Source organism: Mesoplodon densirostris, chromosome 4, assembly GCF_025265405.1.
Source record: "Mesoplodon densirostris isolate mMesDen1 chromosome 4, mMesDen1 primary haplotype, whole genome shotgun sequence".
In the NCBI taxonomy this organism is placed as follows: domain Eukaryota; kingdom Metazoa; phylum Chordata; class Mammalia; order Artiodactyla; family Ziphiidae; genus Mesoplodon; species Mesoplodon densirostris.
In genome coordinates, this window is record NC_082664.1 from 42,637,254 (window position 1) to 42,781,432 (window position 144,179).

At 38.9% G+C, this 144,179-nt stretch overlaps 1 protein-coding gene across 2 annotated transcripts; it reads right to left on the reverse strand.

Moving 5' to 3' along the window:
- Positions 1 to 37,287: 37,287 nt before the first annotated feature.
- Positions 37,288 to 80,819, reverse strand: PPM1A (protein phosphatase, Mg2+/Mn2+ dependent 1A). 2 transcript variants are annotated; one of them, XM_060096104.1, is made up of 7 exons: positions 80,407 to 80,819; positions 50,957 to 51,008; positions 47,351 to 48,204; positions 44,873 to 44,990; positions 40,623 to 40,731; positions 39,133 to 39,190; positions 37,288 to 38,179 (listed from the first exon to the last, which is right to left on the reverse strand). In XM_060096104.1, exons 3-7 carry the CDS (start codon positions 48,182 to 48,184, stop codon positions 38,150 to 38,152), a joined length of 1,149 nt encoding a protein of 382 aa, XP_059952087.1. In that variant the 5' UTR covers positions 48,185 to 48,204; positions 50,957 to 51,008; positions 80,407 to 80,819; the 3' UTR covers positions 37,288 to 38,149. The 2 variants fall into 2 exon arrangements, with proteins under 2 accessions (XP_059952087.1, XP_059952086.1); XM_060096103.1 differs by lacking the exon at positions 50,957 to 51,008.
- Between the last annotated feature and the right edge of the window lie 63,360 nt (positions 80,820 to 144,179).

A 144,179-nucleotide genomic window follows, 5' to 3' on the forward strand; every position in this document is an offset into this window, starting at 1 on the left:
TGCGTGGGTTTATCTCTGGGATTTCTATCCTGTTCCATTGATCTATCTTTCTGTTTTTGCGCCAGTACCATACTGTCTTGATTACTGTAGCTTTGTAGTATAGTCTGAAGTCAGGGAGCCTGATTCCTCCAGCTCCGTTTTTCGTTCTCAAGATTGCTTTGGCTATTCGGGGTCTTTTGTGTTTCCATACAAATTGTGAAATTTTTTGTTCTAGTTCTGTGAAAAATGCCAGTGGTAGTTTGATAGGGATTGCATTGAATCTGTAGATTGCTTTGGGTAGTAGAGTCATTTTCACAATGTTGATTCTTCCAATCCAAGAACATGATATATCTCTCCATCTATTTGTATCATCTTTAATTTCTTTCATCACTGTCTTATAATTTTCTGCATACAGGTCTTTTGTCTCCTTAGGTAGGTTTATTCCTAGATATTTTATTCTTTTTGTTGCAATGGTAAATGGGAGTGTTTTCTTGATTTCACTTTCAGATTTTTCATCATTAGTATATAGGACTGCCAGTGATTTCTGTGCATTAATTTTGTATCCTGTTACTTTACCAAATTCATTGATTAGCTCTAGTAGTTTTCTGGTAGCATCTTTAGGATTCTCTATGTAGAGTACCATGTCATCTGCAAACAGTGACAGCTTTACTTCTTCTTTTCCGATTTGGAATCCTTTTATTACCTTTTCTTCTCTGATTGCTGTGGCTAAAACTTCCAAAACTGTGTTGAATAAAAGTGGTGAGAGTGGGCAACCTTGTCTTGTTCCTGACCTTAGTGGAAATGGTTTCAGTTTTTCACCATTGAGGACAATGTTGGCTGTGGGTTTGTCATATATGGCCTTTATTATGTTAAGGAAAGTTCCCTCTATGCCGACTTTCTGCAGGGTTTTTATCATAAATGGGTGTTGAATTTTGTCGGAAGCTTTCTCTGCATCTATTGAGATGATCATATGGTTTTTCAACTTCAATTTGTTAATATGGTGTATCACATTGATTGATTTGCATATACTGAAGAATCCTTGCATTCCTGGAATAAACCCCACTTGATCGTGGTGTATGATCCTTTTAATGTGCTGTTGGATTCTGTTTGCTAGTATTTTGTTGAGGATTTTTGCATCTATGTTCATCAGTGATATTGGCCTGTAGTTTTCTTTCTCTGTGACATGCTTGTCTGGTTTTGGTATCAAGGTGATGGTGGCCTCGTAGAATGAGTTTGGGAGTGTTCCTCCCTCTGCTATATTTTGGAAGAGTTTGAGAAGGATAGGTGTTAGCTCTTCTCTAAATGTTTGATAGAATTCGCCTGTGAAGCCATCTGGTCCTGGGCTTTTGTTTGTTGGAAGATTTTTTATCACAGTTTCAATTTCAGTGCTTGTGATTGGTCTGTTGATATTTTCTATTTCTTCCTGATTCAGTCTTGGCAGGTTGTGCATTTTTAAGAATTTGTCCATTTCTTCCAGGTTGTCCATTTTATTGGCATAGAGTTGCTTGTAGTAATCTCTCATGATCTTTTGTATTTCTGCAGTGTCAGTTGTTACTTCTCCTTTTTCATTTCTAATTCTATTGATTTGAGTCTTTTCCCTTTTTTTTCTTGATGAGTCTGGCTAATGGTTTATCAATTTTGTTTTTCTTCTCAAAGAACCAGCTTTTAGTTTTATTGATCTTTGCTACTGTTTCCTTCATTTCTTTTTCATTTATTTCTGATCTGATTTTTATGATTTCTTTCCTTCTGCTAACTTTGGGGTGTTCTTATTCTTCTTTCTCTAATTGCTTTAGGTGCACGGTTAGGTTGTTTATTCGAGATGTTTCCTGTTTCTTAAGGTGGGATTGTATTGCTATAAACTTCCCTCTTAGAACTGCTTTTGCTGCATCCCATAGGTTTTGGGTCGTCGTGTCTCCATTGTCATTTGTTTCTAGGTAGTTTTTGATTTCCTCTTTGATTTCTTCAGTGATCACTTCATTATTAAGTAGTGTATTGTTTAGCCTCCATGTGTTTATATTTTTTCAGATCTTTTCCTGTAATTGATATCTAGTCTCATAGTATTGTGGTCGGAAAAGATACTTGATACAATTTCAATTTTCTTAAATTTACCAAGGCTTGATTTGTGACCGAAGATGTGATGTATCCTGGAGAATGTTCCATGAGCACTTGAGGAAAATGTGTATTCTGTTGTTTTTGGATGGAATGTCCTATAAATATCAATTAAGTCCATCTTGTCTAATGTATCATTTAAAGCTTGTGTTTCCTTATTTATTTTCATTTTGGATGATCTGTCCATTGGTGAAAGTGGGGTGTTAAAGTCCCCTACTGTGAATGTGTTTCTGTTGATTTCCCCTTTTATGGCTGTTAGTATTTGCCTTATGTATTGAGGTGCTCCTATGTTGGGTGCATAAATATTTACAATTGTTATATCTTCTTCTTGGATTGATCCCTTCATCATTATGTAGTGTCCTTCTTTGTCTCTTCTAGTAGTCTTTATTCTAAAGTCTATTTTGTCTGATATGAGAATTGCTACTCCAGCTTTCTTTTGGTTTCCATTTGCATGGAATATCTTTTTGCATCCCCTTACTTTCAGTCTGTATGTGTCTCTAGGTCTGAAGTGGGTCTCTTGTAGACAGCATATATATGGGTCTTGTTTTTGTATCCATTCAGCCAGTGTGTGTCTTTTTGTGGGAGCATTTAATCCATTTATATTTAAGGTAATTATCGATATGTATGTTCCTATTCCCATTTTCTTAATTGTTTTGGGTTCATTATTGTAGGTCTTTTCCTTCTGTTGTGTTTCTTGCCTAGAGAAGTTCCTTTAGCATTTGTTGTAAAGCTGGTTTGGTGGTGCTGAACTCTCTCAGCTTTTGCTTGTCTGTAAAGGTTTTAATTTCTCCATCAAATCTGAATGAGATCCTTGCTGGGTAGAGTAATCTTGGTTGCAGGTTTTTCTCCTTCATCACTTTAAATATATCCTGCCAGTCCCTTCTGGCTTGCAGAGTTTCTGCTGAAAGATCAGCTGTTAACCTGATGGGGATTCCCTTGTGTGGTATTTGTTGTTTTTCCCTTGCTGCTTTTAATATGTTTTCTTTGTATTTAATTTTTGACAGTTTGATTAATATGTATCTTGGCGTATTTCTCCTTGGATTATCCTGTATCGGACTCTCTGTGCCTCCGGGACTTGACTGACTATTTCCTTTCCCATGTTAGGGAAGTTTTCAACTATAATCTCTTCAAATATTTTCTCAGTCCCTTTCTTTATCTCTTCTTCTTCTGGAACCCCTATAATTCGAACGTTGGTGCATTTAATGTTGTCCCAGAGGTCTCTGAGACTGTCCTCAGTTGTTTTCATTCTTTTTTCTTTATTCTACTCTGCAGTAGTTATTTCCACTATTTTATCTTCCACCTCACTTATCCGTTCTTCTGCCTCAGTTATTCTGCTATTGATCCCATCTAGAGTATTTTAAATTTCATTTATTGTGTTTTGAATCATTGCTTGATTCATCTTTAGTTCTTCTAGTTTCTTGTTAACTGTTTCTTGCATTTTGTCTATTCTATTTCCAAGATTTTGGATCATCTTTACTATCATTATTCTGAATTCTTTTTCAGGTAGACTGCCTATTTCCTCTTCATTTGTTAGGTCTGGTGGGTTTTTATGTTGCTCCTTCATCTGCTGTGTGTTTTTCTGTCTTCTCATTTTGCTTATCTTACTGTGTTTGGGGTCTCCTTTTTGCAGGCTGCAGGTTCATAGTTCCTGTTGTTTTTGGTGTCTGTCCCCAGTGGCTAAGGTTGGTTCAGTGGGTTGTGTAGGCTTCCTGGTGGAGGGGACTAGTGCCTGTGTTCTGGTGGATGAGGCTCGATCTTGTCTTTCTGGTGGGCAGGTCCACGTCTGGTGGTGTGTTTTGGGGTGTCTGTGGACTTTTTATGATTTTAGGCAGCCTCTCTGCTAACGGGTGGTGTTGTGTTCCTGTCTTGATAGTTGTTTGGCATAGGTTGTCCAGCACTGTAGCTTGCTGGTCGTTGAGTGAAGCTGGGTGCTGGTGTTGAGATGGAGATCTCTGGAAGATTTTCGCCATTTGATATTATGTGGAGCTGGGAGGTCTCTTGTGGACCAGTGTCCTGAAGTTGGCTCTCCCACTTCAGAGGCACAGCACTGACTCCTGGCTGCAGCACCAAGAGCCTTTCATCCACACGGAAAAAGGGGAAAAGGGGAAAAAATCATAAATCTTGCTCTCCAAGTCCACCTCCTCATTTTGGGATGCTTCGTTGTCTATTCAGGTATTCCACAGATGCAGGGTATATCAAGTTGATTGTGGAGCTTTAATCCGCTGCTTCTGAGGCTGCTGGGAGGGATTTCTCTTTCTCTTATTTGTTCTCACACCTCCCGGGGCTCAGCTTTGGATTTGGCCCCACCTCTGCGTGTAGGTCGCCAGAGGGCGTCTATTCTTCACTCAGACAAGACGGGGTTAAAGAGGCAGCTGCTTCAGGGACTCTGGCTCACTCAGGCCTGGGGGAGGGAGGGGTACGGAGTGCGGGGTGAGCCTGCGGCGGCAGAGGCCGACGTGACGTTGCACCAGCTTGAGGCGCGCTGTGAATTCTCCTGGGGAAGTTGTCCCTGGATCCCGGGACCCTGGCAGTGGTGGGCTGCACAGGCTCCCCAGAAGGGGGGTGTGGATAGTGAGCTGTGCACGCACATAGGCTTCTTGGTGGCGGCAGCAGCATTCTTAGCGTCTCATGCCCGTCACTGGTGTCCGCGATTTTAGCCGCGGCTCGCACCCTTCTCTGGAGTTCCTTTTAGCAGCGCTCTTAATCTGTTGGAAGATTTTTAATCACAGTTTCAATTTCAGTGCTTCTGACTGGTCTGCTTATATTTTCTATTTCTTCCTGGTTCAGTCTCAGAAGGTTGTGCTTTTCTAAGAATTTGTCTATTTCTTCAAGGTTGGCCATTTTATTGGCATAGAGATGCTTGTAGTAATCTCTCATGATCTTTTGTATTTCTGCAGTGTCAGTTGTTTCTACTCCTTTTTCATTTCTAATTCTATTGATTTGAGTCTTCTCCCCCCCCTTTTTTTTTTGATGAGTCTGGCTAATGGTTTATCAATTTTGTTTATCTTCTCAAAGAAGCATCTTTTAGTTTTATTAATCTTTGCTTCCTTCATTTCTTTTTTCATTTATTTTTGATCTGATTTTTATGATTTCTTTCCTTCTGCTAACTTTGGGGGTTTTTTTGTTCTTCTTTCTCTAATTGCTTTAGGTGTAAGGATAGATTTTTTATTTGAGATGTTTCTTGAGGTAGGATTGTATTGCTATAAACTTTCCTCAGAACTGCTTTTGCTACTTCCCATAGGGTTTGGGTCGTCTAGCTTTCATTGTCATTTGTTTCTAGGTATTTTTTGATTTCTTCAGTGATCTCTTGGTTATTTAGTAGTGTATTGTTTAGCCTCCATGTGTTTGTATTTTTTACAGTTTTTTTCCCTGTAATTGATATCTAGTCTCATAACGTTATGTTCAGAGAAGATATTTGATACGATTTCAATTTTCTTAAATTTACCAAGGCTTGATTTGTGCCCCAACATATGATCTATCCTGGAGAATGTTCCATGAGCACTTTGGAAGAATGTGTATTCTGTTGTTTTTGGATGGAATGTCCTATAAATAGCAATTAAGTCCATCTTGTTTAATGTATCATTTAAAGCTTGTGTTTCCTTATTTATTTTCATTTTGGATGATCTGTTCAATGGTGAAAGTAGGGTGTTAAAGTCCCCTATTATTATTGTGTTATTGTTGATTTTCCCTTTTATGGCTGTTAGCATTTGTCTTATGCATTGAGGTGCTCCTATGCTGGGTGCATAAATATTTACAATAGTTATATCTTCTTCTTGGATTGATCCCTTGATCATTATGTAGTGTCCTTCTTTGTCTCTTGTAATAGTCTTTATTTTTAAGTCTATTTTGTCTGATATGAGAATTGCTACTCCAGCTTTCTTTTGATTTCCGTTTGCATTGAATATCTTTTTCCATCCCCTCACTTTCAGTCATATCTATCCCTAAGTCTGAAATGGGTCTCTTGTAGAGAGCATATATATGGGTCTTGTTTTTGTATCCATTCAGCCAGTCTATGTCTTTTAGTTGGAACATTTAATCCATTTACATTTAAGGTTATTATCGATATGCATCTGCCTATTACCATTTTCTTAATTGTTTTGGGTTTGTTATTGTAGGTCTTTTCCTTCTCTTGTGTTTCCTGCCTAGAGAAGTTTCTTTAGCACTTGTATTAGAGCTGGTTTGGTGGTGCTGAATTCTCTTAGCTTTTGCTTGCCTCTAAAGGTTTTAATTTCTCCATCAAATCTGAATGAGATCCCTGCTGGGTAGAGTAATATTGGTTGTAGATTTTCCCCTTTCATCACCTTAAATATGTCCTGCCACACCCTTCTGGCTTGCAGAGTTTCTGCTGAAAGATCAACTGTTAACCTTATGGGGATTCCCTTGTATGTTTTTTGTTGCTTTTCTGTGCTGCTTTTAATGTTTTTTCTTTGTATTTAATTTTTGATAGTTTGATTAATATCTGTCTTGGCATGTTTCTCCTTGGATTTATCCTCTATGGGACTCTCTGTGCTTCCTGGACTTGACTATTTTCTTTTCCATATTAGGGAAGTTTTCAACTATAATCTCTTCAAATATTTTCTCAGACCCTTTCTTTTTCTCTTCTTCTTCTGGGACCGTTATAATTTGAATGTTGGTGTGTTTAATGTTGTCCCAGAGGTCTCTGAGAGTGTCCTCAATTCTTTTTATTCTTTTTTCTTTATTCTGCTCTGTGGTAGTTATTTCCACTATTTTATCTTCCAGATCACTTATCCATTCTTCTGCCTCAGTTATTCTGCTATTGATTCCTTCTAGAGAATTTTAAATTTCATTTATTGTATTGTTCATCATTGTTTGTTTGCTCTTTAATTTTTCTAGGTCCTTGTTAAAACTTTCTTGTATTTTCTCCATTCTATTTCCAAGATTTTAGATCATCTTTACTGTCATTACTCTGAATTCTTTTTCAGGTAGACTGCCTATTTCCTCTTCATTTGTTCGGTCTGGTGGTTTTTAACCTTGCTCCTTCATGTGCTGTGTATTTCTCTGTCTTCTTGTTTAGCTTAACTTAGTGTGTTTGGGGTCTCCCTTTCACAGGCTGCAGGGTCGTAGTTCCTGTTGTTTTTGGTGTCTGCCCCCAGTGGGTAAGGTTGGCTCATTGGGCTGTGTAGGCTTCCTGGTAGAGAGGGCTGGTGTCTGTGTTCTAGTGGATGAGGCCAGATCTTGTCTTTCTGGTGGGCAGGACTGTGCCTGGTAGTGTGTTTTGGGGTGTCTGTGAACTTAGTATGATTTTAGGCAGCATCTTTGCTAATGGGTGGGGTTGTGTTCCTGTCTTGCTAGTTGTCTGGCATGGGGTGTCCCGCACTGGAACTTGGTGGTCCTTGAGTGGAGCTGGGTCTTAGCATTGAGAAGGAGGTCTCTGGGAGAGCTCTCTCCGATTGATATTAATGGGGCCAGGAGGTCTCTGGTGGACCAATGTCCTGAACTCGGCTCTCCCACCTCAGAGGCTCAGGTCTGACACATGGCTTGAGAACCAAGACCCTGTCAGCCACATGGCTCAGAAGAAAAAAATGAAAGACAAAAATAAAATAGAATAAAATAAAGTTATTAAAATAAAAAATTAATTAAAAAAAAGAAGAGAGCAACCAAACCAATACACAAATCTACCAATGATAACAAGCGCTAAAATCTATACTAAAAAAAAAGAAAAAAATAAAAAGGACAGACTGAGCCCTAGGACAAATGGTAAAAGCAAACTTATACAGACAAAATCACACAAAGAAGCATGTACATACACACTCACAAAAAGAGAAAAAGGAAAAAAAAAATATATAAAAGGAAGAGAGCAACCAAATCAATAAACAAATCTACCAATGATAATAAGCTCTAAATACTAAACTAAGATAAACATAAAACCAGAAACAAGTTAGATGCAGATAGCAAACCCCAAGTCTACAGTTGCACCCAAAGTCTACTGCCTCAATTTTGGGATGCTTCATTGTCTATTCAGGTATTCCACAGATGCAGGGTACATCAAGTTGATTATAGAGACTTAATCTGCTGCCCCTGAGGCTGCTGGGAGAGATTTCCTTTTCTGTTCTTTGTTCGCACAGCTCCTGGGGTTCAGCTTTGCATTTGGCCCTGTCTCTGCATGTAGGTTGCCCTCTGTTCTTCGCCCAGACAGGAGGGGGTTAAAGGAGAGGCTGATTAAGGGGCTCTGGCTCACTCAGGCTGGAGGGAGAGAGGGGTATGGAATGGGGGGCGAGCCTGTGGTGGCAGAGGCTGGCGTGAGGTTGCACCAGCCTGAGGCGCACCGTGTGTTCTCCTGGGGAAGTTGTCCCTGGATCATGGGAACCTGGCCGTGGTGGGCTGGCTGCACAGGCTCCCAGGAGGGGAGGTGTGGATAGTGACCTGTGCTTGCACACAGGATTCTTGGTGGCTGCAGCAGCAGCCTTAGCGTTTCATGCCCATCTCTGCTGTCTGCACTGATAGCCGTGGCTTGCGCCCATCTCTGGAGCTCATTTAGGCGGTGCTCTGAATCCCCTCTCCTCGCACACCCCAAATCAATGGTCTCTTGCCTCTTAGGCAGGTCCAGACTTTTTCCCGGACTCCCTCCCAGCTAGCTGTAGTGCACTAGCCCCCTTCAGGCTGTGTTCACGCAGCCAACCCCAGTCCTCTCTCTGGGATCTGATCTCCGAAGCCTGAGCCTGAGCTCACGGCCTCCACCCTCCCTGGTGGATGAGCAGACAAGCCTCTTAGGCTGGTCAGTGCTGGTTGGCACTGATCCTCTGAGCAGGAATCTCTCCATTTTGCCCTCCACAACCCTGTTGCTGTGCTCTCCTCCATGGCTCCGAAGCTGCCCCCTGCTGCCGACCCCCTGTCTCCACCAGTGAAGGGGCTTCCTAGTGCATGAAAACTTTTCCTCCTTCACAACTCCCTCCCAGAAGTGCAGGTCCTATCTCTATTCTTTTGTCTCTGTTTATTCTTTTTTCTTTTGCCCTACCCAGGTATGTGGGGTGTTTCTTGCCTTTTGGGAAGTCTGAGTTCTTCTGTCAGCATTCAGTAGGTGTTCTGTAGGGGTTGTTCCACATGTAGATGTATTTTTGATGTATTTGTGGGGAGGAAGCTGATCTCCACATCTTACTCCTCCGCCATCTTGAAGTTCCCCCCTCTTTGTTCATTTCTAATTCTGTTTGTTTTTCCTTTTGTGGTTTGATGATTTTCTTTTGTAGTATGCTTGAGTTTGTTTATTTTTGGTTTCTGTGAATCCATTGTATGTTTTTCATTTGTGATTACCATGGAGTTCAAATATGTTGACCCATAGCTATGTCTACTTGCTTTAAACTGATAGTCATTCAAGTTCAAACATATTCTAAAAGATCTACGGTTTTTTTTTTTTTTTTTTTTTTTTTTTTTGTGGTACGTGGGCCTCTCACTGTTGTGGCCTCTCCCTTTGCGGAGCACAGGCTCCGGACGCACAGGCTCAGCGGCCATGGGTCACGGGCCTAGCCGCTCCGCGGCATGTGGGATCTTCCCAGACTGGGGCACAAACCCGTGTCCCCTGCATCGGCAGGTGGACTCTCAACCACTGCGCCACCAGGGAAGCCCTAGATCTACGTTTTTATACTTCCCTCTTCCACATGTGAATTTGATGTCCTATTTTACATTTTCATGCTTATCCTTTTACTGTTAATTGTAGTTATAATCACTTTTACACTGTTTTGATTGTTTTTTAATCTATGTATTGGCTGATTTAAGTGATCTTCAATCCTTTTCTCTATTTTCTGTTCTTCTGTGATTTTCCCTTTCCTGTAGATTCTTGCTTCTTTTCTACCTAGAGAAGATTCTTCAACATTTCTTTTAAGGTAAGTTTAGTATTGCTGAATTCTTTTGGTTTTGTTTGCCTAAGAAATTCTTTATCTCTCCTTCCATTATTAATGATAATCTTGCTGGGTAGAATATACTAGGTTTCAGGTTTTTCCCTTTCAGGACTTCGAATATATCATGCCACTCCCTTCTGGCCTACAAAGTTTCTGCAGAAAAATCAGCTGATAGCCTTAATGGGCTTCCCTTGTAACAGATTCTTTGTTTTTCTCTTGCTGCCTTTAGAATCCTCTCTTTATCTTTCACTTTTGCCATTTTAATTATGTCTTGGTGTGGGTCTGTTTGGGTTTCTCTTGTTTGTGGCCCTCTGTGCTTCCTGTATGCAATACCCATTTCCTTCTTTAGGTTTGGGAAATTTTCAGCCATAATTTCTTCAAATATATTTTTCAATGCCCTTCTTTTTATCTTCTCCTTCTGGAACCCCTATTATGCATAGGTTGGCATGCTTTTTATTATCCCATAGATCTCGTATGTTGCTTTCATTTTTTTATTTGTCTTTCTGCCTGCTGTTCTGATTGGGTGATTTCCATTATTCTATCTTCTACATCACTCATTCCTTCTTCTGTGTCATTTAGTCTGTTATTCATTTCTTCTAGATTGGTTTTAATCTCAGCAATTGAATTGCCTGTTTTTGATTGGTTCATCTTTATAGTTTCAACTTTCTTGTTACAGTGATCTGCATTTCTATCAATAATCTTTCTTAATTCAGTTAGCATTTTTTTAGCTCATTTTTGAGCTTGGGGTCTAATAGACTGGTGAGGTCTGTTTCATTATTCTTTCAGGACATGTCTCTAGCTCTTGTTTAATTGGGAGTAGTTCCTCTGCCTTTTCATTTTACTTTATCTCTGTGAATTTAGGAGAAAGTTACCTACTGTGGTCTTGAAGGAGTGTTTTTATGGAGAGCGGCTCTATGTCAACTGTGTGTGTTCAATATTTTTTTGTGTAAGGGCTGGTTTCAGTATAGATGCCAGCCAGGTCTTTTCTCAGAGTGTGCTGCCTATTATCCCCTTGATACAGGGTGTGATTTGTGTTGTATCTAGAGCCAGTGCTAGATGCGAGATAGCACTTGCTCTCTTCTCCCTGCCTTTCACCACCCTGTTGCAGTAGGGTCTGCTGCCCAGCTGTTGAAGTAGAAGCCCTGAGGGTTGGGTTTGATCAGGCTCTGTTGCCCTTGAGTGCCCTGGCACAAAGGAGGTGATTGCTGAAGCAAGTGAGGCCTGTGTGGTCACAGAGGACCTATGTGCCACCTGTGCAGGCATGCAAGGTTTCACTCAGAAGCAGGTCAAAGTCACATCCCTTTCTCTGTTGTGTTCATCACAGATCTAGTGCAAGGCTGTGGTATGGAGTAGGCTGGGGCTGGGGCTGGGGTCGGGGTGTTGTGGCTGCAGGAATTGAGGTAGCTGTGCTGCCACCTGAGATCTGGGCGGCCTCTGTGGCAAGACTCCTCCCAGGACCTGTCTACCCAGATCCAGTGTTAAGCTGCAGTGTGGAGTGGGCCAAGCTGGGCATTCTTGCTGGGAAATGAGCTGCTGATACTCATGCCCGGACCCCGTCTGCCCAAGATTCAGCACTTAGCCACTGCATTCCTGTGGCGCTGTCTGGTACATGTGCTGCAGCCCCACTCACCACCTTGTGCACCTGCTGACAATGGGCTCCATGGCTCCACCTAGATCACACCCCAGGCGCTCCAGGCTGTCTCTGCCTAGCTAGATCAAGACCTCCCCCAGATTATCTGCCCAAGATTTAGCACTTAGCCTCTGCACATTCTGTGGTACCACCCTGTACATGGGCTGACAATGGTCTTTGAGGCTCTGCTAGGTTTACATTCCAGGCACCTTGGCCTGTCTCTGCATAGCTAGACTGAATCTTTGCTGAGATCATGTGCCAGGCTATGGTGTGGAGTGAGCAGGGCCAGGGTGTTTGCCTCTTCAGATTGGGAAGTGTGGCAAGGTGGCAACCACCAGCGCAACACTCTCTCTGCCCTAATTGTTAGAAAGCTAGCATGGGTGCACTCCTCAGGAGTCTAGTCTTCTCCAGCCCTTCTATCTGTCTCACTGGATTTCCTAGGAGGCAAGGGGGGCTTGTCACCTCTGTGCAGGACTCCAGGACTGGGATGCCCAGATTGTGGCTAGACCTCCTCACTCCCCAGGGTGAGGGTCCACCAGTGTGGATCTTCACTCTTTTACAGATCCCCCTCAGGGGCACAGGTCCTGACATGATGCCTTTTTTTTCTGTCTTACCCAGTTATGTGTAGATCTCTCTTGCATCTTTGGTTATATAGGAGTTCTTCTGCCGGTTTCCAGTTAATTTTCCATGAGAGTTGTTCCACATATAGATGTTTTTGATGTGTTTGTGTGGGGAGGTGAGCTCCATGTCCTCCTACTCCACCATCTTGATCCCCCTCCTGCCCTTCGTATTTTGATAGAGAGTGCAGATTGCTGTACATTAATTTTGTATCCTGCAATTTTACCGAATTCAATGATGAGCTCTGGTAGTTTTTTGGGTTTGTTTTTTTTTTTTTTGGTGGCATCTTTAGGGTCTTCTATGTATAGTATCATGTCATCTGCAAATGGTGACAATTTTATTGCTTCCTTTCCATTTTGGATTCCTTTTATTTCTTGTTCTTGTCTAACTGCTGTGGCTAGGAGTTCTAATACTGTGCTGAATGAAAGTGGCAAACCTGGGCATCCTTGTCTTTTTCCTGATCTTAGAGGAAATGCTTTTAGGTTTGCCCCCTGCCCTCAGGACTCAGTAGGGCTAGTGGGTTTGGGGTATCTGAGCTCCACAGGGTTTTGAAGCAAGACTGTGCTCTCTGATAAATACCTGCTCTCACTTTACAGCATAAGAAGATGGGCTAGTACCCTTGGGACTAACTAGTTTTAACACATATCTACCACCCAGAAAGCATCTAGTCTTATAGAACAGTAGATTGGCCTATTGAAGATCAGTCCCATGGCCAGCTGGGAGGTAGCACCTTAATATGGGGTGCTACCATGTAGGATTCTTTTTATGTTCTGAGCCAGTGACAATATGGTGTTCTTTCTTCCAAAGCTAGGTATGAGGGTCTAGAACTGTGCTGTTTAATATAGTAGCCACTAGCACATGTGGCTCTTTAACTAAAATGAATCAAAATTAAAAATTCAGTTCCTCAGTCGCCCCACATGTAGTTAACGGTTACCGTATTGGATAGCAGTACAGAAAGTTCTGTTATGACAGCACTGGTCTATAACCAAAGTAAGAGAAGTAGATCGCCCACAAAATTTTTGCCTTCAGGGCTCATGACTACTGGTTTAGGACTTTTGTTTTCAAAGGAGGAATGCTTACACCAAGGTACAAAACCATAGTCCCACTAAGCTGGAAACTGATGCTGCCACCTATTTGGAGCTCCTCATTCTAGTGGGCAAGTAGACTTTTTAAAGGCTGGGGGAGAGGGATGTTATTGACTGATGTATTAGTTAGTAAAGACTAAATCATGCTCTGACTAGTGACTCCCAACTCTCAGTGGCTTATAACAACAAAGGTTTATTTTTCATTTGCATTATATGTCAATCATGGATCAATAGTTTTGCTTCTGCCCATGTCCTCTTCACTCTGGGACCAAGGATGATGGAATAGCCCCTATATGGGGCACTGCCAAGCTCATGACAGAGGGAAAAGGGTAGAACCACATGATAAAATCTTCTTCATGGAAGTCCCTTAAGCTCACACTCAACTGGTGAAAGAAAACCACATGGCCAGCCTAATCACAGTGGGATGGGGATGGGGGTGTATAATCTTCCCAATGGAGGGTCCCACAGGAAGTACCCTTTAGAGAGGGCCACAGAGTATTCTGAACAAAATACAACAGTGGGAATGATTCACACAGACCATTAAGAGGAAATAGTGTTGCTGATACAACAAATAGTGGTGTATACTTATCTAAATGTTTCAGATAATTTATCTTATTCCTACCCCTACTTGCCCACAGAGTACTGTAAGTTGTTGGTTAAATTCACCATTTATTTATTTATTTATTTATTTATTTATTTTTACAATATGAATTCATTTATTCTCTTATATTTAAAGGCTATTTCTTAAAAAAATTCCAGTTAGCACTGTCCTTCTACTAAATGGAAAATGAATCAAATAAAACAGTAGTGCTTCATTTAGTACTTAAGAGCCTAGTACTATCCTTTTGGGAAACACATGCTTTGGTGCTTTACAATATTAAGAAAATCAAAATTACTTTACATGCATAAATTCACCATTTAATATGTAAGTTACTGAATGGCAAGATGGGACTGTGACAGGACTAAAGAGTAGACATCACAGAGATATCCTGGCCTTGGAACATTGACAACACTTTCTGTTGTCTCCCTCTGAGGGGAGGTAATGCATTTTTGATAACTGCATTATGTGACACAGGAGCATTTTGGGGAGTATATGAATGAAAAGCACGTGGATGTGGATACTGGGAAACCAACGAATTATTTATAGCAGACAGTTGCCATAAATTGTTGCCCAGCATTCACTCCTTTTTCCTAACTGTGCTCTGATTTCCTCTGGGAAATCTCTTCTACAGCATTATGTATAGTCTTGGTGCATCACTAAATTTTGGTATCTGCCCCATATGAAGCTATGAGGATAGATCCTTCCTCTAATTACCTTGGTTCCTACCCATTTCCAAGCCTGGTTTTCTAGACTTCTATAAGTCTGTGAGTTTCTAATGGCCTTTCTATATTTTTTCACTTTTTCCTTAAGTTATCTAGAACCAGGATCTGTTGCTTAGAAAGGAAGAGCCCTAAGGGATCCATCCACTGTGTGGTAGGCACTGTGCTAGGTTTTCGTATACATTGTCTCAGTAATTCTCACAGCCATCCACCAGTCTCATGGGGAAAACAATGGTAGCAAGAACTGCAGAACCTATTTGTCTTGGCTAATGGCGAATTTTAAATGGGGAGTGTAAGTACCTTTATTAAACTGTACAAATCAGGGTTGATCCTCACTAGCCAGGTGATAGGAGAGAGAAGAAGCAGTTTGTAAGCTGTCTGTGCCCATTGTCAGGTGAGGCAGAAAGAGAAAAGGAACAGCTCAATCTATCATTGTAAATAAAATTGGCAATCTTTTCAACAAAGATGTTGGGAAAACTATATCCACATGCAAAAGAATGAAGTTGGACCCTTACCTTACACCATACATGAAAATTAAGTCAAAAAATGGACCAAACACCTAAATTTAAGAACTATGTAACCCGTAGAATAAAATATAGGTGAAAATCTTCATGACCTTGAATTAGGCAGTGATTTCTTAGGTATTACACCAAAAGCACAGGCAATAAAGGAAAAAACTGGACTTTACCAAAATTAAAAATTTTGTGCATCAAAGGACTATCAACAGAGTAAGTCAACCCACAGAACGGGAGAAAATATTTGCAAGTCATCTATCTGACAAGAAATTAATATTCAAAATTTATAAAGAACTACAACTGAACACATCAAAAAAAAATCCCCCACAAGACAACCAAACAACCCAATTAAGAATTGGGCAAAGAACTTAAATATAAAAATTTCCAGGGACTTCCCTGGTGGCACAGTGGTTAAGAATCCACCTGCCAATGCAGGGGACACAGGTTCGAGCCCTAGTCTGGGAAGATCCCACATGCCGCGGAACAACTAAGCCCGTGAGCCACAACTACTGAGCCAGCGATCTAGAGCCTGTAAGCCACAACTACTGAGCCCACGTGCCACAACTACTGAAGCCTGCTTGCCTAGAGCCCATGCTCCACAAGAGAAGCCACTGCAATGAAGAGTAGCTCCCACTTGCTGCAACTGGAGAAAGTCTGCAAGCGGCAATGAAGACCCATTGCAGCCAAAAATTAATAAATTAATTTTTAAAATTATCCAAAGAAGATACATAAATAACTAATAAGCATGTGAAAATATGCTCAAAATCTTTAGTTATCAGGGAAATGCAAATCAAAATCACAATGAGATACCACTGCACACCCCTTAGAACCGCTATTATTCAAACAGAAAATAAGTGTTGGTGAGGATGTGGATAAACTGGAACCCTCATGCATTGCTGGTGGGAATGCAAAATGGTGCGGCTGATGTGGAAAAACAGTCTGGTAGTTGCTCAGTAAGTTGAATAAATAATTACAAAAAGATATGGCAATTCCACTCCTAGATATATACCCAAAAGAATTGAAAACAGGTACTCAAAGTTGTATGCCCATGTTCATAGCACTATTCACAAGAGCCAAAAGATGGAAAAAAACCCAAGTGTCCATCAGTGGATAAACAAACTGTGGTATATACATCACTGGAACTATATTCAGCCATAAAAAGGAAGAAAATTCCTATAAATACAATAATATGGATAAAACTTGAAAACATTATGCTAAGTGAAATAAGCCAGACACAAACGGAAAAATAGTGTATCATTTCACTTATATGAAATATCTAGAATAGGCAAATTCCTAGAGATGGAAAGTATTGGGTTGGCCAAAAGGTTCGTTTGGTTTTTTACGTAAGATGGCTGTAGTAGCACTTAGTTGTCTTTAACTTCATTCGAAACAATTTTGTTAGCTTGTATGTGACAGCTGTCATATCAGCATGAATTTTAAAAAAGACATCAAAATTCGTGAATTTTTGTGTAGCCATTTTAATATTGAAGATGGAAGAAAAAAAGCAATATTTTCGGCACATTATGCTTTAGTATTTCAAGAAAGGTAAAAACACAACTGAAATGCAAAAAAAAAAAAAAGATTTGTGCAGTGTATGGAGAAGGTGCTGTGACTGATCGAATGTGTCAAAAGTGGTTTGTGAAGTTTCGTGGTGGAGATTTCTCGCTGGACCATGCTCCACGGTCGGGTAGACCAGTCAAAGTTGATAGCGATCAAATTGAGACATTAATTGAGAACAATCAACATTATACCACGTGGGAGATAGCCGAAATACTCAAAATATCCAAAGCAAGCACTGAAAATTATTTGCACCAGCTTGGTTATGTTCATCACTTTGAAGTTTGGGTTCCACGTAAGTTAAGCGAAAAAAACCTTGACCATATCTCTATTTATACATACTGAAAACGTTCCGTTTTTAAAACAAATTGTGATGGGCGATGAAAAGTGGATACTGTACAATATGGAATAGAAGAGATCGTGGGGCAAGCGAAATGAACCACCACCAACCACACCAAAGGCCAGTCTTCATCCAAAGAAGGTGATGTTATGTGTATGGTGGGATTGGAAGGGAGTCCTCTATTATGAGCTCCTTCCGGAAAACCAAATGATTAATTCCAACAAGTACAGCTCCCAATTACACCAACTGAAAGCAGCACTCGACGAAAAGCGTCCAGAATTAGTCAACAGAATATGCATAATCTTCTGTCAGAAAACGCAAGACTGAATGTTTTTTTTTTTTTGATGACCAGGCAAAAACTGTTACAGCTTGGCTGGGAAGTTCTGATTCATCCACTGTATTCACCAGACATTGCACCTTTGGATTTCCATTTATTTAGGTCTTTACAAAATTCTCTTAATGGAAAACATTTCAATTCCCTGGAAGACTGTAAAAGGCACCTGGAAGAATTCTTTGCTCAAAAAGATAAAAAGTTTTGGGAAGATGTAATTATGAGGTTGTCTGAAAAATGGCAGAAGGTAGTGGAACAAAAGGGTGAATAAAGTTCTTGGTGAAAATGAAAAATGTCTTTTATTTTTACTTAAAAAACCGAAGGCACTTTTTGGCCAACCCAATAGAATAGGATGCCAAGGGCCAGGGGAAGGGGAGAATGGACAGTTATTGCTTAATGGGTACAGTTTCTGTTTGGCATGATGAAAATGCTCTGGAAATAAATAGTGGTGACAGCTAAACAACATTGTGGATGTACTTAATGCCACTAAATATGTTTAAAATGCTAACTTCTGCTGTGTATTTTATAATAAAAAATTTGTTGAAAGATAATCAAGATGATGCAGTCTTCTCTGATAGGTTAATCCACGTGGCTAATATCGACCAAAGATGTTTGAAAAAATACTGGATTTTTTCCAGCTTAAGGATTTATTTTTTTACAGGTTATTTTAAATCATGGTAGGAGATAAATCTACTATATTTTAATTATTAATATTCTTTAATTTATACAATAATCCATATACATTAGAATTTCTATTTGATTTGTCTTTTCCCTGCACCACGAGAAAATGACTGGAAAGACTGTCACCAAATCTGAAGACTTAGGGTAGTCTAGCTCAAAATACAAGTCTGTGGCAAACATAAAATACACTTCGGTGCTCCCAGAAGCACCTTGGAGAGATGGGCCTCAGTCTCATCTCTAGATAATGATTCCCTAAGTATCTGCTGGTACACAGGAACAGGCAGTAGAGACAGATGGTTTCCATGTTAATTGCCTCCCAAGTCACAGGTGTGGATGCCAGTGGAGAGGGCTTTGACAGGAGGGTTAGTGTCGGCAGGGCTTTATTTAATATTGGGGAATAACTCTCCCCAGCAACATTGGGCAGGACAGCTGGAGCAGCAGGAAGATGAAGTATCCAGTAAGTGAGCAGAGCCCATGCTGTTAGGTTTTGCTTTTGTTTTTCTTGCTTACTACTTATATTCAGAGAATTCCTACTCCAAAGAATCACACTGACTAAGAAGAAAAATATATTACTATTTACCTTATGTCCTAGCCACAACTGGAAGTGACTGCAAGCAGAGCACCGTGGGGGAAGGGAAGCCTGAGAGAACAAAGCAGCGTTCACATACAAATGATCATAGTCACCATGAATTGACTTGGGTAAGAGCTTTAGAAGCAGCTCAAAAATATGCACATAATTATACATCTTAAGGTAGTCATATCAGAAATAAGTTGCTGATAAACTGGAGACTGTTTTGTAATGTTTTTTGAATGATAAAATATACGTTGTCCATTGTAAAAATTTGGAGAATGGTAAGCTACCAGATGCTTGACTGCTTTTAGCGCCAAGTCCACCTTCTCGATGTCAGTGTTACTCTGGCTTGGCGGGTGGTGGTGGCAAAGGGCAGCAGTAGCAGAGCTAGAAGCAAACAGGGCCTCCAACAGCACTTCACGTGGTCCCCGCCTCCCTGCTCCCACGTGCTTGCCTCAAAGTGCACAGTTCAGATTACACCACGGCTCCTGGCTCATGGTGGGCGGGCAGTAGCCAGGCCAGCTATGGATCCACAGGTCTGCCAGAACTACTGCCAAGGCTGTCCACAACCCCTCTCTCTTCCAGACTCCAGAATACTCCATTTGGGTGGAGGGCATAACAAAATAGATTTTTCTGACTGGACAGTCAGCCAAAATTATTTAAAGACTGGGGTTTGGGGCAGCACTGCACTGGGTGGTATAGGAGGCAAGGACGATTCCATGTGTTATTGAAATGCCACTGAGTAAAGCTGATTTGAGATAAGCAATGTCGTATTCATAACATAAACTTAGTGAAAGCTCTTTTCAAGAAGCAAAGGACATAAGCAGCTGGCTTTCTTAGGGATCTACCTTATCTAAAGCTCTCTTGTACCCCTTAGCGGGTGTGAGTGTGGGAAGTTCCCGATAAGACCAACATTCTCAACAGGCCTCAGCTGCCCTCCCTACCTGATACTTTTTTTCCTTTGCTCACTTGTTTCCTCTGCTTGGAAAACTATTCCTACTTAGCTCTGCCTATGGAAGTCTAACCTCATCCTCAACACCATGTGTTCCAACTTCATACCAAAAGATGCAGTAGCATTGACCTCTTCTTTAATAATTATGAGCACTTACAATATGACACCAGTATATGCCATGTGGTCCCAACCATTCTGCTACCAGCACTCCTCTCAAAGTGCACAGTTCAAGAGACCACATCTCCTAGAGCATACATAACACCAATCTCATTTTCTGCAGGCACACACATGAACAGGCTTATTCATCCATCAAATGCATATTGTGCCCCCATGTTAGTAAGTAGAGTTGTTCACAAATATTCTAGTTTGTTCCTTTTGGGTCCCCTTGGAGTTAGATGTGACTTGTTTTAGTCAATGAAACAATCCAGGTAGAGGGAACAGGTAAAAGCAAGTGTCTGTAAGACCCTAGGGTTTGAATGAGACAGGCATGCGCTGGACCAGCCGGGAGACCAGTGTGGAAGCAGAGAGAGATGTGTGAGAGGTCACAGGGACCAGGTCATTTAGGGGGCTTTGTAGGGTGATCATATAAGGACTTTAACTTTTGCTGAGTGAAATGGGAGCCACTGCAGGGATCTGAACGGAGGACCTGGGGAGGAACCAGGGAGGCATTCGCTGGAGATGGTGGGGGTGGGTAACTTTAACTGTGAACCTCTCAACCTAACCTTCACTGCTGAAGGACTTTTTCGAGCTTCCCAAATATTCTATCTTTCTAGCAGATTGAGAACCACTGCTTCAGAAAAGCCAGGGAACTGATAACAGAAGGAAAATCTGCAATCCTTATCTTAAACCTCATTTTAATTGCTTTCCTAATGGAACCTACAAGTGACAGTTGACAACTGAAGTTGGATCATCCCCTTCTTCCCCTAATACAGGGCCTTTGGAGGGACTTCATGGAGGGAGAACAAAAAGAGACTTGACTAATCCATCAAACAGTAATGCATTATTGACTACTATAAAACAAAGATGATTTCTAGGGACAAAATTAATTCCATTTTGAATTTCAGAAAAACAGAATTTTCTTAACTTAAAAATAGATACTTTTTTACTTTGAAATAACCTCCTCTTCTTGCTCTTAGTATCTACCTCCTTTTCTTCCCCTCCTCCACATTCCCTTCTTCCTCCCGTGCCAAAAAGAAAAATGCCAACTTCCTTAAATGACTTCAAGTTAATGTCTAAGAAAAATCAGATTCTAAGATTAAAAAGTATAATTCTTTTTACGTTAAGTATTCAAATTTTTATACCTGAACAAATGAGTTTTGAACAGAAGTGTTTGACTTTCAGTCCAAGAAACTAAAATATCAAGACAGTTCCAACAGATTAACAGCACCAACTATGGGATTTTCAAAAATTGCTACTGCATTCTTATCTCAAATTACGGAGACTTGCACTCTAGGAAGTTTCCTTCTTGAAACCCTGATCCTCCTGAGATGAAGCTTTTACTGACACTGTGGTCCTGTCTGATGCCCAGTCCATCTGGTGGTGAAGCAGGCAAACCTCTCTGAAGGTCAGGTTGAACAAGTAACAGTAGTGACAGGCACTGTGGAGCTGACCTTGAACAAGGATATTTGTATATGCATATATAATACACTTATAATCATACTGTCATTAAACAGTCCAGTCTATGTATTTTAAAAATCAGGACAGAGCACACGATAAACCTTTATGATATCCAAGGATACAGAATTCAACGCCTTTAGAGTTCTCTAAAAAATATTTACAGAAGTCCTATAGCAGAACATAGGCTAGGAACTTAGATATTTAAGACAAAACCAAAGGAAAAAACAAGGCAATTATTCTGATTTCAGACAGAAAAGGAAATACTAAGGAAGGACAGCAAGTAAGCTCCCTCTCTGTGATCTAAGCACAGAAGCAGTTTTATTGCCCTTAATAAGACCTCTCTCTATTAAGGATCACTGCAGCAAAGAGTCTGTCAAAAGTACATAAAAGGGCCTCCCTGGTGGCGCAAGTGGTTGAGAGTCCGCCTGCCGATGCAGGGGATACGGGTTCGTGCCCCGGTCTGGGAGGATCCCATATGCCGCGGAGCGGCTGGGCCCGTGAGCCATGGCCGCTGAGCCTGCGCGTCCGGAGCCTGCGCGTCCGGAGCCTGTGCTCCGCAACGGGGGAGGCCACAACAGTGAGAGGCCCGCATACCGCAAAAAAAAAAAAAAAAAAAAAAAAAAAAAAAAAAAAAAAGTACATAAAAAAAGGCAGACAGTTATAAAATTTGAATTTACATCAGATACATGAATACTTTTATTTGCCTAATGCTAAGTTTAAAAAGTTACTTCCCATGTACTTCTACTTCATCCAGTCACTAGAAAATTTTAGTTTTTGTTAGGAATGTTTTGGAGACTTTTAGTTTAAAAAACCTTTCAGTTTTGTTAGTAGGCGGTTAAACGATCAATGGCTAAAATAATTGAGAATAACTCTGCTCTCATAATGACATAGAGTTAAACTTTGTTTTCTTCATTAAATAGAATCAACTATACATTCAAAATGTTATATTGAGAATTTAAAAGACAATCCTGGAATGGTTTCAGGATGCTAATACATACATAACACCTTAGACTTAGTCACAAACTTTTCTAGCAAACCCTTTGATTTTTAAATACTTGTTACCAAAACAAACACAAATAGCAAAATATAAAATATCTTTAGGAAGGGCACAGCATGGATACAACCTAAGTCAGAGTTTGATCATCACACAGAATGAAGTTAGAGCTTTCACCCACCTTTAACAAGTACTGAACTTAAGAGTATGATTCTCAGAAACTTCAATGATGTCTCACAGTCACAGACTGAGTTGGATCCATACATCTTAACAGGCTTAATAAAATGTTTGAAAGGAACTCTTCACTCACCTCAATTATGTAATTTAAAATAAAACTATAAACATCATTTTCCCACCTTATCTTTTATGCTTTATTATAATTCTGCCTGAACATTTAAATTCAATATTATTCCCTTTCTGGGTCACTGCTGGAATAACATTTCTCATACCAAATGTCTACGCAGCAAGTTGATCTATCCTAGAGCAACTATAGGGGCACTGTGAAAAGTCGGAAAGACAAAGAATAAGTTAGTAATTTAAAATAAAAAGTTATCCTAAGAGCTTTCATTTAATTTCAAGGTAAAAATTATAAATTTGGTATTGTCTATTTACCGAAATTCATATTTGCAAATTTTTTCAAAGCAATAGCTTTTCTTTAAACTTGTCATCCAGTTCTAAGGATCAATTCTAAGGAGACATGATTCAATTGAAATATAAATACTGAGAAGTGCAGGTGACCTCTGAACAACACAGGTTTAACTGCGCAGTCCGCTTATAGGCAGACTTTTTCCACTACATATGTACTACAGTACTACCCAATCCGTGGTTGGTTGAGTCTGCTGATGCAGAAACAAGGATTCGGAAGGCTGACTGTAAGGTTATACTTGGATTTTCAACTGTACAGAGGGTCGGCACTACAAACCACCGCATTGTTCAAGGGTCAACTGTACTGACTTGCAATCTGATCATTTAGTAACTTCACAAACTATTAAATTGAACCAGATAAAAACTGCCATTTTGGTAGATCAAAAATGATCAAATATTGTCAATTTCACTAGGTCAAGTATCTAGAAAAACATTTGTGTAGCTATAAGGAAAGCCACAGAGAAAATGATTTATCCGGAAGACCCAAGCTTGTACCCAAACTATAGCAGAGAATGACACACATATAGTGTGTTTAGCTAATGCACTATTCAGGTAGCAGTACCACTATTAACATGAAACACAATTTTATAAAAAGCTTTTTAGGTACTCTGAATCACCTTATATTAGGTATGAGAATAAATATGAGTCTCATGTAGACAACAGGCAGCAGCAGAACACAAATCTTTTACCAGTGGTTTTGTGCCAAGTAAACCAAGTCCTACAGAGGGCATGCATCCAAGTTTTTTGGGGTATTTCATCTAAGAATAGACTTTTCAAATATAATCAAAATTTCTGTGATTTCATGGGAATTTCAAGTCTGAGCTACTAAGTGATAACAACAACAACAACAAAAGGGTACCCCAATATCAGCTTCTCAGCATGTGATCAATTAAGGGAAAAAACTGAAACAATTTTTACTAAACAAAAACAAACCCCACAAAAAACCTAGCTTCAACATTCAAAAGAATAACCACACACACACACACACACAAAACCCCACAAAACTTCAGGACACAATTTGACCAGTGAACAGATACTAGTTATGCATAAGCCAAATGAATCCTTTTTTACTTCAAACTTATTTAGCTATAAGACTTGCTAACTTGGTTTTGTTTTGTTTTTTTCACATCTTTATTGGAGTATAATTTCTTTACTGTGGTGTGTTAGTTTCTGCTTTATAACAACGTGAATCAGTTATACATATACATATGTTCCTATATCTCTTCCCTCTTGCATCTCCCTCCCTCCCATCCTCCCTATCCCACACCTCCAGGCAGTCACAAAGCACCTAGCTGATCTCTCTGTGCTATGCGGCTGCTTCCCACTAGCTATCTACCTAACGTTTGGTAGTGTATATATGTCCATGCCTCTCTTTCGCTTTGTCACAGCTTACCCTTCCCTTCCTCATATCCTCAAGTCCATTCTCTAGTAGGTCTGTGTCTTTATTCCTGTCTTACCCCTAGGTTCTTCATGACATTTTTCTTAAATTCCATATATATGTGTTAGCATACGGTATTTGTCTTTCTCTTTCTGACTTACTTCACTCTGTACGACAGACTCTAGGTCTATCCACCTCATTACAAATAGCTCAATTTCCTTTCCTTTAATGGCTGAGTAATATTCCATTGTATATATGTGCCACATCTTCTTTATCCATTCATCCAATGATGGACACTTAGGTTGTTTCCATCTCCGGGCGATTGTAAATAGAGCTGCAATGAACATTTTGGTACATGACTCTTTTTGAATTATGATTTTCTCAGGGTATATGCCCAGTAGTGGGATTGCTGGGTCATATGGTAGTTCTATTTTTAGTTTTTTAAGGAACCTCCATACTGTTCTCCATAGTGGCTGTACCAATTCACATTCCCACCAGCAGTGCAAGAGTGTTCCCTTTTCTCCACACCCTCTCCAGCATTTATTGTTTCTAGATTTTTTGATGATGGCCATTCTGACTGGTGTGAGATGATATCTCATTGTAGTTTTGATTTGCATTTCTCTAATGATTAATGATGTTGAGCATTCTTTCATGTGTTTGTTGGTAGTCTGTATATCTTCTTTGGAGAAATGTCTATTTAGGTCTTCTGCCCATTTTTGGATTGGGTTGTTTGTCTTCTTGTTGTTGAGCTGCAAGAGCTGCTGATAAATTTTGGAGATTAATCCTTTGTCAGTTGCTTCATTTGCAAATATTTTCTCCCATTCTGAGGGTTGTCTTTTGGTCTTGTTTATGGTTTCCTTTGCTGTGCAAAAGCTTTTAAGTTTCATTAGGTCCCATGTGTTTACTTTTGTTTTTATTTCCATTTCTCTAGGAGGTGGGTCAAAAAGGATCTTGCTGTGATTTATGTCATAGAGTGTTCTGCCTATGTTTTCCTCTAAGAGTTTGATAGTGTCTGGCCTTACATTTAGGTCTTTAATCCATTTTGAGTTTATTTTTGTGTATGGTGTTAGGGAGTGATCTAATCTCATACTTCTACATGTACCTGTCCAGTTATCCCAGCACCACTTATTGAAGAGGCTGTCCTTTCTCCACTGTACATTCCTGCCTCCTTTATCAAAGATAAGGTGACCATATGTGCGTGGGTTTATCTCTGGGCTTTCTATCCTGTTCCATTGATCTTTCTGTTTTTCTGCCAGTACCATACTGTTTTGATTACTGTAGCTTTGTAGTATAGTGTAAAGTCAGGGAGCCTGATTCCTCCAGCTCCATTTTTCGTTCTCAAGATTGCTTTGGCTTTTCGGGGTCTTTTGTGTTTCCATACAAATTGTGAAATTTTTTGTTCTAGTTCTGTGAAAAATGCCAGTGGTAGTTTGATAGGGATTGCATTGAATTTGTAGATTGCTTTGGGTAGTAGAGTCATTTTCACAATATTGATTCTTCGAATCCAAGAACATGGTATAGTTATATCGCTCCATCTATTTGTATCATCTTTAATTTCTTTCATCAGTGTATTATAATTTTCTGCATACAGGTCTTTTGTCTCCCTACGTAGGTTTATTCCTAGACATTTTATTTTCTTTTTTGTTGCAGTGGTAAATGGGGGTGTTTTCTTGATTTCACTTTCAGATTTTTCATCATTAGTGTACAGGAATGCCAGAGATTTCTGTGCATTAATTTTGTATCCTGCTACTTTACCAAATTCATTGATTAGCTCTAGTAGTTTTCTGGTAGCATGTTTAGGATTCTCTATGTATAGTATCATGTCATCTGCAAAGAGTGACAGCTTTACTTCTTCTTTTCTGATTTGGATTCCTTTTATTTCTTTTTCTTCTCTGACTGCTGCGGCTAAAACTTCCAAAACTATGTTGAATAATAGTGGTGAGAGTGGGCAACCTTGTCTTGTTCCTGATCTTAGTGGAAATGGTTTCACTTTTTCACCATTGAGGACAATGTTGGCTGTGGGTTTGTCATATATGGCCTTTATTATGTTGAGGAAAGTTCCCTCTATGCCTACTTTCTGCAGGTTTTTTTTTTTTTTTATCATAAATGGGTGTTAAATTGTCAAAAGCTTTCTCTGCATCTATTGACATGATCATATGGTTTTTCTCCTTCAATTTGTTAATATGGTGTATAGTGTTGATTGATTTGCATATACTGAAGAATCTTTGCATTCCTGGAATAAACCCCACTTGATCATGGCGTATGATCCTTTTAATGTGCTGTTGGATTCTGTTTGTTAGTATTTTGTTGAGGATTTTTGCATCTATGTTCATCAGTGATATTGGCCTGTAGTTTTCTTTCTTTGTGACATGCTTGTCTGGTTTTGGTATCAAGGTGATGGTGGCCTCGTAGAATGAGTTTGGGAGTGTTCCTCCCTCTGCTATATTTTGGAAGAGTTTGAGAAGGATAGGTGTTAGCTCTTCTCTAAATGTTTGATAGAATTCGCCTGTGAAGCCATCTGGTCCTGGGCTTTTGTTTGTTGGAAGATTTTTTTATCACAGTTTCAATTTCAGTGCTTGTGATTGGTCTGTTGATATTTTCTATTTCTTCCTGATTCAGTCTTGGCAGGTTGTGCATTTTTAAGAATTTGTCCATTTCTTCCAGGTTGTCCATTTTATTGGCATAGAGTTGCTTGTAGTAATCTCTCATGATCTTTTGTATTTCTGCAGTGTCAGTTGTTACTTCTCCTTTTTCATTTCTAATTCTATTGATATGAGTCTTCTCCCTTTTTTTGCTTGATGAGTCTGGCTAATGGTTTATCAATTTTGTTTATCTTCTCAAAGAACCAGCTTTTAGTTTTATTGATCTTTGCTACTGTTTCCTTCATTTCTTTTTCATTTATTTCTGATCTGATTTTTATGATTTCTTTCCTTCTGCTAACTTTGGGGTGTTCTTGTTCTTCTTTCTCTAATTGCTTTAGGTGCAAGGTTAGGTTGTTTATTCGAGATGTTTCCTGTTTCTTAAGGTAGGATTTTATTGCTCTAAACTTCCCCCTTAGAACTGCTTTTGCTGCATCCCATAGGTTTTGGGTCATCGTGTCTCCATTGTCATGTGTTTCTAGGAACTTTTTGATTTCCTCTTTGATTTCTTCAGTGATCACTTCGTTATTAAGTATTGTTTAGCCTCCATGTGTTTGTATTTTTTACAGATCTTTTCCTGTAATTGATATCTAGTCTCATAGCGTTGTGATCGGAAAATATACTTGATACAATTTCAATTTTCTTAAATTTACCAAGGCTTGATTTGTGACCCAAGATATGATGTATCCTGGAGAATGTTCCATGAGCACTTGAGAAAAATGTGTATTCTGTTATTTTTGGATGGAATGTCCTATAAATATCAATTAAGTCCATCTTGTTTAATGTATCATTTAAAGCTTGTGTTTCCTTATTTATTTTCATTTTGGATGATCTGTCCATTGGTGAAAGTGGGGTGTTAAAGTCCCCTAGTATGAATGTGTTACTGTCGATTTCCCCTTTTATGGCTGTTAGTATTTGCCTTAGGTATTGAGGTGCCTCTATGTTGGGTGCATAAATATTTACAATTGTTATATCTTCTTCTTGGATCGATCCCTTCATCATTATGTAGTGTCCTTCTTTGTCTCTTCTAATAGTCTTTATTTTAAAGTCTATTTTGTCTGATGTGAGAATTGCTACTCCAGCTTTGTTTTGGTTTCCATTTGCATGGAATATCTTTTTGCATCCCCTTACTTTCAGTCTGTATGTGTCTCTAGGTCTGAAGTGGGCCTCTTATAGACAGCATATATATGGGTCTTATTTTTGTATCCATTCAGCCAGTCTGTGTCTTTTGGTGGGAGCATTTAGTCCATTTACATTTAAGGTAATTATTAATATGTATATTCCTATTCCCATTTTCTTAATTGTTTTGGGTTCGTTATTGTAGGTCTTTTCCTTCTGTTGTGTTTCTTGCCTAGAGAAGTTCCTTTAGCATTTGTTGCAAAGCTGGTTTGGTGGTGCTGATCTCTCTCAGCTTTTGCTTGTCTGTAAAGGTTTTAATTTCTCCATCATATCTCAATGAGATCCTTGCTGGGTAGAGTAATCTTGTTTGCAGGTTTTTCTCCTTCTTCACTTTAAATATATCCTGCCAGTCCCTTCTGGCTTGCAGAGTTTCTGCTGAAAGGTCAGTTGTTATCCTTATGGGGATTTCCTTGTGTGTTATTTGTTGTTTTTCCCTTGCTGCTTTTAATATGTTTTCTTTGTATTTAATTTTTTTACAGTTTGATTAATATGTGTCTTGGCATATTCCTCCGTGGATTTATCCTGTATGGGACTCTGTGTGCTTCCTGGACTTGATTAACTATTTCCTTTCCCATATTAGGGAAGTTTTCAACTATAATCTCTTCAAATATTTTCTCAGTCCCTTTTTCTCTTCTTCTTCTGGAACCCCTATAATTCGAATGTTGGTGCATTTAATGTTGTCCCAGAGGTGTCTGAGACTGTCCTCAGTTGTTTTCATTCTTTTTTCTTTATTCTGCTCTGCTGTAGTTTTTTCTACTATTTTATCTTCCACATCACTTATCCGTTCTTCTGCCTCAGTTATTCTGCTATTGATCCCATCTAGAGTATTTTTAATTTCTTTTATTGTGTTGTTCATCGTTGCTTGTTTCATCTTTAGTTCTTCTAGGTCCTTGTTAAATGTTTCTTGCATTTTGCCTATTCTATTTCCAAGATTTTGGATCATCTTTACTATCATTATTCTGAATTCTTTTTCACATAGACTGCCTATCTCCTCTTCATTTGTTAGGTCTGTGGGTTTTTATGTTGCTCCTTCATCTGCTGTGTGTTTTTCTGTCTTCTCATTTTGCTTATCTTACTCTGTTTGGGGTCTCCTTTTTGCAGGTCGTAGTTCCCGTTGTTTTTGGTGTCTGTCCCCAGTGGCTATGGTTGGTTCAGTGGGTTGTGTGGGCTTCCTGGTGGAGGGGACTAGTGCCTGTGTTCTGGTGGATGAGGCTGGATATTGTCTTTCTGGTGGGCAGGTCCACGTCTGGTGGTGTGTTTTGTGGTGTCTGTGGACTTATTATGATTTTAGGCTGCCTCTCTGCTAATGGGTGGGGTTGTGTTCCTGTCTTGCTAGTTGTTTGGCATAGGGTGTCCAGCACTGTAGCTTTCTGGTTGTTGAATGAAGCTGGGAGCTGGTGTTGAGATGGAGATCTCTGGGAGATTTTCCCCTTTTGATATTATGTGGAGCTGGGAGGTCTCTTGTGGACCAGTGTCCTGAAATTGGCTCTCCCACCTCAGAGGCACAGCACTGACTCCTGGCTGCAGCACCAAGAGCCTTTCATCCACACGGAAAAAGAGAAAAAGGGGAAAAAATCATAAATCTTGCTTTCCAAGTCCACCTCAATTTGGGATGCTTCGTCGTCTATTCAGGTATTCCACAGATGCAGGGTACATCAAATTGATTGTGGAGATTTAATCCGCTGCTTCTGAGCCTGCTGGGAGAAATTTCCCTTTCTCTTTGTTCACACAGCTTCCAGGGTTCAGCTTTGGATTTGGACCCGCCTCTGCGTGTAGGTCGCCGGAGGGCGTGTGTTCTTTGCTCAGACGGGGTTAAAGGAGCAGCTGCTTCAGGGACCCTGGCTCACTCAGGCCGGGGGGAGGGAGGGGTACAGAGTGTGGGGCGAGTTTGCCACGGTAGAGTCTGGCATGACGTTGCACCCGCCTGAAGCGCGCCGTGCGTTCTCCCGCGGAAGTCCCTGGATCCTGGGACCCTGGCAGTAGTGGGCTGCACAGACTCCCCGGAAGGGGGTGTGGATAGTGACCTGTGCTCGCACACAGGCTTCTTGGTGGCAGCAGCAGCAGCCTTAGAGTCTTATGCCCGTCTCTGGGGTCTGCGCTTTTAGCCGCGGCTCGCACCCGTCTCTGGGGCTCCTTTAAGCGGCGCTCTTAATCCCCTCCTGCACCAGGAAACAAGGAGGGAAGAAAAAGTCTCTTGACTGTTCGGCAGGTCCAGACTTTTCCCCGGACTCCCTCCCGGCTAGCCATGGTGCACTAACCCCCTGCAGGCTGTGTTCATGCCGCCAACCCCAGTCCTCTCCCTGCGCTCCGACTGAAGCCGGAGCCTCAGCTCCCAGCCCCGCCCGCCCGGGCGGGTGAGCAGACAAGCCTCTCGGGCTGGTGAGTGCCGTTCAGCACCGATCCTCTGTGCAGGAATCTCTCTGCTTTGCCCACCACACCCGTTGCTGTGCTCTCCTCCGTGGCTCTGAAGCTTCCCCCTCCGCCACCCGCAGTCTCTGCCCATGAAGGGGCTTCCTAGTGTGTGGAAACCTTTCCTGCTTCACAGCTCCATCCCACTGTGCAGGTCCCGTCCCTATCTTTTTGTGTTTATTCTTTTGCCCTACCCAGGTACGTGAGGAGTTTCTTGCCTTTTGGAAGGTCTGAGGTCTTCTGCCAGCGTTCAGTAGGTGTTCTGTAGGAGTTGTTCCACGTCTAGATGTATTTCTGGTGTATGTGTGGGGAGGAAGGTGATCTCCGTGTCTTACTCTTCCGCCATCTTCCCCGGAAGTCCCTTCAACTTGCTACCTTTGGCTATGATGCCTCATTAGTGTGTTTTCATTACACATTTTACAATGAATAAGCTCTTGCAGTTCATAGAACTTCACTTACATCACCAATTCAATGTACTCTAAAATCCCTCTAACTATGCAAGCCTATAAAATAAGTCACACTTTCAGACACGAATGAGCACAGGACAGAGGTATTACAACCAATTTTCAGAATGAGCAGAGGAAGTAAGCATCCTAAACACGTGTATAATACAAAGCAGGCACTACACCAGGGATACTAGCTAGGTGGAGAAGTCCTTTTCCAGGCCACTCCCCATGCAGTCTCAACTCTTTAAGGGAGTTAAGAAATATACATCTATAAGATGACGAATGGTATGTTCTTGTCAAGGGGACAACTTATGGCTTTTTGGTTTCTGGGATGTTTCATGAAAATAATCATCCATCCGAACTTACTGGCTTTCAATCATCTTCCCAAAATCAGGGAGGGACAAGTCTAGTTCAAACTGTGACTTATCAGATCTATCTTTTTAAGCAAATTAACCAAGTTCAGTTGAACAAAAATTTTCTTAAGGTCTCCTAATAAATTCAAAATTTCCAGGTTTCTATGCAGAACAAAAATGCTGCCTGCAGTATCAAATAATCATAGATACACACACACTATGCAATTGCCTGTTTATTTAGTGGCACCAGTTTTGCAAGCTAGAATTATTTCTACTTTTCATTTCATACAATCTGCAACCACTCACAGATTGAATGCAATTTCTTCAGTGGACTTGAAAAAAGTACAATCTTAAAGTTAGAACTGAATTCACATACTTTCTTTGGACCAGGAAATGATACATAATACAACATATACATTTATGGAATTTCTTTAAGAGTTTGGATCACATAAACTGCAAACAGTAGGTGAATTACTGTGGAGAATTTTGTTAAACACTGTGTTTAGGAAATAGTTCTGTAATTGTATTAGTTTTACATGTATGGATTTTGAAAAATGGATATATAGTGCAACATGCTTTTAACATGTAGATGATCTCTCCACTCATAACATTTATACAAATTAATTGAAATAAATCATTTCAAGAGTGAAACCAAGCAGTATTCGGGCATATTACTATAAATAAGATATTTTCCTGCAGATATGCTGTTGACTTATTTCCGGGCTAACCAGGTAAGACAACAGTCTTTACGTTTCAAAATTCCGACAAATGGAAATTAAATATGCTGTAACCAAACATCCAATTTTGGCAACAAATGCAACAAGCTAATCAATTTTTTCATGGTAGTTATGTTTAAGAGAAATCTCAGTCCTGTACATTGGTGGCTGTATGTTAGATCCTACTTTAACATTATGTATCAGTAAACACCTAATTCCTCTCATAATTTGAAGTGAATTAAACATTTAATAAACTCTGACACCAGGAAGCTCAAAATCTTAAAACCTGTGTGAGATCTGACAAGTCAAATGTGCTGTTTGTGAATATATTAAATCTATACTATGCAGGTCAGAAATGTTCCATGAACATTTCCATTTTACCTCTTTTTTGTTGAGATTCAAAAGTGGCAGATTTAGAAATGATGTTATCCTCCAAAACTAGTGCAAATACTAATCATTCTCTTTCCCCCACCAAGATACGAATTTTAAAAAGGACATTTTAATATCAGATTCTACCTAGATACCCATCTACCTACTCTATCTTTTAAAAAAAACCGATTCCTTAAAATAGACTCAAATTATTTTGATGTCCTTGATGTATTAATATTTTTTATGGGCTTTGAAGGAAAAATGCTGATGCTCTGTTATGCTGTAGTATAGGATCTTAACCAGGGGCCCATGAACCACTGCAGTACTGTAAACTCTGGGGAGGTATGTACATTATATGCATTTTCCTGGGTGCCAAATTCCTAGGATTATTCAGTCTCAAAGGGCCTGTGACCCTGAAAGGTTAAGAAGTATTGCTGCAATGAATTTGTGCCATTCATTATACCTAATTAAGATAGTACTAATTTTGTTCTGCAGCTACCCAATCTCTTACACAAATCTAACTTCAAACAGTACCATAGAAATGCAAATGTTACTAAATGTCCTTTACTGGATCAGGAGGACAATGTAAAAAGAAAGAAAAAATTCTAAACAATTTTTCTAAACATTTAATTCAACGAGAAAGCTATTATAGAAAACTGGGTTTTTGAAACAATGAAAAGAACTGAATGATTGTGTTTTGTGGTGAAGAAACATTGCATTTATTTTTCTCAGTTGTTTCTCTATTGGAAAAGCAGTAATTTTTTATCATTATCTGCCTTGCTGGGAAAATCAAATTATCTGCAAAAGCAGAGGCTGGTTCTTGCTGGTTTATGTGATGCAAGAGTTCTTAATAATATACAGCTAGGTCCAAGGAAGACCTTCCTATGGCTTTTTAAATAATTAAGAGTAATCTTCCTCTGTCCTCCTCACTGGCATCTTCCCACCCCTTCATTTCCCATGTTTTTCTATTTTTGGCCCAGGTTTACATAGTATTATTTGGCCTTGGTGAGGTAATGCACTAAGCTTTCTTGCTCAAGAAAATGGAATTGGCCTGTTTTGGTGTGAAAAAAGAGAAGCCACCAAGAGGGTAGTAGAGGAAATGAAGCAACATTTCCTGCAGGATAAGGGAGAAAAAAATGTCACTCTGTTGTTACACCAAGTTAAACAACCTTCCCCACCCCCCCATCTTATAAAAGTATTAAGTTGTCAACTACAATTTCAATTTTAATAGATTTGAGTGTTTCTAACTGGCACACTCCTATCCACTGGTAATATAATTAGGAAACCACGAGAGCAGAGGCCACTAAATATATAAAACAGGAAAAAAGGAAAGAATATGTGTCAAAGGAAACAAAAGTGGAACCAAATGCCTTTCATCATCTCTGTGTAGCATTCTATTAGTAATAACTGACACTTAACTGACATTTAACTATTCTGACCAACAAAACAACACAGTATTATACTCATAACATTTAGAAATGTATTCTTAAATCTTTCAAGCATATTCTGAAGTATTGTATATAAAATTTAAAACAAATACAACCCCAAATTCATAGCACGTTATAGAAAGAAGTAAAATTAAGCTTCTAAAATTTTAAAGTATAAAGAAATCTTTCTAACGCCTAAAAGAAAAACTTAATCAGAAGACTAGATCACTTAATTAAAAAAGTCATCTCACCAGCAGTATTTGTAAGCAAAAGTATATGAAACTCTAGAAGTTTTCTTTGAAGAAAAACCTCAAATGAGAAACATTTATATACTGAAATATTTACATAATATTTTCTAATACCAGATCCTAACATAATACTGTACAAATGGCAATCAAAACATTAAAGGTTTAAACCTCTCAAACTTTATGAATTAAAAGTATACACCATGAAATTCAAAATTAAAACAAAATAAACCCTGTAACCAGTTTCATCAGTTCTTTCAGAAACTGCATACTGAATTTCCATATGAATTTGTCCAGTAAAGATGGTCAGTAAAATTATTTAAAAAAATTAAAACACAGTAATCACTTAGCTAAAATTGGATATTAACATTGGCATTGTTTTTTCAAGAAAATACACACTTTTGGTTAAATAAGATAAATTTAGCTAGAGACATGTTTTTTTTTTTTTTTTTTCGTTTTGTCCACACCAAGCAGCATGTGGGATCTTGGTTACCCAACCAGGGACTGAACCTGAGTCCCCTGCATTGGAAGTGCAGAGTCTTAACCACTGGACCGCCAGGGAAGTCCTAGATATATGTTTTTAAATGTGTTAAATTCCACCAGTATTTCCAGGGTTGGAGAATTCTAAGAAGTATTCAATACATTACCTTATTTCTCTGATTTGCTGCTGTCAGCAGGAAGAATATAAGCCATTCTGAAAGGCAATCAAGCATACTGAACAGACTTAAGCTTCATCAGTCCAATTTTATTCTTATGCAAAGCAAAATTTTCTTCTGAATGTGATTTTTAACTTTGAGAAGAATAAAACAGAAGAAAGAGTTTTCAAGTGACTAAAGGAACTGCAAATGAGTTCTTTAGGGCAGAGACCCGCCTTGTTCAGGAAAGTATGGGGCAGACAGCAGGTGAGCAGTAACTATTTTTTGGATGAGTGATCCAGTTATAATATTAACATACATTAGATTATAAATTCTATTCAAATGTAAACTCCTTGAGAGCAAGGACCTATTCATTTCTTTATAGTTCCAAGGTGCTTACCCTAAAACAGTGTTTTGTAATTAACACTTTATATATTTTGTAGAAAAGGTGAGTTACTAGCTGGATTAATATATGGTCAAATCACTAAAAGTACTGCTATAATTGAGATTATTTGAATTACATAGTTGATTTATTCTTTACTCCAAATTTCTTAATTTTATGAAGTTAGTAAAAAAAAAAAAAAGTAGCTGGAGCAGTACACTAATTGCATAGAACTCTAGAAACAAGTTAATGCATCATAATTAAAAATAAGTTTGAAACGGTTCTAAAGCTGAATAAGAAAAATACCACTTAGATTTTTTTAAAGTTAATGCTAATACTGAGAACTGTTTCTGTTATCTGTAAAAGTATATTCCCTAAGAAAGTGGAAATTAAGAGAGCTTACCTTGCTAAAACAATAAGAGATCAGTGAAATTGTTAGGGCAACAAGAATCTGCTATACAAAATGAATTTCCTATTAAAAGCAGCAAAGTGGGTTCATCCTGTTAAAACATTTAAATGAAAGTACATTTGAATAGTATGTTATCATCACACAAGAACTTTTTCCTGCCAAAGAAAATAACATACAACATATCAAAAAATTGAGGTATTGCCCTGAGATGCTAATTAGCACACAAAAGAGGGTGGGAGGTCAAGAATTTAAGTGGTACAAAAATGAAGTGCACAAGAGAGGTGCAAAAGTGCCTTTTAAAGTGTGGCTGGTTCCCCACCACCACCATTAGCCCCAGGAATCAAGAACACACATAGTTTGCCATTATAATGTATACTTCCTCCTGTATTTTTATAATTAAAAACTCTATCTAGTATGGCAATGTTGACTCATGTGGAAAAGACTTAGTCTTCTTTGGTCACACTTAATACAGTTTTCTCTCACTTCCAGGCCTAATTTCAGTACTAATAATTTTAACATTTTAACAGAGGAATATTTTAACCTCTTTTTTAAAGACCCTCAAATTAAAAAGTCTCTAAATACGCTACTATGGTTTGAAATATAGCTTCCCATCACATATTTTACTTACGATTTAAGATTTTGCATCTCAAAATCCAGTTCAAGTTTTTGAAATATCCAGAACTAAAAACTTTAGTCTACTTAAAAAATTAAGGAATTATAATAGGAATTTAGTTTTCAGTACTGGTAATCTATACTAGAAGCACTGGTATTCATTAAATGTACATTTAGATGCTTACAGTCGTAACTTAGAACATTATCATACTTCGCACTCTACCACAGATTTAGACATTAAGCATTTATTTGTAAGTTAAGTACGGAATTGGTTCTGTAATTCCAACTGTTATGAATTTCTAAATATAAATAGCACTTGTTTTTCTTCATGCCGGATTAAGATATAAATTAAATACAATTAAGTTACATTTAATCATCTCCCAAATAAGAGGGATAATGAAAAGATTTTGCTGGTACATAACTACTTAAGTCTGAGATATTTCACATTACTCTTCCCAATACTCCCCTAACTTTACATTAGTTTTAAGGCTATATATACAAATACGCATATTTCCAAGTTAGGGAAAAAACAAATATAACAAAATTATACTACCTTTTATACAGTTTTGATTTTGTATTCAGTGCTGTATTTATATCTTACATTTTAATAGTTTTCTAGTGGGGAATCTGCTTACTGAATGATTAAATTACATGGTGATTAAATACAATATTCAACCTAAAGAGACAAAAATACAGAAGGGCACAGAACAGTAGAGTCTTTTCAATGAGACAGATTTAAAAACTTACTTTCACATGCTTAATCAGAGGAATTTAAGCCTAAATTAAATTAGGTTATTTTTATATCTACAATTCTTTAAGCTTTTGAAAGTTATTTTTAAAGGCCGACAGCTAAATATTATCAACATGCTATATTTCAAATCACTAAATATATCTTAACTACTTGGATTCTAAAGACATGGGCTAATTAAAAATCACAGACACACACACGCACAAACACACATACACCCCTACGATAGATTGTTAGATTGTCAAGCTTTGACAATTATTTTAACTGAACAGTAGGCAAATTCAGGCTGATAACACATCTAAATGAAAACAATAAGCAGCCTGAAAGAAACCCATTTAAAAATAGATCAAGGAACAACAGAGACTTAAATCTTTTATAGTCTTTCTAATGGAAGGGAAACAGTTCCATTTATGCCTTGAGTTACAGTATTTTCCAATTAAAAGAGACTAACATCTTTCCCCATGAGAAAAATTCTCATTTACAATGGTATGGTGCTTTAAAATAAGGGCGGAGTAAAGGAGGAATTACACATACATGATTAAATTTCTTGTTTGTTAAATCAAGCTTTATTGATAAAATGGAATTCATAATATCTTACTAGGAACAGCAGCAGGCCCAGCCAATCATGATAACAAAAATGTGGCAGTCTCCTACTATTTGTAGGAAGCTGCTGCTTATCAATTAGTAATTAAATGTAAGGACTTGTAAAAGAGATGCAAAGAATCAAGGCATTTTAGCCCCAAGATTGATATTCTTATGAATATATTGTATTACCTGCAATACTCATGGCAACAAGGAGAGAACCTAAAAGACAGTTAAATGAAGGGACCAGCTTTATCGACAATGCCAATCCCACTGCCAAAAACATTAAACTAGTTTTCAATTAACTCCCTGGATATTCAGCTTTGTAAGATTTTGGAATAATTCTCCATAATCACGTGCACATTTGAGCGTCTAGCTGACATGGCTGCTGCTCTCCCTGTCCCAACCCCAAGTCCAAACACAGCATGACTTGAAAGGGCTATATATCTGTTGCGTCACACAACAAGCCAAACATTTCTTATAACTTTGATAGTGATTTAAAGCAATCCATAATTAAATATGAGCATTTTATACAAGGACAATTATACTTTACAAAAAAAATCATACAACAAAAATTGCTGGAGTCTGATTTACAACATGTATTATGGTTTGAAATCACATTTACGTAAGTCTCAAATTTACAAAAAAAAAAATCAGTTCTGGGCTAGCTGTGGTACTGCTGAAGTTCTCTGGTGTAATCACTCTCACCCATGTCATACATGCCCTTCTTTAAAGTTGAAGATGGATGTTTAAAAGGTTCAAGGAAGTTGAGCTGTACTCTCCTTTGGAGGTGAAGGTAAACTCCATGGCTAGATGAGCAGTTTCACCACATATCATCAGTTGAAGTAGAGTCCTTTATAAAAGGAAACAAAGCAAAACAAGGAACTAAATTAAAACTTAGAGATGCATTATTTCCTGGGTAATGCAGAAAGATAAGGTTTTGTAAAGCTGACCTTCAGAATATAAATGTTTTCTAAAATATATAATATGTGTACATGTGTTTATGAAATATCAATATTTAATCTGTTCAAAGAATTGTGAACCCTTTGTTTTGTTCTGGAATAAAATATTTGAAATATGATTTTACCATGAGGTTGACCAAATGTATTTCTAAACCAATCAACTACTAAAAAGAATTTTATTTTTCTCTTCAATAAACCCAATTTATTTTTAGAACACTACCTTTACAAATTTTTATTGCATAAAAACCTCAAGTAATAAGAGATTTGAGGAAGCTTCATAATGCAATATATAAAATATTTCAGAGCCAGGCCCAAATGATTTTAAGTTACCACTTTTCTGTAATCACCATACTACAACAGAATTGTAACAGGAAACTTAATTGGAGAATGGGGCATTCTAAATGTCTTTATATAAACAGAATTCTCTAGTATTTAAATGAAATATGCACGGTTCTTGGCAAAGAATGGGCATTAATGGAGATGGGCATTCTGAAGCTGTTACAGCTGCTTACAAAACTCAGAATTAATTCAAGATTCTGAGCAGAGATATTCCCAACTTCAAAAAAACATTTAGTGGCGGAAAACTTCTGAAGTTGATTGCTTGGAGAGGCTTTAAAAAACCAGAATAATTAAAAGGGACTTTCTTCTTTTTTGAGTTAAATGGCCACTCACCATGATTATATCCTCAAGCACTAGAACTGTGGTGCTGGCAGAGTTCAGAGCAATCAGTCAGGGGTGTGTGTAAGAGAATGGGTGCAATGAACAGCTCTGCAAAAACAGGTAGGAAGGATATGCATTTAGAGTAGAGGGGAAGGGAAAGCAGAGGGAGCTAAATGCCACTTACAGTGTCATCATTTTTGTATGGATTCAGTCTATTGTAAACGGCTTCAATAACATTCCGCCTAAATTTAGAAAAAAAAATGCAGAAAGTTAATTCTTCAGAGCACAAAACTGCTTAGTAACTCATAGCCAGGTGTTCATTAAAATGTCAAAGATAATCATACACTTGAATTATTTTAGTTCTATTTCTTACTGTCAATAAGTGAGCCATACTTTAAGATATTTGGGCCCCACCGTTAAAGTAGCGGTGAATTTATTCTAGAATGTAACACTCTACTAATGGAATTAATAGAAGACTAAAAGTCATGGCTTGGGAAAAAAATCAGTCTATATGGGCTACTTCTATTTGAACTGGCATTTAGTGGTTGTGAGTCAGAAATGACAATGCAGTTCTTAAGATATATTAATATATTCTGGTTAAGAGGTGAATGTTGTGAAGTAGAAATAACTTCAATATCTGTTATGGTAAAATAATTTAGATATTTTACACTTAAATTTCTTCTTTTCATAATGCCCCTTTAAAAAAGCTCTATTAAAACTGAAATGTCAAATATGACATTTCTCTGGCAAGTCTAGGAATTACTTTTTGTATAATATTTTATTAAAAATAAGAAATCAGTAGTGGTATTTATAAGTTATAAGCCTCCCTACTTACAAAACTGATCTGAAGCAATTTTATAGACAGTCATTTCACAGAAGATCATATTGGAAGAAACAATTTCCAAAAAACAAAACCTTCAAACAGGAAGTTTTACAATTACATGAAATGATTAAAGAACATAGCTACACTTACAGATCAAGTGGAGGATCAAGGAAATTAGTCAATATATTTTTGTAGGTCAATTACATGGATATCTGAGGTAAAAATGTTTTAAGCCTTGAATTATAAAATTGCTTAAAGTCTCTACTGTAATTTATAAAGATGTAAGCTTAGTATCTAACACATATTAGCACACAGTTCTAGGAACTAAAGTGAAAAGAGAAAAAAAGCAAGAAATGCATCTACCTATCTTCCCTTACACCAAAACCCAACCAACCAGCATCAACAACCAAAAACACTAGGAAAATCAGAGATACAGAAAAATGGCCCAGATGGAAGAAGAGAAAAACGCTCATCCACGGGGTGTTCAGTTATCCAGGGATTAAGAAAATCCAATGATAACAGTAGGAATAATAATGACACTTAGAATCTTGTAGTACTATGTAATTTACTTTAAAAATTTCTTTCACTGTATTATCTCATTTATGCTATATGAGGCAATCAGTGTAATCCAAGCCTCCACTGAAGACAGCCTTCAGTGTAATTAGTTACAATGATATTCTGATACCTATGCTAAGTAAGCACCATATATCATTAATACTGAAAAACACCGAACCACAGGTTAAACATTTTGAAGTCACTTTAGAAATTAGGTAAATATACATTTGATCAACGGACACCTAACATTTTCACGTACAGAGATAGATGGTAAGAGTACGCAGAATATAACTTACTTGCTTGCCAATTCACCCCCTGGTGGGAGGCTGGGGATGTTCTCACTCGCTAATGTACGCATCACATGGACTAAGTCAGGGACGCCTTCCCCCTGCTTCTTTATGATTTCTGGGAATCAGAAGTACTTTTTTTGTAAGTGTTATCCAAATTTAATAATAATTTAAAAAACTGAAACAAAGATAACTTAGATTTTTAAAGATGGCATTTACCACATCTGAGATTTTCTAAACTATATAAAAAAATAAAAATCAAATTGACCTTTGAAAATTGATGACAAAGGGATGTACAAAATGATACAAGAGATACAATACTTTCCAGATTAACTTCAAAGAATGAAAATACACAAGATAAAAATGTGAAAAATTTCATATTAAAATCAATGTATTACCATAATCAGGGGTATGTGTGTACAAATGAGGATATTCCTCTTAAGATGCCAACTAATTACATCTGAGGAGATTAACTCCTCTCTTTAGACTGGAAACATGTTTCCTGAACTTTGCCCTGAAAATACAGTACACAGATTTTTTTAAAAAAAATAAACAATTTCAAGATTTGAAAAAAGAAAAAAAAAAACCTTTAAGTATGGGGGATTTACTGATTATATACTAACCCAAATCATATTTACATATGTTTATATTTGCAAAATGATACTTAAGTAGCATGTGCAGAATAGGTCATGTACTTGAACACCACTCTCAGCTTAACTTTTGTCTAAAGTATCTTTAAGCAATAAATAGATATATACCATTTCCTTAGTTGATTACTTGAACAAAGCCTACAGAATAGAAAAAGGCTAAATTTCAGGACAAAATTTTTAAAAAGAAAAAATCTGATAAACCATACAACTGTATTTAAAATTGTTAATTTCAAAACATTCAGTTATTAAATGGATAGAGTGATATGATCGGCAGTGTTGCCATGCAGATGCATGTTGTTATTCATACCACAAAATACCAACCATTATGCACAGACAACTTAAAGAGCTCTCAAACTATTCACTTTAAGGACAGGAAGTCTTTACCTGGAGTTTCAGCATATTTATTCTAAACGTAAGATCATGCCAAGGGTATTTGTAAGTTATATGTTCAATTTTTTGTTTTCCATTATTTACACTAAGAAATTTTCTTTGTCATCATTGTAGATCATTCTAGTTCTCAATTTGTAAATACCTTTGAAAATAACAATGCATGTAAAGACCTTTCATCCTTTGATCAAGTTTCAAAATATTAATTCATCATTAAAGCCACATATTAAAAGAAAGACATTGCTACCCATACTTCTTTAAATGGCTCAAACTGTCCTTTGAGGATTAAGGCCAAATTTTACCATCTTTTAGTTTTTTCTTTTTTTAAACCAGTCTTTAATCTGAACAAAAAGCAAGGATCTCAGATTTGGTTTGCCAAGTTCCTTTATTGTATAATCTTTAACATCTAGTATATTTATTCTACATGATTCTAATGCTGGAAATTTGCTGTACAAAAATAAAGGAATTTGATGTTGACCTAAACTGCACAATTTCACAATCTAAAGCTGTAATACACTTAACATACAGTCTCTGCTAAGCCAATACAATTATTGGATAGATAACTAGACACAATATAAATGAACACTGATGATAAATTCAATCAATGATGGTTTCAGGTGTAAAAACATTACCTTGAATCATCTATATTTGATGTTTCATACATCTCCTTTGTTAAAATATAAAAATTAGGATATTTTAATTGTGAAGAAAATTACAGGAAGACAAATTCTTTAAAAAAATAATATAAGACTTTAAAAACAGTTATCTCCTATTCCACATGGGACAATACACTTAAACTATCTGACCATTAATACTACACTAGCCTTGCTTCTTTCTGTTTTAAAAAATAAAGAAAAAGAAATTTTAAGAAATATTCCTTTAATTGCTCTTGAACTATACATTTTAATTAGAATTGTAAAAAGACTGAATGCTTTTATTAAGGAATATATGTATAGAATATCTATGTTCCACATATTCATGTATAAACATATTCTGCCCCCCCACCCTCCACCAAGTCTGAGGGATTCTATCAGTTATCTCCAAATTAGCAACTTTAAAGCTTGGGCAGTCAGTAGCAAACAAAAATACATACATGACACAAGTATCCTCTTAAATCGGTAGAAGGACCACAACCTTAAGTGGTATGGTTTAAATTATGAGCTGAATCTTTTCACAACCCTAGAGAGTCAAGTATTTAGAATATCATAGGAGGAGAGCTAAAAAGCCTTTGTCCTTTTCTGTGGTGTGGACAGAGAAGCCAAAAGTATTCAAAGCAAATAAAATGAGGTTTAATAGGTCACAGCAACTTAGTGAAGGCATGTATTTAAAGAAAGAAAAAAAGAAAAAGGTATTCAGTGCCTGTTTTGGAAGCTGATTGCAGTATTTATCACTTTTTAAGACATATAACAACTTTTACAATGCAAATAGTTACATTCTTTCTATGTTTTTAAATATAGTAGTGGTTTTAGTTACTGTAATATTTAACTAGATGCAGTCTCATCAAATCTACCTCAGTAAATAATACTGTACTTAATTTATGACATAATAATCTCCAGTTGAACAGTACAAGTATAACAACACTTCAACATACCAAAAATATTGAGTATTAATGTAAAGTCTGTGGCAATTCTTGCTTGATAATAAGCAATATAAAACTTAATATTGTAACATAAATTACTTATCTAAAGCAATTATTTAGAATTGCATCAAAAACTTAAAGAGTGCACACTAAAGAGAAAAAATAGCAATTCATTTCTAAAATTTGACCCCATTTCATAGTAAATAAAAATTATTTCTTTAAATTGGTAAGAAAACATGTACACTCAGGTTAAAGTGCCAATAAATTAAATATCAACATATCCCAACACATATTCTTCTTCAGGTTTCATATTTTTCCACTAACCAGCAGTTTGAACCAATGTGCTATGACTTGGTAGCATTCTAAATATTTTATCTCACTGATAACTTATATTGAAATGAATCACTTAAAGCAAAAAATTTCCAAGACCCTTGGAAACAGTGAGGAAACAAACTCACTGAATAGTACGCCCAGTGAATGAAATACTAAATACTATATACACACACTAGATATATCACTATCAAGTAGGGGAGAGAAATAAAAACAAAATAGCAGCTCCAGACAGTACTGAAAAATCAAAACCAACCATGATTCTAATATCAGACTAATTATAATTGGTATCAAACAGCAAAAAGGGAGAAAACAAAATTAAAGTGCATATTAATTTTAATGATGCAGGCACAGCAGGATATAATAGTGTATAGTGTATCAATGTTTACATGCTATTAAACGTCTTTAATGTGCAAAGTAATGACATTAGGAGCCAAAAATGCATTTTAACACTATTATTGGCATGTCAAATTTTTCTGCTTGAAGAAACTGCATAATCTACATGCTTATTGCATATATGCAGTAAACTGGAATTCTCTGGGGAGACTTAATTATGGCAAATAGTAGCTGCATCAATGATCATTTAAAAGTTTTTCAAATATTTAAAGGCATTACACTTGAGTTACAAATACCTTTCTAATTGTCTCAAAGTAATTTGCAGAATTATGACAAATACACTTCTGTAATTCCCAACTTATTTCTTGATTTTATCCAGCATTTATATTTCTGCCAGGTAGAGATATATGCCAGGTATGTCTTCTGTTCAGGTTTACGTTGTCTAGGTGAGGCAGTTTATGGCTTAGGCAAGAAGCTTTGGAACAGTTTAAAATAAATTTTTAAAAGCTGTGGCACGTGAAAGTTGTTAATAACCAGGCTATGATCTTCAAGTTATTTTTTTAAAAGTCCCAAAGGTCTTAAATTCATACACACAGCTTTACACAAAAAGATGGTATTCAAATTATCACCATCATTAAAAATCTGTTTATAATTAAATAAACCACAAATTAGACTTTCCTGGCATAAAATTATTCATGCCAATGAATTCATCAAGAATTTGAAAGCACACAACACTTTAGCCTTTTTAAACAAATATATCCTGAACAGAATGTACTGGGCCATCCGAGTTGCTATTTCTAATATAACTGTGATAGGACAATAACAAATATCTAAACAGCTACTACAGAAATGCCCTTTCCCACTTTTGTACACTAAATGTCAAAGGCATGTAAAGATCTAAAAGCTAAAATGTTAAAGTTTGATTATGTTGAGGTTTTTCTTTAATAAAGCTACTTATTTTTTGTTAAATGATCCACCTTCTACTCTGCTTTCCAGGTACTTGTCCAACTCTGCCTCCTTCTTCACTGCTTCTGGCGATACTTTGGGTGCATTTGGAAAACAGATCAATATCACACTCATGTTGTCTCGACTTCCCTGGGAAGAAAAAAGTTTGAGAGAATATTTTGTTTTCTTTCTGCTCTTCAAAGCTTTGAGAACCTTTACAGTCATGCCAATTATACTTGCTCTAGTGAAAACATATATTGTTTTTAAGGAGAGAAAAATATATATGCACATGTGGAGGGGCACCCCCCAATACATATATTGTACATATGGTATACAGAATAACCAATACTCCAAAAGACAGGAGAGAAACACTACAGAGATTAAAAAAATGATTGTTGCAGTAGAGTTTAAAGCTCTATAAAACAAATATTTCTGAACATTTACTGGTGGCCTACTTAACATGAAGTGATACCTAACACAAATACACATACACACATACATTCATTCAAATAAACAAGATAGAAAATTCTAGTCATATTCTTTACAACATGATTTGATCTGTAGTTACACATATACTTGACAAATTTATTTTTTTGACAAATTTACATTTAAAATAAATTATGGGGCTAATTCATTTACTTCATAATAAGTAGAAATATGGAATTAGAAGTAAAACTACATATATAAAGTTTATAAACCAGCTTTTAACTTTCATAATTAAAAAAAAAGGTTTAACTTTTAGGAAGTACATTCGTTTTTAAAGGCACCTAGATATTCAAAATGCTATAATTAAAATACTTGAGTCAATTTTGGCCTCCCCAAAAATCAGATTTCCTCTTCCTATTAATAATTGGAGTTCTAACATTTTAAGTATTTAATTCCCCTATATGGGAAAATTGACGTTATACCATTCATTTAAGCAAACAATACAAAGAATTTAATATTTAAAATATTGGGGGAAAATTGTATAAAATGAGGCAAATGATAAGATACTGAACAATTTTTAAAATAGAGCATAATGCAGAAGAGATAAAGTAGAATCTGAGTCATAATTTACTAATATCTGAATCTGACCAAGTCTCTCAAGAAAACAGCTTTTAATTTAGTTAACAAGTATTTAACTCTCAAGTGCTACAGGATAAACCTAACAAATGAATGCTACTTTGTCCCTTTTTTATACTAAAAGGGACAAAGAACATAAGCATCCTTGTTTGGTTCCCCCCAAACTCAGAAATTAACAATAGTGTGTACTATCAAGTTGTTGCTCTATTGATTTTTTTAAACGTATGTGTTGGATGTTACATAAACTTGATTTGTGTTGGATGTTACATAAACCTGATTTTTAATTAAGATTTTAAGTACAGCTGGCAGTTGTGTATATAAAACCACAAAGAATATTATGTTGACTTTTCTATTTCTGAGTTTTAAAAGGACATCAAATATACAGCCTCAGAAGAGTTTTATAAAATCACCATTTGTTAAACAAACAAACACAAAGAATTAGTTAATGAGCATTATTGACAAAATAGAACTGTGGTGTAAAGAACACTGCACCTAAGTCAAGGACTTGGATTCTAGTCTTAGCACTGCAACTAAAGAATTAAATTGTGTAACATTTTTAACTTTTCTAGAAAAGGGAGCAGCATGTATCAAGCACACACTGTTTGCTAAAACTAGGTACTTCATATGTATACATTAGCTCATCAACACTCTTATGAGTTAGATACTATTTTCTCCATTCAATAGCTGAGAGAGGTGGAACAATTTGTTCAGGACTATAGAGTACAAAAGTAACAGAGGTTAAGATTTGATTCCAGGTCTGACTCTTTAAGTCCACAGAGCCTTCTCTTGCTCATCTATATACATGATCCCATTTGATCATCCCGACAACCCCATGAGACAGGGTAATAATATCTCTCTTTCTCTCTCTTTTTTAAACAATTAAAGAAACTGATTTTCCAGACAATTTAAATAGCTTACCTGAAGTCATACACAGTCTCATACCAAGTTCTTCTGACTCCATGTCCAAGGCTATTTCTATTACATCACACCAAATGATCACTAAATCCTCTGTTGGTGCTACAGATTCATTAGACCATAGTCTCAAAGTATTTCCATAAATGTACTGAGATATCACATGGTAAAAATAAAATATTAAAATTCTAAAATGCTTTTCATATATAGACACCGAGGCTTAACCCTCCCCATTTCCTTTTTTAAAACATGATACACTCTTTTTACCTTTGATAAAATTCCACAATATTAAAAAGCTAAAGTAGTCATGGTTACTAAAAGACTAAACATTCAGATTATAACCCTTGCATTTTTGGTAACTGCGTAATTTATTTCTAAGAAGTATTTCCTATGTTATTTTCATAATTGATGAAAAGTATCCTGCAACTGTACCAAAAACTTATTTCTGAGTACTATAGGTTCTAAGATGATTATATACTAGAGTAGTAATTAAGATGACATAAAATCATTTCATCTAAAAAAAAAAGTCTAGCTACCTTATACAAACAGGTGTCGACTACTTCATTGCAAACTTTCTCAAGGTCATCAGTGACTTCAAGTCTGGATCTTACAAAATCACAGAGCTCTTCATTTCCCATGACATCCCAAATACCATCACATGCAAGAATAATGAACTGATCATCTTCTTCAGATCTTTCAATATCATGGACTTCAGGCTCTGGTGACACAAGCTGCTCTGTAGGACCTTTTCCATGGACACATTTGTAATCGAAGTCCCCAAGGGCCCTCGACACAGCCAGAGAGCCATTCACACGCTGAATCATTACAGAACCACCTGCATTCTGAATTCGTTCTTTTTCCAGCGGATTACTTGGTTTGTGATCTTGTGTGAAGAAGTAAACTTTCCTGTTCCTACAAAGTAAACCTCTTGAGTCTCCACAGTTAATGAAATAAGTATGTTGAGGAGAAATTAAGACACCCACAGCTGTTGACCCACTTCTATCAGCACCATGTTTCTTCTCTGACATAACTCTCATATGTTCATCAATCTCCAGAAAACCTGTTCTGATTCCATTCTTTACATTTTCCACAGAAGGTGCTCCTGTAGACCCTTTAAAATCCTGGTTATTGGTGATGTGATCTAACAAATGCTCACAGCAGTATTTGGCAACCTGAGAACCAGCATGCCCATCATACACAGCAAAGAATGACCATGTTTCAAGTCCACTTGGCAAACCGATCACAGCCGTATGTGCGTCCTCCATTTCAACTCGCCAGCCTTGCATGCTGCTTAGCCCATATCGCAACCCATTACCCTGCCCCTGGGCATTATGTTTTTCCATCTTTGGTTTGTCTAAAAATGCTCCCATTATGTCTTGATCCTCTAGGTCTGCAAAGGAAGAGAAACAGGAAAGTTAATAACTATCTTATAAACAAACTACCTATCCAACAACCTTTTTAAGAGTGAAGGAAATACAAAGAAAGCTTTAAATAAGAATTCACAACTCTTGTGATAAGCAGACACTCACTGCTGACTTGGAACCTGATGATTAACAAGGAAGAATTGGGGGAAAGGCTGATCAGGCACAGCTCAGAATGTACAACAGGCAGAGAGAACTAAAGCATCATGATAAAAGTAGCTGATCTGACACTCTCCCCAAGGAACAAGTACTTGAAATCGAAAAGAGACTTGGCAGTGGCCATCAGCTTACATGAACCATGTCAAGTGGTTAAGGATGCATTGAATATGTGAATCTCTTAGGGAATCTCAGAACTAAGTTGTATGTATATATTAATCAAGAAAAAACAAATAAATGAATTCACAGGACATACCAAAAGCCTACTAATTCAAACATCTTAGTTGAACATTCAGGATTTTCCCAAGTTTGATTCCAAATATCTAGTTTTATTCCTACTACATCAACTCTCTGAAAAAGTAGAAAAAGATCTACTCACAATGATCCAAATTTGCATGCTCCTTCCCTTAAGTCTTTCCTCCTTACTTTTAGAAATAAGTATACCCATCCTTTAATGTCTAGCTCAAATTCTACCTTTTCCATAGGTTTTTCAGTCTCTGAAAAGCCAATAAGTTATTAGATTACTGTAAGTGGTTCAGCCTCAATTTTCAAGTTGCAAAGCAATTATACATACATATAACAAAGACTGTCATATGTAGATATAACAAAATTCATCTACTGTAACCTAATCTAGTGGTAATAACACGTATCATCATATGGTACTCTATAACCATTTGGTATAAACAGAAAAGGAGATCAAAAGGTCTAGGACAGCACTGTGGACAAGCCTGAAAGCTTAGCTAATCCAATCCTTTCCCAATAATCAAAAGCTAAAACCCTTGGTCTGGAATGAGCTTACAAAAGGCAGGAAGACAGTTGGCCTTTACTTGAGTAATGGCCTAGAATGTAGAGACTTGGGGTCCAAGTGATCAAATGAGTCGCAATTTTATGCAATCTGAAGGAAGGATACAATGAAATTTAATGGAGGTGAAGGCGAGATGGGAAGGAGTGGGGAAAAGTAGCCAGGTAAATCAGGATGCACTTAGGAGATTAGGGGATTGATGATGCTAGTGATGCTAAACTCTGAGAAGAAGCTGGGAGAGAAAAGAAGAAGAAAAACAACTCAGAAAGGAAACAGTTTCCCAGCAACCTCTCCCTCCTCTATCCTACGAGGGCCAAACTAATACAGAGCAGAGAAGTCTGGTTGATTGGTATGATAAAATGATCTCCTGCCTACTTGTCTGTGTCCTATTACAATTCCACTAATGGAGGTTAAATAATGAAAACTAGCCATTATTCATTCCTTATGGTGGTATTCATCAAATTACCTTTCTGACACCAAGCTGATACACAATATGGCAAGGGTGAGTGTTCTGATTGGACAAAAGATACAATAGTAATGATACCTTGATAGCAGACAATATTTAAGATGAATTCTAAATCACTGATAAGTGTTTTACAACTGTTACCTGAAGTCATTCTCAACAACACTCTAAAGTAGGTAATAATATTATCTTCAATTTATAGATGAACTTTAGTGTGACTAAAGAACTTGGCCAACATCACTCATCAGACAAGTTGAGGGGAGTCAGGTCTCTAATTCAAGCCTGCCTGGCTCTAAAGCACCATTTACTACTACCGCAATGGTCTCAGTCATGCCTGTACAAAAGAATTATCTGTGGACCTTTTGAAAAGTTAAGATTAAAAAACCAAGAATTTCCACAGTACGGTTGGAACCTAGGCATCTGTGTATCTGTTGTAAAGATTAGATGGAAAGCCTAGATAGATAGGTAGATAGAAGATGATTAAGCCATGGTGAGGTTAAGTCATCTGCTGAAGGTCAACAGCAAGTTGCTTCATCTGTACCTCAATTCCTTTAGCTAGGCTAAAGGGGAGGTGGGAGGTGTTACAGTCAGCCCTCCATATCTTCGGGTTTCACATCCATGGATATGGAGGGCCCACCGTATTCACTGTACTATGCTATTTTATAGAAGGGAGTTGAGCATCCACACATTCTGGTATCCATGGGGGCTCCTGGAACCAATCCCTGCGAATACTGAGGGACAACTGTACACTTAAGACACTTGATACCACCAATCTAGCATTTGTCATCTGTATAATGGGCATATATTAATACGTACCTCTGAATGTTGCTGCAAAGTTTAAATGAGGTAATGGCTGCAAAGTAGCCACACAGAGTAGAGCAAAAATGAGGAACTCAGCAAATGGAAACTATTTAATTATGACTACATTCCCACATACACAACACATCTAGATTCTGATATTACCTAACAGGGATCTTACTCTTCCTTTTATAGAAAAGTCCAGTAGTTATTTTCCAGAGATCGATCGATCTATCTGTCTATCTATCTATCTATAGATATATAGATATGAAACTACCAAACAAATAATTCTTTGAAGATAAACAGGGTATCCTTTCTAAAAAAAAAACCACCCCAACTTTTGAAAAATATATATTAGAAATATAAAAATGTAACAAACCAAGTCAATCATCTGATAAAATTTTAGGTCCAGCTCTACTGCAAATGCAAAAATATAGTCAAGGGCAAATAATTTTGTGTCTGGACTTTTACATACTGAAAATAGGTGATTCAGAAATCTTACCTCCTGGGATTCTGAATAATTTGTAGAAGCCTGGTGAAGCAGCCAACTATAGCTACAAAATACAGCAGATAGTTATATAAAAATAATAGTTATCAGAAATTATTTACTTATAAATACTATGACATAGTACTTATAAGTATGTCATACTTATAAATACTATGACATACTATAAGTAAATAATTTTTACTTTTTAAAAATATAGTCATTTTCCATAAGTGGACTACTAAAGAATATTTTATTTAGTCAAGTTATTAAATTGGCATGTATCTACAAACAGTAAATCCCAAGGCGATTCAGTTTGCCCATGAAAGTTTAAGTTAGTTTCTGAGAGAAATTCTAGTTCTCACCTAGTGTTAAATCTACTCTGAGCACATGCTGGGTCTCATCACAACACAAGCATTATCAGATGATCTGAACATTTCAATACAAAGTACTATGACAATCATAAGACTGAATTCATCTTTGATATAATCAGAAAATTTGGTGACCATTTTTGTCTTTTAAAACCAACCAAACTCCCAAATTGAAAAATCCTAAGGCTGAGTCAGGAAGTATTCATTAAAGTTCAGCCACTGCCTTTTATTAAGTAAAACCGATCTCACAATCATAACGAAGAGTCTTGAACCTGATCATTTGGTTTAATCCACTCAGAATTATCCCAAGTTAAAAAAAAAGCTCTATATATTCATTCCACTGTTAAGATCCCTAAGCACCATATTAGCCATGAAACGAGTTATTAAACTGACAATTTTGGCAGAGTCCTTTAGTAAAAAATTGAAGACTAAAACACTACAGACTATAGTATAATACAGAACGCCCCGGTGCTCCATTAACAGAGGACAAAATAGACAATGTAAACAATGTTGAGAAAATTATATTCCCTTAGTAATTGATATCAGAATTCTTCTTACAGCAAGCCCTACTTTTTCTGAGAAACACTTCTTTGATCAGATATGTAAGTAAGGGGGTAAGGATCAAAAGATATACTCACATAACAAAAGATCACTGCTAAACAAGCATTTGAAGGAGGGTAGATGCTGCTAACTGAAGGACCTTTGTTTGATGAGCACTGAGATAGGTTTGATTATAAAAACTGGGGGGAAAATCTGGAGTAGACCTCCATAAGAAACAAGAAATCTAAAAGTTGGGGGAAATCCAGAGGGAAAAAACTATATAGCAAGAGAGACTTGAAGCTTCTTAGGGGAGAAGGGAAAAAATGGAATACCAGTTAGCAGCACTGGTAGCAGTGTATAACATGGCAACACTGAAGTCGTTTGCAGTGAGGAGTGAACTCTCTACTACTACCAAACCTTTGGTATACCCTACATTGCCCACTAATGCTTATGTATGAATAGACTGTCAAAGATGAGGACAAATGGTCAGCTGACCTCTGGAATGCACACTTACTGAACAATAGAATACTAAGCAATTTATTGCATAGATGGGGTTCAGAGAAGAAGCACAAAGTCCTTGTGGCCACATCTCTCTGAAAAGGATAATCTAGGCTACGTAAACTACTTTTAACTTCCCAAGCTATGAAACATGGTAATTCATAAATTATATTTTGTAATCCAAGGCAACCATCTCAAAGTTATCTACGATAATGATACATAAGCACATGAACAAAATTTTACACAATTTGAGGAGAAAAGAAAGATCAATCTTGGGTAATTTTTCTCCCATTTGGAGTCTGAAATTTCTAATCATTACAAAAATAATCACACATTTATATTTACAAATTTGATTCTGATAACTTGTATAAATAATCAGAGCCAAAATGTAGAAATAATCTGTCTAAACCTATTTTACAAATGAGAAGGTACAGAGAAACAGAATGACTTGCCCAAGGTCAAAAAGCTAGTTGAGCACTAAGCCTGAGAAAAGGACCTAGGGGGCTTCCCTGGTGGCGCAGTGGTTGAGAGTCCGCCTGCCGATGCAGGCGACACGGGTTCGTGCGCCGATCCGGGAGGATCCCACATGCCGCGGAGTGGCTGGGCCCGTGAGCCATGGCCGCTGAGCCTGCGCATCCAGAGCCTGTGCTCTGCAACGGGAGAGGCCACAGCGGTGAGAGGCCCGCGTACTGAGGAAAAAAAAAAAAAGAAGAAAGAAAAGGACCTAGGTTTCTGGACTAACACTCTAACTCTCCTACACAAGCCATCCTGTATATCTGCAAATGAAGTAATGGAAATCTAAAAATGTAGGTTTTTAAAAAGACAACACACAAGGCAGACAGGCATGGAAGATGGTCACCGAAGAAAGCAGAAACTTCTTTTAGTGTCATTTCTTCCTCTGCCTACTCTACATAATTTGTCTTCTAAACTACCAAAGTAAATGACCAAAAAGAGGAGGAAGGAAAGGTAAAGAGAAAAGCAAGGAAGAAAAGCAAGAAATCCAACTTTTATTTTTTGTCCGAGACTAACAGAAAACAACAGTGAACTAACTGCAATTTCTGGCAATGCCAATTTCAAATACACGAGCTAAATAAAATATAATAATGAGCAAAGAAAACTAAGAGGATGTATTTTTAAAGATTCAGAAATTAAAGGTGGCGATTGGGGGTGGGTGGGTGAGCTCAGTATTCATTAGCTCTAAACTAGAAAACACCCATCAATTTATGAGATGACACTGAATGAATGAAACAACTGCAAGCTGTCAACCAAAGCAAAAACAAAAAAAGCAAACAAACCACTCTGAAAGTAGGTTCATGGAAACGAAAAACAGTTACTGAACTAAAATTTTCAAAAGAGACAATGAATAGCCAAATAGATACCACAGTTAAAACAATAAACAAAACAATAAATGAGATCACTTTGAGGAATTCTTTTAGAACTCAGGTCTTTCCTCATCTTGATTCCAAACATACAAACCCACCCATGTTGGTACCCATCCTATCCTCATACCTTTCTGTTATAACAGAGTACTTTCTGTCCTCTCACTTAAGTTAAATCCCTCTGTTAGAGCTTTGGAGCCCATGCTTCAAAGGAATCTTACACGACTTATATGTCTTCCCAGGAATAATAACATTATTATCCTCTTTCACTCCTTTATATTTAACCTCCCCCTTTCTATTGGAGTACAACTTTTAAAGACACTCAAATGTCATCCATTAAAAATAAGTCTTTAGGTGACTCATTCCCCTCTAGCTACCTCCTGCCTCTTTCTTTCCTCTACAGTTCAAAGTCTTTTAAAAAAAAGTGTTGATGCTCCAAACTGTTGTCTGGCCCTTCCATCAAAACAAGCTCCTCCAAGTTTAATCCAGTGGACAGTTTAGCCCTTGTCTGACTCACTGCTCAGAGCAGCATTCAACACAATACTCCTTGAAACACTCTTCCCATTGGCTTTTCAAGATGCTACACACTCCTAGCTTTCCTCCTACCCTAGCTTTTCCATCCTTGTCTTATTTGCAGGCCCATCCTCGTCTCTCAAGCCATTAAATATTAGCATTCAAGGCTTAGACCTAGGCCCTCTTCTCACTCTATGCTAGCTCCCAAGGTACTCTTTCATATCTTTTTCCTTTTTTTTTTCTTTCATGGCTTTTGCCAGTGAATGGCACCATCATTCATCAAAGTGAATAGAAACCAAGGACATATCTTTGATACCTCTTTCTACTTTATCTCCCATCAGTCCAACATCAAGTTCCATGGATTCTACTTCTTAAGTATTCTCAAATCTGCCCAGTTTTTTCTCTAACACCATAGTCTTCAAGCTACCATCATCTTTCAATGCATTATTCTATACCAGCCTATTTTGTCTCTTCACATGCATGCTGGCCTCCCTCCAATTCATTCTACAAACTGCAACCTTAGTAAACTTTTCAAAATACAAATTTCAGTGATCATTTTGTAATCTACAGAAATATCAAGTCACTATGTTGTGCACCAGCAACTAACATAATGTTGTAGATCAATTATACTTCAAAGAAAACAAAAAACCCAAAAAACAAAAAACAAACTCATAGAAAAAGAGATCAGATTTGTGGTTACCAGGGGTGGTGGGAAAGGGAATTATATGGATGAAGGAAGTTAAATGGTACAACCTTAACAGTTACAAGATAAATAAGTACTAGGGATGTAAGGTACAATGTGACTAATATAGTTAACACTGCTGTATGTTATATTTATGTTTTTAAGATAGTAAATCCTAAGAGTTCTCATCACAAGAAAAAAAATTTTTTTTCTCTTTTTTTTTTGTACCTACATGAGACGATGGATGTTCAACTAAGTTTACTGTGGTAATCATTTCATGATATATGTAGGTCAAATCATTATGCTGTATACCTTAAACTTACACAGTGCTGTATGTCAATTATATCTCAATAAAACCAGAAGAAAAAAGATAATATAAATTTCACTGTATCACTTCTATACTAAAAGTCATTCAATGGCTTTCCTCTCTTTGGGGGGATAATGAACTGCTTAATATGGCTCACATGAAAGCCCTGAGTAGTCAGGTGCCCATCAACCTTCTCCAGACTTACCTTACTTCATAATGCACTGCCCCAATAACGTTCTCTACTCCAACCGTAAGGGCTTTCTTACAGTACCTAGTACTTGTCATGTCCCCTTCCTCCAAATAACATAAACAAATGCCACTTCTTCTATAAAAAGCTATTCCTTCCTCTCTTACTCTAGCCAATTCATACTCACTCTTCAGATTATTAACTCAAGTATCAGGTCTTCAGGAGAGCCTCCTTTGAACACTCTGGATTCCCCTAGCACAGCAGACCTTCAATAAACACTTGCTGAACGAATTAGCTCAAAAGAAAAAGCAGATGCAAATAATAAAAATTTGGTAACAGAATGAGTACACCCAGGGAATAAATATAAACATAAAAAAATAAGACTCTCTGATGGAGAAAACAGAGAAGCTATAATCAAAGAAATAAATTTTTCCCTCAGTAGAAGTCTTTAAACTTACAAAGCTCGCTGAATATCTAGGAGGATTAATTGCTAAAAACCCACCCCTATTTACCCACAACTGAAGAAATTCAAGGAAAAGAAAAAAAAAAAACTATAAGCTTCTAGGAAAATCTTGGGTAATCTTCAAAGGAAAGAGTATCAAATTAATATCAGCCATTGCCAACTGTAAAACTGAATCCTAAAGTAGAGAATAAACAGTTCTAAGAGTTGAAGTTAATTACATATCATCCAAACTATTATTCATGTGTATAGGGGGAAAGACATTTTAAGATATATAAGGACTCAAAAAAAAAAGATATATAAGGACTCAAAGCATATACTCATACTTCATGGAAAATTCAAGAAAAAATTCCAAACAAGCAAACATCTATTATGTTTTATTATTATTATTATTATTATTTTTTTTTTTAGGTACGCGGGCCTCTCACTGTTGTGGCCTCTCCCGTTGTGGAGCACAGGCTCCGGACGCGCAGGCTCAGCGGCCATGGCTCACAGGCCCAGCCGCTCCGCGGCATGTGGGATCTTCCCAGACCGGGGCAAGAACCAGTGTCCCCTGCATCACCAGGCGGACTCTCAACCACTGCGCCACCAGGGAAGCCCCCTATTATGTTTTAAAACTATTAAGTTCATCTCTAAGACTTGTCATTAGTTTAACTTTTTAATAACATTACAGAAAAAGAAGCTTCTTAAAAATACTGATCTAGAAAAACAAAATCCCAATATATAAAGTAAAAGAACTTGGGAAGTGGCCCAACTATCCAATTTAACACTAGGGAGACACTCTCATGTCTTTAGAATTATTCTCACATCAACAGCAAAGCACATATAAATCAAAAAACAAACAAAAAATCATAAGACTAAACTTAAAAGTTACATATCTATCCAATATGAGACTTTGGACAAGTCCTTTAGCTTAATATCTAACTTTCCTTACTGATAAATAATCAACCTTGATTAATTAACAAGGTAATTGTTCTGAGAAATGTATAAGAAATTAAGTGAGAAGATTAAAGTTTTAGGAATACCTACATAAATGGCATTAGTAAATTAATACTTTAGTCTAAAATCATGCTAATGAATTCCCATTTAAAAACTTATTCTCAATACCAAGATGAAGATTATGAGATAAATAAGATTATTTTACTACAGAAAAGTCAACTTTTAAAGAAGGAAAAAAAGAAAAAAGCAGCTACCAACTAAGACTACAAATTGGTAGCCTGAATTTGACCTTCACATATATTGTTAGTTCCTCTCCCCAAGCAACATGCATTCTCCAGAGTCCCCACTACTCCTTACTGACCATATCTAGACCATTTCATCCACTTTCCCACCATGGCATCTGAGTTTGCATCATTTGGTAAAGAGGACAATACCTGTGATTGTAACAGCATACAGTCCATGAGGATTTACTCTAATCTGATCTTTCACTAATGTGGCCACCTCATCCCGAAGTAGCAATACCTGTAGTAGACTGAATAATGGCTCCCAAAGACATCAGGCCTTAATCACATAAACATTACCTCATTTGGAAAAAAGAGGTCTGTGTAGATGTGATTAACTTAAGAAACTTCTGATTGGGGAGGTTGGTGGAGAATATCTGGGGTTATACTGGGGTCTCTAAATGCAATCACAAGTGTCATTATAGAGGCAGAAGAAAATCTGACACACACAGAGAAGGTGATGTGAAGAGAGAGCAGAGAGAGATCTGAAGATGCTGGCCTTGAAGATGACAGTGATGTGGCTACAATCCAAAGAATGATGACAGCCACCAGAAGCTGGAAAAGGAAGGGAATGCATTTTTCCCCTAAAGCCTCCAGATTGAGCACATTCCTGCAGGCTCAATGAAACTGATTTTGGACTTGTGACCTCCAGAACTGTAAGAAAGTAAGTGTGTATGAAAAATCAGAAACTAGAATATAAAAAGTATTAACAGAGCTAAGGAATGTAATTTAAGAGATAAAACATTATTGTATTATTTTAAATAACATGAAAAGCAATAAAGAACTTACAGAAAACAATTTACAAGAAGTAAAAACCAAAATAAGAAAAATCATCCAGTATGCAGATAGTAAGAATAAAGAGGTAAAAGTGAGTAGATTAAAGACACACACACTGTAGACTCAACAGTTTATTAGTACACTGTAAAATGAAAATCAAATAATGGAAGAGAAATTAAACCTCAAAGAAAGAAGAAATCAATCCTAAACTGAGAGAAAATTTGAACTTGATGATTCAAGGCATTCATCAAGTACTAGATAATTTTAGTAGAAAAAGACCAATACCACAGCATAACCTGGTGAAGATAATGAATTTCAAGAATATAAGAATTTAGGGGAGGGATAAATTGAAAGCTTGGGATGAACACACACACACTACTAAATATAGATAACCAACAAGGACCTACTGTGTAGCATAGGGAACTCTACTCAATATTCTGTGATAACCTATATGAGAAAAGAATCTAAAAAAGAATGACTATATGTATATGTATAACTGAATCACTCTGCTGTACACCTGAAACTAACACAACATTATAAATCAACTATACTCCAATAAAATTAAAATATTTTAAAAAATGAAAAAGAAAAAAGAATATGAGAATTTAGACAAATAAAACATGCCAAAAAATAAAAACAAAAACAAACCAGGCTGGCCTCAAACTTATTTGCAATGTCAGATGATAGGCAATAATGAACTAATACCTATAAATGTTGACGGTAAAGGGGTATATTCCAAGAAATCTAGACCCAGCAAAGTTGGCATTTATTATGAAGATAATAGAAAGATATTATCAAATATGCCAGCACTAAAAAAGTATATCATACATGTACCATTTCTGAAAAATCTGTTTAAAGACAGATTAATGCTATCAAGACATTAATCAAAACAAGAAACTCAATAGTGGAGACGTCCTAGTATATAGGGCTTTGGGGTGGGCAAAATATACTAAGCAAATATAACCAAAAAGAAACCAAGGATTGCAATTTTAATATCAGACAAAGGCAAGCATAAGGAATAAAGCAATAATGAGGATGGGTATCTTTTTATAATTGATATGGGTGTTGTCTAAAATTATAATTTAACTTACAAATTTTATGTGCTAAGTAACTATTTTTATGCCAGATAATTATAGCAAACCTATCAAAAACACTATATGCTGAAATCAAAACTATGTATTGTGTTCAAACACACTTAAAAACACTAATTAAAACTCAAACATTTATTGGATTGTATATTGAAAAACAAAAGCTTTATAGCTTTTCCTAATGCACTCCCACCGATCTCACCCTGGGGACCAAATAAAAGAAAGAAAAAGAAAGGAAACAAATGATACCATATTATCTGACTTTAATACAACAAACAGTAGATACTGGTAACAATAAAGAAAACTTCAAACATCTAGAAATTGCTTTAAAAGGCATGCTTCTAATCAACTTTGCATTGAGTTTGTATATTTTTACAATTACAAAATATTTAGAAACAGTAAGAAAAATCTCATATCAAATTCTATGAAATGTAACCAAATCTTATTCATGGAAACTCATACTTTCTTAGTAAAAAAGTGAAGGCCAGTATACTAAATATTCAATTCAAGAAGTAAAAACAACAACCACACACATACAAACAAAACCTAAGGAAAGCTGAAGGAATATGTTATGAAAAATTAAGGTAAATATGATAATTACATGAGAGAAAAATGATTAAAATAGATAAACCACTAGTTAGCCTAATTGAGAAAAACTACAATTCAAATTTAGAAACCAAACAGGCTAAACTCACCTCACAGGTGTTTTTTGTTTTGTTTTTTATAAAACATACTGTATAATTCTTTGTCAATAAATATGAAAATATGAAGGAAATTAACAATGCTCTAGGAAAACAAATTACCAATTTTCTTTTTCCCCCCAAGAAGTGATGGAATAAAGACCAGTAACTCTGGAACAAAATGAGAAAGTTATCAAAGAACTATCTTTAGAAAAAGCTCCAGGGCTCACAAGAAACAAAAAACAAAAAGGCTGAAGAGCAATTCGAGGTTAAAGACCGAAAAAATATGACAACCAAGTGGAATGTGTGATTGTGCGCTGGCTTATATGTATTTGTGTGAGCAAAGAGAATATGCATGTGTGCACATAGAGGGGAAAAAAGAGTTTATTAAAAAATGTGGCAAAATGTTAACAACTTGTCATTTGGTAAATATGGAAGTTCACTGTATTCTTTTTTTTTTATATTTTCTGTAAGTCTGAATTGTTTTCAAAATAAAGTTATTAAAAATAAAAGTGCATCAGGCAAGACAATTTCACAACCAAGATGTTTTAAGCCTTAAAAGAACATGTAACTCCCAAATTACCTAAACTACCTAAAGAACAGAGAAAAAAACTTACCACTTTTTATAAACATACACAATCCTGACATAAAATTTGACAAAGATAGCACTAAAAAAATAAAACTATAGTCCAAACACATTCATTAATACAGATGCAAAAAACCCCAAGTAAAATAGAACCATATATTACGGAATAAAGACAAGTAACGCTAGTTACTTACAAGTTACCAAGTAGGGTACATTTTAGGAATTTAAATACATTTGGCAATCCATTAATATAAGTCACCTCTTTAAAAGTTAAAAGGAGAAAAACCATATGATCGTCTCTGCATAGGCTATGATATGATAATACATATTTCAAGCCAGAAAGGAAGCATAGTGATTAGAACAATTCCCAAGAAAGAAACAAGAACAAGGATACCTGCTCGTACCTCTATTATTTAGCAATGTCTAGAAATACTGATCAATGCAGTCACATTAAAAAAAAAAGCATAAAATTATGAGATCAGATTATTACTTGCAGATAACGACTATGTGATGGCAAACTCAAAATCTAAAACACTGTTAGAAGAAAAAGTTCAAGGTTATGGGACTAAAGAAAATCATATAAGAAAACTATTAATAATAATCATTTAGAAAATAAATAAAAATGTCAACAAAGGTATATCTGAATAATTAACAAGAAATATTCATGACCTTTAAGAGCCTCAGAATACAAGACATTCTTTTTTCTGAGATAGGAAAATTCAATATTGTAAAGACATTTTTCATCCCTTTATTAATAATAAATTCAATATAATCACAACTGGGTCTTTTTGTTCCCAGACCTTGATGAAATGATTCCAAAATTCATATGAAAGATTAAATGTATGAGAACAGCCAAAAACATTCTTAAAAACATGAGAATTTGCCATACCTAATATTAAAACAATTTCAAATTATGGTATTTAAGAGGGAATACTGGGCTTCCCTGGTGGTGCAGTGGTTGAGAGTCCGCTTGCTGATACAGGGGACACGGGTTCGTGCCCCGGTCTGGGAGGATCCCACATGCGCGGAGCGGCTGGGCCTGTGAGCCATGGCCGCTGAGCCTGCGCGTCTGGAGCCTGTGCTCTGCAACAGGAGAGGCCACAACAGTGAGAACCCCCCCCCCCCAAAAAAGAGGGAATACTACTGCAGGATAAACTGATCAGTGGAATAGAGAGCCAAGACTCCAGAAAGAGAGCTGCAGGAACAAAAATTCAATAATTGGTGTCAGAACGGCTGGCCTATTTCACTCCTGCCCTCCCATGGAGGAAAGCTGAATCCCTATCGCGGATCTTAAAAAAACACCAGGTGATTAAAGATTTAAGTTTGAAATACTAACAATAAAATCATACAAGTACATCTAGGCAAATATTTATATAATCTTATGGTAGGAAAGGACTTTCTAAGTATGACACAATGGCAAAAAGGAAAATACTGACCGACTCCAAAGGAAAAAAAAGTAACTCCAGAGAAATAAAACTTCTGCACTATAAAACAAAGCTCATAAGCCTGAAAGGCAAATATATATGATAAAGTTAATATTCCCAAAATAACAAAAGTCTTATAAGACAACAAAATGAACACTTTAAAGGAGAAGAAACAGACAAAGAACACGAACAGACAATGAAATTCATAAAAGAATGCAAGTGGCCAATAAATATATGGAGCAATGATGAATCTCACTAGCCATTAAAAATAAACTTATTTTTCACACATTACTTTATCAAAGATCAAAAATTTATAACGTCCACTATTGGCAAAGGAGTAAAAAAAAAATATACTTCTCGTACGTAGGAGAGCAAACTGGAACCTTTCTGAAGGCTATGTATGATATATAATACATTAATTTTAAATGATGACTTCCATTAAAATGGTTTTGTATATTCACACTTTGAAGTGTTCCTCTGTTCCAAATGTATTTTTAAAATACATTACTATAAAACAGAAAATTAAGAAGATCAAGCCACCTGCTAAAGATAAACTCCTGAAATACAAAGCACTTGGTGAAACTGAAACTGTGACTCTCCTGGGCTCAAGTAACAGAGATGCACAGAAGTCCACATCCTGTAGGGATAGTAACAGAACTAAAAATGCCCCCATGCAAGGCTGGGTTAGAAACCAGCCTCACTGAAATGAATGCCTGTGGTGGAGGGGCTCTCTTGCTTGTAAAAGGAGGAGGGAAAAGCTACTTACTAGCCATTGGCAGGGAATTTAGTTTAAATGAAATTACGTGCTCCTTCAACAGAAGCACACACCTTTAAGTCTGTATTTCTTGGAGAGATAAGCCTGATCCTGATGTTATCAAGGATCGGGAACCAAGCCTCTAATATAAGACATGGTTTCAGACTGGGCACCCCAGAGCCAAGGTAAAGGTGCATGCAAAAAAACACTGGATAAAAAGGGTGAAAAGAAAGAAAACAAAAAAATTCTATCTAATATGAAACCAAACTCCAAAACACACCAGGACAACTAAACTAAGATGGACAGCCAACAAACATCAAAAATTGTAGGAATTCCATCTAGAAGAAAAAAGAGCAATCAGAAAATAACTTAAAATGTGTATGTTTAGGATCCTTCCAAAGCTAAAAAGAACAGACAAGAAGGGGGTAAAAGGATAATAGCAGGGCTTCCCTGGTGGCGCAGTGGTTGAGAGTCTGCCTGCCAGTGCAGGGGACACGGGTTCGAGCCCTGGTCCAGGAAGATCCCACATGCCGCGGAGCAACTAGGCCTGTGAGCCACAACTACTGAGCCTGCTCGTCTGGAGCCTGTGCCCCGCAACGAGAGGCCATAACAGTGAAAGGCCCGCGCACCGCGATGAAGAGTGGCCCCCACCTGCCGCAACTAGAGAAAGCCCTCGCACAGAAATGAAGACCCAACACAGCCATAAATAAATAAATAAATAAATAAATAAATTTATATTTTTTAAAAAAGGATAATAGCAGAAGTCAAACCAGAATAGGTGGCAATGAGTGAGTGGGAGAGAGAGAGACCTGAAGAAAGTATTCACTGAGAAATAAAAGCAACCGAGGCCACATAAAGTAGCTGAACAAAGTCAAAGTATGAATTAGTAAATTGGAAAATGTACCTAGGAACTGCCTAGAACAAAACACAGAGATTAAGAAGGATTACTAAAAAAGCAATATTCGAAGATATAAAGGCTAAGGAATTTCCTAGAACTGAACTTCAGATCAACAATCTATTTCAAAGAGTGCCTACAGATAACACAACATACACATACCTAGGCATACCATGGGAATGTGTTCAGAACATCAAGTATGGTAAAACAAACAAATAACAAATACTAACATTTATATCATACTTGAAATATGCAGGGCTCTAAATGCTTTACATCTATTAATGCAATCATCACAACAACCCCTATAATACAGATACTATTTCATTACCTCTGTTGAGAACTTGCCCAAGGTCACACAGTAAATAGTGGTGACAGGATACGGAAAAGGAATCTTTTTAAAAACTACCAGAGGAAAAAATTACATACAAAGGCATAACAATTAGGTAGAGACCAGACTTCTCGGAGTTCCAAGTTTGCCAAGTTTCATAATACAATGAAATATCATCTTGAGGGTGCTGATAGGAAGTGGGAAAAAAACTATTAATCAAGAATTTTTATTTGCAAAAAAAAATGTACTGTATAAAATATACTTTCAGACAAAAACTAAGGACATTTACAAGCCATACTCTGTTGCTAAAAAAATTACTAAAGGATATACTTTAGCAAGAAGAAAGGTGAATCCAAGAGTGAGATACAAGGAACAATAAGTTCAAAAACTAGTAAAATATAGTGGCTGATTAAATTAGGTATTAACTATAAACAAGAAAATGAAATTTATGCTACAAGAAAATGAAATTTATGCTACAAGAAGGGGAAATAAAATTGTAGGCAATTATACACATGATGGAGGAATGTTTGGTGTTTAATCAAATATAAGCTCATAAAAAAATCAAATATACAAGGAAACAAGTTGCCATGAGTAGGAGTTAACATATAACAAATACTCCCTTGACAGCGTAGGAAAAATGGGGTGCGAGAAGATGGTCATGTCCCAGATCTTGAGTGAGTCCCTGGGACAGGCCGTCAAGTGCGGGTCCTTGACTTTGCACAGGAAAGAATTCAAGAGTGCGCCTGAAAGCAGATTTATTTAGAGAGATACACACTCCATAGACAGAGTGTGGGCTGTCTTGGAGGGTGAGAGAGGCAGCCCCAGGGCATGGGGTCCTCTAGGAAAGTGAGAGCTGTGCTGGGAGATACAAATTCCACAGAGAGAATGTGGTCCGTCTCAAAAGGTGAGAGGTGTGGGGGTGGCTAATATTTATGGATTGGGTAATTTCATAGGCTAACAGGTGGAAGGAATATCCTAACTATCTTGGACAAGGGGCAGATATTTCTAGGAATTGGGGCACCACCCACTTTTTGGCCTTTTATGGTCAGCCTGGGAACTGTCATGGCACCCGTGGGTGTGTCATTTAGCATGCTAATGTATTACAATGAGTGTATAATGAAGCTCAAGGTCTACTGGAAGTTGAATCTTCTACCATCTTGGGCCAGCTAGGTTCTAACCAGGTTTTGTGGTACCCTGTTCTTAATGATTGTGCCCTGCCCCCTTCCTTCCTGTCTCATTAGGACTTCAGATATTAGAATTAATGAATATAAGATATAAAATAACTATGTACGAAATGTTTAATAAGGTTAAAAAGAAAACAGAAAAATGAGAAATAAGAAATTATTTAAGAATTACCAGGCAAACTGGGAAAGAATTAAATGTCACATTTGGAAATTTTTAAAAATTGTTTTTTTAATTGGGTGGAAATGTAAATTGGTGCAGCCACTATGGAAAACAGTATGGAGGTTCCTCAAAAAACTAAAAATAAAGTTGCCATATAATCCAGCAATTCCACTCCCAGGCATATACCCAGACAAAACTGTAATTCGAAAAGATACATGCACCCCTATGTTCATAGCAGCACTATTTACAATAGCCAAGACAGGGAAACAACCTAAATGTCCATCAACAGATGAACAAAGAAGATGTGGTATACTGTATACAATGGAATATTACTCAGCCATTAAAAAGAAATAATGCCATTTGCAGTAAAAGAAATAATGCCATTTGCATTACTGCAAACATGGATGTGTTTACAAAAGATGGATGGACCCAGAGATTATCATACTAAGCGAAAAGTCAGAAAGAGAAAGAGAAGTACCACATGATATCACTTATACGTGGAATCTAAAATACGACACGAACATATCTACAAAACAGAAACAGGCTCACAGGCATAGAGAACAGACTTGTGGTTGCCAAGGGGGAGGTGGGGTGGGAGTTGGGAAGAATTGGGAGATTGGGATTAGTAGATGCAAAATATTATATATAGGATGGATAAACAACAAGGTTCTACTGTATAGCACAGGGAACTATATTCAATATCCTTTGATAAACCATAAGGGAAAAGAATATGAAAAAGAATATATATGTACAACTGAGTCACTTTGCTGTATAGCAGAAATTAACAACATTGTAAATCAACTATACTTCAATAAAATTTAAAAAAGAAATCAAAGTAAAAATATCGTTGATATTAAAAACTCAAAGGATGACTTAAACAGCAGATTATAAATAAATGCAGTAAATTAGCTCATTGAGTTGAGGAAATTTAAAAAATTACGTTCATTTCAAAAAACCTACAACCAAAGTATGAGGGAAAGGGGAAGGTGAAAAAGAAAACTAAATTCTCCAACAACAGTAAGTAGCATGAACAGTCCACAGATGTAGGCGCTAATAAATTTAAGACCTGGACATTGCAGTGCTCCTGGAAGCCCAGGAGATATTAACTGATCTCTGTTCATGTCAACTCCCTGGAACACAGAAGTTGTAGAGTTCTCTAGACCCTATTACCAACATCTATTCCACTGAGAATCAGAAGACACCAGCAAAATAATGGTACCTTACCCTATACAGTGAGGTTTAATTTCATTTGACAAATGCTCCTCTGGTATCTCATATTTTCTAAATATACTTAAATCATAGCAATCTTTAAATTTTCACATCTTTCTTTAGTTAGAGATAGAAGTTTCTTATATGGTCCATTAGTTTGCAGTTCACAGGGCCAAGAACATTCCTCTAGAACATTCCTCCAACCTTCCTCAAGACCAAAAATATTTTCACAGGTTTCTCTGGTTAAATATTCTTGTAATAAAGCTCAATCTTATAGATTCGTCAGTCAAATCAACAAGTACTCTTAAGCTTCTCTTTCTACAATATAAATAATCTAATAAACAGTCATAGATTATATATAGAGGAGTTCTTTTGTAAATAAAGGAATGCTTGTTATTAAAGCAAATTATACACATAGGGCCTCCCTGGTGGCGCAGTGGTTGAGAGTCCGCCTGCCGATGCAGGGGATACGGGTTCGTGCCCCGGTCTGGGAGGATCCCATATGCCGCGGAGCGGCTGGGCCCGTGAGCCATGGCCGCTGGGCCTGCGCATCCGGAGCCTGTGCTCCGCAACGGGAGAGGCCACAACAGTGAGAGGCCCACATAACGCAAAAAGGAAAAAAAAAAAAAAATTATACACATATTTTGTAAACTTGGTTTCCAATACTTAAAACATTCACTTAAATAACACATTTTACCTGTTAAATAATAAATCTCAGTTGTTCTAAAGAAAATGTAACCTATCTTCATCAGCTGTTCCTTAAAAATGTATATATAAAACATTGTAGGCATATTTCTGATAAGGAGCTGAATATCGGATTTTAAACATATCATCCAAGTGGTCAAATATAGGTACTAACAGTTCCCATTAGTGTGCACTCCCCTCCCCCCAAATATCCAGTTTGCTTACTATAGGACTTTACTGACTTTAAAAGCTATATGTGTGATTCAAGATCTCTGGGGGCAATTTTACTGAGTATCCCTAAAATCTCACTAACAATTCTAATCCAACCAGAAGGCACCTCTAACAAATCAAGATTTTCTTTGGCACCAGCAATTTCTCAATTAGTGCCATTTTCTGGCTAATTCTAAAACTCTGAAGCAGCCCAATATGGTAGCACCCAGAATAGGATTCTGCCCCTCCAGTTCAGAAAGCCCAGGGGCACAGTGCCATTTTTATTTTCTCTGGGATTTCTCTAAAGAATAGTCCCAAGGTGATAGGAGTTTCTGAGTCTGCACAGGTTCAAACCTGAGGATCTTCAAATAACCCAAAAGAAACATATGACTATGGTTCAGCTTCAGAATTCCTATAAATTTGTGGAAAGAAAATAAGGGCAACACACCTCATCAGAAAATGGATTCATCATTTGTGCTTCACAGACATATGACTAAAATTCAGAACTGAAAATTTTCTATATTTCACTTATCTTCTTATCTTCTAATATATTATAACTTTTTTGCCTTTTGCTTCTTCCCTCTAGGTCTTACTCTTCTAAGCAACCTCCAAGTTTTATTATTCTTCTGCCCACAAATTAACGTCTCCTCGAAAATTTTATACGATTTCTATTCTTGCTCTTTGTCCCTCCCCAGTCTGAGCAATCAATCTCTTCTGTTTTCCCTTTCTTGCTTTTAATTCTTCCTCATTCTTGTGTTTAGGGGAGAGTAAGAAGGCAGAGTTCAGGCAAGGAAAATATTTCAGTGAATTCATGCAAGTCTGAGTTTGTGAGGTAGGAGAGAAATGGCTACTACATCAAGAAAGCTGAGGGGCTACTGAGCAACCCACAGTGAGAAGCACTACTGGAGGTGAGGACTACAAATTCCTTGAAGTTATACTACTAGTGAAGAACCCGATTCTTGGTTTAAATTTGGATAGTATTTCCAATTACTAAATAATTTTTCCTGGTCACAGAGGAAGAAACAGCCATTATTTAAGCTATAAAAGGAGGCTAAATTATTCATAGCTGGCTATCTCATGAGATATACAGGATGTTTATCAGGCTAGAAATCACTGATCAAAAAGTTATTTGGATCCTATTTATATGAAATATCCAAAAGGCAAACCTACAGAGACAGAATGTAGATGAGTGGTTGATAAAGGATAGGGGAGAAGAGAATGGGGAGTGACTCTTAATGAGAACAAGGTTTCTTTTGGGTGTGATGAAAATGTTCTAAAATTAAATTGTGGTAATGGTTGCACAATTCTGTTAATACACTGAAAACTACTGAGTGGTAAACTTCATATGGGTGAATTTCATGCTACTGTTATATCTTAATAAAGCCGTTTTAAAAGATTACTATGGTTTTATATGGCTTTCTGTATCTATATTTTATTTTGCATAAAAGGGTTTAAAAAGATGACTATATATTATTTGTATAACATGAAAAATACTATATTAAAATTTTTTCAGATTAAAAAAAGTTACCTGAAAATTTCTCAGCTGCTCAGTATCTCTTCATCTTACACTTCAACTAAATATTTACTTCACTCTTTCAATTAAATATGTACTTAACCTCCTTCAACAAACCAAATTTCACTCACATGAATTCTAATGCAAAATACTGTTACTGAGTTAAATAATACCCTAAATTAAAACGTTAAAAATGAAATTTCAAAAAACAAAGTCAACCAATCAAACCAATGAAAATAAGTCAGATAAAGCTCTTTTATGCTAAATAGTATTTCCATAAAGCCCATGACACAAGGCATTTAGTACCCAAACTACAGTCAGTTTACACAGATACTAGCAGCAGTTTCAATTTCACAAAGTGTGTGTGAGACAGAACTTGCCACTTTTGATGTTTCCTTCATGTTTCATGATTTTTTTTAATGTATCACCATCTTCTAGACATGTGCTGTGATCTGAATCACATACTCCATAAGGTAGTCTTCTTAAATTGCTACAAAGGCATGTACCGCACAATTTTTAAAAGTAAAATTTAGAAGTACACAACTGCCTGAAAAATACCTAACCTTAATTTAGTTGGAGAGTTCTAGTGACTATAAAATTAGATACTGACCTATTTTTACTAAGCATTATAGAATAAGCAAAACATTAAAAGATTTAGATGGCACAGATTTAGTTTTTAAAGTTTCCTAAGACTGTTCTGGTATTCACAATCTCAATTTGCTTCATCTGTTAACTATTTCAAATTTCTCAGTTTTGGATAACTTATACATATTGAGAAGTCTACATATTGAGAAGTGGATTCAATTCCCAGTTTGCTGTTTTTTAATTCTTGCATATTTAAGGATTCAGACTCTGACTGACCCAGAAAGCAATAACTGATTTCCTCAGCCAATCCATCATTTTAAATTTTGCTTAAAAAAAAACAAAACCCCTCACAGAGAGCATTTATAAGTGTTTGCTGATAACCCTGTATACTTAAGTTGAAATAAGGGAAAAATAAAACTTATTAAATATTTAAGATGGTAAAAGGTTCATTCAAACACAAAATATGTGAAGATTCTAAATATTTTACACGTATGAATAATGTGTCTGCTGGAAAAAAGGACCAAAAAGTATATGCCTTTAAAAGATAAGACTTCTGTCCATAAAATCTAACATTCTTCAAAACAGAATAATTCACTGAGTCCATAAACTGTGATATGAGATGCTTTGTGTATATGGAAAAAGGGTGCTGGAAAGTAAGAGAAAAAAGGGTTTTTTTGAAAGTGAAAATTCTTTCTCTCTATATATATATCCAACCACCTCCTATACTTGATCAGCCATACCTCAAATGACGTGGCCTAAAATAAATTTCTCAACTCCCTACCACTTCTCCTACCCAGTTCCCTGTCTCAGGAAGTAGATCTACCATTAGTCATGGCTCACAGAATCCTGTGTTTCTCTTATCATAGCACGTAAGGCCCTGTGAATCTTTAGATTTTAAGATCCATGGGGGAAGGAATCATGTCTCTTCTGTTCATAAGTACCTAGTACATAGTGACACTTGATTAATATATGGGACATCATCATGACTTCTCCCTTGTCAACAGAGTTACGAATTGTTTTCTACCCAGGAAAAGGTATTCCCATAGAAATTGAATTGTATCCTACCATTTCCACTTGGTTATTCTATAGAATACACAGTTCTAATTTTTTAAAAACTCTATAGAACTAACACAATGGATTTCTAATATTAAAATATCAGACCCTGCAAAGCTGCAGGTTACCAGTCAAAAACTTGATTTTCAGATTACTGTTCACTAATGACTTTTAAATAAGTTTCTCAACATCATTAATACACATTCATTACTGAAAAATGCCACATGAGATATGCTGAAGGGGAGAAAAGAGAAAAGATGTAGTTTTGACTAGAAGTTAGAGCCTATACATTCTCTTTCCCTGGGCTATTTACTTATTCATCTGCTCATTCATTCAACATTCATGAATGGGTACATTTTTTAAAAAGTCTTTTCTATGTGAGAAGCAAAGTATAAGGTAATTTAAATGCAAAGAAGTAATTACTGGGAGCTAGGAATCTACTTTCAATGTATTTTAGACAAAAATATCTTAAATTTAGTCTGGGAGTTTTACTGTATAAAATGAACAATTCCATTTGCACTTAAGGAGCTCCTGATTCTACTGACCGTAGCAAACCACCACAAGATCACTCTAGATGGTTGACTAGTTGTTAAAGTACTTGCTTATAGTATCAGGAAACAGTTATAGAGAGAAAATGAAGACAGATATGGAGTAACATAGGGTTAAACTGTGGGTTGACCACAAAAGCTGCCATTTCTAAGATCAGCCCCTTGACATCCAAACAAGGATGATATTCTACTGCTTTATGAAAAGTGAAAATTTTGTTTACCACCTATTTATATTCTGAAGTATGATGGAATACTGCAAAAATGTTTTTCTAAAGTCTGGTAAGTTTTGCAATTCTGTTTGTAAAACAAAACAAAAAATATATATATAGCCACTCCTTGCTTATCCTTATCGTTAATATTTTCATTACTAAATTTTGGTAACAAAGTAAGCAAACTGCATATCTCCTATAGACATAATATGAAATATGACACAATTTTCTACCACTCATACTAAAGACAAGGAGCAGGGCTAAGTCAAGACATTCAAAGTTGGTAATGAATTATGTTCTTATTCTCTGAAGCAGTACAACAGTTCCTGAATAGCATATTTTTAAATAAAATAATTAAGCCACATACAGCAGGATTCAAAACAAAACAACCAACCAACCAAAAAACCTGTTTATCTATACCCCTTCCTGAGACGGTCATATCACAGATGAATACAAAGCACCAGCCTAAATTTAAACTAAATTATCTGTGACCTATGCTCTTTCATAGTATGCTGTATTTCTGGCTCACATTTGATTTTCTTTGTCATGTGTTTGTCAGAAAATGAGCAGGGAGACTACAAAGATTAAACAATCATATATTGAGCACTTATTTAAAATAAATGAAACCTGGTCCCTGCTTTCAAGGAATTTACTTTTAATAAACCTTAATATTGAAATGTTCCATTTATAGTATAATCTCTACTGTGAGACCAATTAGCTTGTATTTAAGACTATCTTCCTAAACTCACTAAGAATTTCATTTGAATGAAGGACTGATGAAATCATTTATGTCAGTGGGAGGCACAGAAGTGAACATGAATAAAATAAGCCATAAGACAAAACTGTGTTCAGTTTATAGTACTAGCTGTATTATAGCTTTAACTTACGTGTTTTATATTAAAAAATTTAATGGTTCTTCTTGGTGAAAAGTTCTAAAGGGGGCTGACATGACATGTGATACTGTACTTTTCAACTTTATGTACACTTCCACCTCAAACTGCAGCTCAATCACAAGATTCACTCTCTGGGTACAATGGAACTGTAGCCATACCCTTCATATACAAAGATTTTCTAACCCATCACAATCGCCAAAGGAGTCACTTATAGCAGTAGCAATGGAACTGCAGTGACCCACATATATAATTACTTTAAAAAGTCCAAGGACATGTGTTTGGCTTCTGTTACTAGCTGTGAAAATTAACCTCTGTCTTAATTTCCTCATCTTTTAAGATACAAGTAATAATAGTATCTATCTCATAGAGATAGATATAAAGATTTAATGAGCTAGTACTTGAAAATTTCTATGATAATGCCTGGCATATAAGTGGTCAATAATGTCAGTTATCGTTGTTACTAGCTAATGTTAAGGCTAGAAAAAGTTAAGAGCCACACAAAGAATCAAATTCATGATTCTGGTCTCATTAGTATCATACTCCAATAAATGGATCTAAGCAGCCACAGACTGCCTATATGAAATTATCCATTCAAAAAATTCAATAAAGGAAATTTTACTATGCATTTTCTAAATACTAGAAATAGCATAACAATTTGATAAGGTTTAAAGTTTAGCTTAGAGATTTATATGAAAACAGACTATTCATATATCAGACATTTGTTTGACTCAAATTAAAAGTTGATAGTAGCCAAAGCGATCTTGAGGGGAAAAAAAGGAGATGGAGGAATCAGACTCCCTGACTTCAGACTATACTACAAAGCTACAGTAATCAAGACAATATGGTACTGGCAAAACCCCCCAGAAATATAGATCAGTGGAACAGGACAGAAAGCCCAGAAATAAACCCATGCACCTATGGTCAACTAATCTATGACAAAGGAGGCGAGGAAATACAATGGAGAAAAGACATTCTCTTCAATAAGAGTGCTGGGAAAACTGGACAGCTACATGTAAAAGAATGAAATTAGAACACTCCCTAACACCATACACAAAAACAAACTCAAAATGGATTAAAGACCTAAATGTAAGACCGGACACTATAAAACTCTTTGAGGAAACCATAGGAAGAACACTCTTTGACATGAATCACAGCAAGATCTTTTTGACCCACCTCCTACAGTAATGGAAATAAAAACAAAAATAAACAAATGGGACCTAATGAAACTTAAAATCTTTTGCACAGCAAAGGAAACTATAAACAAGACAAAACTACAGCCCTCAGAATGGGAGAAAATATTTGCAAATGAAGCAACGGACAAAGGATTAATCCCCAAAATATATAAACAGTTCATGCTGCTCAATATTAAAAAAACAAACCCAATAAAAAAATGGGCAGAAGACCTAAATAGACATTTCTCCAAAGAAGACATAGATGGCCAAGAAGCACATGAAAAGCTGCTCAACATCACTAATTATTAGAGAAATGCAAATCAAAACTACAATGAGGGGGCTTCCCTGGTGGTGCAGTGGTTGAGAGTCTGCCTGCCGATGCAGGGGACCCGGGTTTGTGCCCTGGTCCGGGAAGATCCCACATGCCGCCGAGCGGCTGGGCCCATGAGTCATGGCCGCTGAGCCTGTGCTCCGCAACGGGAGAGGCTACAACAGTGAGAGGCCTGTGTACCACAAAAAAAAACAACAACAGCAACTACAATGAGGTACACCTCACACTGGTTAGAATGGGCATCAGAAAATCTACAAACAAATGCTGGAGAGGGTGTGGAGAAAAGGGAACCCTCTTGCACTGTTGGTGGGAATGTAAACTGATACAGCCACTATGGAGAACAGTATGAAGGTTCCTTAAAAAACTAAAAATAGAACTACCATATGACCCAGCAATACCATTACTGGGCATATACCAACAGAAAACCATAATTCAAAAAGACGCATGCACCCCAACGTTCACTGCAGCACTATTTACAATAGCCAGGTCATGGAAGCAACCTATATGCCCATCGACAGACAAATGGATAAAGAAGATGTGGTACATATATACAATGGAATATTACTCAGCCATAAAAAGGAATGAAATAGGGTCATTTGTAGAGATGTGGATGGACCTAGAGACTGTCATACAGAGTGAAGTAAGTCAGAAAGAGAAAAACAAATGTCGTATATTAACGCATATATGTGGAATCTAGAAAAATGGTACAGATGAACCCGTTTGCAAGGCATAAATAGAGACACAGATGTAGAGAACAAACATATGAACATCAAGGGGGGGGAAGTGTGGGTGGGGGGTGGTAGGATGAATTGGGAGATTGGGATTGACATATATAGTAATATGTGTAAGATAGATAATAAAAATCTGCTCTACAAAAAAAATTAAATTAAAAAAAAAGTTGATAGTTACCTCCCTTTTTTAACCAATACATTGTCTAGTTACTGTGATTCCGCAATTCCTTTCTGTTAAAAGGATGCTTACTTCATAATATTTGCAAATATAACTCTGGAAAGAGATGCATGATGGCCATGAATGTCCTGTTAACCCTCACAGCCAAAACATAAAAAGTTAAAATGAAATACTTAGGTCCAAAATCAGCCAACATAATTTTCTATACCAACATAACAACTCTGCCACCCTTCCGATTTGTATAATCTTCACACTTAAAATCTAGGTTCAGGGGAGTTCCCTGGCAGTCCAGTGGTTAAGACTCAGTGCTTTCACTGCCATGGCCTGGGTTCAAGACCCTGCAAGTCAAGTGGTGCAGCCAAAAAAAAAAAAAAAAAAAAAAAAAAAAAAAAAAATCCAGGTTAAGCTAAAATAATATATAAGAAGAGAGTCAGAAATACCTGCCACCAGAAAGCTTTTAACTTCTTCCGCCACCTGCTACAGCAATCACTCCCATTCTCAGGTAGATTTTGCCTAATGCTTACAAAATATCTGAATGTCCACTATCCACAGGCACTGTGCCAGGCTTTGGGTACAGTAAAGTTATTGCATTTTCCCCTTCTGAATTTTATAATTAAATTGAACACACAATTATACTTAAAACACAAATGCTCAACAGTAAAGTATATGATTAAAGCCATACAAATAATACAATCATAATGCTGTAGAAGTACAGAGAGAACAGAAATGAAACACTCAGGTGATAAGGAAAGGTTTTGTGGGGGAGAAAATAATAGAAATGAGCTTTGATAAAAAAAGAAAACAAAAGCTGGAGAAGGAGGGACAAGAATTCTGAACTATCACTTAGCATGAGCAAAGACCCACTGAGAGACAGAAAAGTTCAGGATGTGCTCCAGAGATGGCAAGAGGACCAGTTTGGTTGAAATAGATCAGTCCTGAGGTCCAATCATGGAAAGTGTCAAAGCCAAACCAAGAATTCTAAGCTTTATTCTAGAGGCAAAAGGGAGTCACTAAACATACTGAGCAGAGAAATAATGTGATGGAGGAGGGAGATGCAGTACAAGATGCTAGTAGGAAAAACCAGTTGGAGTGTTAAAACATGGTTTGGGTATGAGGTAGTAAGACCTGAAATGTTCCAGTACAATTTTTCAACCTTATATAACCCAGGACCCACATACAAAGCCTTAATGCCTTTCATGAAGACTCCTTATTTTCTTTTTTTATTTGTTTCACAAGAAGAACTGAGTTAATTAGAATAATTTATTTTTCTTACTCTCTTTTGCATCTTTTCTGTAGCAATATCTTCTTGACCATTTCTAATCATGAACCGTAACCCCTCTTCAAAACACCAACCTGTGTCCTTCCTCAATTACTGATCATTCTTGTCTGAACATTCACCTTTGCTTTATTACTTACTCTTTATCCTCTATTTAACCATTGACTCCCACCTAATCATTAACCTAATGACTTCTCTCCAGCTTCATACAGTCAAATAAATCTACTCATACTCAACTTTCTTTTCCATTACCTCTTAACTTTTAGTCTACTCATATACAAGTTCTATATGCCCACAACCTTTAGCACCTTTCTAAAGTCTCTACTCAATCCGAAGACTTAGAGTTTGTCTTCCAGGCTCACTGCTAAAACTATACTGAAAGACAACCCTCTCATACTCACTAAGTTTCTATTCCCCTAAGTATCTCAAGATTTCATATACTCAATAATAGCAGCTACCATTTATTTGGTATTTCTTTATGGTAGAAAATATGTCAAGTGCTTTACATGATTATCTCATTTAACATTCAAGATTACCTAATGAGAAAGGCTTTTCTATTTGACAGATAAAGAAAACTAAGGCTTAGAAAAATCAAGTAGCTTGCCCAAGATCACCCCACTAGGAAGTTTTACCATGTTCTCTGGAGCCTACAATGTGGCTCCATTGACTGTATATACTCAGAAACATTTCCCTAAGTCCTTCAATACAGATATCAACCATTTGAGAATTAATATTGATTCCATTTCTCGATCTGAACAATGATAGCTAAACATATAAAACTGTTTATCTCTGTTGACTTCTGAAACTTTGGGAATGAGAAAATGATTTTAACTTCTTAAATCTTTACTGAATGTTTTAGAAGAGAATCTTGCACTGGAAGACTTTACATAAATTTGTAAGGTCCCTTTTAATTCTAGGAATCCATATCAGAAGTGTAACATTCAGCTTTTCAAATTTTGATTCCTAGGAACAACAAGGCTAATCTAATTGGGAAAAGTCTACTCAGGAGTATTTTGAAAATAATTTTGTATTTACAGATCTGATTCTGGCACATTACTTAGACTCTCTAAGCCTACATTTCTTCATCTGTAACACAGAGATAACATCATATGCTTTAGAAGGTTGTGGTGAAAATTAAAGGCTGATCTTTATTTTCAATAAATTATGGCTTTTATTATTCACTTTCTTTTGTATCTAGAAGTTTGGTTTCATAGGATTTTAATTCAAATCATATCAGCCACAAAAAAATCTAGTGACTTTCAATCCAGATCCTAAACATGAATACTACATAAACTAAGTCAATGGGATCCAGATAAACATGTTAAGAATTATATTAAAAACTCAAACTCCCTTCTTTATCACATTTACTCAAGGAATGTTTAAAACATCTCTAATTTTATAAACACAGTATCAACAATCTATTAACACACATTAACATCCAGTACCTTTCCCTCAGTTTCTTAGAAAAATTCTAAAGTCTATTACATTTTAGATAAAGGTATACATAAGCTCCCCTCTCTTAATTACTTCCTCTAGCTCCTCCTACCTGCCTCAGCAAAAGAAAAGCTAGGTAAAGAGCTTATCTAGGTAGTACACAGATAGTAGGACATATAAAGGTCAAAATCATCAAGGAATATATTCTGGAGACTCAATAAAATATAAAATTGTTACTTGTGTAATACGGAGTACATTAGACATTGGAAAGAACAAAAGAAGAAAAAATAGAGGTAATCAACCTTTTGATCTTGATATAATTTAACCCAAGCTACTTTCATATAAGAGTATTTAATAATCCCAGGTGGAAATTCAGAGAATTTCCTGGGTAATAGTGAAATAATAAATGAAGCAACTAAATTTTTAAAATTTTGTCACCAACGTAATATGAGATGGAAGACAGAACATATTCTGGCATAAAGTTACTACCCAGGGTACAGGAAGGCACAGACTTTTACCTAGTTGCCTCACAACACCTTTCCCTTCCTCCAAGGTCCATATATTTCACAGGGCCACACCTTGTTTTATCTTGTTTAACTTATAGGACACCACTTGCGCTGATTTTCTTACAGGGCTGCCTCCTTCCTCTGATTTTATTAAGGATGGAAAGTAGTCAAGAGTACCACTCAGAGTCAGGTGCCCAGACAAGAGTCAGTCATTCAGGGGATCATCGAAATTATCATCTTATAATTAGTTATTTCTACATGAACACAACCTCACATATTAAGAAATTAATCCAGTTCTCATGCATGAGCATTTCAGGGATAACAAGCTCCCTATGGACATATGTCAGTCTTTAGTTTAAAATTTTTAAATAAATAAGCATTTACAGTTAAACCAGAATCAGCTACACATGCTATTAACCATTATAATAAACAGTCTAGGTGTTATGGGAACAAATTCAAAGATTGTAGGTTTTTACTAACTGCTTAGCAATATTTACCATGTGACAATACGATGTACTATTAATTTCTTTGAAAAAAAAATGGGTATTAGAGAACAAATTTTCAAATGAAGGTTTATTAATAAGTCAAGATAAGCAAGACTCAGCTTGAACTGACAGAAAAACCTTAACAATGTGTTCTTAAAATGCCCTCCACATGAAATTACCAAGGGTCCTGTGCTTGTTCAAACCTGTAGTCTCAACCACCCTTTGTCTCTTGTGGAATCTCCATCTGCCTTCCTCCCAAGAGTTTTCCTAGACTTCTCAATCCCAACAGAAAAATCAATAAAAGCTACCTACAGGAATATCTTTCCTAAATAACAATCAACAACTTTAAACTCTTTTAAATAAGAGACAACCCAGAAAGAAAATCAGCTTCAGAATGCTGAAACATCTAAGTGCCTGGCACATAACACGCATTTTGTCTAAGCATATTAAATAGACAATGTTGAGAATAAAAAAATACAGCAACTGGACAGTACATTTGATAATATAATCTACCCCTTTGGCTTTGCTGATTATTTTGGAGCACAGCCATAACAATTATTGTCTCCTAGTTCAGTGTTCCCTTCAACAGTTTATATTGTAATTATGGGCATCACTTTTGCTCTTCAAACTAAAATATAAACCACTTTTAATATTATATGTTAAAATACACACACACACACCACATAAAAAGAATTTTTGATGACTCAAGCATTCAACCATTTTATTTCTTAAATATATACTGAGGTAGCTAGCCAAACTTAACCAGTCTTAATATACCTCTCCCATAATATAATTACTTCACTGATGTGAAAAATATTTAGTGATATCTAACCAAAAATGTCTTAACTTCCATGCCTAGCTCATTATAGTTTCATGTGGTATTGCTATAACTTGCAGGTTAAAAGTAATCAGCTTTGTATGACTGAATGTTTAAACAGATACATGTGAGTTACACACAGGAACAGAACTGAAACATCAAACAAGGAATGTTATTTTGGGCTTCAAATTATTTATGGGCAAAAGAAACATTAACGCAATAAAGGGAACATCTATATTTATAAAATAGGCAGAGGGGTGGGTCACTATTGCCCTAGACAGTTTCCTAATCTGTAGAGTTACAGAACTACACTCTGGAAAAGGCCCAATATGTAAAAAGATAAAAATATAAAAGTGAAGTTGTTCGAGTTAAAGAGCAGTTGGGGAGCAAGCCCTGCTGGACTCCTGAGAGCTCTGGAACCCCTAAGGCTCAGAAGAGCACTGTTAAAATAAATAAGCCCTCTGACTCTTCACAGCTCTGTGCACCTAAAATGTGATTGTGTTTAAAATTCCAGTGTGCAAATTTGAAAAGATTAAACCTTTTTCCTCAGAACAATTTTTTTAAATTCCTAACTTCCTTCAGTAATGTCAAAATCATTTACTCCGAGAAAATAATAACTACCTCCCATAGATTTTTACACCTCCCATGGTCTTCCAATCACTTCTTAAAATGCATTCAGCTCATTACTCCAATTAGCAGAAAATTTAGGGTTAGTGGCGGGGCGGCGAACAGATTTCTTGGCTGGGACAACTGAAGTATGACCTTTGTGGATTTTTAAGTACCATGCGGTGCTTGAGAAAAAAGAAATACCTCCGGTGATGAAATTTTCAAAACGTATCTAAAACTGCGGTTGGTAGAGGCACTCCACAGCCAGCTGTCCTTCAAGAAAATATTTAAAATGTACAAGCAGAACATAACCACATCTCAACCAAACTCTAACATCAACAACTTTTACCCACACAATTTACACGGTTAAAAAGAAAGAAATCAGTTCGATTTACTTCGGTGGATTCGTTCGATGCCTTAATAATGAATGAATTGGAAACATCACTGACGAGTTCTGAAAGAGCCTCACGCTCAGCTCCGCCCCCTATAAAACCTGAGGCTAATTCTCCAGAATTTAGTGTTTCGAGGCCAAGTCCGGTCCAAAGGAGGCCTCCCCCCTTCTTTCTCCCGGCCTCCCTCCAGGGGTTGGAGCCCAGGGTGGCCGGGCGGGTGCGGGTGCCGGACGCCCCCTCCCCGCTTGGGGAAAGTTCCGCCGGCCGCTCTCGGGACAGGCCGGTCCGCGGCCCTCGCCCGCGCCGCCGCCACAAACACCCCGCCCGGCCTCGGCGACCGGAGGGTCGCGCCCCCTCCCCGCGCCGCCGCCGCCACAAACACCCCGCCCCCGCCTCCCCGCCGCCTCCCTCGCGGAGCGTTAACCCCTCGCCGCCCGACGCCCGGCTCCAAGGAGGAGGCCGGGCCAGGGGGTGGAGTTGTCGCGTCTCCTCCCGGGAGCGCCCGGGCAGACGCCCGGCTTGTTTACAGGCCCCAGGCCTGGTCGCCGCCGCGCAGGCCCGCGCCGCCCGCCCGCCCGCCCTCGGCCCGAGCGTCGCGCTTACCCGGAGCAGCAGAGGGCGGGCAGGTCCCTGGTCCGCCGAGGCGGCGGCGGCGACGGCAGCCGGGGAGGGGGCGGGAAGAGGGTCACCGCGGCGGCGGCCGGCCAGGTCAGACCGGGGAGGGGGCGGAGGAGGGGAAGAGCCGGGCTGCGTCCGGGACCCCGGCTCTCGGCGCCCTCGCGGCTCAGATCATCCGGGCGTTGGAGCGGGAGGCGGAGAGCGGGTCCCGGAGGAGGACGAGGAAGAGCCGAAGATTCATAGCTTTCGCGCCCCACCTGCCTGGCGCCCCCCACCCCCCCTCCCCAACCACCAGTTCCCGAGCTGCAGCCGCCCGAGCACCCGAAGCTGCGGGCCGGGCCGGCTCAGAGACCACAGCTCCCTCGCTCCCGCGCGCGCTCCCGCCCTTAGCGCCGCCGCCGCCGCCGCTGCCTCGAGCGCGTCCCCGCGCAGGCGCGCTCACGTCGGCGCTGTGCTGCCCCTCCCCCACGCCTCCGCCCGCCCCGCCCCGCCCCGCCCCGCCCCGCCCCGTCGGCTCAGCCCCAACTACAGCCGCGGCGCGGTGGAGCAGCTGGAGAGACCCGGATGTCGTTGGGCCGGAACTGCAGCGCGGGCCGGCGAGTGGGGGAGGGGCGGACGCAGATGACGTCACTGTCCTACCCGGCTTCTCTCGTCGCAATCGCCTCGCGGCCCCGGCCTCAGGCCCAAGCTGAAGGGGAGCATCCGAATCCCGGATCGGAACGGAGGTGCCCCAGCCACACACCTCCCGTCCCTAAGGGCAACAACCCACACACTCTACCACCCACCCACACGCTAGTACAGCCGATACACGCACGAGGCACATGCTGAGTTTCTGGCAGGTTTTCCGTCTGTAGCTCATGGAGTTTCACATCGTATTTATTTGTACTTGTTAGACAGTCACGTGATTCTGCTACTGGGGACTTCCATCGACCTCCAGTGAGGTTAAAGGAACGAAGGATTTTTCAAAATCCGGAGGATAATCAAAAACGTAACAGCTCCTTCTATTAAAAGTTAGAGATCTGCTAAACCTGATTGAAACTGCACGTGCAGGCGGCCAAAATCCAGTTTAGCTAGCTAGACTACGGAAAACCGGACCCACGCCGGACGCACGCTGTTTGCGGACGCCGCAGCGGATAGAATGACAAACCCTAGGCGGCCAATGAATCAGAACTGGGGAACAGTACATCACCAGCCAGGTCTCCTATTGGCTGGGGTGCTTTATCCCTCTCTTGTCAGAGACTTAACCTGTTCATGGATTTGACCTACACCACATTTGCAGGAACAGAAGTTTAAAAGAAAAATCCGTGTTTTAAAGAGATGCTCTGGTATATACAAAGAAAAACCAAACACTGTATTATTAGAGGCAGGTACTTTAAAAAGAACTGCTACTTTGTATCTCCTAAAGCCACTTTGTTGTTCCAACTCTTAGATCAAAAGCAACCTATTTATTCTGTCTCTTGTCATTTAGCAAACATTTAGCTGCTTTTAAAGCTGTAAAAGCTGTCTCCAGTTTTTTCAACATGTCTTTTTGGGAAGATTCTGTTCCTTTCACTTTTAGGCCTGGGATCTAACAACAGTATGAAACAATATCACCTAATGATCACTGGCAGGCCACTTCTTCAAGGAACCCCAAAATTACTCTACCTGATATCTTTGGGGTTAGAATTTCTTAGCATAAGATGAAGATGGATCATTTCCCGGTATAGAAAGTAAAAATAAAGTTCATTCATGCATTTGGTCCCAGTATTATCTGAGGACATATTTCCTAATTACTTCTCCCCACATTTGCCAAAAAAAAAAAAAAAAGGAAATTAGATCAAAGATCTTTAAAACTCTACCTTATTGGAATCCTTAATATTTCAGACAAATAGCAGCATGATTAGCATGCTAGTAGACTCATTACCATTCTGAAATAGAATAGCCCATGTGGCAGCCACTATTTGGAGTGCCCTTAGAAAACAAATTTTCTTATTCATAAGCAGAGCCTGGGTAGCCAATGTCACTCTTGGACCATAAAAAGCTTAAAGGTCTTGTCTGTCTTTCTGCTTCCTTCCTTTAGGCTTCCACGTCTTTCTTCTCTCTGTTCTACACTTGTAGGAGAATCTGGGTCAATTATAGCAGAAGAGGTAGAAAAATAGGAAATATGACCATAAAGATATTTTTAAGGAGTCTGTACAGTACACCACAGACTACCAATTAAGCTGCACCTTCCCACTATTTCTTATTTCTGAATAGAGCTTGCATGGACATTTTGGTATGAACTAGGAAATTCATGGGTTATAAGATTAACATTTTACCAGCGACTTTTTTTTTTTTTTTTTTTTTTTTTGTGGTACGCGGGCCTCTCACTGTTGTGGCCTCTCCCGTTGCGGAGCACAGGCTCCGGACGCACAGGCTCAGTGGCCATGGCTCACGGGCCCAGCGGCTCCGCGGCATGTGGCATCTTCCCAGACCGGGGCACGAACCCGTGTCCCCTGCGTCGGCAGGCGGACTCTCAACCACTGCGCCACCAGGGAAGCCCAGATTAACATTTTAAAATTTGGAACAAAGATATCTTAATATTATCTAAATAAATATGCTTGATATAATATCCCCTTCCTTATTATTACACTATATATTATATTCCCTAAATATTATACTAAATAGTCCCAAAATATTATGCTAAGGGCAAAAAACTTAAATATTAGAAGAGGGGAAAGCGACATTGAAAAAAAAAGAGTGTTAAAAGTGTTCTCCTCTTTTGAACTACAAGGCTTTGCTTGGGCCTCCTACACACATTTGAGATGTTCATAGTAAGTTTTTGCAAAACATCAGTGAGAATATATTGCCATAATTGTACTTCAGTAATTTTTACAGGTATATTGTGAAACTATTCTACTCTGCTTTGGAAATCTGTTTATATTTCAATTACCAAAGAGGAAGAAGGTTTTCTGAAAGATTGGTTTTCAAGTCCTGAATTTAAACTATATGCCATTAGCCTAGTAATTGCAAGGCTTGGGGTGAGGACAGGAAGTGAGGAATCTAAAGCTTAATCCACTCAGCAATACTCCTTCCTCTTTTCCTCCACAATCACAATTTTTTTAAAAAAGGTTTGTATTTTTTTGTAAAACCAAATTACTGTTGTGAATCCATCCAAGACAGTCACCTAAGACAGCCTTGCCTGAGCCTCTCAAAATGACCTCAGTGATTTAAGTGGCCCCTCAGGGGAGCACCTGAGAACCCCTCAGCTGAGTCATCCATCCACTCACACTGAGGCCAGTCACTACCCAAGAGCCACAAAGCCAAGCAGAACACACATTCAACTCTGCCTTCCTCCTCCCTCCTCCTTTACTACCTGTTTCATGTTTTTTCCTCACAGATATCCTCTTCTTTTGTCCTCCTCTTCTCTCTTCTCTCCTTATTACTCTTCTCCCTTTCTTCTGTTCTCTTTTTATCTCCTTTGTTCTTCTTTCCCCATTTTTCTCGTCTCACTTTTCCCTAGCCTAGTCCAAATTACAGCTTCTGCTACCCACTTTCTCCTGAAGAAATACATATGAGTAGATAGTGCCCCTACACTAATTTTGTTGGCAGGGGATGTACCAAACACTCCCCCCCGCCCCGCCACCCTCCTCCTTCCTCCATCCCCCACCCCACCATATCAGGTCATGAAAAACAGCTGTTTAAAGGACTGTCACAGAATGAAAAGGATTAGAGAATCTTATTCTGTATGACATCACTGAGGTGGCCCCATCAGGGTGGGGCAGACAGGAGCCAGCAGGCTTGTGCTGCCATTGTGACTTCTCCTGGGCCCTAAGAGAAATGGGGCCACTGGGAGCACCACGGGTCAAGCCCTGGATAACCTTTAGGGTAGGATCTTCCCTCAAGAGATTGTAGGTGGCCACAGCCCCACAGCATTGATGTGGATCTTGTGAGACAAATTCATCTGTTCAACGGCTGCTTATTATGTGCCAGGCACTGTGCTAGATACTGGGGGTAGTTAATGACATCAGTGGGTAACGTCCCAGCCCCCGAGGAGCTGATGTTATAATGAGAGATATAGACAAAGGAGTAAACAAATGAACAAGGAAACTGCAGGTTGTGATCAGTGCTGTGAAGGAAATAAGTAAGGAAATAGACTGGGGGGATGACTTGAAACAAGTGTACAGAGAAGACCTTTCTAAGAAGGTGGCATTCAAGCTGAAGGATGAGGAGCCAGCTTTGCAAAGAATCAGGGGAGAGCTTTACAGGCAGCAGGATCAGTGTGGGCAAAGGGTCTGTTGTGGGAAAGAGCTTGGCAGAAAAGTTGTCTGCAGACCAAAGAGAAGCTCAGCAAACTCAGGCAAACATTTTATAAAGTTGCTCAAGTTTAGAATTATAACTTAGGATATTTGGGATACTTAATCCAATTTACAGCTAGGATACCACCTTATAACTTAGGATATTTGGAACACTTAATCCAATTTACAGCTAGGATACCACCTTAAGTAGAGGGGCACAGTCCATACAAAATAACTTACTGAATTGGTCTGGCCCAAAAAGCAAAGCAGCTTGAGAAATCAAAATTTAAAATCAAAGGACTTTTATTCAACTCTTGAAATTAAGAAGCATTCCACAATGCCAGAAAGAGGTCCCTTCAGACAGTCCAACAGCAGCTAGAAATTAGTAAACTAAAGTTTAGAAAAAATATTTTTCTCCCAATTTAGATAGCTATTCTTAATGAGTAAAGACTAACAAAAATTTGGACTTCTTGAGAATAGTTTTTCTGGGAGTTTTCTGTCTACTGTGGGCATTACAGAAGATCTCAAACTAAAGCATACTTTTGAAAGCTGCAACACATTTTGTATCCTTAACAATGGTGGCCTGGTTGAAAACCAGTGATGAAATACCAACATAATAAAGGCTTTTTTTTTTTTTTTTTTTTGTATCTGACTCTACAGGTTACAAAGCCCTGTCACTTACACCAACCAATTTTATCCTCAAAATAACCCCTGGCAAGGCACGGACTGTTCTCATCCTTTACAGCAGAGAAATCTGAGTGTCAGAGGGCTAGCAGTTGCCCAGGGTCACCAAAAGTAATGACTGGTACCCAGTCATTATCCAGTCTGTATCCTACAGATCATCCCTAGCTTTTACGTGCCAGTAACAAAGGTAGCAAGGAGAGTCAGGAGTGGAAAGAGCATGGACTTAGAGTCAACAGTGGTATGCAGAACTGGCTTATACTATCTCATGAGAGCAGACCGTTAAATTTTTAGGAATTTTGCCAGTTGTTTGCTAAACACAGCCACTGTTAAAAATTAAATTATATAAACCTCCAATTAAATTTTAAATGAAGATAATATATATTACTGAAACAGACTCACAGACATAGAAAACAAACTTATGATTACCAAAGGGGAAAGGGGAGGGAGGGATAAACTAGGAGTTTGGGATTAACATATACACACTACTATATATAAAATAGATAACCAAAAAGGACCTACTGTATAGCACAGGGAACTATATTCAATATCTTGTAATAATCTATAAGGGAAAGAATCCGGAAAATAATATATATATATACACACACACACACACACACACACACACACACGTATAACTGAATCACTTTGCTGTACACCTGAAACTAACACGACATTGTAAATCAACTATACTTTGTATTTAAAAAAAAAAGAAAAAAAAGATAATATATATTAAAAACTTATGTTCTAAATTATCTGAATGTATGTTACTATTATCTATGCTCTTGAGGTACTTATGTGTATCGTGTCTAAATGGTAGAAATACTCTATGATGTGTTACTGCACATCTATTCCCAATACCACATTCAGTGACTTCACTTTGTGAAGCTTGAAACTGGCTGTGGAGGGAGTATTTACACGATGGAAATCAGCAAATGCCACAGATCAAGGCTTGACTTGTTGCTTTGCTGATGGTCTAGACTTAAGTAAGTGACAGAGGAACCGTTAATAATGCAAATTAAACATAAAAAGCATGTTGTGTCTATAGCTGTTACATGGTGAATGGCACAAAAACATTCATCTCAGCAAAGAAGTCACTCACATAATAGGCAAGTAAGTTCCCATATCCATCTTTGTTGTGTCACTTTTATTTTAGATGAAAATATTAATCAACAGGCCATGTCAGAACTACATTTGGAGAGCTGGTTGTTAAACATTTACCAGCACACCACTGGATCCGCTGTACTGTGCCAACTGGGCCACCTATAGGTTCTGTGAACTTAAACATGTCACTTATACTATTAGCCTTGCTTTCATTCTTCACAAAACACTACTTCTCAGGATGTATTGTGATATTTAGAACAGATGAGGCACTCTTGACCAGCACATCTTTCTTTCTCCTCACTGGCAGACCCTTCACTCACTAGAGTTTGTATACAGATACATGCTTTCTCAGTCTCCCTTGTAGCCTAGAGCAGCATCCCAGCCTATATGCCAGTGCACATTGCTATATCTCAAATAGGTTACAGATGTTACAAGGTATTTGTCCCTTAAGCCCTTGGAACATTTGAGTGAGGCTCAGCTGCTGAAACCTGAGATGGTCCCATCTGGCCAAAGCAGCCCCACCCAGGCACTCCTTGTGTCACTAAAACATTATTTTTTAATTTGTGTTATGCTGTGAAAAAGCTGGGTAGCAGTGGCTTGAGGCATGGATGTGTGATACAATTCTGACCAATGGAACCTGAGAAAAGTTTTGGGGGGATGGATCTCAGAATGATTTTCCTCCCTAATAAAAAGAGTCACATGAGAGAAAGTACCTTTACATGTGTTGTTATGTCTGTAGGTGAGCCTGGCACTTCCGGACCATCTTGCAAAAAACCAATGTAACAGAGAAGAAGGGGAATGATGGCAAAAGTCTGGATGCTGCACATTGTTGAGCCACTGAGCCACCCCAGCAGTTGCGTACTTTGGAAATTTATATTTAAGGAGAATAATATATTTTCCTCATTGTTTAAGCCACTTTTATTTTTGTACTCAATTATTGTAGCTAAAAGCACCCAGATACAGTAGAAGAGCTGGTACATCCTCTACACCCAGTGAGTGCTCAGTAAGGTTAGCTAATCACCGAATTGGATCCTTTGCCTATAGAAGAGCTAGCTGCATGGTCAGATGTAAACTTATTCTCTAAACATTTGAGCGATTTGTTCAGTACTTAGATTCACCTTTAAAGTCTACCTTGATTCTTGCTTAAAAGTGTTTTAAATTGGGTACTAAATGCAGTAATTGAAAAAAGAAATCATTTTAAGCTTGAGAGCAATTGGACATAGGTGTTGATATGAATTTTCTTTTCTTGAAGGATCTTGACAAACTAGAGCTCTGTTGCCTGAGAAAGGTGACATAACCCCTTCATGTTCTGCAGAGTAGTATTAGAACCAGTGCATGGGAATTACAGAGAAGACAATTTTAGTTCAGTATAAGGGGAAGGGAATGAACTTGGCCTAAAATGTGCTAAACTCCATACCAGGCCCATTATGAGTGTTATTTAATTCTCAGAATAACTTTGCAAAGAAGATATTATTTTTCCATTTTATAAGAGAGGAAACTACAGCTAAGAAAAGAGCTCATTTGCAGACCTAGGACCCTCTGATTCCAAAGTCCCTGCATTTTCTGTTACAGAAGCAGACTAGGCCTTCTTGAGATGACTTTCTTTCTCCTTGAGGCCCTTTCCACTGCATTTTCTTATCCAGGAAAACAGAACAATTCCTACAATGGTGTTCTAACTGAAGACGTCTTGGTGAGGTGGGAGAAGAGTTATATTGCATATTACACAGCAAAATATTTCTAAGCTCCATGTAAAATCATCACTTATCCTAGAGTTTTGCTTCCAGCCATCACTTCCTCCATTCTCCTGCTTTTTCCACTCCCGGAAAACTTCTCTTCCCTTCTCCTAACACACTATCCTTTCTTTTGGGCACACTCGTTATAAATCCCACTTAGCAAGACAAAAACTAACATAACACCTATCGACCCCCACCCCACATGTCCTTGGAGAGCCTCTGCAATTGGTACAAACAAGGCAGAGGTCTCTTTGTAGAGAAGCAGCAGGTAGTAGGAAGAATCAGGTTAGCATCATAGACTGAAAACTAAAGAGCCTGGGGCCAAGCAGGTGTACTCCACGTGTGAGATCAGGCTGGGTATAACACAACAGGCAGTGGTGAGAACTGTGGAGAAGGAGAGCATATTTATTCCATATGAAGACATCCAAAATGATAGGTGTTTAATGTTTTAAGCATGTTGGAACCAAAGAGGATATCCCAAAGCCTATCTCTGCTGTCTAGTCTGTGGACAGGTTGTTTAACCTCTCTCAGACTTGGCTTCCTCATCTGGAACATGGGAATAATCAACTTGCAGAAACAGATGAAATCCTACACTTAACGTGCCACATTGCCCTATACCATGGTGTGTAGACACACAAAAAGATGTAACCATTACTTTTAAGCACATCATGTGATATTTTTAACAGTGGCAACATACCATGCATGCAATATTTTCTCTCTCCTACAGGCCTAAGTCTAGGCCTGTAGGAGAGAGAAAAGTTGCCAGTTATAGGACTAAACTCATTGTTTTCAAGACTTGTTTTAACTTCTAGTTCTTTGGCTTGGTGAGGCCTGTGGGAACTTCTGCATGACCTATGACAAGGATCTTCTGCTGGAGGGTTCTGCCTCCCTGACCAATGTTGACCCTTTTCGTGTGAGTTTCTCCTTCACACCTCCTGCACCAAAGGCAACCGTTTGGTCCTGAACCTAAACTCTAGATTGTTCTTCTTACAGTGCTTTGAAAGGACTCCGAGCCCTATATTATATGTGTCATAGTATTTATAATTTTTATATTATATACTTGAGTCTCCATACATTTTATTCGATCAAAGCATCTTGAATATGCCAGGCATTCCTCTAGATCCTGGGGATATTGTAGTGAGAAAGAGAGGTAGTTTTCATGGAACTTACTCGGGGTCAATAGATAATAAGCAAGGTCATTGCAGAGGGATACGTACCATAAAGGATGTAAAGCAGAGTATGATGTGGGCAAGCAGTATGGGAGAGGGGGCCAAGGAGAGGTTACTTTAGACCGGTTGATCAGAGACAGCCTGTTAGAAGAGGTGGCAGTTGAGCAGGACTGAATAACAGGAGGAAGCCACCATGTGAAGATCTAGGGGAAGAGTGTCCCAGACAAAAGCAAAGGCTCTGGGGTGGCAGTGAGCTTGGCATGTCAAGGACCAGACAGAACTCTGGGATGTTTGGGGCATGGTCATGGAGGGAGAGAGAGCTATTTAGGCAGGGTGACTTTAGGCCACAGTAAGGATTTTGATTTTATCTTAAGTGTGATGGAAAACCACTGGTGGTTTTTATGTAGGGGAGTGATGTGATCTAATTTGTTTTGCTCGTGCTGCAGTATGGAGAAGAGATTTTAGAAAAGCAAAAGTGGAAGTAGAAAAATCCTTTCATGTCAGTTTCATAAATCCTTAAAGAGGAAGTGAAATTAGCTTTCAGCTTTAAATGGCACAGTGATTACATTTTGGTGGTAGGAATGTGGTCTTTTAGAGAGTTCTTGTTACTGGGGCTCATGTTTTCTTTCTCTGGGAACTATACTTAGATATTTTTACGAATGACTCATCCAGTAACCTTTCTTGGTAAGTTTAGTGAATTGTAGCAAAGAGTACCTTGCAGGAAAAGCCAAGTTAAGAGTAGGTAAAATAGACACCCACTTAAGTGTTCAATTTCAGGTGAATACTTAGTGTCCTCAAAAATATTCTCTAAGAACCTCATTACTCTCTCCCTCTCCACTCACCATTCTCCCAACACACACCTGAAGGCTGAAGACTAAAATTCTGCTAGTTAATTTATGCCTTGTGCTATCCAGTGAGGATGATAGTTTAGGCGTCCCTTACTTAAGGCAGACATTTACATCTTAATATGAAAGTTTTTACATCATTTTCAGAGTAAAGTTTTAATACTCTAGAAGCAAGTTGCCTTGACACACATTGGTAAGATAGGGTAAAAGAAATTTAAGAAGGAATTTAGTAAAGACCTCAATAACACCACAGATGAATTGTATGTCCACAACCATACCCAGGTTCCCTCTTGCTCATGGAGCTGTGAAAGAAATACATACACTTCACATGTTCAGTCTTCTCATTGGATACTGGGTCTTCTTCATTTAATTTGATGGTCATATATTAGTTGTCTTCCAAGTAAACCAAGAATAGACCTTTGGGAAAGGACCATGACAAATTTTATGTTTAATCTTATAACTAGTACATTATAGATATCCAAGAATTATTTCATAATAAAAAGTATTATGGATATTATATATTATATATTACATTTGTAGAATCTGTAGCCTCCACATTGATGTGCCAGATAACAATTTCTGCCCATAGTGCCGAATTCAGCCTAGTACTAGGTGGTGTAAATCATAAGAACCTACCACTGGAAAGAATAATTCATCATTCAAAACCAAGTACTGATTAAAAACCTACCATGTGTCAAACTCCATTAAATATAGAGAGGGATACAAATAATAGCTGCCGTAATCTATTGCAAAGCTCCTATATACCAGACTCTTAAATATGGCATATCAATTCTATTAAAAATATCTGTTAGATATAATTTGTTGTTTAAATCATATTTTATGGCAATTATAAGTTCTTGAAAGAAAGAATTAATAAAATATATGAAGCTGTTGGGCTTCCCTGGTGGCGCAGTGGTTGAGAATCCGCCTGCCAATGCAGGGGACATGGGTTTGAGCCCTGGTCTGGGAAGATCCCACATGCCACAGAGCAACTAGGCCCGTGAGCCACAACTACTGAGCCTGCGTGTCTGGAGCCTGTGCTCCACAACAAGAGAGGCTGCGATAGTGAGAGGCCCGTGCACCGCGATGAAGAGTGGCCCCTGCTTGCTGCAACTAGAGAAAGCCCTCGCACAGAAACGAAGACCCAACACAGCCATAAATAAATAAATAAAATAAAAAAATATATATATGAAGCTGTACTTTTAAAGTACCATGTGTAAAGTACTTTTACTTGGGGGTCAGTAAAAGTACTGACCTCTGTCCAAGTAGGAAAGACATACAAAACTCTTTTGTGTTGTCAATCACAACAAAAGTATGGAAAGGTTAAAGGGAACAATGTGAGTACTTGAAACATGTGATGCCAAAAGAAAAATTTTGGCTTGATATAAAATACCAGTGACTTATACGGCCTAGTGAGTCATGTGTACCATATCTGGGTTATGTACCCATAAACAGTGGCTTCAGGGCAGTCAGACTCTTTAGACTGTCATCACTAAACTCATCACGTGTCAGTCCTGCTTGAATTCAAAAGCAAAAACTAAAATACAGAAAAACAGGGAATTGAGAACATATAAAATTTCTGCTGTTCTACACTTAAGATTCCCAAAGGCAATGTTACAAAAGGGTGTTTAAAAGGCCAAGATTGTAATTCTATCTAATTTGGGTTAGTTAGATCCCTCTTGGTTGTTTAATATTTCTTTGAAGCCTGTTAAGGGCAAGAACTTTTGCTGTCTTCTCAATAAAAGTACTCTAATAAACCCCCACCTATGAAAAGAATTAAGTTAATCAAACACCAAATATAGGATAAAAACAAAGTATGTGACAAACCCTACTGAACATGGCAAGAGATACAAATAATAGCTACCATTTATTGAGCACTTTCTGTTTTCTAGAATCTTTATTTCTATAGTATCTAATTTACTCCTGACAATAGCTCCTCAAGATAGCTTTTATCACTATATTTTACAGACGAGAAATGGAGGCTTAGAGGAGTTAAGTCACTTGTCCAAATTCTTAGAGCAAGTGAGTGGATAAAATCTGAACGCCATATGACTGCAATTTTTGCTATTTTTTATAATGCAAAACTGAAGGTTAACATATAACCTTGGTGTCTATTCAGGCATCGGGCTATACAACAATCCTCTGGCCTGGGGTGTCAGAACACAGGGTTTAGTCTTGGCTCTGATGCTTTGCCACTGTGTGCAACTCAGGAGAGTCATTCCATCTTTTTGAATTTCAAGTTTCCACATATGTAAGATAAAGGTGGTGAACAAAATAATTTTTACAGTCCCTTCCAGCTTCAACATTTCACCACTCTAGCAAGGAAAAAACCCTAAATCTGGAAATGGACATCTATTTCCCCAGACTAGTAACACATTAATCCACATTTCTTTAGGGGAAAACATCTCTTCCTCTCTCTCAGTATAATTTCTTCCTCTGATCTCAGAATCTGTTGCAGTTTGGGCACATGACCCAAGTGGACCAGTTAGAGTAAATCCCAGGAATTATTTGGGAGACATTAGAGGAAAGACACCCTATTTCTCTGTGATTGCTAGAAGGAATGATGACGAGAGTTTGGCGCTTCCAGGGGCATGCCCAAAGCTAGCTCCTTTTCTGGAATGTTCAGTTTCTTGAGGCAATAAATTCTGTTCTGTTAAGTCAGTTTAAATTGGGGTTTCTGTCTCTTGGTTCATAGATGTCATGATAGGGGTAATCCTTGAAAGATGGGTTAGATTTTCATTAGAAGGATACTTTTTTGTTTTGTTTTGTTTTTTGAGGTACGCGGGCCTCTCACTTTTGTGGCCTCTCCCGTTGCGGAGCACAGGCTCTGGACGCGCAGGCTCAGCGGCCATGGCTCACGGGCCCAGCTGCTCTGCGGCATGTGGGATCTTCCCGGACCGGGCACGAACCCGCGCCCCCTGCATCGGCAGGCAGACTCTCAACCACTGCGCCACCAGGGAAGCCCAGGAGGATACTTTTAAGTAGGGGGAAACTATGCCCAGAATCCTTGAGATGGAAATGACTCCCTTAACTGAATTGGAAGCAAAGTGTGGACAGGCAATTAGATATCTTGAAGGAAAAGTAGTATGAGACCAAATTATCAAAGGTTTTGAAAACCTCCTGGAGGACTTCAGACTCGATGGTTATGTCAGACTTATTTTTCAAAAGAGGCCCTTATGATATTTGTGTTTTGAAAAATTCTATTTCTCCTTTTCCAAGCCTTGCTATTCTCCCATCAAGATCTTGGGAGAGTCTTTACAACTGCCTCAACAAATAGGGTATGATTGAAGTGACACTGCATTACTGCCAAGGCTAGGTCATAAAAGGCAATATAGTTTCTACTTGGTTCTCTTTCTCTCGGGACATTTATCCTTAGAACCATACTACCATGTTGTAAAGAAGCCCAGGTAAACTGGAGAGGCCATGTGTAGGTGTTCTAGTTGACAGCCTGTATAATAAAGTATTTGGCCTTTGTCCCCAGTTCCTGGGAAGTAGCCTCTAAAACTCTGGAATTTCCCCAGTAATAGCAGAGTCTTTGTTATTTGTCATGTTCCCTGATCACTTATGCTGATGAGATGACTCTAATGGTAGGCGCTTAGACAGTTTAAATAAACGAGATGACTCAGGAGGGAAGCTGCCTGGGCCAGAAAGACCAACCATGTGATTAGAGCGTTGGGGTTTTGAATTGGGTAATATTATGCCAACCTATGGGAAGAAGAGGGGATCTGCAGATTGAGTCACATGGCCAAGGATTAATTAATCATGCTTATGTAATTGAATCCTAATAAAAACTCTGGACACTGAAGTTTGGGTGAGCTTCTACAGTTGGCAATACTCTGCATATCTTCACACACTGATGGGAGAGTGCTGGGAGAGTGACATGTCCTAACTCTGTGGGGAGAGGATAATGAAAGCTTCACATTTGGAACTCTCCTAAACCTCACCTTAAGTGTCTCTCCCTTTGACTGCTTCTGATTTGTATCCTTTAATTGAATCATAAGTACAGCACTTTTCTGAGTTCTGTGAGTCATACTAGTGAAGTACCCATCCTGAAGGGGTAGTGGGAACCCCTGAATTTGTAGCCAGCTGGTCGGAAATGAGGATGACCTGGAGATCCCCAAACTTATCGCTGGTATCTGAAGTGAGTGTAGTCTTATGGAGGACTGTGCCCTTAACCTGTGAGGTTGGCCCAACTCTGGGTAGTTGGTGTCTGAAGTCATTGTACAGCCATAGCTAAGGTCCAAACTAACAGTAAGAGAATCAATCATCAGACATGAGAGTGAATAAGCCTTTAGCTGATTTCCCAGCCATCAAGTTACCCCTAGCCTCTGGGCCATCCAGCTGATGCCCTAGACAACATGGACCAGAGAGAAGTCATCTCAACTGCATCCTGCCCAAATTCCTTACCCATAGAATCCTTCAGCATAATAGAGAATTGTTTTATGCCACTACTTATTAGGGATATTTGTTACAGAGCAAAAGATAACAGGACCATATTTTTGTACTTCTGATTGGGGTGGAATTGTAACAAAACCTAAAACATGAGGCAATGGCTTTCAGACTAAGTGGCAGGCAGAAGGTGAAAGGACCTTGACAAGAGTTAAAGTCTAAAGGGTCTTGAAGACCCTGTTAGTGGAAGTTTGTGGTCCTCAAGAAGCCAATTAATAAAGGATTAAAGAAAGTGAGGAAAATGTTATTGGAAGCTAAAGGAAAATAGACTCTTTTCATGTGATGGCAGAAAATTTAACAACACTGTTGACTGCAGTAAAGTAGAACAAAGAGAATTTACCTAATTGACTGGATGATCTAGCCAAAAAGACTTCCAGGCAGAGTGACAAATATGACCCATGGCTTTTTCTAGGTGCCTTAGTAAAATGTGACAGGAGAGAGATAAGCTAAAGAAAGAGCTGTAAATATAAAGAGCCAGGACTTGCTGGGTTTAAAAAACAAAAACAACAACCAAAAAAAACCACAACAGAACTGTTTCTCATTCCGAGTGTCTCTAGACAGCAAATGATGCCAAAGTAAGAAATGGCTCCTTGGAAGAAATCAAATCAAGGGTTCTTTCACGAAGATGCAGTCTAAAAAAGAAGTCAAAAGTGCAACTTTAAACGTTTTTTAAGAATTTAGAAAGATTTAATGTGGTGCCTCATAGACCATTTCAAATAATCACAAGACCATCTAAGAATCTTAATGGCATGCCCCACAGATCCTCTCCATTAAAAAATAGAGTGTCCACCTAAAGCAATTAGAGAAAGAAGATCAAAAAAAGTTAGCAAAGTTAGCAGAAGGAAAGAAATCATAAAGATCATATCAGAAATAAATGAAAAAGAAAAGAAGGAAATAATAGCAAAGATCAATTAAACTAAAAGCTGGTTCTTTGAGAAGGTAAACAAAATTGATAAGCCATTAGCCAGACTCATCAAGCAAAAAAAGGGAGAAGATTCAGATCACCAGAATTAGAAATGAAAAAGGAGAAGTAACAACTGACACTGCAGAAATACAAAGGATCATGAGAGATTACTACAAGCAAAAATATGCCAATAAAATCGACAACCTGGAAGAAATGGACAAATTTTTAGAAAGGTATAACCTTCCAAGACTGAAGCAGGAAGACACAGAAAATACGAACAGACCAATCACAAGCACTTAAGTTGAAACTGTGATTAAAAATCTTGCAACAAACAAAAGCCCAGGATCAGATGGCTTCATAGGTGAATTCTCTCAAACATTTGGAGAAGAGCCAACACCTATCCTTCTCAAACTCTTCCAAAATATAGCAGAGGGAGGAACACTCCCAAACTCATTCTACAAGGCCACCATCACCCTGATACCAAAACCAGACAAAGATGTCACACAAAAAGAAAACTACAGGCCAATATCACTGATGAACATAGATGCACAAATCCTCAACAAAATACTAGCAAACAGAATCCAACAGCACATTAAAAGGATCATACACCATGATCAAGTGGTGTTTATCCCAGGAATGCAAGGATTCTTCAGTATACAAAAATCAATCAGCGTAATAAACCATAGGAACAAATTGAAGTATAAAACCATATGATCAACTCAATAGATGCAGAAAAAGCTTTCGACAAAATTCAACACCCATTTATGATAAAAACTCTCCAGAAAGTAGACATAGAGGGAACCTACCTCAACATAATAAAGGCCATATATGACAAACCACAGCCAACATCGTTCTCAATGGTGAAAAACTGAAGCCGTTTCCTCTAAGATCAGGAACAAGACAAGGTTGCCCACTCTCACCACTCTTATTCAACATAGTTTTGGAAGTTTTAGCCATAGCAATCAGAGAAGAAAAAGAAATAAAAGGAATCCAAATCAGAAAAGAAGAAGTAAAGCTGTCACTGTTTGCAGATGACATGATACTATACATAGAGAATTCTAACGATGTTACCAGAAAACTACTAAAGCTAATCAATGAATTGGGTAAAGTAGCAGGATACAAAATTAATGCACAGAAATCTCTTACATTCCTATATACTAAGAATGAAAAATCTGAAAGAAAAATTAAGGAAACACTCCCATTCACTACTGCAACAAAAAGAATAAAATACCTAGGAATAAACTTACCTAAGGAGACAAAAGACCTGTATGCAGAAAACTATGAAACACTAATGAAAGAAATTAAAGACAATACAAACAGATAGAGAGATATGTCATGTTTTTGGATTGGAAGAACCAACATTGTGAAAATGACTATACTACCCAAAGGAATCTACAGATTCAACGCAATCCCTATCAAACTACCACTGGCATTTTTCACAGAACTAGAACAAAAAATTTTACAATTTGTATGGTAACACAAAAGACCCCAAATAGCCAAAGCAATCTTGAGAAAGGAAAAACAGAGCTGGAGGAATCAGGCTCCCTGACCTCAGACTCTACTACAAAGCCACAGTAATCAAGACACTATGGTACTGGCACAAAAACAGAAATATAGATCAATGGAACAGGATAGAAAGCCCAGAGATAAACCCATGCACATATGGTCACCTTATCTTTGATAAAGGAGGAAAGAATATACAGTGGAGAAAAGACAGCCTCTTCAATAAGCAGTGCTGGGAAAACTGAACAGCTACATGTAAAAGAATGAAATTAGAACACTTTCTAATGGGGCTTCCCTGGTGGTGCAGTGGTTAAGAATCCACCTGCCAATGCAGGGAACACAAGTTCGAGCCCTGGTCTAGGAAGATCCCACATGCTGCAGAGCAACAAAGCCCATGAGCCACAATTACTGAGCCTGCACTCTAGAGCCTGCGAGCCACAACTACTGAGCCCATGTGCCACAACTACTGAAGCCTGTGCACCTACAGCCTGTGCTCTGCAACAAGAGAAGCCACTGCAATGAGAAGCCCGCACACCACAATGAAGAGTAGCCCCTGCTTGCAGCAGCCAGAGAAAGCCCGCGTGCAGCAACAAAGGCCCAACACAGCCCAAAATTAATTAATTAATTAATTAATTAAATTTTTTTAAAATTTATTAAAAAAAGAACACTTCCTAACACCATACACAAAAATAAACTCAAAATGGATTAAAGACCTAAATGTAAGGCCAGACAGTATAAAACTCTTAGAGGAAAACATAGGCAGAACATTCTATGACATAAACCACAGCAAGATCTTTTTGACCCACCTCCAGAGAAATGGAAATAAAAACAATAATAAACAAATGGGACCTAATGAAACTTAAAAGCTTTTGCACAGCAAAGGAAACCATAAACAAGACCAAAAGACAACCGTCAGAATGGGAGAAAATATTTGCAAACAAAGCAACAGACAAAGGATTAATCTCCAAAATATACAAGCAGCTCATGCAGCTCAATATCAAAAAAAACCCAACCCAATCCAAAAATGGGTGGAAGACCTAAATAGACATTTCTCCAAAGAAGATATACAGATTGCCAACAAACACATGAAAGGATGCTCAACATCACTAATCATTAGAGAAAGGCAAATCAAAACTACAATGAGGTATCACTTCACACCGGTCAGAATGGCCATCATCAAAAAATCTACAACCCATAAATGCTGGAGAGGGTGTGGAGAAAAGGGAAACCTCTTGCACTGTTGGTGGGAATGTAAACTGATACGGCCACTATGAAGAACAGTATGGAGGTTCCTTAAAAAACTAAAAATAGAACGACCATATGACCCAGCAATCCAACTACTGGGCCTATACCCTGAGAAAACCATAATTCAATGTTCATTGCAGCACTATTTACAGCAGCCAGGTGATGGAAGCAACCTAAATGCCCATCGACAAACAAATGGATAAAGAAGATGTGGCACATATATACAATGGGATATTACTCAGCTGTAAAAAGAAATGAAATTGAGTTATTTGTAGTGAGGTGGATGGACCTGGAGTCTGTCATACAGAGTGAAGTAAGTCAGAAAGAGAAAGAGAGGGGCTTCCCTGGTGGCACAGTGGTTGAGAATCTGCCTGCTAATGCAGGGGACACGGATTCGAGCCCTGGTCTGGGAGGATCCCACATGCTGTGGAGCGGCTAAGCCCGTGCGCCACAACTACTGAGCCTGCGCGTCTGGAGCCTGTGCTCAGCAACAAGAGAGGCCGTGATAGTGAGAGGCCCGCGCACCGCGATGAAGAGTGGCCCCCGCTTGCACAAGTAGAGAAAGCCCTCGCACAGAAACGAAGACCCAACACAGCAAAAATAAGTAAATAAATTAATAAACTCCTACCCCCAACATCTAAAAAAAAAAAAGAGAGAGAAAAAAAGAAATAATGTATGCTAACACATATATATATGGAAGCTAAAAAAAAATGGTTCTGATGAACCTAAGGGCAGGACAGGAATAAAGATGTAGATGTAGAGAATGGACCTGAGGGCATGGGCAGGGGAAGGGGTAAGCTGGGATGCAGTGAGAGAGTAGCACTGACATATATACACTACCAAATGTAAAACAGGTAGCTAGTGGGAAGCAGCTCCATAGCACAGGGAGATCAGCTCATTGCTTTGTGACCACCTAGAGGGGTGGGATAGGGAGGGTGGGAGGGAGATGCAAGAGGGAGGGGATATAGGGATATATGTATACATATAGCTGATTCACTTTGTTATACAGCAGAAACTAACACAACGTTGTAAAGCAATTATACTCCAATAAAGATGCTAAAAAAAAAATAGTGTCCAAGAATCTTAAGGGTGTTTCCCACAGCAGCTGTACAGACAGCCCAAGGTAGGGAAGGACTTACCTCAATGAAATGGATTCAGGTACAAACTGATACACAGAAATCCACAGAGTTTTAATAGAATTTTATCAGCTTGTAAAAAATGAGACAGAGACAGCAAAAAAATTAAAAGAGGACTCTGCATACCTGAACTTCTATGGGCCAGAAGCAAGCTGAGAAAATAATTTATCTGCAAATCCAAACTAATTATGAAAAAGGAAAATAATACAGAGAGTGGAACTGAGAGCTTAGGGAATAAAGCCAAGAGCTATGGAACATCATTTCTAGGTAAATGACTGAGCCATAATTAAAGAACTGGCAACATGTGCCCAGCTGGACTTTAGTATTACTATGGGCCAATGACTACTTTGTGCCTCTTATTTCTCCTTTTTTGAATGGAGCATCTATAGCAATTATCTTAATATTATACTTGAGGTATGTACAGGGCAGATAACTTGACTGTTTAGTTTGCAGGTCTGTAGATCAAAGGATCAAAGATACTCAAGGAGCTATGACTAAGGAGCCATGCACGAGAAATATCATCCATTCCTAGAGGTGATTTATATGATGAAATTCTGAACTTTAAACCTGATGCTGATGCCTTAATAGTAATAATATTTTAGGGGTTCTTGGGGAAGGGGTTAGGGAATTTTGCATGTGGGAGAGTTGTGAATTATTATGGTTAGAGGATGGACTGTGGCAAATTGTATTTTCCTAAAATAACCAAAACAATATTTCTAGTCCCATATGTTCTTCTAGAACCTCACCATTCCCCCATAAAAAGTCTCTTTTCCTTAAAATTGGTAGTGCTTTTATAACTGCCTTAATAAGAGAATATGGCCGAAGTGACACTATGTCTATTGATTAAAATGATAATCTTAGGTTTTAGAAGTTGCTACAAGATGCCAGTAAAAATGGTGGAGTAAGGACCTCTGAGAATCCTCTCCTCCATAAAAGCAATAAGAACACTGGGAAAATTGTCAGAATCAGTTTTTTCAGGACTCTGAAAAAAACCAAAGGCCTGCAACAGTATTGGGAATATTTATTCAAGAAAAATTATTGAATCTTGGTAAGAACGGTGAGCTTTGTGGTGTTTTAACTTGCTCTATTCACATGCCCTCCTCTCCAGCTCTGTGGTAGCCTTGAAAACCAACAACCATGCAATTATGGTGAAAATCAGCAGCCTGACAACCACTGGAGGGGGTCAGAATAGGGCTGAACCTCCTTCAGAGTCCCATTCCCAGAGAATTGTCGTCATTTGACCTGTATGTTGGTTCCCTAGAAGACCCCATTCTCATGGTTGCCTTTATTTGACCTGACTCAAAGCTTGCTCAGCACAAATAACCATTTCTCTGGGGAATTTTGTCAAAAATAATCAACAACAATTGTTTAACATCATGGTAACCTGAAGCAGTTGATAAGAGTTGGAGCAAACATTAGGCCAATCAAAAAGATTAAAAGGAACAGTTTGGGAATGAAATGTCCATAAGGGGCTTTGAAAAGTGCCAACATACACTTGAGAATCTAGAAGTCCATGCAGATCCACATCTGCGTGCTGTGCATCTGCCCAGGGCTAAGTGCATACTCATGAAAGATCTGAGAAATCCCTAAACTATCACCTCTGGCTAACTTTGAGTCTCCTCAAAAGCAGGCAGTAAAACCAAAGGCAAAATTGTGTATTGCCTGGTTAAGTGCGCCCCAATATGCATACAGAGACCCTTAGCAAACACTGGAAGACCTATTGGTCCCAGGCATTTAAGGAAATTTCTGTCCAGTGATTAGCTGACTTCTAAGCTAACTGAGCAGAGACTTCAGTGGCCACACATGACAAAGAATATCGACTTTACAGAACTAGTTCAGAAAGTTGCTAAACCAACAGACAACAACCACCAGCAATAAAAACAAACCCCTGGGAAGAGGGGCAAATCTGATTTCTAGAGTTGCCATATTACATTATTTAAAATGTCCAGTTTTCAATAAAAAAATTATAAGATATGATGTATTAGTCAGGGATCTCCAGAGAAACAGAACCTATAGGAGATAGATACGTAGAGATTTATTACAAGGAATTGGCCCATGTAATTATGGAGTCTGAGGAACCCCACCAGAATCTCCATTTGACAGCTGGAGACTCAGGAAAGTTTGTAGCGGAGTTCAGTCTGAGTCTGAAGGCCTGAGACTCAGGAGAACTAATGGTGTTAGTTCTAGTCAGAGTCAAGGGCCTGAGAACTGGAGAGTCAATGGTATAAATTCCAGTCTGAGTCTGAAGGCCTAAGAACCAGGTGTGCTGATTGTGTAAGTCTGAGGGCAGGAGATGGATGCCACAGTTCAAACAGTCAGGCAGAGGGAGGGAGAGAGAGAGAGAGAAAGAGAACTCTCTCTTCCTGTACATTTTCATTCTATTCAGGCCTTCAACAGATGGGATGATGTTCACTAGCATTGAGGGAGGCAGTCTGCTCTTTACTAAGTATGGAAAATCCCAAATATCCACAAAAAAGATACTAGGACAAATACATGAATTCAGGAAAGTTGTAGGGTACAGGATCCACAAACAAAAATTAGTTGTGCTTCTATACCCCAACACTGAATAATACAAAAATGAAATTAAGAAAACAATTTGATTTACAATAGCACCTCCCAAGAGCACTTGATTTCCCTTTTGGGAAGCCTTTTGTGTAGTCTAGGTCAGAAGTACTTGCATCTTGCTACAGAGCCTGAAAGGTCATCCTCCGTGGCAGTATAGTTGACATAGATTGGGCCAGTTTGATTCATACTTCCAGAACTCTGAATCTTGAACCATTAATAAATACTAATGCTAATCCAAATTATTTCCTCAGTTTTGTGCCTCCATTTTTTCTTCTGTAAAATGAAGACAATTTATCTTTCCATGGCGCCTGACAATCTGTTTCACAGGCATGTTTTATTAACTGGGAATCCATGTGGATAAGACATTTTGATAAGACATAGTTGAAAAGTGAGTGAAAAACACCATTTTAAAACAAAAAATATCATTGCTCTTGAAGTAGAGTCCCTAAGAGCCTGTATCTTTACACCAGTTTCTAGATCTGGGCACTTTAAAATGAACAGCTGGCATCAAGGGAAGGCTACATTTGCAATCCAATACATGTAACGGTCTCTGTCAATCTAGGAGCATCTTTATATCCTGATTAAATTCACTGTCTTTGCTTACAAATAGGGCCCCCAAAATTGTGCAGGCAAGACTGGCATCATGACCATGTGAGCTGCGTGGTCACACAGTTCTGGGGTGTCATGCTCAAAAAGGCCCTGTGCTTGATTTAATGCTATGTTGTCATCATCTTGGAATTCTTAATAACTTCTAAACAAGAGCCCCACATTTTCATTTTGTCCTGGGCCTAGCAAATTATGTAGCTGGTCCTGTGTATTAGACATAGATGTAATTTTTTTTTTTTTTTTTTGCAGTACGTGGGCCTCTCACTGCTGTGGCCTCTCCCGTTGCGGAGTACAGGCTCCAGACGCGCAGGCTCAGCGGCCATAGCTCACGGGCCCAGCCGCTCCGCGGCATGTGGGATCCTCCTGGACCGGGGCACGAACCCGTGTCCCCTGAATCGACAGGCGGACTCTCAACCACTGCGCCACCAGGGAAGCCCATAGATGTAATTTTAAGAATCACATGGAAGTGCAAATTTTTGTGTATATGATTTTTATTCATTTGTTTGTCCAGAGAGTTGGTCACAAATATTTATTGAACTCTTACTATATGCTAGGGCCAGGAAATAATCAAGAATAAGACATGGTCTCAGCCCAATGGAGCTTATACTTTATTGTAGTGTTTTTCAAACTTTTTTTGGACTGTGACCTAGCACAAACACGTGTGTGTGTGTGTGTGTGTCTGCGTATGTATGTGTGGAAAGAGCTAGAGAGACAGAAAGAGACAGAGAGAAAATTGCTTCACTTTACACATAAATATATGATATTTTAAATCAATTTGTATAATATATATATACACATTTATATAAAAATAAACTGCAGAAAAATGAAACACAGACACCCCTACTATATGAGACAAACGTCGTTTTTTTTTTTCTTTTTTTAAACTGAAGTATATTTGATGTACAATAGAACTCTGATTATTTTGTATTATCTTATTCTTTTAAACACTTTTGGTTATAATTTACTAATTTGATTTTACAACCCACTAATGGCTTGAAATACCTTGCTGTAGAGGAGTAATGGATGAATAAATGAGCAACTATAATACACGCAATGTGATAAGATGGGGGAAAACTGAGTACTATAGGAACATTGTAAAATAAATATACAGACTCTTCTGAGATCAGAATAAATCAGTCACCTAAGCATACAATTATTATATAAAGTCCCATGACAGAAATATGCACATAAACTGTGGATTGAATCAAGTTAACAAGGAGGAGGAAGTGGTGGTGTGAGGGGGCAGGCAGGGGGATAGATTTCAAACAGAAATAGCATTTGTGGGCTTCCCTGGTGGCGCAGTGGTTGAGAGGCCGCCTGCCGATGCAGGGGACACGGGTTCGTGCCCCGGTCCGGGAGGATCCCACATGCCGCGGAGCGGCTGGGCCCGTGAGCCATGGCCGTTGAGCCTGCACGTCCAGAGCCTGTGCTCTGCAACGGGAGAGGCCACAAGAGTGAGAGGCCCGCGTACTGCAAAAAAAAAAAAAAAAAAAAAAAAAAAAAGCATTTGTACAAAGTCTTGGGTAAGAAATCATGAAGTTCTCAAGCAACTTTAAATAATTCAATAATGCCTGGATATTTTGTGTGGGAGGGTGGGCAAAGCGGTAAAAAATTATGGGGGAAAGGTGGGCCTCGGCTGGTTACTGAGGTCCTCGCATGCTATGTGCAAGTTTTACTGAAGGGCGTTGATGAGCCATGCAAGAGTAAGCAGGGAAATGATGGGCTTAGATAAGCAGTTTGGGAATATTACACTGATGGGAATGTGGAATTTGGACTGGAAGGCAGCAATCCTGGAGGTATAATGTTATGCACACAGTTGGAAGTCACTGAGGAGTTTATCAGCATCTAAAAACATACTGGAAATGACAGGGTCAAAAAGCTAGCTGCATCCATTCCTGTAGTGATAATGACACACCCAGTGTGTCTGACAGCCAGAACTAAGGAAAAAGTCATAAAGCAATGGAACAGGAGGAGCCCAAGAAGCCCATCAGAAGTAGATCTCTATCTTTATACTTAACATCTGTAGTAGACAGCCTTCTAAGATGGCTATAACAACCCCCACCTCCTGGTATTCACATCTTTGAGGAATCTCCTCCCCTTGAGTGTGGGCTGGACTTAGTGACTGCTTTCTGACAAACAGAATGTGGCAAAAGTGATGAGATATCACTTCCAAGATTAGGTTACAAAAGACTGAGGTTTCTGTCTTGCTGGAACTCTCTCTTGCCCTCTAGCTCGTTTGCACTGAAGAAGGAAGCTAGCATGGTGTGAGCCGTCCTCTACATAGAGAGGTCCATTTGGCAGGGAACTAAGGGCAGCCTTCAGCCAACAGCAAGCAAGGAACTGAGGCCCTTTGTCCAACAGCCTGCGAGAAACTGAAGCCTGCCAACAACCACACGAATGAGGTTGGAAAGAGAGCCATCCCCGGTCGAGCCTTGAGATAACTGCAGCTCCAGCCAGCGTCTTGATAGAAGACTGTGAGAGCCCTTGAGCCAGAGGACCCAGCTAAGGACACAGATAACTGACCAGAAACTGTGAGATAAGACACATATGTTGGCTTAAGCCACAAAGTTTTGAGGACAAATTTAAAGCAGCAGAAGATAACTAATGTAACATCTGAGCCCGTGATTCCTACCCCACCTCCTAGCAATATTATAATGTATTGATGCTTGAAATTCTTTTTTTTTTGTAACACAGTTTTTTCTATCTCCCAAAATATATATGCCACTTTTTAAAAAAAATTTAAGGTAAAAAAAAATTCACCTTGATACAGTTTTGAAAATTTAACCACATCTTTTGAAGTAGAGAAATCCTGCAGTGTCCCAAACCCAGGCTCTGTAATTTTGAAAACTAAAATGGACTGAAACATCTCTTCTTTTCCAAAACATCCAACTAACTAGAAAGTTTATTCCAAAATTGCTATTTGTAAATTGCTAGCTCTTAATTGTAAATCAGAACGTAGAGAGGACAGCCCTGCAAGTTACCATAGGCATAAAGAGTCCAGAACTGTAAATAAGGAGGGTGTTGGTCATTAGTGTCTTACAATAATAATTCTTTAATTCAAAAAATATATATATATATATTTTTAAAGCAAACATTCTTACACTCTGGTAAACAGATAATGGTCCTGCCAAAATGTTCACATCTAATCCCTGCAAACTGCAAGTATATTACCTTACATAGTACAAGAAACTTTGCAGAAGTCTTTAGGTTAAGTATATTGAAATGGGAAGATCATCATGAATTGTCCAAGTAGGCGCAATGTAAGAGGGGGACAGGAGGGGCAGAATCAGAGGAGAAGTGATGATGGAAGCAGAGGTCAGACTGATATGAAGAAGAGGTCACAAGCCAAGGAGTCAGGTGGTCTCTACAAGAAGGAAAATGCAAGGAAACTGATTCTTCCCTGGAGCCTCCAGAAGGAACACGGCACCGCAGACAGATCTTACTATTTCTGACCTACAGAACTGTAAGATAATACATTTGTGTTGCTTTAAGCCACTAGTTTATGGTAATTTGTTACAGCAGCAATTGGAAACTAATATATATACTTTACTCCTTTTGGATCTTGGTTTGCTTTTTATTGCTATCAGGTGATATTTTCAAATCTAATTGAATAATGAATGTCCTTTTATTACAGAAAACCCTCTGATTATCAAAATCACTTGGAAAGCATTTTGAACATACATTTTCCTGAGCTTCATCCCCAGAGATTCTAGGCTGGGAATTATTTTTCTTAAATAAGCACTGATGGAAGGGAGAGTCCACTCTAATAGGGTGATGGTTAAAGTGTAAATGGCAACTTTAAGCTCATTTATGGTTAGGGTATATTTTTAATGAGACTTTTACAATCCTACTGATTTTTTTTTTAAACCTAGGATCTGGACTTCTCTAGCATTCACAGACTTTCTGTATAATCATCTTTCTCTGATGAGTGAACTTGGATGCAAGAAAGCATCACAGAGGGCAGCTGATTGCAATCCAGTGATGGTAAAAAATACCTCGAGGGGACTGTTAATAGGTACTGACACAGAGGTACCAGTGCCACACTGCAGAGGGGATTGTGTTACTTTCCCAGAGCTACCACAACAAAGTACCACAAACTGGCTGGCTGAAGCAACCAAAATTTATTGTTTTACAGTTTGGGAGCCACAAGTCCAAAATGAAGGTGTCCTCAGGGCCATGCTCCCTCCAAAGGCAGGAGGCAAGGATCTCTTCCAGGCCTCTTTTTAGCTTTCTGATAATTTCTTGGTATGGCAGTATAACTCCAGTCTTTACAGGGTAGTCTCCCTGTTTGTGTCTGTCTCCAAATTTCCCCTTTAGGAAGACACCAGTCATTTCGGATGAGGGGCCCACTCTACTTCAGTATGACCTCATCTTAACTCATGACATTTGGGTTATTTCCTAATAAGGTCACATCCTGAGCCACTGTGGGTTAGGACTTGAACACAGGAATTTTGGGAGGACGCAGTTCAATCCACAACAGACACGTAGGTCCCCGGAGACTAAAAACAAGGCTTGTCAAGGATGTGGGCAGCGTAATAATAACAGCTACCTTTCATTCTCCCAGGGACTCTCTGAGACAGGTGTCTTTAGCTCAGCCTCAGAGATGAGGAAACGAAGGCTGAGAGGGGCTAGGCAATTTCTCCAAGTTCACACAGTTTGGTAGGGCCAGAGCAGGGTGCATACCCAGGTTTGTCTGGCTCCAAAGCCCAAGCTTTTCATTACTTTGCTCTGCCATCTCCAGGAACAGTCAAAAGAGCAGAAGACCTGGTTTCCAGGCTCAGCTCTGCCACAGAGTGAGCATGAGACATTCAATAAATCATTTACCTTCTCTAGGGCTTAGTTTTCTCTACAGTAAAATGAGCCTAATAATAATATATGGGGAAGTACAAGTACTTCATAAACTGTAAAGCGTTCTGCCACTGTAATAAATGTTATTAAGAGCAGCATCAGCATGAGGGAAAGACAATTAACATGTTCTCAGTGGAAAATGATGATATATTTGTGTTCCCTAGGTTTTTAGAGTTTGTGTTGCTTCTATGACTATCCACCCTTCCTACGTGGGCCCTCCAACTGTCCATACACCTATCTTCTGATCTTTCCCCCAGTTGAGACCTCCTGCCTTGAGCAGACAACTGAATTCCAGGCTACTTGTTTTTAAAACAAGTTTTCTAAGTTAAAACTATTGTTTTATTGAGACAGTTCTTTTGGCAGTTGTGAAAAAAATATAGTATCTTAGCTCAGGCTGCTGTAACAAAGTACCTTAGACTGGGTGGTTTATAAACAACAGAAATTTATTTCTCAAAGTTCTGGAGGCTGGGAAGTCCAAGATCAAGCTGTCAGCAGATTAGGTGTCTGGTGAGGGCCTGCTTTCTAGTTGACTGACTTTTCACTGTGTCCTACATGGCAGAAAGATTGAGAGAGCTCCGTGGAGTCTTTTTTATAAGGGCACTAATCCCATTCATAAGGGCTTCACTCTCATGACCAAGTCACCTCCTAAAGACCCCACTTCCAAATACCACCACTTTCAGGCTTAGGATTTCCACGTATGAATTTTGGGGGGATGCATACATTCCGTCTATAGCATACAGAGAATGGAGTTTAGGTCCCTTTAGAAGTTTGTTAAAGGTGTTCCTGTCCTTTGCAAGTTGAAGATCTATTACCAAACTGCTAAAAGCAAACACACAACCAAACAAAAGACCAATTAACCCACTGGACAATTTCAAATAAATCTATTTTTTAAATTTAGCTTTTGTTTACTTTTGTGATATTGGCAAAAATACACATTCATTATAAAGGATTAAAAGATACACAATAAATGAAAGGAACATAAACCTTACCAATAATCCCATATCCTACATTTCTTTCCAAGAGAAAGTGACTGTTTACATTTTAGTTATTTATGAAAAATTGGACTTTCACTGAAAATCGCCTTTTTAAATAGTATAATAAGTACTATTTTCACATCTTTTAATATTCTTTAAGAACATGAGTTTTAATTACTATATAATATTTCATACTACAGATGTATTATTACCCATTTAACCAATTCCCTATGGTAGAACATTCGGATCATTCCTGTGTTTTCGTTATTCTAAACATTTAAGTAAAAGGATATTTTAAGAAGAATATCCTTTTACTTAAATATGCACATTTCTAGTTATGTTCTTAGGATATGTCCTGAGAAGTGAAATTATTGGATTGGAGAGCTTTCTTTATTTATTACTATACCAGACAAGCAGCAGAAACTGCTGCAGGAATTTACCGCAAGGTGCTGGGCAGCCCACAAATTTGTCAGGAAAGCTACAGCCTCAGGCTTAGATAATGGGCAGGAGCAGAGGAAGGCTGTGCAGCCAGAGCTGCAGCCAAAGCCTCCCCACAGAGCCTGTGAGCAAGGACTCCTCTGCCATTGCCACCGAGGCTGAATGGGAGTGTGCACTTGCTTTGCTGCCACTTCTGGCACTGAGCCTGGACATTGGACACTGGACATCAGACACCATGCTGGCACCACTGCCCCAGCAGCTCCTGGAAACTGGGTGTTGCTGCTGCAGCCAGAAGGAGTTCTGCTCTCTCCCAGCTTCTCAGCATGACAAGGAACAGACACACAATCTTGGGTCATTACATCTGAGTGACCCAGCTTAGGGACTGAAAATGAGAGTATCTTGTCTTTGCACTTTCTATAGAGAGAAGAGCCCTGCCTTCCACCAAGATCTGCAAGGTAGGAGAGTCCACTCACTGTCAATATTTTTTTTTAAACATCTTTATTGGAGTATAATTGCTTTACAATGGTGTCTTAGTTTCTGCTTTATAACAAAGTGAATCAGTTATACATATACATATGTTCCCATATCTGTTCCCTCTTGCATATCCCTCCCACCCTCCCGATCCCACCCCTCTAGGTGGTCACAAAGCACCGAGCTGATCTCCCTGTGCTATGCAGATACTTCCCACTAGCTATCTATTTTACTTTTGGTAGTGTATATATGTCCATGCCACTCTCTCACTTTGTCCCAGCTTACCCTCCTCCCTCCCTGCATCCTCAAGTCCATTCTCTAGTAGGTCTGCATCTTTATTCCCATCTTGCCCCTACGTTCTTCTGATCTTTTTTTTTTCTTTTTTTTTTAGATTCCATATATATGTGCTAGCATACGGTATTTGTTTTTCTCTTTCTGACTTTCTTTACTCTGTATGACAGTCTCTAGGTCCATCCACCTTACTACAAATAACTCAGTTTCATTCCTTTTCATGGCTGAGTAATATTCCATTGTATATATGTGCCACATCTTCTTTACCCATTCATCTGTTGATGGACACTTAGGTTGCTTCCATGTCCTGGCTATTGTAAAAAGAGCTGCAATGAACATTTTGGTACATAAATCTTTTTGAATTATGGTTTTCTCAGGGTATATGCCCAGTAGTGGGATTGCTGGGTCATATGGTAGTTCTATTTGTAGTTTCTTAAGGAACCTCCATACTGTTCTCCATAGTGGCTGTATCAATTTACATTCCCGCCAACAGTGCAAGAGGGTTCCCTTTTCTCCACACCCTCTCCAGCATTTACTGTTTGTAGATTTTTTGATGATGGCCATTCTGACCGGTGTGAGATGATATCTCATTGTAGTTTTGATTTGCATTTCTCTAATGATTAATGACGTTGAGCATTCTTTCATGTGTTTGTTGGCATTCTGTATAACTTCTTTGGAGAAATGTCTGTTTAGGTCTTCTGCCCATTTTTGGATTGGGCTGTTTTCTTGATATTGAGCTGCATGAGTTGTTTGTATGCTTTGGGGATTAATCCTTTGTGCACTGCTTCATTTGCAAATATTTTCTCCCATTCTGAGGGCTGTCTTTTGGTCTTGTTTACAGTTTCCTTTGCTGGGCAAAAGCTTTCAAGTTTCATTAGGTCCCATTTGTTTATTTTTGTTTTTATTTCCATTTCTCTAGGAGGTGGGTCAGAAAGGATCTTGCTGTGGTTTATGTCATAGAATGTTCTGCCTATGTTTTCCTCTAAGAGTTTGATGGTGTCTGGCCTTACATTTAGGTCTTTAATCCATTTTGAGTTTATTTTTGTGCATGGTGTTAGGGAATGTTCTAATTTCATTCTTTTACATGTAGCTGTTCAGTTTTCCCAGCACCACTTATTGAAGAGGCTGTCTTTTCTCCAATGTATATTCTTGACTCCTTTATCAAAGATAAGGTGACTATATGTGCATGGGTTTATCTCTGGGCTTTCAATCCTGTTCCATTCATCTATATTTCTGTTTTTGTGCCAGTACCATACTGTCTTGATTACTGTAGCTTTGTAGTATAGTCTGAAGTCAGGGAGCCTGATTCCTCCAGCTCCGTTTTTCCTTCTCAAGATTGCTTTCGTTATTCGGGGTCTTTTGTGTATCCATACAACTTATGAATTTTTTTGTTCTAGTCCTGTGAAAAATGCCAGTGGTAGCTTGATAGGGATTGCATTGAATCTGTAGATTCCTTTGGGTAGTAGAGTCATTTTCACAATGTTGATTCTTCCAATACAAAAACATGGTAGGGCTTCCCTGGTGGCGCAGTGGTTGAGAGTCCGCCTGCCGATGCAGGGGACGCGGGTTCGTGCCCCGGTCCAGGAAGATCCCACGTGCCCCGGAGCGGCTGGGCCCGTGAGCCATGGCCGCTGAGCCTGCGTGTCCGGAGCCTGTGCTCCGCAACGGGAGAGGCCACAAGAGTGAGAGGCCCGCGTACCGCAAAAAAAAAAAAAAAAAAAAAGGTATATCTCTCCACATATTTGTATCATCTTTAATTTCTTTCATCAGTGTATTATAATTTTCTGCATACACGTCTTTTGTCTCCTTAGGTAGGTTTATTCCTAGATATTTTATTCTTTTTTTGCAATGGTAAATGGGAGTGTTTTCTTAATTTCACTTTCAGATGTTTCATCATTAGTGCATAGGAATGCCAGAGATTTCTGTGCATTAATTTTGTATCCTGCTACTTTACTAAATTCATTGATTAGCTCTAGTAGTTTTCTGGTAGCATCTTTAGAATTCTCTATGTATAGTATCATGTTCCCTGCAAACAGTGACAGCTTTACTTCTTTTTTCTGATTTGGATTCTTTTTATTTCTTTTTCTTCTCTGATTGCTATGGCTAAAAATTCCAAAACTATGTTGAATAATAGTGGTGAGAGTGGGATCCTTGTCTTGTTCCTGATCATAGTGGAAATGGTTGCAGTTTTTCACCATTGAGGATGATGTTGGCTGTGGGTTTGTCATATATGGCCTTTATTATGTTGAGGAAAGTTCCCTCTATGCCTACTTTCTGCAGGGTTTTTATCATAAATGGGTGTTGAATTTTGTTGAAAGATTTCTCTGCATCTATTGAGATGATCATATGTTTTTTCTCCTTCAATTTGTTAATATGGTGTATCACATTGATTGATTTGCATATATTGAAGAATCCTTGCATTCCTGGGATAAACCCCACTTGATCATGGTGTATGATCCTTTTAATGTGCTGTTGGATTCTGTTTGTTAGTATTTTGTTGAGGATTTGTGCATCTATGTTCATCAGTGATATTGGCCAGTAGTTTTCTTTCTTTGTGACATCCTTGTCTGGTTTTGGTATCAAAGTGATGGTGGCCTTGTAGAATGAGTTTGGGAGTGCTCCTCTCTCTGCTATATTTTGGAAGAGTTTGAGAAGGATAGGTATTAGCTGTTCTCTAAATGTTTGATAGAATTCGCCTGTGAAGCCATCTGATCCTGGGCTTTTGTTTGTTGGAAGATTTTTAATCACAGTTTCAATTTCAGTGCTTGTGATTGGTCTGTTTAAATTTTCTATTTCTTCCTGATTCAGTCTTGGCAGGTTGTGCATTTCTAAGAATTTGTCCATTGCTTCCAGGTTGTCCATTTTATTGGCATAGAGTTGCTTGTAGTAATCTCTCATGCTCCTTTGTATTTCTGCAGTGTCAGCTATTACTTCTTTTTCATTTCTAATTCTGGTGATCTGAGTCTTCTCTCTTTTTTTCTTGATGAGTCTGGCTAATGGTTTATCAATTTTATCTTCTCAAAGAACCAGCTTTTAGTTTTTTTTTTTTTTTTTTTTTTTGCTGTACGCGGGCCTCTCACTGCTGTGGCCTCTCCCGTTGCGGAGCACAGGCTCCGGACACACAGGCTCCGCGGCCATGGCTCGCGGGCCCAGCCGCTCCGCGGCATGTGGGATCTTCCGGGATCGGGGCACGAACCCGTGTCCCCTGCATCGGCAGGCGGACTCTCAACCACTGCGCCACCATGGAAGCCCCAGCTTTTAGTTTTATTGATCTTTGCTATCGTTTCCTTCATTTCTTTTTCATTTATTTCTGATCTGATCTTTATGATTTTTTTTCCTTCTGCTAACTTTGGGGTTCTTTTGTTCTTATCTAATTGCTTTAGGTGTAAGGTTAGGTTGTTTGAGATGTTTCTTGTTTCTTAAGGTAGGCTTGTATAGCTATAAACTTCCCTCTTAGAACTGCTTTTGCTATATTCCATAGGTTTTGGGTTGTTGTGATTTAATTGTCATTTGTTTCTAGGTATTTTTCGATTTCCTCTTTGATTTCTTCAGTGATCTCTTGGTTACTAAGTAGTGTGTTGTTTAGCCTCCATGTGTTTGTCTTCCTTACAGACTTTTTCCTGTAATTGATATCTAGTCTCATAGCATTGTGGTCAGAAAAGATACTTGATACGATTTCAATTTTCTTAAATTTACCAAGGCTTGATTTGTGACCCAAGATATGAGCTATCCTGGGGAATGTTCCATGAGGACTTGAGAAGAACGTGTATTCTGTTGTTTTTGGATGGAATGTCCTATAAATATCAATTAAATCCATCTTGTTTAATGTATCATTTAAAGCTTGTGTTTCCTTATTTATTTTCATTTTGGATGATCTGTCCATTGGTGAAAGTGGGGTGTGAAAGTCCCCTAGTATGATTGTGTTACTGTCTATTTCCCCTTTTATGGCTGTTAGTATTTGCCTTATGTATTGAGATGCTCCTATGCTGGGTGCATAAATATTTACAATTGTTATATCTTCTTCTTGGATTGATCCCTTGATCATTATGTAGTGTCCTTCTTTGTCTCTTGTAATAGTCTTTGTTTTAAAGTCTATTTTTTTCTGATATGAGAATTGCTACTCCATCTTTCTTTTGATTTCCATTCGCATGGAATATCTTTTTCCACCCCCTCACTTTCAGTCTGTATGTGTCCCTAGGTCTGAAGTGGGTCTCTTGTAGATAGCATATATACAGGTCTTGTTTTAGTATCCATTCAGCCAGTCTATGTCTTTTGGTTGGAGCATTTAATCCATTTACATTTGAGGTAATTATCGATATGTATGTTCCTATTACCATTTTCTTCATTGTTTTGGGTTTACTATTGTAGGTCTTTTCCTTCTCTTGTGTTTCCTGCCTATAGAAGTTCCTTTAGCATTTGCTGTAAAGCTGGTTTGGTGGTGCTGAATTCTCTTAGCTTTTGCCTGTCTGTAAAGCTTTTAATTTCTCCATGAAATCTGAATGAGATCCTTGCTGGGTAGAGTAATCTTGGTTGTAGGTTTTTCTCTTTCATCACTTTAAATATGTCCTGCCACTCCCGTCTGGCTTGTAGAATTTCTGCTGAAAGATCAGCTGTTAACCTTATGGGGATTCCCTTATGTGTTACTTTTTGTTTTCCCCTTGCTGCTTTTAACTTTTTTCTTTGTATTTAATTTTTGATAGTTTGATTAATATGTGTGTTGGTGTGTTTCTCCTTGGATTTATCCTGTATGGGACTCTCTGTGCTTTCTGGACTTGATTAACTATTTCCTTTCCCATATTAGGGAAGTTTTCAACCATAATCTCTTCAAATATTTTCTCAGTCCCTTTCTTTTTCTCTTCCTCTTTTGGGACCCCTATAATTAGAATGTTGGTGCATTTAATGTTGTTCCAGAGGTCTCTGAGACTGTCCTCAATTCTTTTCATTTTTTTTCTTTATTCTGCTCTGTAGTAGTTATTTCCACTATTTTATCTTCCAGATCACTTATCCGTTCTTCTGCCTCAGTTATTCTGCTATTGATCCCTTCTAGAGAATTTTTAATTTCATTTATTGTGTTGTTCATCTCTGTTTGTTTGCTCTTTAGTTCTTCTAGGTCCTTGCTAAATGTTTCTTACATTTTCCCCATTCTATTTCCAATATTTTGAATCATCTTTACTATCATTATTCTGAATCCTTTTTCAGGTAGACTGCCTCTTTCCTCTTCATTTGTTAGGTCTGGTGGGTTTTTGCCTTGCTCCTTTATCACTGTCAATTTGATGGGCAAAAATTAGCACCTAGTCTTACTTTAATTTGCATTTATTTGTTTGCTAGAAAGGATGGACATTTTAGATCGAACTATTGGTTGGTTGTGATTCCTCTTTTGTTAACTGCCTAATCACATCTTTTGATGATTTTCTACTGGAATAGTTAGCTTTCTTTTGTTTTTTTAAATTTTACTGATGTATAGTTGATTTACAATGTTGTGTTAGTTTCTGCTGTACAACAAAATGACTCAGTTATATATATTCTTTTTCATATTCTTTTCCATTATGGTTTATCACAGGATATTGGACATAGTTCCCAGTGCTGTACAGTAGGACCTTGTTGTTTATCCATCCTGTGTATAATAGTTTGCCTCTGCTAATGCCAAACTCCCAGTCCATCCCTCCCCTACCCACCCCCCTTGGCAATCACAAGTCTGTTCTCCATATCTGTGAGTCTGTTTTTGTTTCATAGATAAGTTCATTTGTATCATATTTTTAGATTCCACATATAAGTGATATTATATGGTATGGAATGGTTAGCTTTCTGTTGGAGCATATATCTATCCTTTTTGTGAGTGCTTCTTTAACAGTAAGATCATCAACTCTTTGACAGCCATGTATGTTTTATCTTTTCCCGAATTTGTCCTTTAACTTCATTTAGGAATTTTTAATTCTAGCCACCAGAAGTTTACCTACTTTATAAAGTTAACTCTCTCACCTTTTCCCATTATGTTTTCTTACTTTGCTTTCAAACTTAGGCCTTCCCTGATCAGGAGTTAGGTAACTATTCACCTACATTTTCTGGCTAATCCAAATAAATATAATTTCTAAATCTTCAGGTGAACTGGTCAAACTGTCATAAAGTTGAAGAAGGGAGATCTGCATCCTAGAATGTGGAAGGAATCCACCAAAATTCAGTAGAGGCAACACAGGAGGGATGTTCTTTCTCTTTTGTTGCTCCTGAGGGCATGTCAAAGCCCCCTGCAGAAACCGCACACCAGTAGTAGCTTGGTCAGTTAATAATGTACTCTACTACGACTATACTTTAGTCAGATTAAGTGTTGCAACAAAGTGAAAAAATAAGTGGCTTCTAATTCAGAGTAGTGTTTTGTGTCTGTGTTTTTAAGGTATACCACTATATAACTATCTGACATTTGAGTCTCCATGGCAAAAACTCCCTTTACTCTCAGGATATGTGTGGATGACCCTCAGGGTGGTAGGATGGATATAGTAAAATATTAAAGAGGGTTTGGATAGTATTCATGTTGCCAGAGAAAAAAAGGGAAATCCTCAAATATTATTTTTTATTGACCTGAAAGAGGTTGCTTCTGAATTTCTCCCATGTTGTCAGTGTTGTAAGAGTTGGTAACATGCTGAGTGTAAAGCACTGAAGGTGGGCAAGTATGGGAAAATGCGGCCTACAGCACTCCAGAGGGGCAGCAGAAGGAGTGAAAAGTCTGCAGAAACAGGTGAAGCTTAGGAGTGCTGAGAAAGGGGCACAAGAACACCCATTTCAGGAATGATGTGGGCATAGCTGTTTTAATTGCCTCCTCTTCACCCCACTGGTGAGGGAGGGATTCCTACCCTGGAATTATGGGGGTGGCCGCACACCTAACGCCTGACACTGTACAGATGTGATGAACTGCACCTTCTTAGTTATACATACTTAAAGCCTGGGGGCGGAGAACACTGCCTGCTGTGCAGGGCCACATGGGGGTTGTACTTGGGGACAGGGTGAGCAAGCAGGGGCTGTGGGAGGCAGGTTTTGTAGCATCAGGAGGGTGAGGTGCCCCCTGGTCCTGTGGGACAATGTGACTGGACTGGCTGGATAATTCTGTGAGCTGGCAGGGACTGAAACCTGCTACTCAGGGATAAGTAGGCACTGGGCCTGGTCCCTCTGATAAGGCATGTTGTTTGGCTAGGAGGTTTGGTCCCAATGAATAGTGACAGGAACTTGCAATTAGGCCATCTGAGGACCCCTGGACTTTACAGAATATCAAGGCAGTATATAATATTGAGCCTAATTTCAAGGCTTACACCACAAGAGCACTTCAGGACATTGGCTGATGGTGGATTCCAGTGGTTAGAAGAAGAGAAAATTCCAAGAGAGAAACTCAGGTCCTGGGCAGAAGTTACTTTATACCTTCAGAAATCGGGGATCTCAAAACAAAATGGCAGAAGAGAGACAAATTCTCAAGACAAGTTGGGAGGGGGTGGAGTGTGGGCAAAATGGGTGAAGGTGGTCAAAATGTACAAACTTCTAGTTATAAAATAAATAAGTCATAGGGACGTAAAGTACAGCATGGTGACTATAGTTAATAACACTGTATTGCATAGTTGAAAGTTACTAAAAGAGTTGATCTTAAAAGTTCTCATAAACAGAAAAAAAATTGTAACTATGTATGGTATGTGGGCATAGCTGGATGGTTGGATGGATGTTAACTGCAGACGGTCCTAGACTTATGATGGGGTTATATCCCAATAAACCCACCATAAGCTGAAAATACCATAAGCCAAAAATGCATTTAATACACCTAACCTACCAAACCCCGTAACTTAGCCTAGCCTAACTTAAATGTGCTCAGAACACTTAGCCTATAGTTGAGGAAAATCATCTAACACAAAGCCTATTTCATATTAAAGTATTGGATAGCTCATGTAACTTATTGAATACTGTGCTAAAAGTGAAAAACAGAATGGCTGTATGGGTGCAGAATGGTTGTAAGTGTATGGGTTGTTTACTCTCATGACCGTGTGGCTGACTGGGAGCTGAGGCTCAGCACTGCCGCTGCCCAGCATCACGAGAGAGGATCGTACTGCCTATTGCTAGCCCGGGAAAAGACCAAAATTCAAAATTCAAAGTACAGTTTCTACTGAATGCATAATGCTTTCCCACTATTGTAAAGTTGAAAAATTGTAAGTTAAACCATCATAAGTCAGGGACTGTCTGTAGACGTCGTGTGGTGATCATTTCATAATATATACAAATATTGAATCGTTACGTTGTATACCTGAAACTAATATAATGTCAATTATATGTCAATTAAAAAACAAGAGAAGAAAGAGGGGAAAAAATGTAGGTTGGGAGTCAGATGATTGAGCTAAGATGGATCCCACCCATGGTAGCAGTCAGGAGACTGCTTATTGCCCCAAACCCATACCCAGCGAATTGGGCAACGGAGACAGCGTCTGTCTGTAATTTAACCTACCTTCTACAAAAAGCATGTACTCTTCAGTCAACAACGTACATGTTGCACTGTGAGGAAAGGGGAAGAGAAAATGAATTCCATCAGCCTGGTCTCTACAGACCCACATATCCTGCCACAGGTAATGGCAGCAGTAGAAAGCAGCCAGAGAATTTCTAGGGGCTTCCCAGGGATGTTTTGTCATAGTTTGATGTAAGGTGTTGGATGGTACTTTCCAAAGGAGCCAGCCCTATCTTGGACACCGGGCTAGCAGCATAAAGTACAAGGTCCCACATTATTCAATATTTCATCAAGTATTTGATGAGTTCCTACCAAATACCCAGAATTCTGTGTAGGACAGAGTCCCTTTCCTCAAGGAGTTCCTAATCTTCTTGGGAAAATAACATAATTTTATATGAAAAAGAAATATAAGAAAGTGTATAAATATGTTCCAAGATGAAAAGAATGGAAAATATAGTATATTTTTCTTATAATTACAGTAGGCCCTCTGTATCTGCAAGTTCCACATCCACAGATTCAACCAACCACACTGATGGAAAACATTTAGAAATAAAAATTCCAGAAAGTTTTGAAAAATGAAACTTGAATTCGCCATACACTGGCAACTATTTACATAGCATTTACGTTGTACTTACAACTATTTACATAGCATTTGTATTGTATTAGGTATCATATAGAGATGATTTAAAGTATACAGGGTGATGTGTATAGGTTATTTGCAAATACTATGTCATTTTATACAAGGGACTTGAGCATTCACAGATTTTTGTGTCCACAGGGGTGCTGGAACCAATGCTCTGAGATACCAAGGGACAATTGTATACTGCTTATATTCTACACATTAACTTATTATACAAAACACATCATGTGGCAAGACACTTTCTTGACCTATGAGCTGAATCTCTCATGTACCCACAACCAATAACGGCTAAAGTTTCCTGTTGCTCTAGCACGTGTCCATTTTAGTCTAAGTACATATAGGCATGGTTAAGACAGGTACAGCAGAGAAGTCTCCTCACTCACTTCTCACTTTGTTCTGCGTACACCGTTTGACAGCCCCTGAGCCTGGGGGTGTTCAATCTCTCCAGTCCATCAGCCAACCTTGCTGTGGCCATTCTCCTTGATCTCTCCCACCCCCACCCCAAAGCTGCTCTTCGGAGATACCTGCGGACAACCATTAGAGGAATAAATGGACTTTGGGTCATTTGGAGGATAATTCAGTTAAATCTAGAAGGTTTAATCCAGTTGGAGACTTTCCTAATATATCTTTTCCCACTTCAACCAAACTCCTGTCCAAGGGTACAATTTGAATCCCACCTGGTAGGTTTCTGTCCTTTCCATCCACAGAACCTAATAATATCAGTGTCAGCCCCAGAGAATTCTGCCCCAACTCTGGGTCAGTCTTGGTCCCTTGGTCACTGGTGGGCAGTCACCTGTGAGGGTTTTAACTATACAGGCCGAGTTCCTGTCCCTGGAGTTGCTGATTGGGGAGACTGAGGCTTGCCTATGAAATCTCTACGTGTCAGGGTTGAGATGAAGAGCAGGCATCCAATTAATGGAAAGGGAAAACTTTAAACAATTATAACCGATTGATAATGTAATCCTTTCTGTGAACTCATTGTTACTGGATATTTTCCAGCAGAGGCCAAACTTATGAACAATTACTCCTCTTTCTTTATCATAAAAACTAACTATACCCTAAAGCATCTTTCTACATTTCCTCATTAATCTGCCCAAGTGTCCTATGAGATAGGTGCCATTATTATTCTCATTTTGAAAATGAGAAAAGTGAGACGCAGGGAGTGTAAATGATTTGCCTAAGATCCAATAGCCAAGAAAAGATGACAGCAGGACTACCCTGAGGATTATTCCTGATCTATTACCCATGTGGTCTCAATTCTGAAGACATGCCCTGGCCCAGGAATGTGGCTGACAGCCTAGGCCACTTGTCAGTTCATTCAGAGACCCTTAGATCTGATTGGAGATCAGAGTGGGAACGGCTGGGGTCACCAGAGCCAGAGACACACTGCTGCAGATTTTCTTTGCTAGTCCTTCCTGCTTATTTACCTCGGGCACTTGACTGCTTGGCAGTCACTGACAAAATCTTTGCTATCATTTATTAAGGGCTTACCATGTGCTCAGAACTTTGTGAACTGATTTATATGAGGTCACTTAATCATTACAACAATCCCAGCAGGAAAGTATTAGATCCACTTTACAGATGTGGAAACTGAGGCTGAATGTCTTACACACAGTCACATAGCAAGGCCATGAATCAAACTCAGATGTATGCATGTTCAAAGCCTGTGCCCTACAGAAGGGTTGCTTTGGGGGCAGTGATATTTTGAAGGGCAGGTAGGATCAAAAGGAATTAGATGCACCCTTGGAGTCTCCCACTATCTCCCTGAGTAAGCCAGTGGGCATTAGCATGGTTAGCGCAAGGGAGTATCCTGAGGGATATTTCAGCCCCAAAGATGACATACCATTGGGGTGTCTCCAACCAGAACCATTACCATATACAAGAGGCTCCAGGGTTCCTGGAACTCAGCTGGCTCTTAGGGCCACAGCAGGCACAAGATGCAATGTGCTGAAATGGAAAGAATTGTGTGTGTGTGTGTGTGTGTGTACTCATACACATGCACACATATGCATACAATTGTACGGTGTAGAGGATGTCAGGAGCACAGAGTTCTGGCCCCGCCCACCACTCTACATTTAAGAAAATCCAGAGCGGAAGTAGGGCAGACCTAGGGCTTTTTTTTTTTTTTTTTTTTTTTTTGCGGTATGCGGGCCTCTCACTGTTGTGGCCTCTCCCGTTGCGGAGCACAGGCTCCGGACGCACAGGCTCAGCGGCCATGGCTCACGGGCCCAGCCGCTCTGCCGCATGTGGGATCTTCCCGGACCGGGGCACGAACCCGTGTCCCCTGCATCGGCAGGCGAACTCTCAACCACTGCGCCACCAGGGAAGCCCGGACCTAGGGCTTTTTGAGGACGGGCTTTTACTCTACAGATGAAGCAGGCCACCAGACTCTGAGATCTTCTAAAAAGCCTTGAAGCCAACTCCCTCTCCTCACCCTCCAGTCTCAAGCACTCTTTGGAAGCTAAGAATCTCCTCGGGCCACATCCGTATCACCAACCCCTCTCTCTGTGAGCCCTGGAGCTTCCCAGAGCAGGTCCGGGGTCTGCAGTGCAGGCATGGAGGCTCCTGGGAGGCCACAAGCTTATGCTCCTGGGGTGTCTAAAGGCCTCTTTCAGGGCTCAGAACCATAGGGAAATCAGGACCTCAAAAGGGTACTCTGGGCTTCCCTTCTCCACTTGGGAGCACAGCCTAGTTTACAGTATGAAGTGGAGAACTGTGTCCACTTTTGGTACTTAGAACTGTACTTCGAGTCCTGAAAGGTGGCTTATGGTCTCCTACTCCCATGCTTTCTAACACTGAATGTGACATCTGTGTCTGTCATCCTCCGGACACAGAACCCTTCGGGAACTAGGTGCTCTGGGAGGGAACGCATGATGTCACAGGCCTTCTGAGCAGGCAGTGGTCTTCAGAAGGATGTTAGTTTGCCACATGGTTTTGGACTCAGACAGACTTTGAGTTTAAATCCAGATTCTGTCCCTGAGTAGCTCTTGGGAAGGTCACATGCTCCTCTAACCTTTGTTTCCTTTCCTGGAGAAAGGGGGCACTAATGCCTGCGGTGCAGCCCAGGACCTGGCAAATGCCCAAGGCAGCGGTGGTGTGATTTCAGCAGCACTGAGAAGGACACTCAGACCAAAACAAATCCTTCCCCAGCCAACTTCCTGACATGATCTGGCCTCTTCGCACCTCCTTAACCTCCGCCAGGAAGAAGGCTCTCAATCTGCTTCCTTGAATAGCACCGTGCTTCCTCCTGTTGCCCAGTATTTGTCCCTGCGTCCCCTCTTTCTAGAACATTGTTCCCCTCAAACTTCCTCCCCATCATCTGGTTAACACCTGCCTCCAGGTGTCCTCAGTCACCTGGAAGAGAACCTTTCAGGGCTGCCCTGGCCATGGCCATATCCTTGCTTGTGTGATTATTTTATTAATGTTTATTAATTAATTATACAACAAACTGTAGGGGAGATGAACTGATTAAAGAATATAAGCTTCATGAAGGTGACTATTTTACTCATTGGTGCCTGGCACACACTGGGCCTCAATAACCATTTGTTGAAAGAATGAATGAATGAGGGGTGCATTCATTTAACTTAAAGAAACATGTTTGTCACAGTGCTAGTGCCCCCTGAAAATGTTAAGTGATTCTGAGGGCACAAAGAGGTCCACGGTCAAATAACTTTGGGTAAAACACTTGTGGTAAAACAAAGTTAGGCAGGTTCCTTTTCTGTGGGACTTCTCAATACCTTAATATGCTAATGTGGATTGTGAATTTCCAGTAGGAGGAGGGTCAAAACCGAACAAGCAGCCACATTTATCACTTACGCCTCATTGTGAATGAGTTTAATCAAAAGCTTGCCCACGGAGTGAGTAATGGGGAAGTAGAGATTGTGGGCTCTGAAGGTGAGGAGCTCTGCCAGTCTCTAGCCTGCGCCCAAACCCAGAGTGCCTGGAATCCTGGGAGCAGAATCAAGTCATCTGGTATAACCGAATTAGGTGGGCTGTTCACAACTCACCCTCCACAACTGAATCTTGGCCCAGCAATCTCAACCTGGACCCTAGTTCTCTTTACTACTATTCTTACCAAAAGACGTCTTACGTCAGTGATGGAGGGAATTTATCTGTTTGTCATCTTCAGTAAAAAGTGACTCTGGCAATGTGGTGTAAGGTTGATATGTCCTAAGAAATGGACCTGTTCTCTGTCTGGTTTTGTTTTCTTTTATTGCTTTTGAAATCCAGCATTCCTCTTTTCGTTGCTGGCTCAGGCTACAGGGCAGTACTGGTTTCGCTCAAGTGGAATATCTATTTGGAGTTGATTGAAAAAACAAAACTGGCTAAAAGAAGGGTCAGGCCAGTCCTAGAGATAATTACATTAGAAATAAAAGGATGACACATAAACTGGACGGGTATCCAAAACCTGGTTGCTTTCTATATTTCAAATACTGACTTCTGAGAAGCTGTGTTTGAATGTGAGCATGGGGCAAGTCCTGAAACCTCACAATGGATGCAGCGTGTGAATGAGGTTGAATAGAACAGAGCTGAAATGTTGGCTCTGATCCCTGGTGCTTACAAGATGTCCCCACAGTATCAGGGAGAGTGTTTACAGGCTGGGCAAAACTGCTAAGTAGGAAGAGTTTGTTACCAGCCCTTCTTTCCCACATCCAGCTGGAGAACTCAGGCTGCTTGCTCCCTCACTAAAGGGGCTGTAGCTGCTTCCCACCTCAGCCTGACCCAGCAGCTAACTTATTTCCATCCCATTCATTCAATGTCCTGAATCTGCTTTTAAAACTAGTGCTTTAAACATATGACTTTCTCCTCCGAAAATATCTGAATTTTAACAAGAGTCTTCTGGCTGAAACCAGGCGAGTCACTCTAGTGGGAAGTCAGGCAGCAGGATAGATACTTCAGGGCAGATTGTCCTTTAGTTCCCTTCAGGCCCACACAGAGGCAGCTGTCTGCTCTGGCTTGTAGGACTGGTGCAGCTTCAGATCTTTGCTGTGCAGTAAAGGTAGGTTAAAGGGCAACAGGGCACCAAATGGAACCGAGAATAGCAAACAGCACATGGAGATGGTATTTTGTCCATGGATTGGGGATTACTATCCTAAGCTGCCAGGATTTTTCCAGTAGAGTTTTACACAATAAAATTAATGTGTTCTGCACTTTTAGTGTTTAAATAAACATGGAGGATTTATTTCTAGCCATAATGTAAATTGGTGATGTGGAAAGTTATGAAAAGAGAATGCATGCTAAAACTTCAGACCTCCTGGTTTCTGTCACCGCTCTGTGTGCTTAAACAACACTGATTTCTACATAAATAACTTACCTCTTATACAGTATTTGTATAAGAATTTACCCACCCACCCCCACTTAAAAAAAAAAGCTGTTAATGTGAACCAAGGTTTATGGAAACTAACATAAGCAAACCAAGGCCAAAGTGCAATATATGTATAGATTTATTTTATTTTTTTTCCCTGTTGAAGCTTTTGATTTCCTATATTTGTGTTTAAAACTACAATTGAACAATGTGACCCAAGATATCCCTTCCTAAAATACACCCTGAAATAATGTCTTTCCAAACTTCTTTGACTTTGACCTGAAATAATAAATCTATTTTAGCTTATGATCCAACACACACACACACACACACGACTGAAATCAAAGTTTCATAAAACAGAATTTACTCTTATTATGTGCAATGTACTCTAGTATTTTCTATTTGCTTCTATTTATTTTTCTTTCTTCTTTTTTAAAAAATTGATATTACTAACCACCAGCAATTTGGGACCCACAGTTTGAAAAACACTGCCTTAGAGAAACTCTTTTGCACACATATCAAAATGTTCATAGCAACACTATTTGAAATAGCAAAAAAGTGGGAAAATGCATATGGCAAATGATCAAGATTGTGTATAGAGTAATGGCAGGGGTAGAACTTGGATTGCGATATTAGGAAAGGATTTTCTGAGGAAATGACATTTAAAATCAGACTAGAAGACAAAGCTTGGCAAAGAGTATTGTACACTGAGCAGGCTTTGAATAAACAAAGAACTTGGCACCCTCAAGGAACTGAAGGAGGCTAATGCGGTTGGGTCAAGGCGAGAGCTGAGGACAGAAACATGTGATGAGATTGGGATGGTAGGTTGGAGATAAATTATGCAATGCCTTGAAGGCAATATTAAAGATAGCGGATTTTTATCGAAGTGCAATGGGTTGCCATTGAAGGGTTTAAACTGGGAAATGGCATGATCAAGTTTATCTTTTCAACCATTGCCCCAGCTCTTGAGTGAAGAATGGTTTAGAGAAAGGATAGAGGAAAATCAGTTAAGAAGCTATCGTTAAAGTCTTTGGTGGTTTGGTATGGATGAACTTATTCACAAAGCAGAAATAGAGACACAGATGTGGAGAACAAATATATGGATACCAAGCGGGGAAGGAGGGGGTGGGGTGAATTGGGAGATTGGGATTGACATATATACACTACTATGTATAAAATAGATAACTAATGAGAACCTACTGTATAGCACAGGGGACTCTACTCAATGCTCTGTGGTGACCTAAATGGGAAAGAAATCTAAAAAAGAGGGGATATATGTATATGTATAACTGATTCACTTTGCTGTTCAGTAGAAACTAACACAACATTAAAGCAACTATACTTCAGTAAAAATTAATTTTTAAAAAAGTCTTTAGTGGTTTGGATTGTGGCTAGAGTGGAAGCAGAGAGAAGTGGATCGATACAGGGAATATTTTAGAGGTATAACATATAGGACTTGGAGATGCCTTATTTGGGATTGAAGTTGGGGTTGAGGGAAGGAGGTGAGATTGAAGATAAGGGCTATGTCAAGGATGACGCACCCACTGTTCTAGCAAGGACATCTGAGTAGATGAATGTCATTTATTGATGTAGAAGACCAAAGGAGGAGCTCCTCTGAGTGAGTCAAGATTAAGAGTTTGGTCTTGTAAATCTTAAGTCTGAGATGCTTGTGAGTTATCCAGATAGAGAAATCAAGTTAGCAATGATCTATGCAAAGCTGGAGCTCAGCAAGCAGATCAGACTGAAGTTATATTGCCAAAAAGTTCATTCCGGTTTTCCCATAAGATGTTATGGAAAAATCCGAACGAACTTTTTGGCCAACCCAATACATTTGAGAGTTAGCAGCCTATACAGATCATTCTGGGATGACAGAGTAGAGAACAAGAAGAGGAGACAGCCCAGGATAGAGCCATGAGGAGTCCTGATGTTCAGAAGCAGCTTGAGAAGAAGGACTCAGAACAGGAGTCTGTGGAGCCAGAGCCACAGGCTTGGTAGTAAGCCAGGAGTGTGTGGTCTTATAGGAGACAAAGAGAATAATTTAAAAATTGGTCAGTAATCAACAGCGTCAAATGCTGCTAAGAAGGTAAATATGAAGCGTTAGATTTAACAACACGAATGCCATGGTGACCTTAGCAAGAGCTGTTTTTCTAGATTGGTGGGGTAGAAGAAAGAAAGGAAGGAGAGGAAGTAGAGTTAGTGAGTGTAGATAACTCTTTGAACCTTGGCTGGCAAGGAGAGAAGAGTGATGGGAATACAGGCAGAGGAGAATGTATAATCAGGAAGGTATTTTTCTTTGTTTGAGAGTGAAAGGTATAAGAGGATGTTTGAAAGATGTTTGGAAGGTTTGGGTGGAGAATAAGAGGCTAAATATTCAAAATAGAGGATAACCACCAGAGCAATGTCCTCAGATGGAAGGCAAACCATGGGTGGCTGAATGGCTTTGGACCAGAAGAGGGATGTTCTCCTCCATTGTGGCAAAAGGAGAGAGAGTGTGTTTGGGTCCAGGAAATTCTGTGGGATTGATGGTGGGGAGTTACTGTCTGATGAATGCAAAGTGAGTCAGTTTTGGATGGTTTGGCTGCAAGAAACAGAATATTCAACCAAAAGAGGCCTAAACAAATAAAGGTTTATTTTTCTCCCTTAATATAAAGTCCAGAACTGAACAGTTAGAATTGTTAGAATTGAATATCTTCATCTGAAATGATGAAGTCAGCTTTATATCCTACGTTGCACTTAATGAACTTATTGTCCTATACTTGCATATAGGTAGAAATTCTACTTTTCAGAGTGCAGTTGAATGTACTTTGTGAAAATTTACAGAAAGTAAGAGAGAAAGAGGAGTGAAAGATAGTAGGCCCTTGTAAATTCAGTCTTACAAAAGGATCATTAGTGATTGTTGTTAATAGGGCTGCCTGGAAATTGTGCCCCCTGGGGTTGGGCAATGTTGTAGCACTAGCTGTTAATCGCATAGTAGAATCCACTATGAACCCCTGTAGGGATAGTCCAAAACATGGAAGAGGATGGTAGGTATAAATAAACTAGCAAGGAAGTATCTGTTGCTGACAGCCAGTAGGAGGTGTTCAATTAAGGAAAAATGAATGTGGATTTACAGTATCCAATAATCTTTTGGTAAATATTACTGAAAATGTTTTCCTACTCATCTGAATGAAAAAAAAAATTAACTTTGATCCACGTCATTTTACTCTAAGTTCTATTGCTTATGTGCGGGAAGTCAGCATGGAAATTTCCACCTCTTCTTCCTTGAAATCCAACAAAATATGCAACTGAGGCACAATCATAGACACAGATAAAGAAAAGCATTCATCTGACACTTTCTCACTACCGTGAATGGTGAAGAGTCATAGAGACAAGCTTTGATGCAGATTGGTATTTGCCAGCATGCTTTTTACAGCCTTGAGTACATGAATTCCAAGATAGACAGAAATCCTGGAGCCTTGCTATGGATAAAATAAGGTGCGCTGTATTCAACATTTCTTCCACATCGTTAAATGAAAATTGTCATTTCTCCCACTGCCACACTCTACAATGTATCTTAATTCAAAACATCCCAATGTAGGCCAAATGCCCCATTTCTAAATCTGTGCTTCACTCTTAACGGAAATATGTTATAAAGACATGAATCCCTATTATGAGTTTATGGTGCCTTAATTAAAAAGAAAGCTTCTCTGATATCAATATTTCAAAATATCCCTTGATTTAGTATGTCAGATTTTGTATCACTGTGTAATTCCCCACAGTAAGATTTTTTAAAGGTTAAATGTATAAATTTCTTCTGCAAAGTTGAAGAAGAGTATTGTGATACTAATCCAGATTGGTTTTGTGATTTTTATGACAATACTCAGTTGCTCAGGCATTGACACAGGAGGTGGACGATGGAGTTCATGCAGGACTGGGGTCAGATGCTGTGAAAGAAGAGGCCAAGTGAACCCAGCGTATTTGCAATAGGATAATTGTAATGATGGCCTAGGAATCTAAGCTGGTGTCAGGGTAGGGAGGGCAAAAGGGTATGATGAAAAAATAAAAAATAAAAAGATGAAAGGATCCATGGATTGAAAATGTTTGATGATGGAATTAACATATATACACTACTATATATAAAAGAGAGAATCAGCAAGGACCTACTGTATAGCACAGGGAACTCAACTCAATATTCTATAATGACCTATATGGGCAAAGAATCTGAAAAAGAATGGATATATGTATAACTGAACCACTTTGCTGTACACCTGAAACCAACACAACATTGTAAATCAACTATACCCCAATATAAAATAAAAATTAAATTAAAAAAAAGAGAAAAAGCTCAATGAGGCCAAGTAGAAAAGCTGGAAAGAGGAGGTTGTGGCTGAGAATGGGATGTTAAAAGTTGTAATTTGTGAGGTGTTGAGTTTCTGGTGGTATAAAGGAGCAGGGTGTGACCATGGGTGGCTGTGGAGGAATGGAGGAGATCATCAGGAATCAGGAGGTTAAGGAACTGAGATGCAAGGATACTGGATGGGTCATGCCCTTGCATAATGAGATCTTCAAGGGTAATGGTGGAAGCAACGTGGAGAGGAGGGCTGTAAACCAGTCCCTCAGTCAGTGTGAGCAGGAAGCAAAGGAGTGAGCAGCAGATGGTTATTCCGAGGTGGGTGGGCATGTGTAGTCTGTACAGGGTGAACCTTAGAGAAGAGCTTTTTATAAGAGCGTAGATGGAGAGGAATAGTCTGAAAGTGGCTCTGGAGAACAAGAAAGAGAACTTGTTCACTTCCCAATCCTAAGCCATATGGTGCTTATTGGATTTCATAAACTCTTTATATGCTAAACAGAATCCCACTTCCCTTCCTATAGATGAAGTATACTGTGATTGTAGCTCTCATGGGGCTAACCCTGAAACTTTGCATACCCAACACTGAGAAATAAAATCTAAGTGGAAAAGATATTTAAAAATTTGCATTTTCCAAATGTAGAGAAACAAATGGAAATGTAATGGACAAGTGTTTATTTTATAGAGACAACACGAGGAAGGTCCCTATATTTTTCAATTTTCAGTCATGTCTTTGGTACCCTTTTTTCCTGGATTTAGGTAAGACTTAGGCCTTCTCATTCAATGGAAAGATATTGAAATACAATTTATTTTCTTCAATTTCTGACAACAGAATATTTTTGGATTCAGTGGCCTGTACCTACTTCTTCCTGTACTTACATGAACACTCGGTGAATGCCAGGTACTATGCTAGGCACAGAGTCAGCAGTTAACAATACATAGTCCTCCCCTCAAGCAGCTTAAGCTAATAAGAATGATAGTGTAGATTACCATAAGATATCTCATTAATTTATTTACCTACCCACACATTGATTTATCCATCATTCATCCATTCAACCATTCATCAACAAACATTTATTAATCACCCAACTTGGGCATAGCACTGCCTTAGCAACTTTGACCACTGTGCATCTACAGAGATCCATAAACTGTCATTGTGGGTCTGATCTGTAAAGATAATTTCTGGTATTCATTAAGGTAAAAAGAACATTTTATTAATACTTGACAGTGGATAAGGAGCAGGTGGATGATCACAAAAATGCTCTAAGAGGCAGTATAATGTGGCTAAGAGCCTGGACCTTGAAGTCAGATAGATTTGGATTCAAATCTTCAGGCACGTTTAATCGCTATGCTCTTCAATTTCCTCATCTATAGATTGAGAATAATACCTATCTCACAGAGTTGTTGAAATTCAGTGAGATGATATCCATATAGTACTTAGCAAAACAGTGCTTATTAAATGCCATGATGCCATTGAAAAATCATTGTGGCAAATAGAAACAGACAAGACTGTATGGCAGTACTCCATCATTCCTTCCTTGTCTTCTTGACTGTCAAATTCAGTGACAACCACTTTGAAAACAAAGTGTATGAAAACACACACATGCACACACACAGTGCACATACACACAAATTTGTGAATCCACAGGTAGAGTGGAGAGCCCTGACAGCCCAACTGGTTCATGTAACCTCTCTGACAAAAGGCTTTTTCCATTTTACTAAGGGATGAGTTGTTCAGAGCACCAGTAGTAAAATTCAGTTGTCTAACAGAATTAGAATTCCATTGGTGAGATGCTTTACCTGGGACTGAGAAAGCCACCGGTTCACAGCCTGCAGTGTCAGAATTTTGCCACATTTCAGTTGGTAGGTGCTTCAGCATAAGATGTCCTGGCTTCCACCTGATAATGATAAAATTGAGTGGAGCTTATACTTTCTGTGGGTTAACTAATACATTAACTTTCACTTGAGTAGAGGCTTTACAACTTGCCTGCACATTGGAATGGCTGTGGAGCTGTTAAAAAGTTTGGATGCCAGGTCTCATCCCCAGAGATTCTGACTTAATTGGTCTGGGATACAGCCTGGAAATAAGGATTTTTTAAAGCTGCGCAAGTGATTCTAATGAGCAGCTAAGGAGAGAACCCCTGCCCTAAAGCCTAAGCTCCAGCTTAAGGCACAGAAGAGTTCCCATCTATATTGCATGAAGCAGATGGTGCCTGTACACACACACACACACACACACACACACACATACAGACACTCCAGTCACCTGCTATCCTGGTAACCTTACTGAGAAGCCACAAGGTTTGTGTCTGGTCAGCAGGGCGGTAGAGTGCAAGGCTGAGCGTTTCCATCTCACTATTCGGCACACAGAAGAGGAGCTCAAGGCATTATCATTCTCAAGTTTTTCTCTTGAGCTACAATTACAAAAGTGCCATGAGCAACAGTAGCTGCTCTCGGCATGAGAAAAACCATCAGAGTCTCTTCACAGGCTGTGGGGAAGCCAGGGCATATGGACTGTGAGGTCCAGATTAGTGGCAAGAGCTGGATAGAAGAGGTGTATGTTTGCTTTGGCTGTAGGAGCCATCTTGCTTTGGTCAGAGCTAGACATGGTTCTTTTTATGGTTTATAATGGGAAGCTGCTGATACTCATTGGGGTAAATGCTACAGTGCAGAATCCAGACAATTGTGGATATAGAAATCTCTTGGGGGGGTACTCATTAGAGTGCAGATTCCTGGGCCTCACCTTCTCTTCACATTCTGATTCATTAACTCTAGGACAGGGTCAAAGAGTCAGCATTGTAACAGGTGCAATAGGTGGTTTTTATGCAGATGGTCCAGGATTCACTGATGTTGGAGGACCCTAAGCAAATCGGTTGTCAATTATATTTGATACATTGAAAATATGAAGTTGCTTTTGAGTAGCATACAGTCCAGTTGCTGTTAGAGGATCTGTGTGTATGAGTGTAAGAAACAAGGACCTTATAACAGGAGATAGGATATGATGACGGCCATACAGAGATGCAAACCAACACGAGGGCAGTGAAATGAAACAGATGTCACATTTGAGTGAGAGGATCGCAAACACTTCATGAAAGAGGTGGTACTGAATTGGGTTTGGAAGTATGAGTAGGAATTCTATAGGTAGCAATGGGATAGAGCAGAGTATTGCTGTACCAGAGACGTCAGTCATTTCCTGCCCACCCACAGTCCCTTCTAAGGGAACCTGATCCACCTACAGCCCTAGCTGACTGGGCAGTATATCACGTGGTTTCACCTTCTGGTTGGAGTTGATTGGACCACATATATCTACTTGATTAGGGCTAGCTCACTTATAGGCTTGCCAGCTGTCTGTCCCTGATGTGGCCAGGCACACGAAAATGTGCTCTTCTCTTGGGAGTGGGGAATTAGGAAACTGAGAGACTGAGTCACTTAAAAGCAAGGTCATGACAAGGTAAATTATTTGGAGTTATTGAGAATTATTTTGGGACATAAAAAGCAATTCATTTTCTGGAGGATTTTAGAAATTATTATTCCGTATATTAAAGTTATACAACTGTATTAAATGAGGTTTGATTAAATAGGACAAATATAGGAGGATATTCTGATGATGGCAAGACAATTGGGAGGCCACTGTGACTGTCTAAGGAAGAATTAATTACAGCTAGCATTTATTTAGCATTTATTAGATTCCAGGCATAGTACTTGATAAGTGTGATTAATGCCAACAACAACCCTATTGGGAAAGGCCTATTATTATTTCCATTCAAAATGGGAAATGAAGCTCAGAGCAGGTAAGCAATTTGCCCAAGGTTACAGCTTATAAGTAGTGGAGGCAGAACCAGAGTCTGAACCCAATATGCCTAATTCCAGAACCTGTGCTTGGAACCACCACTTGATGCTCCCTAGATTGCAAACTGAGGGCCTCATGGCAAAAGTGACAATGGATACAGAAAGAATGACAGCAGGAGGCAGCATCCACTGCAGCACCGCCATGAGCACAACAGTGGAATGTAAGGGTGGAAACAGATGTTAGAGTTCATCTAGCACCACAGCCTCTCTATGGACAAGGCTGTAAGACCCTGAAAGGAAAACACTTCTTCCCCCATGAGCTCATCAGGCTACAAGAAAAGTCTTAACATGAAAATTAATGTCAGGGCTAAGGGAGAAGGTAGAATCAACAATACTTCTGAGGTTTGGCATCAGATTACCAAGAAAATAGAGGTCGGGGCAGACAGTGATGAGGTACTGAGAGAACATAAAGGTTGAGATGTCCCATGGACTATAGGCTAAGTTTAAAGATTCACTGAAGTCAGAGGAAAGGTTAGATCATTGGAAACACCTAAAAGAGAGAAATGAAGAGCCAGGGCAGAGTGAGGGAGGATGACAGAGAAGGATCAGTGAGAGAGAAAGGAGGATATTCAGAAAGTGTATGGTCACTAAAGACAACATAAGAGATTTCATGAGGGAGAGGATTTAGTTTCAAATCCTGCAAAGAGCTAAGGGAGGGTGCTACTGAGAATGGGCCTTTGCATGGTGAAGAGGACAGGTTTCTTAGCAACAAACAATGCAAACCAACTCTGGCTAACTTCAGCAGAAAAAGGTGTCTTGGAAGAATATTGGATAACTCAAGAGAACCAGACTGAGAACACTGGCAGGAAACCAAAGAAACTGGGGAATCAAGGAACATGGCTGGGGTCTTGCCCAAGAAATTGTCTGGTGAAGACATTGCCACTAGTTTCCCCACTCTGAGGTATTCACTGCATTCACCAGAAACTTCAGTGTCACCCCTCCTGTTATGACTAATCTCTAACTGACGTTGTGTTCTTGCTTCATGCTCTCCAAAACCAAATTTCCTTCTGCAAATTTGGCCAATCCTATTGGCCAAACCTAGATCATGTACTTCTTACACTCTAACAGGGAGAAAGACAAGTCTGATCCTCTTCAACGTTCATAAAAGGCCAAAGGAGTCTGCATCCACCAGTCCTCATGAATAGGAGAGTTCTCACATATGAAGCTGTTTCTGTGCTGAATATCCTGGAATGGCCATCATATCACTTGAGATATTTGAAACCATAATTTCAAACAAGGCTCTAGTGGCAAAGTCTGGTTAAAGAGTGAATGCATACTAAGGAAGTTTTTACTATGGTATAAACTATTCCCCAAAAAGGGAGGACATAGTTGAAGGAAGAAATTCTTTAGAATGGAGAAAGCCTGAGACAGTTTGTATGCAAGGGAGAAGGTATTCACAGAGAGAAAGGAGCAATATAGGTCTCATTTGCCACTGGGTTTTCAGCACCTAGAATGGGAAGAAGGAAGGACGGAGAAGGAGCAAGAAGAAGAGAAAGAAAGAGAGGGCCATAAGAAGCAAAGATGCACAGATTTATGACGTCTTTCTGGGAAGAGAGAAGATGCAGTTGATGTTAGGCACATATCTGTTGGGTTGCCATCACTTGAATTTGTGACTTTCTTCGGCAGCCCCACCTCAACATTGTCAAGAATAATGAAACTTTTTTTTTTTTTTTTTTTTTGCAATACGTGGGCCTCTCACTGTTGTGGCCTCTCCCGCTGAGGAGCACAAGCTCCGGACATGCAGGCCCAGCGGCCATGGCTCACGGGCCCAGCTGCTCCGCGGCATGTGGGATCCTCCCAGACCGGGGCACGAACCCATGTCCCCTGCATCGGCAGGCGGACTCTCAACCACTGCGCCACCAGGGAAGCCCCAAGAATAATCAAACTTTTGACTGAGATTTTGAAGACCCTCCTCCCCTGACTCAGCACATTTTCTTTTTCTCTCTTTTTTTTTTCCTTCTCCTATTGATTTTACAATAGGCACCATGGCCTGATTCTCAGTCCAGTCCAGCTGAGCCGGCAGTCCATGAACTGAGCATAACACGTGCTAATTTACTCTTACCTTATGCTGCTACTCTTTGAGTGGGACCAATAGATCTGCCCAGGTGCCATCCACGTGGTCTTGGTTGGGCTTCTCCTATTCTCCAGCTCTCATTTATTAAGTCTGGCAAGGTTTAAATGTATAATAGGCACTGAGGAAGAAAATGCAGCTAAGTGACCCAGGAAGAGATTACACACAAGACTGTGTGTGCAGCACAAAGGGGAAGGGCAGTCATTGGTCTCAGAAGCTCTGAACCAGATTCTCTCATGTGGTCCAAGATAATCAAGCCTAAAAACGTATACTTGTCTCCCTAACTCATTTGCACCAAAACAATCTTAAGGCAAATTTAATTATATGTCAATGAACACCGAGCACATAGAGCTTCACTCCTCTGTTGCGGTAGCCTTTTCACGTACATTTCTCATGTTCCAGTATCTTGATGTCTGATGCTCCTAGAAAGATTCCTTTAAGATCTAAAGAATAAAAGATGCCCCTAAATTTGAGAATCTCTGAGTATCCTATTAACCTGACAAATGTTCTACCAACTGTGAAATGCAATCAGGAACAATAGGAGAAGTTTAAAATGATTCCTGATAAAAGCTGAACATGACCAAAAGTCATGGCAAAGGATATAAACAAGAACCAGAGATATCAAAATATGTAGTAAAATTTAATATGTGTGTGATTTGGTTTAGCAAACATTTTCTTAAGAAGTTAATACTTTGGGAGCAATCAGTTCAAGGATAATGTATAATAGAAAGAAATTGTAATGACCTAAATGTCCATCAGCTGGGTTTGTTGAATAAATTAGGGTACAGCAAATATAGTGGAATACTATGGAACGATTAATAAAGTTGATGGAGTGCTACATCTGTTGAAACAAAGAGGTATCCACACTATTATGCTAAGGAAAAATGCCGATGGCAGAACAGTGTGATACAATTTTGAAAAATCTGGAAGAGATCCATTACAATGTGTAGGTTGAGAAGAGAATCTCACTTTCTTCATTTTCTATGTCATTGATTTTTTACAGTAAGCATTCATTGCTCTGACAATCAGCAGAGCCACTAAAATTGTTCTACACACAACCCCATAAAACGAAAAGAAAGAAAAAGGGTCTGCGTGAGCTAGTAAGCATTTACATAAAAGGTGAGCTACAACGTTTTTCCCAGATATTGGAATTCAAGGTCAGCACCACTGAGGCAGTGACAAATGGGGGAAGGGTTGTTAAAGGCATGATGTTCCGAGAACTTTGCTGAAGAAATTCACAGGCCTGAGGATCTGAAGGAAGTCTAAAAAGCTGTCTCCTTTTATGGTGCTGTGTGTATGTTTGCATGCCCTTAGACATAACTTCTCATGCATCTTTTCCAATGAACCTCAGAGCCTCTGGGTGAATGTCAAGGGTGTGGACTCTTTTTTCACATTCCCTCCCTCCCTCCCTGATCCCCAGAGGGATCCCCTCCTTTTAGAATGCTCAGCTCCACCCGGCATCAGTCCTGGGAGAACCTCGAGTAGAGGAGGCCCTCCTCACATCCTCTCCACGGGACCCTCTTCCTCCTCCCAACCTCCTCTCTCACCGCCCTCTGTCACCTGAGGCTATTCTCCAACTGCCTGCTTTTGTCAACTGTGGTCTCCCACCACGTGTACCTTCCTCTCACAGCCCCCCTTCTCTCCAGGCTCCAGAGTAGCATTGCCTTTTATTCCCATCTCCCTGTGGGACCACAACACCTCCTATTATGTCGGGGCTCGTTTCTCGGTTAGGAGCAAGGGAAATCACACCACAGTATAGATAATCCATACCCTGACAAGTATTATGTCACTAGAGCTAGTTACGTCTTAGAGAGTTAACCTAGAGTAATCAATCTCTAAAAGTGGAATTTTAGCCAGAGTTACAGACTAGTTAGGAAGATATTTTAGGTGGGGGGAAGCTTGTTAGCAACAAAACAAGGACTAGAAGCCTTGTTTCCCTCTTGCCCAGTCCAGGACCCTTCTGGTAATAGGTGGCTGCCTCTTCTTTTCTCCTTTGTTAAGATTCAGCACTCTTAGCACTATTTTATAATTTAAAGAAAACTCCATCTTTCATCACTTTAAAGGGAAACAATATATTGCTATAGAATATGCATACGAAGCTGATTTGAACAGTGTTTTTAGGCATCGTGGTGTCTCAAAGGCTTATCCCATTATACTAGTATTTCCAGTTTAAAGCAAAAAAATCAAGATAACATGAATCCCTGCTAAACTGTTTGACAGATAGTGAGCTCTGGAGCCAACTGCCTGGATTTAGTGAGTATATTATATGCAACAGCTAGTTGAGCCACAGGCTGGCTTTGTGACCTTAGGCAAGTTTACTTCACCTCTCTGTGCTTCCATTTTCTCTTCCATTAAACACAGAAAGAGTACCCACCTGATAGGGTTACTGCTAGCATTAAATGAGTTGATGCATATCAAAACACTGAGAACAGTGCCTGGCACAAGCAGTCAATAGATGTTCCCTATTACAAACAGCAGTTGAAGAAATCTAAGCATAGGTTATACCTACATATATGTTTAGTTGGACGCTCGAGTCAGCAAAAAAATCTGTCAAATATATTGGTGAATATATTATAGATATAAATGGTGAAAATAGTCAGGAAAACTTTTAAAAGAACAGTAATAAAATGAAGGCTTGGGCTTCCCTCGTGGCGCAGTGGTTGAGAGTCCGCCTGCCGATGCAAGGGACACGGGTTCGTGCCCCGGTCTGGGAAGATCCCACATGCCGTGGAGCAGCTGGGCCTGTGAGCCATGGCCGCTGAGCCTGCGCGTCTGGAGCCTGTGCTCCACAACGGGAGAGGCCACAGCAGTGAGAGGCCCGCGTACCGCAAAAAAAAAAAAAAAAAAAAAAAATCTTCCAGCAACAAAAGTCCAGGACCAAATGGCTTCACAGGCGAATTCTATCAAACATTTAGAGAAGAGCTAACACCCATCCTTTTCAAACTCTTCCAAAACATTGCAGAGGGAGATACACTCCCAATTTCATTCTACAAAACCACCATCACTCTGATACCAAAACCAGAAAAAGTTCACAAAAAAAGAAAATTATAGACAAATATCACTGATGAACATAGATGCAAAAAAATCCTCAACAAAATACTAGCAAACAGAATCCAACAGCACATTAAAAGGATCATACACTACGATCAGGTGGGGTTTATGCCAGGAATGCAAGGATTCTTTAATATGCACAAATCAATCAATGTGATACACCATATTAACAAAATGAAGGATAAAAACCATGTGATCATCTCAATAGATGCAGAAAAAGCTTTTGACAAAAGGCAACACCAACTTATGATAAAAAACTCTCCAGAAAGTAGGCATAGAGGGAACCTACCTCAACATAATAAAGGCCATATATGACAAACCTACAGCAAGCATCATACTCAATGGTGAAAAACTGAAAGCATTTCCACTAAGATCAGGAACAAGACAAGGGTCTGCCTGCCGATGCAGGGAACACGGGTTCGTGCCCCGGTCCGTCCGGGAAGATCCCACATGCCGCGGAGCGGCTGGGCCCATGAGCCATGGCCGCTGAGCCTGCGCGTCCGGAGCCTGTGCTCCGCAACGGGAGAGGCCACAACAGTGAGAGGCCCGCGTACCGCAAATAAATAAATAAATAAATAAATAAACTAAGATTAACATAAAAATCAGAAACTAATCAGTTGCAGACAGCAAACCCCAAAACTACCATTGCTCCCAAAGTCCACCGCCTCAATTTTGGGACAATTCGTTGTCTGTTCAGGTATTCCACAGATGCAGGGTACATCAAGTTGATTGTGGGGATTGAATCCGCTGCTCCTGAGGCTGCACAGAGAAATTTCCCTTTCTCTTCTTTCTTCGCACAGCTCCTGAGGTTCAGGTTTGGTTGGCCACACCTCTGTGTGTAGGTCACCCTCAGGCATCTCTTCCCCACCCAGACAGGAGGGGCGTAAAGCCACGGCTGATTAGGGCGCTCTTGCTCACTCTGGCCGGGGGGAGGGAGGGGTATGGTAGTCATTAACTGGAATGCGGGGCGAGCCTGCGGCAGGCAGCAGAGGCTAGTGAGGTCCACCGTGTGTTCTCCCAGGGAAGTTGTCTCTGGATCACGGGACCCTGTTAGTGGTGGGCTGCAGTCTCCTGGGAGGGGGTGTGTGGATAGTGACCTGCACTTGCACACAGGATTCTTGGTGGCAGCAGCAGCATCAGCGTTTCATGCCCGTCTCTGAGGTCTGAGCTGATAGCCGCAGCTTGCACCCGTCTCTGGAGCTTCAGGTGTTGCTCTGCCTTCTGTGGGCACAAGGGGAAGCAATCCCCTCTCCTCGCACACCCCGAAACAATGGTCTCTTGCCTCTTAGGCTGGTTCAGACATTTTCCCAGACTCCCTCCCGGCTGTGGCGTACTAGCTCCCTTCAGGCTGTGTTCATGCAGCCAACCCCAGTCCTCTCCCTGGAATCTGACCTCCAAAGCCTGAGCCTCAGCTCCCAGCCCCCATCTGCTGAGAGCTTCCTAGTGAGTGGAAACGTTTCCTCCTTCACAGCTCCCTCCCAGAGGTGCAGTTCTTTTGTCTCTGTTTTTTCTTTTGCCCTACTCAGGTACGTGGGGGATTTTCTTGCCTTTTGGGAGGTCTGAGGTCTTTTGCCAGCGTTCAGTAGGTGGTCTGTAGGAGTTCTTCCACATGTAGATGTATTTTTGATGTATTTGTGGGAGGAAGGTGATCTCTGTCTTACACCTCCACCATCTTGAAGATCCCTCGCGTCTTGCACTTTAAATGATCGATTTCAAATGCACAGGTAATCGATACAAACTTGGGGTTCTTGGCCGATTGTTTAGCTTGGGGCTGACCATCCAGTTGATGCTGACCAATCAACGAATAAATTGCTAAGTATTTGCTTTCCAAGTTAGTTTGAGGAAAGCTTCATAAGCTTCCCTTAAATCTTCCAGGGCAACAGTTTCTAATGAGGGCAGTGAGTCAGGTGTCCACATTGGTCATGGCAAAATATAGTGACAACTCCCTGCTGCTTACTACTCCACCATTCTAGGTTCCATTTAAAATTGTTGGAATCCTGTCTCCAGGCTAGCAGTCCCTGAGATGTTTTCCCCTACATCTCAGAGCACTTTCATGGGCCACAAAGCCCTATGGGGATTGGCCAGTTAGGACACATGCCTGTGTTCATGACTCTTCATGACAGCGATGGACAACCCTAATTCAGATCCAGAAGCTGCAACCTCAACTTCTCTGTTGTCTGGAGACGGCAATGGCGTGAACTAAAAGAGGACTCCTTCTCCTGGGGCACCAACCTTCAGGACCTGCAGGGGGCTCTCATTTCCACTGTTTGGAGCCTTTCAAATGCACAATTCCTGGTGGTCTATCTAATACCTTGTTTGCGGAATTCAAAAGCTTACATTTATTCATGAAGTAGTGTTTCTGAGCCATGCTCCTGGATAAACAGCTCCTGGAGGTGGCTCCATTTCATTAATCAAGGTCTCGACTAACTTCTCCACCCTTCAACCTCTACTTCAATGAAATGAAAGTGGCTTCTGTTTCTAGAAGAGGTGCCTTCTCAACCTCCTCAGCCCTGACAGACACCCCTGACACACTAGAGTCTGCTCTCTTTCTTTTTTTCAAAACATGAACTATCGTGTACACAAAGAAAGGAGTGTAAAACATAAACGTACCAGTGTTCAATGTGAAATTACGGAGTGAAAATCTGCAAAACACCACTAATCAAGGAAGAACATTGCCAGCCCAGAAGCCCCAGTGTGTCCCTTTCCAAACACAACTCCTTCTCCCTCCCCAGCGGTAACTACTATCTTGACATTTGAATTCATTATTTCCTTACTTTACTTTGTAGTTTTACCAATTTTGTATGCATACCTAAATAGCATAGTTTAATTTTGCCTACTTTTAAATTTTTTATGAATGCAGTCATACCATATATCTTGCTTTTCAATCATCATTATGTTTATGAGCTTTATTCATTTTGTTGAGTCTGAATGTAGTTTGTATACATTCATTGTCCCATTTTTTATTTATTCTACTGTTGATGAACATTGACTTCTTTTCAGTTTTTAGTGAATAGGAACATAAACTGTAAAGATTCTTGCACATATTTACTGGTGCAAATGTGCCAATAGTTTCTCCAGGGTAAATACCTAGGAGTAGAATTTCTGGGTCATAGTGTAAGGATATCTCTGACTTTAGTAGATAATGCCAAAGAGGTCTGCCAATTTACTCTCCCAGCAGTCCCCGTAACTCCATGTGAGCAGTTATATTTTTAGAGTTCTGATGGAAAGGCCTATGTGGCTGGTGATTTCATGGAGTAATGCTTTTTGCCTTTGCTCCCATGGATCCATGCATGTCAAAAGTAGCCAGGTTACCCAGAGCCCAGATTGAGTATAACTCCACTAAAAGACAATAGGTGTCAAAGTCAACCTCACTGAGCAGGTGGCCGTATTGCCACAATATCATGGACACACTGACAAAGAAAAGATATAATTTTGAACACTTAAGATAATTTTGTAAAGCATAAAGATATTTGTTGCATTAAATGACATTAGCAGAAAACAAGAACAAAATATTTATTGACAATTCTGCCACTCAACGAATCATATTGTCTTTCTGTGTTTCCTTCCAGACCTGGCTCAATTTACTATTATCATTTTTTTACACTACTGCAGTCACAACATAGATATAATTTTGTGCTTTGCTCTATTCCCTTCACAAGATACCAGGAGCACTTTTTTCCTACCTTGCTATATAAACTTCCTAATAATTATTTTATTCACTGTGCATTATACTGCCAATAGTGGCAGCTCTGGAGCATAGTTGGGGCAGGTTTTAGTGCCCCCCAATTCCATTCTCCATTCCCCACAAAAAGCCTCAAATAAATATTTAGCCCAAGTAAAAAGAGCATGCGCTCTGTTGAAATGCAGCTTTAAGCCCTCAACCTCCCTCCAACAAAATTGTGTATTCCAAACCCTTATCATGCAGAAATGCTGAGATTCTACTGACTACCAAGGGTATACCATAACTGATTTAATTGTTCCCCTTTTGGTGAGCCTTCAGGTTGTTCCTAATCCCTAGAAATTTTAAATCATGCCCATTCATAGGGCCATTTTCCTTCCTTTGGGCTATTTCTCTAGCATAAGTTCTTAGAAGAGGGTTAATGAGTCAGAGATGAATGTTTTTTCTGGATCTTGATATATAATACTACAGCACTTTACAGAAGTGGTGTTGCAATTTATATTTGCAAGGAGGATGTATGAATGTGTGTACTATATTAATCATAGTCTTTAGTTGCAAACTAAAGAATTATTGGCCCTTCCAGAGGTCCAGAGAATATGTCTTGGAGGCGCCACAGCCATGAAGAATGCCTACGCCACACTATAGGACAGTTCCAGAGAAGATTCTGTTGTTGCCATCAGGAGACACCACTTCAGCTCACCTGCTGAGTCTGGGTACTGGTTGATGATAGAAACTCTGCTCTCTCCAAAGCTGGACACCTCTGCTGTCATCTCCATCAGAAAATGAATTCTGTGCATCATCTGCTTCCTCCTGTTTCCCTCTTCTATACCAAATTCTTAATTGGATGTATTTGTAAGTTACAAGTCTATATCCCTGTTGCAAAGGAGCTTGGGAAAATGAGTTCTGTATTTTCCCTTAAGAGGTAGGACTTATAACTTGACAACTTCCTCAAATATAAAAAGATTGTTCAAAAGATGCTGGTGGCCACAGACATAATATGAATATGTGTCTGCCTCACCTTCCATAACTGCCAGCATTAGATGATTAAGTTGCTTTTGCTAACCAGTTAAAAAATAGTTCTTTTTTCATTTATCTGATTACTAATTAAATTTTCTTTCAAGTTTCTGTATACTATTTTTATATCAACTCACATAAACTATCAGTCCACCTTCTTCATCTTTTAGAAACACCTGTGAATATATTTATTAATATATTTCTCATGGATGTAGAGGAACTTTTATATGTGATAGAGATTAACCTTACAGGTCAGTGTTTTCATCTCTCAGCATCTAAATGTCACACTCATTTCTATGCAGGGCAAAGGTTAGGTAGGCTCAGCTTATTTGGCCTTTGTGCCCTTTTATTGCCAAGATATTTATTCTAATAAGCAGCTAGTCTCTTGATAAATGTCCAGAGAATTCCAAGTAACTCCAAGAAGAGAAGAAAAAAAGAATCCAAAAATCACAAATACTTGTTTGAAGCCTTTGCACATTTCATGGATCTAGTTATTCTAGGAGGCATGAGAATATTGTGCGCTTAAGTGGCTGAGATGGATTCTCATCATGTCTCAGGTGGTATTTTTTGAACCAGACAGACAGACTTGACCTTGACATTTTTCTCCCGTTTTCATTATAGATTGATGAAACAAAGGAAATAATATTTGTTCTTTATGTCTAATCTTTCACCCAAAGGATCATTAGTTTACAAACATTGACCTCAACATGAACCCAAGCTCTAATTCTACACTCTGTAAGGGGCCATTTTACATATGGGGGAAAACAGCCAAGTTATTTTATTAAGGTTATAAATACTTTATCAACAGAGTCAGTAATTGTCCCTTTCGCAATTTTGGTCGCTTACTATTATTATCTCATATGCCCCTTATACAGAATTGTACAACTGCCAAATCACATTCTCAATGGCCAGGGAATTATGCAGCATTCTTTGGATACTCTAGGACATGATTTTCTCCTCTACCATAAAAGTACAAAAGGTGCAGCTTACCTCATAGACCACTGGACAAATGCCTAAATCTTTCTGGATTAGATCTGCCCATGTTTTCTGACACATATGGATTTGCCCTAGCTAATGCTGCCCATGATTGGGAATGTCTCTGGAAGAACTTTGACGGATGAATGGCTCTTTCCACTACTTGGTGAATTGTGTGCTCCCATGGATAATAAAATAAATCCAACCGACAAGACTGCATTTCAGAGAAGGGGTGGCAGAGGAGTAAGCAACCAATCAAAAGTATCTAAAGCACCAAATTATGCCCCAGAGGAGTAATCCTGCATATCCTTGGTTCTGTTTCCATGGTAGTAAGGAGTGCTTGGGATATTCAAAGGCAATTTAAATGCATTTAGGCCACAGCTTACAAGGGGATCATCTTCGGAAAATCAGAAGTGAATAAACATTAACTGCTAGTAAAAATAAGCAGTATTGGGCCTCCCTGGTGGCGCAGTGGTTGAGAGTCCGCCTGCCGATGCAGGGGATACGGGTTCGTGCCCCGGTCCGGGAGGATCCCATATGCCGCGGAGTGGCTGGGCCCGTGAGCCATGGCCGCTGGGCCTGCGCATCCGGAGCCTGTGCTCCGCAACGGGGGAGGCCACAACAGTGAGAGGCCCGCATACCGCAAAAAAAGAAAAAAATAAAAAATAAAAAATAAAAAAATAAGCAGTATTAAAAACGACACTCCGGGCCTCCCTGGTGGCGCAGTGGTTGAGAATCTGCCTGCCAATGCAGCGGACACGGGTTCGAACCCTGGTCTGGGAAAATCCCACATGCCGCGGAGCAACTAAGCCCGTGCACCACAGCTACTGAGCCTGCACGTCTGGAGCCTGTGCTCTGCAACAAGAGAAGGCCGCAACAGTGAGAGGCCCGCGCACCGCGATGAAGAGTGGCCACCCGCTCAACGCAAGTAGAGAAAGCCCTCGCACAGAAACTAAGACCCAACACAGCCAAAAATAAATAAATAAATAAATTTATATTTAAAAAAAAAACAAAAACGACACTCCATCTTGCTCGCTTTTTTATTTAGTGAAAAATAAACAATTTTTTGACATCTGGAAACTTATGTTTGCTTCTAACTTGGGCTTAGGATGACTCATTTCAAGAGAGTACCACAATTGCCATATGCTAAAATACAGAAATT

What these genes read in the sequence shown, in the direction of transcription:
- PPM1A (XM_060096103.1), bottom strand. Translation starts at nt 48,184, where the DNA reads ATGGGAGCATTTTTAGACAAACCAAAGATGGAAAAACATAATGCCCAG. An exon ending in TCGACACCTGTTTGTATAAG is followed by an intron (nt 44,991 to 47,350) that starts GTAGCTAGACTT and finishes TTTTCTTCCCAG; the next exon opens with GGAAGTCGAGACAACATGAG. An exon ending in CCTGGAAAGCAGAGTAGAAG is followed by an intron (nt 40,732 to 44,872) that starts GTGGATCATTTA and finishes TCTGATTCCCAG; the next exon opens with AAATCATAAAGAAGCAGGGG.